The sequence below is a fragment of the Esox lucius genome, chromosome 7 (assembly GCF_011004845.1).
Source record: "Esox lucius isolate fEsoLuc1 chromosome 7, fEsoLuc1.pri, whole genome shotgun sequence".
Classification (NCBI taxonomy): domain Eukaryota; kingdom Metazoa; phylum Chordata; class Actinopteri; order Esociformes; family Esocidae; genus Esox; species Esox lucius.
This window is the reverse complement of record NC_047575.1, coordinates 22751356-22894857: the sequence shown is the minus strand read 5'-3', so window position 1 is coordinate 22894857 and position 143502 is coordinate 22751356. Positions and strand designations below refer to the sequence as shown.

Here is a 143502-nt window from a genome sequence, read left to right as displayed (position 1 = left end):
GATTTTAATGTTGATTCATTTCAACCTTTGACAAGGCAATTTTTCATCATGTCATCCTCAAGGGTCTTGCCCTCACTTTAGTTTTCAGTGCAGTCTATTAAACTTGTGTATTCTTTGATCCAAGACCAAAAATGTAATGTTGTAAAAACATTAGGAGGCATCCCGGCACAGAGAAATCAAATGGTGGGTTGAGTTTGCGAGGCAGTTGCTAACTTTCTTAATGACAGGTGTTTCATATTAGGATTTCTAGTCTAGTTCCAAAGCAAGAATTGATCTATTTATATTTTTGCATGTCAAGGCCCCTCTGGCTGCTCTGAAACCCTGCTTCGAGAACTGCTGGTTTAATATTTATCAAACTGGCTGCACCAGGTTCAGGCTTCTTTCTCTTCATACTTACGTTTCTGAACAAACAGGTACATTTTTTATTTGCACTTATCTGTTTGGGTGGTAAGACCTGGGTTCAACAGGTCCAAAACTACCAACACCCCACAAAGCTTAGAATGTCAAGGAATGAGATTGCATGTTTTAATGGTTTTTGCCCCATGTGGGCAGTCACTGAATGAAGCTATTCTGTTAGCAGTAGAATGTGGATTTCAGGTTCCTGAAGTAGGGCTACATTATAACCTTTACTATGGTACTACTATTTACAGGGGGAGGGTGTTGTACACTTAGCATAGCACACGTAAAAAACTAAAAATACAAAACTCCACTGTAGCTCATGGCGCCCTCTTGTGAGTACTTCAAATATCTACATTTTTAAAGATGGATGGCCTACTACAATGTTAACAATTCATACGATACAAACACTGGGTCTTTAAAGCATTTTATTTATTTTTTTGACAAATATATGAATGTTTAACTTTTACTTATTTGGAGAATTCTTTACAGAAAAGTCCCCTAAATAGACAATAAACCTAGTAAATCATAAAAACATGTCTACATGATTAACAATTTCATATTTGTGCCAAGAGTATGATACTACATATTAATGGACAGTGAATTGATGCAAGTGATTCTTAAAGTCTGAACTACAAAAAAAATATTCAAAAAGCCTGATGGGACTGTGTCATTTTCAGACATCTGTATTCTTATGATTCATGGGGTTGACTTTAAAATTTTGCATAAAGGCACACAAGCATTGGTAACCCTCAGGTGAGCATTGCTTTTTTGGCATGACATTGGTCCCATTAGGCAGTACAAACAACATAAAACAAAAATATATGTTTGCAGGAAAACATAACAAATAAAATGACCAAAATATTTAGATCATTCATGTATACAGGGAAATGTCTTCTAGAAAGTAAAAAAAAAATGTATTGAGACCTAAATTTGGTTGGCTATTTACTTAAGGAGACAGAGGATCAGCAGTTCAGGACACCAACTCAGAAACCTGCTTTATGCTAATGAGAGCTTAAACTTTTTACAGAAGATTAAGTTCAGACAGGGACCTGGTCTCCTGCTGTATGAATCCCTGGAGGCTTTTCTTCCCTTGCCTGAAAGTACTCTCCCTCCGTGAGAACGGTAGGATTACCAGGAGCCTGAGGAGGGTTTCAATGTTACTAAAGCTCCTAATGTCTGATGCCTTCAGGGTGTCGAGCACAGTAGCAGGAAGATAACCGGACATGGGATCCAACCACTTCTCCCTCCAAGATATAATCTCTGCGGGGAGTGAGGCCAAGTCAGGCATGTCATCTTTGTACATGCGAAAAACGTGGGCATTTATACTGCTGTTCTCTACCTTTGACATCGCGTAAGGCACAATCTCCAGGCACCTCAGGGTACTGAGGACATTCTCTGTGAAGAGCTCACTGACCTCAGCAATGGAGTGCTCTACAACCTTCTGACTAACTGCCATTTTGTAAAATTGACTCAGGGGTTCTAGTAGCGCAGAATGCAACAACGTTACCTGCAGCTTGGAAGCTAAAGCAACTGATTCCTTAAACCAGGCCTTGTGATGCGTTTCAATATCATTCTTAAATTCATTGAGAGAAGTTATGAGGTCAGGCAAGCAACTCATAGCTAGCAACACATCTAGTGGTTTACCCTGAAGAGATTGGCTCAGCTTTTTGGTCAAGCCAAGGACATTCTTCATCACAACAGCAGAGAAGATGAACTCAAAAGTTCTTATTTTACTGAAGTAGAAAAGTGCTTGGCCACTCCCTGAACTACTCTCCTCATTTTTCAGCTCGTTCAAGCACAGCATGACTACTTCTAGGATCTCCACAGTCAACTCATGCATATCATGACTCTTCTCCCAGTTCTTGATGAGCCTGTCTCTAAGCTCATTACCTTTTCCCTCATCGTGTTGAAACATGGCAATGATCATGTCTTCCAGTTTGGTTTGTCGAACGGAGTCCTCCGTGAGCCACTTTAACATGTTTTCTACAGACACGGCACAGTCTGCTGCCGCCACCGCAGGGGAGGACCTGGCCAGCCACACATTCAGAGACAGAGCAGAGCTGACCGTTCGCATGGCAAGGGGGTATTTCTGGGATATTACTGCAGAGACAGCCCTCACCTGAGAACCTATCTCACCAACACTTAGCAAAGCCTGCCCTCTACAGTACTCCATGTTGAGTCCCCATTTATCTGATAGGGTGGTTTCAATAGCATCAGCCAAGACAGCCGTGTCCTGGCTGAATGGAACAAAAGCTAGGGTCTCCTCACACTGAGTGTCCTGTGTGTCCAGGTACCTGATGCACAGAGGGACATAAAGCTGGCCCTCAATCTCAACTACTTGTTCCATTATTATTGTAAAGAACTGCGAGTCCCAGAGCTCCTTGAGGATTTCCTCACGCACAGGCGGGTCGTAGAAAGACATTGCTTGCCTCTGATGATTTACACCGGCATCCTCTACTATCATAACACTGTCCTCTGCCTTCCTGCCATCCTCGGCAATGACAGCACCTTCTGGTTTCACATTGTCCAATGCTATTACAACATGCTCTGGCTCCACTTCGTCCAACGCTAATACAATGTCATCTGGTTTAACATTGTCCTCTGCTATAACAACATCCTCTGGTTTCACGCCATCCTCTGCTATCACAACATCCTCTGGTTTCACATCGTCCTCTGCTATTACAACGTCCTCTGGTTTCACATCGTCCTCTGGTATCACAACGTCCTCTGGTATCACAACGTCCTCTGGTATCACATCGTCCTCTGGTATCACATCGTCCTCTGGTATCACAACGTCCTCTGGTATCACAACGTCCTCTGGTATCACAACGTCCTCTGGTATTACAACGTCCTCTGGTATTACAACGTCCTCTGGTTTCACATCGCCCTCCGCTAAAATGTCATCTTGTTTGTCATCGTCATCTGCCATTACAACATCTTCTGGTTTCACACTGTTCTCTGCAAATACGACTTCTGCTGTTAACATGCCGTCTTCTACTTTCACGTCATCCTCTGCTATTACAACATCCTCTAGTTGGACTACGTCTTCTATCACGTCTTCTACTTGCATGATATCCTCTGCAATCACAATGTCCTCTGTTATGACACCGTCCTCCTCAATCACCACATCGTCTGCTTTCGCAGCATCCTCTTCCGCCTCTGCCATCTTCAGCTCTGTCGTAGAAGGTTGCTCTGATATACCATCTTGGTGTTCCCCAACTGTCTGCTCATGTTTTCCATCACGATTAACATCCAAACCCCTGAACTCTAAAGAGGCAGACACACACAAAATGAAAGCACCCTATTTCCCTTATTTTAACTTCCCTAAAACATTTTTTATTCATATTCTGAACCATGTATCGTAGCTAGGTCATGATGACTGATTTATATGATTTAAACTGTTACTTACCACTTTCGAGCTTCAGGGCTTCAATTTGTTTCTTCACCTAAATCAAAAAGGAATTAATTTAATTCACAACACAATAAATGATATATGCATGTATATTCTGTCAGGAGATCGGGAGGCTTCTGCAGTAGTTTGCATCTGTAAAACTGAATGAAATAAATCATACACCTGAATAACCATATATGCCAAACGGAACATTGCTGTTAATTTACCTGCTCAAGACATGGGCTGCTTTCTGGGTCAACTTCGATGCACTTCTCAATGACCTCCTCCAGTCTTTGAACAGTGGGTTGATGCATGAGAAGCATCACAATGTCAGTCTTGCTGCCCTTGCAGACTGTGTTCTTTAGCAGTGTCCTCATGGAGTTTAGTGTGGTCTTCATGAGGTCCCACTCCATACTGACACTGGGTAGAACAGCCACCAATCTGAGCAGCGTGGTCACTGTTGGATGGCTTTGAGACTCAGGATGAAGCAGTATCTCAGAGATAGAAGCTGGCGGGGAGACATCTTGATATTTCTCTTTCCAGACAGTGGCCCAGTTACTGATATCCTGCTCAACTGTGTCTGGATCAGGAAGGTCAGACAAGTAGGGGCTGTAGAGCTTATCTGTGGACTCTGCACGGATTGGCTCTGAAATGGGTTGTGGATTGCAGGTGGGGAGCAGAGATAGGATTTTCAGGGCTTTTAAGTGACCATCAGAGAAGTTGTACTTCATTTCATCAATGAGGCAGCTTAGTATAGGAACACTCAAGTTGTCTCTGTAGTAAATCTCTGGAGACTCATAGAAATTGACTTTCTCTGGGAAACACACTTGATGAGGGGCAACCTTGGAGGCTAGCTGGAATGCTTCCTCAAACCAAGGTGAGTGTACAGTGCTTATGTTCTCTAGCATCTTGGAGAGTGTTTCTATGATTGGTACAATCTTCTCCACCTCACAGATGATGTCTGCAGGATTACCACACCGGAAGACTGTGCTGCAGTTGCGAAGAGGAGCACAAGCGTTCTTCAGGATCACAAGCGTGACAACAAAATCCACATCTCTCAAAGCAGTGGCAAGTACCTGTGCATGCAATGATATAGTGCCTGTGGTGCTAAAACTAACTGAATCCAGGCAACTCAGAACACCTTCCAATGTGTCGACAAGTAGATCAAAAAAGTCCTCCCTCTTCTTCCACCTGGAGCAACAGGTTTCTGGAATCTCCTTCAAGGCCTCCAGAGGTGTATTTAGTAACCCATCCACAGCTTGTGCTAGCTCTGCCTCCAGTCCAGGTGACTGGTCAAAAAACAGCAGGAGATCTTCTACAATTCCCAGCATCTTTGTTACAATTGGGCAGTGTAAGCTTCCAGCTAACCAACAGGCAAGTCCACAAGACTCACTGGGTGTGATGACAGACAGAGGATAGCTCTCAAGGAACTCCAAAGACATCTTCTTCAGGCTGTGACAACTTGAGCCAATGCGCATGAAAGCTTGTCCACGACACTGACTCATCTGCAATCCCCAGTCTTCAGTTAGAGTTGCAGAGAGATTCTTGGCTTGAACATTAACGTCGCAGGTTTCAAAAAATCGCAAGAATCCAATGAGCTCTACCTTAGGGAAACATTCCCTGACATATCTGACAAAAACAGGAAGATAGCTCTTATTAGCAATTTCAACTGGTTTATCTGTTATGAGAGAAAAGAAGGGTGACTCTTGTATTTCTGAGAGTATGACTTCCCTGATTGATTTTGTGAGAAGCTGTATAATATCACCCTCCCCGACGTTGAGCATGACCTTGCCATCTCTACCAAACCAATGGCACATGCCAAGATCATGAATGAGAAGGTCTTGATCTTCTTTGGAAAGTTCAGACACATGGCACTTCTTTTTCCCTAAACGGACAGCCAGTCTGAATACCACTTCCAAACTCTGTCGATTATCACCAACATGCCCATTCTCCTCCACAGCCTTCATTTCTTGGTCCTCTTTCTTGTCAGAAGACTGTTGGTTCTCAAGTTCCTCTGTTCCACCTTTGTCATGATCTACTGAAAATATGACAAAGTGTAAAAGAAAATGTCAATCAAGTGCAGAACCAAGTGAGACCAAATCATACATACTGTAAGACGTCTGCTTAACCAGTGAGCTACTGACTGTCACTTTCATCATACCCTTTGCAGTTAAAGGTCTTCCAACAGGCATGCAAATTTAAACATTGTGTTGATAATTGGAAATAACTCAGCCACTGATAATTTCTAAATAAAGCATTTATTGGGATTCCTACCATAAGAAAAGTGAGAACAAATGCTTCTTACCAAAGTAATATTAATTGTTTTTACATAGTATTTATTCTCCAGTAATTACTTAATGTTCCTTAAGGGATTCAGCCTTGCCATCACTCACCTTCCATGTTGACTTCAGAGTTCTTCATAAGACTTTTGGATTCTTTATCCTGAGATGTTGTTAAATAGTTTACATTATTACAAGGACAAGATATAGCTCAAACACGACATTTCAGGAATAGGCTGTTCTGAAATACATAACATATTTAACCTAATAATAATATTAATAATATTGTACTGTAAATGTATCCCGTAAGTGAAAACTTACCAAGCAGATACCTTCTAAAGCTTGGGGAGTGACTTTCAAGCACTTGGTCACCATCCGATCCAGATCTCTGCTGAAGTTGGTTCCCACCTGCAACATTGCCAGACATGGGGATCTGTCCTTGGGGCTGGTGTTCCTCAGGTATTCCTGGAACATCTTGTGGCGCATGGCTTCCCCACAATTCTCCAGTACTGTGCTGGGTAGCACAGACATGATGCGGAGTAGTGTGTTGATGTTCCCAAAGTATTGCATCAGTGGCAGACGAAGAGTCTGAAAGATGGTGTCTGGGATGGTCACTGACGCAACTTTTGTTTTCCACTTCACCCTCCAGCAGCACAACTCTGTGAAGAAGTTATCAGAATCGGGCAGATCACTAGCATAGAGAGGAGGCTTGGACTTCAGAATCTCAAACATGTAACTCACAGTAACAGAGCAGGGAACTAGGGAGAGGAAGTTAAGAGCCTCTTTGTGGTCCTCAGAGAAATGATCCTTTACAGAATTCGTAAGGTTGTCCACTAGAGGCACACTCAGTGCATCTTTGTAATAAAGAGCTGGCTTCATCATGCTATCCCTGGCCGCAGATGAATTATCAGGCACTTTGATCTGCACACCCAGACTCTGTGCAAGGGCACAGGCTTCGTCAAACCAATTTTGGTGAAAGACCTTAATGTTTGTTTTCACTCTGTTTAGAGTAGCCACTATACCACTGATCTGGCAAAGTTGGGATGCCGCACTAAAATGATCCTTCTGGAGTCCTGCACTCAGTTCCCGGGTAAAGGATGAAGCATTCTTCAGGACAACCATGGGCACAATGAAATCAAAATCTTTTATCAAACGCAGCAATGCTCCAGCTTTGAGAGAAACTGAGGACTTCCATCTCTGTGGGTTGTTCTTGATCTTCTCCAAACATTCCACAAGTGGCTCCAGCATCTGAACAAAGACTTCATAGGAATCATGCTTTTCCTGCCAAACGGTACAGAACTTCCCTTGCAATTCCTGAACCTTCTCATAACTTTCCCTGAGACCAAATGCAATGACGTGATCCAGCTGTTTTTCAAGCAACGGCATGCTCCCAAAAAACATCAACACCTCCTCAAAAACATCTAGTGCCCATTTGACTGAGGGAACAGGGGTGGATTTTGACCACCATGTGTTAAAGGAATAACAAGAGCTGTGCGTGCATATTGCAAGAGGGTACTTCTCCTGGATTTTGCAGGCCAAGGCTTTTAGCTTGTAGGAGACATCACCAGATCCTAGGTAGGCTTGACCTCTGCAGTATCGTAAATCAAGACACCACTCCTTGGTGACAATTTCCAATATTCGCTCTGACATGGCATCACAGTCAAGATCCACATCCAGAAATCCCATGAGCTCCAATCGCATGACATCAAAACTGTCCACAAACCTGAGGAAGAGGGGAAGATGGTTTTTCTCCCCTAACTTCACAACACGGTCGATGAATATAGAAAAAAAGGAAGTGCCCACCTCCAACAGAATTCCCTCTCTGACTGCATCCTCACAAACTCTGAGAACTTCATTCATCTCAGACTTCGACACATATTTTAATGTGTCTTCAACTTCGCCATCCTGTTCAGTAGACGCCTCACCAGACTGTCTGCTCTGGCTGTTATATGCAGCAGTCACAGCAGCTTGCAGAGCAGATCTGAGTGCCTCCTTGTTAGTCTCAGAAGTTGGGCATTTTGATTGCTCCACTCTCTCAGTCTCCATCTCCAAGGCCATGTCCTGCGGTTCTTCTTGGGTTTCTTCAACATACTCCTTTAGAGTGTGGTTTCCAACATTCTCTGAGATTGGTTCTGAAAGAAAGCAAATGAAGAGCATGAGCCAAGGAAAACAAATAAACAAAAGGTATTAGAGCAAATATATTCATAAAATTTCCCTACCAGCTGCAGGGTGGATCTCGATCACCTCATCAACCTAAGATCAGAAAACATGTAATTATTATCTAAATAACGCCATCTATGGAGAAATAATAAAACAGCACTTATTTAATAGTCACAATTTAACACCCACTTAGAGATACATTCTGTTTTTCAAGTTGTTAAAATGTTCAGTTGATTTGCTAAGCAAAAAATAACAATTCGTGAATAGCAAAATACAAGTAACTCCGGATCCAGCTTCTCTGACACTATAGACCAGGAATCATGTTTTGTGAATGCTTTATTCACAATTTTATCAAGATGACGTAGAAATTAGAAAATACAATAGAGAGTGTGTGTGTGTGTGTGTGTGTGTGTGTGTGTATATACACACACACACACACACACACACACACACACACACACATGTGGGGGGGGTATGGATTGTCACCTACGGGGACCTGATATCGCCATAGGTGCACAAATGGCTGAGAAATTGAACATTGCTTGGGGGTTAGGTTTAGGGAAAAACAATTGGTCATAGCATGCATTACTGGTTACATTTAGGGTTAGGCTTTATCGCTTGGTTAAGTTCAGGCATATAAGTTGGGTTAGGGTTAAGGGATAGGGTTACGTTAATGGCTGGGAAACAGAACATGGATTTGTGTCAGAGTTAGGTCCCCACTAGGATAGTAAAATAAAAGTGTGTTTAAAAAGAACAGCATAAATAAAAATGCAACTAGGAAATGGTTATGTAAAGAGCTTCAGACAATATTCAGACCCTTCACTTTCGCCACATTGTGGGGCTATAGACCATTTATTTTGCCATCAATCCATAAATAATTCCCCATAATAATGTTTTTAGAAATGTGCGAACATTTATTGAAAATATTAAAATAAAAATTGTGAATATCGCACGTCAATAAGTATTCTGACCCTTTACCACGACACTTCAAATTCAGCTCAGATGCATCCAGTGTCCTTTCATCATTCTTGAAATGTCTCCAGAACTTAAATGAACTCTTTGAACAAAATGTGATGCAAAACATACTGTAGCTCAGTCAGGGGGGAGATTCATCTTTCAGCACGACAACAATCCAAAGCACACAGTCCAGACAACGCAGAAGTGTCTTTGGAATAAGTCTGACTGTCCATGAGGGGCCCAGCCAAAGCTTAGACTTTAACACCATTGAACATCTGTAGGAAGACGTCAAGATGGCAGTTCACCGACCTTCCTCATTCAGTCTAACTTAGCTTGAAAGAATCTGTAAGGTCAAATGGGAGAACCTGCCCCAATCCAGATGTGCAAAACTGTTTGAGTCTTACCCAAGAAGCTGTGAGCACTGCCATAGGCCCTTCTATAAAGTAGTGAATAAAGGGCATAAATACTAATGCACATTTGCAATTAATTTGCACATTTCTAAAAAGTTATTTTCAATACATCCATTATGGGTTGTCGTGTTTAGATTTATATAAAACATTCAATCTACAACAACATCCAGAGAAAGTGAAGAGGTCTGAATACTTTATAGATAACCATCCACACACGCATTCGGATCCAATGGAGCCACAAATAGTTAAAACCAATGCCAGATAACAGTTGGATCCAAAGAGACATCATAACATTAAACCTACCATATGCAACAACTGCAAAACCTCAGGATGCTTCTCCACATAGGATTCTACCACATCTTCAACATTGAAGTGAACATCTTGATTGACATAAACAAATGCCATATTGCACAGTCTCTGATCCGGTGGCGTGGCTTTCAGATAGGCCTGGTACCTCTCCAGCACCATGTTGTACTGCCCGTACACGTCCGCCTCGGCGTTCACACAGGGGATGGTTCCCAAAACTCTCAGCAGGCTTTGCACATTCGGGTAAAACGCAATGTCAGGGATTTTCAATGTTGCAAATACTGTTGTAGGTAAGATCCTCCTCTTGCTAGCATGTCTCCACTTCACCTCCCAGCAACCAAGCTCATCGTAAAAGGTGTCCGGCCTGGCGAGGTTGTTCAAGTTCGCATCCGCCACTTTATCCCTTCGGATACTGAAATTATGGTCAGCCATGTAAGATGGCACCAGTGAGAGCCATCTCAGAATTCGGACCATTTCAGTGCTGAACACTCTCTTCACCTCCGCAACAAGGTACTGTAAGATCTGCCTGCTCAGAGTCTCTCGGTAAAAATCCTCCAATGGGGTTTCAGTGGCACCTGCTTCATCCATCTCAGGTGAGCTTTCCTCTGGCCTTGCGACTTCCACTCCCAGCTTCTTTGCGCGGCCCACAGCGTCAGAAAACCACTTCCTATGGAAAATTGCAACCTCCTGCAGATGTTTGTTGACCAGCTTTAAGGCATTGGAGATGGTGTACTGCAAGGTGCTGCTGATGCTGATGGCTCCCCTGAGACTTGGGTTGAGGATGCTCACGCAGCATAGGGTATTCTTTAGAACAACCAAGGTGATGATGAAATGGAAGTTCTTCAGGATCGGTTTGAGCTTGGCCATTTGTTCACAAATAGATGTATCTGCATTTGCAGCCGAACAGACCTCGTTGATGCAGCCAAGGAATGGCTCAAGAATGTCCAACATGGTCTGGAAGGCATCAACACCATATTCCCAAGTGTTCTGACAAGCATCTATGATCCGGTCTACTTCACCTTTAAGATGACCATATGAAGTTTTGATCTTCCCCTCCAGTCTTTTCCAAAGATCTGGGGATACTCTAAGCATTATGGCAACTTCCTCCACGGTATTCACAACTTTCTGGATGAAAGGTATGGGCATGGAGCGAATTAGCCACATGTTAAAGGCATATGGATCACTCGGGGCTAGCACTACCTGAGGAAACTCCTGCAGAATCCTGCTTGTAAGATCTTTCATTTTCTGACACAGAACCCCTGTGGTAAGGTAGGTGAGCCCTCGACAATGCTCCATCCGCAGGCCCCACTTATTTCGTATTTCTGAGAGCAGCATGTAAAACAGACCTTCAGAATCTGCATCACAGGGCAGGAAACCCATTAGGTGTTTCTGAGGAAACCCAGCCACAGTGACAGATCTGATGAAAACTGGGATTTGATCTTTTCCCTCGATGTTGGTCACATCTTGCAGCAGAATTGAGAAAAAGCGTGCCAACCTCAAACTGTTCCGGATCTCCTCTCGCATAAGATTTTCACTGAACTGGAGGACTTCTTTCTGATCAATTTTTTCAACACATACAGGGTTGAGAGACTGTTGTCCCTTGCGTCCTCCCATTGGCTCTTCTGCACTGGGGTTTGCATCGTTCCCTATGCTGAATCCAGTGAAGGCAAGAGTTTCCTTAAAGTAAATTTTAAGGATTTCCTTTGCTTTGCAGTTGGAGACATCATCTGTCCTTTGGTCCTCCTGCGGTAAATCACATGCTGCACTGTTCTCGCCAGGCTCATCTTTCACAACAGGTGGAGCATCATCTTCTAAAGTAAAGGTAATAACATGGACAGGAAAATTTAAGTGTTACTAAATGAAAATGTTGAGACATTTACACAAACATTATATGAAAGCGCATATTATCCTTACAAAACCGACGATGCACTGTCATGAAGTTAAATGAAATTTTTGAAAGGAAGATCTACGGCCAAATTAAGTAAAATATTTAAATATTTTATTGTGAAACAAGCAATGACGAAATTAAATTAGGAGGGAAAAAATGCATTTACCAAACCAATCACCTTTAGCTTTCTTCAAAGATGCATGTTCCGCTTCAGTCTAAATGGACAAAATAAAAATTACTTCTATTTAGATGCAGACAGAAATTAACGCTATTTGATTAAATAAAAAGAAATGACACAAGGAACAATATTAGGTATGGCTCCATATGGAACACTATCAGAATTGAGTTTGCGGTTTAAAACAGACCTTACTTACTGGTTCTCTTATTCTCTTGTTCTTGTTGCGGCCTGGTGGATTGTTCAACTGTCTTGTAGAATCAAATATGGTAGGAATAGCACCCTCTTTCAAGGATGTTGTTAAAGTGCTCTGAAAAAGAAACAAATCGTATATGTATTTCCACTGTGCAAACACCTCGATCATACTCACAGCCTGTTTCCACATACGTATAGGCATCATCTGGGTGGGTGCAAGATATTTCCACCAAGTTGTTCCAACCTACAATTAGATGCATACACTGTAGCCCACATTTATTTTTGTTGTACAGAGGTGCATTTATGCTCTAGGTCTGATCAAAGAATAAGAATATGAATAAAGCCCAACCTTTAATATTTGACAGATCTAGGTTGTATGACACAAACTCATGGTTACCCAATTCATGTCCCTGCATGACGTTTGGAGACTGTTGGAATTAGCTATAAAGAGTAGCACTGACCAATGGGCTATGCAGGAATTCGGTACAGCAAGCAACATTTTCCATACAGAAACATGCAAGCACGTGTAAATGGACATATTATATCTATGCTTGTGCCAATCAATGTAATTATGAAAATTATTCACCCTCAACACCGGGACATCATAATTAATTCACCAATGTTTTGTAAAAGGAAAATGCATAATAGGGACAGAGAAATCGCCTTTGACACACATTGTAATGGACAAAAAGAACAAATCTACATTCCGACATCAGTGGGAGACAATAATCAAGAAAAATACTGCTGGAATGAAAACAGACATGATTTAGAAACGAACGGCTCTGTTCACGAACAGTGGCGATCCCTTTCAATTATTCATGGTTGTGTTCCCTGAACCGTTTCTGAACAGAGTAAATAATACGTACGTCACGACAGATCAAGGAAGGCTCAAAATGATTTGCACAGATTTTGAAAGAATTGTGTAACTCCTCAGGGGTCTTTGACTCCAAGTCAGATCGTTGACAATTACTCAACCATTGTTTGCATCTGAAAGAGAAAATTCACAGGTTTAGATTTCAGAGCTTCAATATGGACAGACCTGCCCCTAGCCAAATGTTACAGACCTTGATGACCCAGGCCTGGCTGCATATCACCAGCAAAACATCCAGTCCTGTGACTCTACCCATTTAACTACATAGAAGGTATTAAAAAAAAGTTTGGATTAGAAAAGGGCATAATGCACATTACAAGTGAAGTGCACAAGGATGTAATTAAATCCAAAATCAGACATGGCATCCTAAAAATCCAACCCCAGTGGCGTTCAGTAGAAAAGAATTGTGCACAACAACTGTTCTGTACTATTAATTATCTATCTCTGAAAACATGATAACCCCATTACACTCAACTTGCTGATAAAGTTATAGTTTGTAATTATTGAAACAGTTCCATCTTAGAATACTACATAGGAAATATGCATGGGATGTATAGCAGCAATGTTGTGCCCCATCAGACACATGCTACTGCAGACAGGAAAGAGAAAGTAATACGTTTGTGTAAACATTAACATGTTTAACATTAACATTTGGAGAGAGTTATGCAATACTTTAAGTAAACTTTCTGGAAATCCACAGCTGTCTGCAAACTACCTTGGTTGTTTACCACTTGCAATGTGTAACTAAAGAGGTAAAGTTACACATCTTGGCAAATAACTTACTAGCCAATGCAATCGATATTCTTTTAATGAATGAATGTGTTATTCTTCGGATAGGGTCAAAATCAACCCAGCTGGAAGTTGGAGGGTTAAGGCAACACTTCTTCCAGTGATGAATAATTAATAACTTATCTTTTCCAACGGGTAACTGTTATACCCAATAACAGCACAGTGGTTACAGTTACTGCAGTCTTCATGGCAAACGTGTGGTTCTAGTTATTCTCTGATATCTACAAGGTCACAATTCTGATAGCTAACAATTTTAAGGGGTCAACAATCAACATCGGGGGGGGGGGAGTTACCTTGTACGTCATCAAGGCTGGATAGCCTACTACCAGCCAATTTATCTAGTTATATCATTACAAGAGAAAGTTGTCAGCTTAAGCGAAATTACCTTTCATAACTTTCATAAATGATCAATCGGTGATCACACTGTTGCTACAACAGACAGTTCACGAAACCTTAGATTCAAATAAAAAAAATTACACGCCGAAATTGCATGTAGCCTTTCAGCAAGCTAACGTTAGCTGGCAAACAAACAACTCAACACTAGCGAGCTTGTTAGCTAGCTAGCTAGTACAGTATGGTCGGGAGATGATTCAATGGAATAGCCAGATACCTAACGTTAGCTAGCTAAGATGCTAATGCTAATGAGAAACGTTACTATAAAAGAAGAGTTAATAAGTGGTGGTACACTATTTAACAAATAGATATATTGCACTTACCGCTCTGGGTCCAAAGGGAATCTGAAAAATTGGACGTCTGATTTATCTGAGTAGATATTACAATTTGGTGCGGCGCAGCGGTTGGGCATCTTGAGTTCCATGGCATGGCGCATGCACTCACACTGGTTCAGAATAAGTCGTGCATCGTGCAATTAACCAGAAATACACTCGTGTTGAATCTTTAGCTCAATATTAGTACAAAGTCTTGCAATTAACTTCGTAGCTGGGTTAGTAAATTATTTCATTGCGGAAAAAGTTGATTTGTTGCCTGGTGTAGTTACCCGAGTCAACGTTCATAAACCAGGAAGAACACCTAAGCAAAGCGGAAATCGACACGAAACTCGGTGCTGCCCTAAACCCCGCCCATTTCTGAAATGCATCTTCTCAAAAAGTGATTTTAAACGTAATCCTACTCACACCGCAGACTTTCATGCCAAACAAAAACATTCAATTAAAAAAATAAAGCATAGTTGTGTATCGGATTTTTTATAACATTGACATTTTTTGATAACGAGTTTTAACTCGTGAATGGCACATAATCAGTGTAGTTCAGTTGCGATTTCGACAACTGCTGTTAGAACTTCATGACCTTTGATCACATAGTATTTATAAATGTTATCCTGCTGACCAATTACGTACACTTATGAAACGACGTTTTGACGCAGGTTCGTTACGTAATAATAAAAGCGACTCAAAATGTGTTATAATTATTAGTAGTTAAGCCTGTAAATATCGTTATACATTGTGCTTTTGATCCTAGTGAAACCGGCATGCGACTTCAATTTAAGATATACCTAAGGAGTGAATAGGCGTGTTCGAGTGAATCAAAAGATGAATGGTTGTGACAAATATACTTTTCCCAAAACTGTATATAAAAAGGGTCACGTCATACAATTATTTTCTCACATATGTCTTTAGGTGTATTTTGGCAGTTATGGTATGAAAGACTGGATACATATAGCTGGGCAACAGCTATAAAAGGACAGTGGATAAAGATTGCTGAGAAGTACAAACTAAAAAGTTGGAGTGAAGAATTTTATTTTATAAGGATCCCGATTAGCTGATGAAACATCAGCTACTCTTCCTGGGGTCCACACAAAACATTACAAAAGAGAACAAACAAAAAACAGAAAAAAAGAAATAACAGAGAAAAACAATAAAAACGATATAATGCACACTAATGTCCAATATGAACTGCCATGAAATTTTGCATCACTTCTTTTTTTAAACTAGTCATATTATGAGGTTTAGCAATATCACCTGGAAGGGCAATTTTACACAAGCGCTACACAATTGTGTAGTTACCACTGGTTGAATGTCTTGTCGGGTATGTGTGTGCATTAAAACTAAATATAAGCTGCCTATACAGTCTGGGGTTTTCAACAGTAATTTTTTATGAAACACAGAAGTAATGCTTTTAACCGCTCATCAACCTTCAACCAGAATCTTCAGTCATTTCGTTTTAGTTCCCAGTGTGCAGCAAGGACAAGTAGAGCTACTCTATTCTATTTGGGATTATTGTAGAAATCCCCTGAATCATAGGACCAATATTTACATCTTTATGGATTATTTTTAATGTTTCTTTTTTTGTTGATTCAGACTTGCGAGTGGGGTGTAAAGAATGCCTTGATGGGTTGCCAGTGTATGTATGCAGGCGGTTTTGGGTCAGTTATTTTGTATGAATGTTTGTGTATCTTTGTTGCCTGTTCCCAACACTGAAAGCACCTAGCAATGTATGAGATGTGACAAGATGTGCATTTTAGTTTTAGAACACCCCCATTTCTCCAGTTTTTATTGAAATTTAAGTAGTTCAAATGTTTAAATCCATTAAATAACCTGAAATTGTAGAGGTGAAAAAAAGGTTAATGAAACTGAAAGATAATGTACATTTTGGAATTATAATAAAAGGCATTTTTCAGAGAACAAGTAATGGGTTAAAAACGTACAGCTGTTCTGCAGCAATGGAAGTAAATTTAGCCTTGAAGGATGATGCTAACAATTCCTACAGGTGTCCAACCTTGTGTTGATTACGTACAAACTCTCTGTCTGTATAAAACAGTGTTGGAACAGACTGCGTTGCTACACCCACTTATTCATTATTTGGACAGAATTGTACTGCACAATGTAGTATATTGCTATAGGAGATAAATGCAATTAACAAAGGAAGACAGACATTATTACCCTTAAAAGTGTCAGTCTTTCCTTTGGAGAAATTGCAAAGCCAAGGTGTGTGTACAGCTTCAAGCACAGCTTAACACAGGTCGAAACAAGTAAGTGACTGTGAAGGTCTGGGGCTCTTTTGCTGGATCCAGAGTCATCGACTTGCAGAGTAGCACCCTGAACTAAAATGGCTACCACAGCATTTTGTAGAGCAATTCAATACCATCCCGTGCACACCTAGTTGGTCAGGGGTTCTACCCACATCAAGATAAAGACCCAAAACATACCACCAAGCTATATCAGAATTACCCTTGGAAGAAAATAAGACAGTAGGTTTCAAATCATAGAATAGCCAGCACATTCTCCTTGAACCTCAACAAGCTGGTTTTGGTTGAACTGGACAGAAGGGAGAAAGCAAAGCAACACAGTTGTTGCGAAGAACTTTGCAGACAATATTTGATTTCCATTGTAGAAAGACTGCCGTGAGTGAGTTCGGCTCTTATGGCTGCAGAAGGAAGCTACTTTGACTAGTACACATTTTTGATTACATTTTGTTAAACAGAACAATTCCATTATTATAAAAAATGTTCTCTATTTTTGCACATATGGTTCTATTATCCAAACATACCACTATACATTCTGTGATATGGTCATTGTATTGATTATTTTATATAACATATTTTTATATATGAATGTGATGAGCATATAATGGCACAGAGAGAACCATTTGTATGATTGATGCATTGAAGATAGAAAACTAAATGTGAGGTGCTTAAACCACATTAGATACCTTCTAGAAGACATTTAGAAAGTTATTTTGATTTACTCACCAACCAAAAAAAAAAAGTGCTACGTGCCAACTCATATTAAAGGTTACACTCAGAAACACCCTTTCAGATTTATGATTACCAATGGTGAAAATAACTCCAGTCATCCAGATAAGAGTCCTACCCAATTTTCCAGCCTATCTGGAAGTGTTCTATGATCTAGTCTCAAATACTGCATTGAGATCTAATAGAACCAGAACTTATTTTATCTGAATCAGTATTCAGCCATTCATTCATTCATCTTCTTCCGCTTCATCCGGGGCTGGGTCGCGGGGGCAGCAGTCTAAGCAGAGATGCCCAGACTTCCCTCTCCCCAGACACTTCCTCCAGCTCTTCCAGGGGGACACCGAGGCGTGTCCTAGGTCTTCCCCGGGGTCTCCTCCCGTTGGGACGGGACCGGAACACCTTCCCAGGAAGGCGTTCCGGAGGCATCCGAAACAGATGCCCAAGCCACCTCAGCTGACCCCTCTCGATGTGGAGGAGCAGCGGCTCTACTCTGAGCTCCTCCCGGGTGACCGAGCTTCTCACCCTATCTCTAAGGGATCGCCCAGCCACCCTGCGGAGAAAGCTCATTTCGGCCGCCTGTATCCGGGATCTTGTCCTTTCGGTCATGACCCAAAGCTCATGACCATAGGTGAGAGTAGGAACATAGATTGACCAGTAAATCGAGAGCTTTGCCTTGCGGCTCAGCTCTTTCTTCACCACGACAGACCGATACATCGACCGCATTACTGCAGAAGCTGCACCGATCCGTCTGTCAATCTCCCGTTCCATCCTTCCCTCCATGGCCTCGGATTTGGAGGTACTGATTCTCATCCCCACCACTTCACACTCGGCTGCAAACCGTCCCAGCGCATCCTGAAGGTCCTGGTTTGAAGGGGCCAACACGACAACATCATCCGCAAAAAGCAAATACGAAATTGTGTGGTCCCCAAACCTGACACCCTCCGGCCCCTGGCTGTGCCTAGAGATTCTGTCCATGGAACCACACTCCTTGAGAGAGTATTCAGCCATATATCATTTAAACCTTATCAGGGCCGTTTCAGTATTTTTCAGTCGGAAGCCTGAATGAAATTTGTCTAAGAGCTTGAGTACACAAAATTGCTGAGTTGATTGAAGACAACCTTCAATGATCTTGGCTATTAAAGGGGAGATTTGATACAGTAGTCATCCACTGCATTGTGGGATTGTTTGAGTTTGCGGATTGTTGACGGGCTGTACTCCATATTAACTAATTGGTCAAAATTCTATTTTAAGAGTTTTACCAATGCAATATTTTTTCATCTGTTGACCTCTTACCCAACTTTATTACACCCGGACTCTTTTTGGACATAAACGGAACTACTCACCCCTGAACACCCAAGGCTAAGTATCATGGCCTAATCACTGTAATTGTTGTAGCAACAATACGGAGGAGAACTATCGTCTTCAGTTAAAGATAGCAGAGTTAGAGGCTCAGCTTCTGACGTAAATGTCAGGCAAGGATTATGTTAGTGTAGAAATAGAAAAAACTGCGTCAGTGCCACCAGGAAGAAACGACAGTTTTGTTAGCCCCTCGGCACAGGTCATGCAGCCGGGCAATAACTTTCTCTTGGTCACTGGGAAGAAATGCCGCCGACCAGTTAAACCTGAGTCATTGCTAAAACCAACTGAGACTTTCAACAGGTTTTCCCCACTGGAGTCGGAGTCAAGGCCCGAGCCGTCTTCGGAGGAGAATTATCAGCAGGCATTTTCTACTGGTGGCCTCGAAAAACTGAAAACTTTAGTCATCGGCGATTCCATTACACACAGTATTAGACTAAAGAATCAGCCGGCGATTGTACACTGTTTACCGGGGGGCAGAGCCACCGACGTAGCCGCAAATCTGGGGTTGGTGCCAGCGAAGTCTAAAACTGGCAAGTATAGAGAGTACAGAGATATTGTTATTCACGTTGGCACCAACAACGTTAGGATGAAACAGTCAGAGGTTACGAAGCAGAACATAGCATCAGCGTGTAAACTAACTAGAAAGATGTGTCAGCATCGAGTAATTGTCTCTGGCCCCCTCCCGGCTAGGGGTGATGACGAGCTCTACAGCAGACTTGCTCAACTCAATCGCTGGCTGAAAACGGAGTTCTGCCCGTCGCAGGAGGTAGAGTTTGTAGATAACTGGCTTTCTTTTTGGGACTCCCCCAGAAATAGGGCCAGGCCTGATCTGCTGAGGAGCGACGGACTCCATCCTAGCTGGAGTGGTGCTCTTCTTTTATCTAGGAACATTGACTGGAGTCTCACTCCCATAGCCTTAACATGAGATAGGGTGCAGGTCAGGCTGCAGGCTGTTAGCCAGCCTGCTAGCATAGTGGAGTCTGTCAATAGCATAGCCAGAGTAGTTAGTACAGCTTTACCTATTGCCACTGTGACTCGTTCCAGGCTGAGAAAAGTTAAACAAGGTAGTGCTAACAAAAACAACCTTATTAAGATAAAGCCTTCCTCCACCTCGGTCACAAAAATAAATAAATAAAAATGACTATCACTTCGCATCTCAAAATGGGACTCCTAAATGTTAGATCCCTTGCTCCAAAGGCACTTGCAGTAAATTAATTAATCTCTGATCATAAACTAGATGTTATTGGTTTATGTGAAACGTGGCTAAAGCCTAATGAATTCACTGTCACAGGCCTCTCCTTCTGGTTATACTAGTGATCATATCCCTCGTGCATCCCGAAAAGAAGGGGGTGTTGCCAATATGTATGACGGTAAATATAAATGTACCCTCAAACATATCACTGAGTTTCAATCTTTTGCAGTTTTACTCATGAACGTTAACCAGGCCGATAAATCGTTTTACATGGCTACTATTTATAGGCCCCCCGGGCCATACACAATGTTCCTCAGTGAATTTCCAGAATTCTTGTCTAACCTTGTAGTCATGGCAGATAGTAGTCGATTTCAATATTCATATGGAAAAGTCCAATGATCCTCTTCAATGGGTTGACTCAATGGGTTTTATCCAACATGTCTCAGGTCCAACACATTGCCACAATCACACCTTAGATTTAATCCTGTCACGAGAAATAGATATTGTAGATCTAATAATTTCCGCCCAAAATCCTGGATTATCGGATCACTGTCTTATTACATTTACCGTTAAAACAAGAAATCCACTTGCTCCGCAAACAATGAGTTTCAAAAGCCGTACTATAAATTCTCGGACTACAAATAAATTCGCTCATTAACGACAGAGTAAATAAATCTGTAAACGATCAAATCGAGGATCTAACTCAATACTGCGAAGTACATTAGACACAGTTGCACCACTGAAAACAAATGAAATACGCAACAAGAAACTTGCTCCGCTGGTACACTGACAATACTAGAGCACTTAAGCAAGCCTCCAGAAAATTGGTGTGGATGGCATATCCTCTGACAAGGCAAAGGTATGCTTTGGTGTTCCTCAAGACTCGGTTCTGGGCCCATTATTGTTCTCACTATATATGCTCCCTCTGGACGATGTAATTTGAAATCACAACATAAGCTTTCATTGTTATGCTGATGACACAGTTACATATTTCAATGAAGCATGGAGAATCCCCTAAATTAGCTACTTTGGAAGCATAAGTTTCAGATATTAGGAAGTGGATGACAGAGAATTTCTTGCTCTTAAACTCAAGGAAAACAGAAATGCTCGTTTTAGGAGCCAAAAAACAAAGAGCATTTTTAGCAGATCTCACTGTGAACCTTGACGGCTGCATGGTTGTATCCCAAAAAACTTTGGCGTTACCCTTGACCCTGACCTCTCCTTCGAAGAAAATATGTTTCACGAGATGCTTATTTTCATCTTCGAAACATTGCAAAAATTAGAAACTTTCTATCAAAAACTGATGCAGAAAAATTAATCCATGCTTTCGTTACTTGTAGACTAAATTACTGCAATGCTCTTCTCTCTGGTTATCCAGACAAATTAATAAACTTCAATTAGTGCTGCACACGGCTGCTAGAATCCTAACTAGAACAAAAACATTTGAACACATTACTCCTGTCCTAGCGTCCTGGCTGCCTGTTGGGGTTAGGGCTGATTTTAAGGTTTTACTCTAAACCTATAAATCAATACATGGACTTGCTCCTACTTAACTTGCTGAAATGATCCAGCCATACATACCTACACGTAACCTACGATCGCAAGATGCAGGCCTTTTAATTTTATGTAGAATTTCTAAACAAACAGCTGGCGGCAGGGCCTTTTCTCATAGAGCTCCACTACTGTGGAATGATCTGCCAATTAAGGTTAGAAATGCAAACTCAGTGCAAGTGTCTACTAAAAACGAATCTCTACAGCACAGTTTATAATTAGGTGTAGCCTGGCCCGGGGACGTGAAGGTGACCAGTAGTCTTGATACTGTCCACCCTTGCTGTCTTGCCAGGTGGGCTCTCGTTGCCACTGGGATGCCCTCCCTCCAATGCATTTCGGGTGAAGAGTCACTGGCTTGTTGTTGACTCGCTGTTGCGCACTTGTGCAATTGGGCTGTACACTGCTGGCAATACTCGGCCCTCATTCAGGGGGGTTGCGGTGGGGGGGGGGGGTGTCCCTTTGGTTGATGCCTGGCAATGTGGGTGGATTGATTTCCTGCCTTTTGGGCCCTGTCCGGGGCCTCCCCCAGGTAGGGCCACAGTGTCACCGGACCCCCCCATCTCAGTTCCAAGGTTTTACGCTACTATATTATTGTGCTGGGGGATATGAGGAATGCACTATAACTTTTCTCAGTTTCCTCCTGTTTTAAATTTTAGGAGGGTGAGGTCTGCGGATTACCTGGTTTGGGGGGCCTGTTGCTGTCCCTATCCACCTGATCATACCTCTGACCTGGTCTAAAATCAAATAGCCTCTGGATTTAGCCCAGAGAAATTAATTAATTATTCCAATTGGACTCTTAATATCTCACCTGGCACAGCCAGAAGAGGACTGGTTACCCCTCTGAGCCTGGGTCCTCTCTAGGTTTCTTCCTAAAATTCGGCCTTCTTAGGGAGTTTTTCCTAGACACTGAAATTCAACACTACTGTTGTTTGCTCCTTGGGGTTTAAGGCCGGGTGTCTCTGTAAAGCACTTTGTGACAACTGCTGTTGTAAAAATGGCTTTATAAATAAGATTGATACAGGTCTATAGTTGTTGAATAAATTATGCTACTTGTATAATTTAACAACTTGTATTATCCTACTTGTATTAGCAACCCATGATAGTTATTGCAGCTTCAGCTCTTTTGTCACACTTACATTACAAATTAATGTTTACATCCCCATCAATGAAATTGCTCTAATGTCCAGTGCGCATTTGCTGCTAATAACATACACATGTAGAGTGGATACTAAGTTTACACACCATAATCGAAAATAATGTTTTTCTTCATGTTAAGTGTGAAATAAAGACAAAGCAAGTTAAACCTTCACCTTTAAAAAGATCTTGTCACAAACAACATTAAAGTAAAAAATGCATTCATTGCCAACTGTGCAACCCCACAACACATTCTTTGTAAAGCATATTTTACTACAGCAATAACTGTTTTACATTCTTTATTCGGTTTGAAAACAAAACCATCACAGTTTGACAATATTTTACCTGATACAGTTTGAACAAACCCACACAAACACACTGACAGTGTGTGTATAAGGTGATTACAGCCTACTGTATTTCCTGAGGGGCTTGATTATATGAAATGCAAGGTTATACACATCAAAACATTTCCATGAATTCAATTGATTGATGGAATTCATGGAAATGTTTTGAGGCGCACACACGCACACCTTTATTCATTTCAATAGTTTTATTGTGAATTTTTACATTTTACCACCATGAGCAACTGCAGTGGCTACGTCTGCATGCCCAAACTGATATTAAAATGTACCATACATTTTTTTTATGACATTGGCTGAAAGTGTCATTCACCAATCTAAAGTCTGCATGGGATGATTGAGGGTTCAACTTATAATGACGGATATTTAACCAAGCTGACTACATTAGAATGGTGGACACCCTTTAGGCTGCGGCCTATTGCGAAAAAACAGACTTATGGCCACAACAGGCCTCTATCATTCACTACTAAACATCCAGATGTAAGAGGTCAGCTCGGACCCCAAATGCCAAGGACAGCGTTAAGAAATAAAGCGATTTAGTCAGGCGGTTAGCGTACCACCTCACAGTAATTATGTGAATCTGAATTAACTTTCAATGTCAGGATACATCCTAACGTAACTATCAACCATAAAGTCAATGTCATGTCGGGCATTACAATGTATATTCAGAAATGCCAGACATTTGGATCTGTGTTTGTCAGGTGTGTTCTCCAGATACATCTGAAAGCGTTTACGAGAAGCATTGCTGTCGAGATGCTCAAAGCTAAGGATGGGCAGGTTGCAGAGCACCTTCAAAAAGGCAAGCACATTGGGGAAGAATTTCACATCAGCCAGCTGCAGCGTTTCATGGACGGTGGAAGGCAGGGTGACCTTGCCCCTGTGCTTCCACTTTACCCTCCAGCAATGCAGCTCAGCTGGGAGAGTGTCTGCATTGGGAAGGTCTTTTCTGTACATCTCCACATTGTTCTCTTCAGATGTGTTAAACTTCAGTTGCCCCATGACAGCAGGGACGAGTGTCAGACATCTTAGGGCGTTGAGGTGGTTTTCAGAGAAGAGGTCGTTCAACTCTTTGATGACATGGCTCACCACTGGGGCAGTCAGGTTATCTTTGAAATAGCTCTCAGGCTGAATCTCTGTTCCAGCTTCAGGGCGGTGCTTTCTCAAGTACAGCCTTGGTACTTTCACAGGGATGTCTAGTGCAGTGGCTAGGTTAACAGCCTCTTCAAACCAGAACTCATGGTACACGTCAATATTTTCCAAGACCTCGTTCAGTGAGTGCAACACAGCGGTCAAGCTGTTGGCAGCAAAATAAACATCCATCAATGGCCCTTGCAAGTTCTTGCCAAAGGCTCTTGTGAATGACAAAGTGTTTTTCAGAACAACCAATGTGGCAACAAACTCAAAATCAGCCAGTGCCTCTGATATTTCCAATGCATCATGTGTGATTTGGTCACTCCACCTCAGATCTTCATTGTCATGAACACTATCCATACAGAGCAGTAAAGATTCAAGGAAATCAACTGCCACCTCAAATGCATCATGTTTCACTGTCCAGTTAGTGTGGCAGGCTACTTTCAGATCATTGGCCTTCTCATCATTACCTTGGTAGAAAATGGAGATGGCACTCTCCAACTCCAATTGCAGGGAAGGTGACTCATTGAAAAGAGACTCAATCTTCTTCAAAGTAGACATGACAATCTGGACGCCGGTCAAAGCCACTCCACTTGCCAATGAAATATTCAAGGCACATGTTGATTTTGGAGTGAGTACTGCTGTGGGGTACTTCTCTGTGAGTTTGGTGGCGATGGCTTTAATTTTGCTAGAATGCACACCAGAGCTGAAATGGGCCTGCCCCCTGCAGTAATCCATATTCAAGCCCCACGTCTTTGTGACCTCAGTCAGCAGCCTCTCCGTCAGGGTCTCCTCGTCCCCCCCAAATGGAAGGAATCCAACAAATTCCTCCCGCAAACAATTCGCCTGGTCTAAAAAACGCAAAAACACAGGGAGGTGGCACTCACCGGAGATATCAACCACATCATCAGTGAGTAATGAGAAGAAGCGTCCCTCTCGTACTTCCTGTAAGAGCTCCTCGCGAATGCAACTCTCACAGACCTCCATCATCTGCCTCTGCTGGGTGGGGTTGCAGTACTCTGCGTTCAAATTGATTGTTTCTAACCTGTTCCTGAGAGCTTTGTCACCACCAGCATTTATTCGGTACTCCAGCAATGCCTTGAAGTTGCTTACAGCGAGACATTGGCCTGCCTGCAAATCTTCGGTATGTCTAGTCAAAGGTATATTTTGCTTCCCTAACACTACAAGAATCTCAAACAATGATTTGAGGTATTCTATGCGATCTTTCTTGTCAAAGGTCAAGGGTTTGGTGTTTGTCTGAAGGTCCTCTTTGCTCATGTTGGGTTGGTCCACCAAGTCCTCTGTAAGAAAGAGTGGCAAGAATGAGAAAATGTCTGCAACATGCATGTGGCTCCTGACATCCTATTGGCTCACGATTAACACAAAAGATCCTTCCATACTGGTCATTAAATATAAAACTCTTACCATATTTTAATACAATTGGAACATTTGAAACTCAAATAAGATCTGGGTTTCATTTAGGTGTACCTCACATCAGTGTTTTAATACTGTAAATCTCATTAAGACAAGGCCTTGTTTGTCAACATGTTTGTATGAAATTGGTCTACAATGGGGGTATTTCAGAAAACAGGTTTAGTGAAATGGAGTTGATGGAAACTCTGTGTTTAGAGCCAGTTCAACGTTTCTCTGAGTCAGTTACTACAACAACATACTCCTCTTTGTCCTACTCTTTCACCGAAACCTGCCATCTCAATGTCTCAGACAGGGCTTGTCCTTCTCTCGAAAAGCCAATAGAAGTACACACTCCGCAGAAATCTCCATCAGGAGAGTGTGGTCAGACCATGCTTGGATGTTTTTTCATTCCCTAATGATTATCTGTTTGAGAATTACAGCTTTTCTGCACAATGGATCATTCATCTGAAAAATATTCTCAGCCCTCATATTATAGTTCCTATGATACATGGCGGACATGCTCTCAGTTCGGAACAAATTCTTTATGTTGCAGTGTTCTGTATAACATCAGTGACGCAGAGCATATTTCTAAGGCAACAGTCTCTGTCGGGCTGTCAGAGATGTGACTCTTGCACTGAAATGTTTTATGTACAGTTTAGTAGTGTTCCCAAGTCAAAGACCCACAAGACTGATAAAAAAAGTAAGTCCACAGAATTGCAGGTATCAGTCGAAGAAGGTGATCTGTTTATTTAGTATGAAGCTTTTAGACTTGAAGCACAAATCAGTTCATATTTTAGGGTTTCAGTAAATTAAGGAGATTATGTGAATAGGAAGTCTTTCCACAGCATTAATATGTGGATAGGCCAACAAAGAATAGCTTTTTCTTTTTAGAATTGTAGGCTAATTATTTTTTACATAGACTACTACTGAAATATACATGTTGTACCCACTGAAAAGGTGTTTAATTAGGTTGGGGAGGCTAAACAGCATCACAATTGCTTGTACTGATATTCTACTTCCTGTTTGAAGTATACATTTTTCATTACATCTTCAGTTGATGCCAAGCACATTTTGTGCTTGCTGGGTTGCACCTGCATAAACAGATGACCTCACTTGGTCCAGACAACCAAACTCAGTGAAAACTGCCCAAAAGCAACTATACCTCCTGAGGAGACTCAAAATGTTGGGCATGTCTGTAAAAACTCTCACCAACCTCAACAGGTGCACCATTGAGAGCTAGTCCCTCCAGAGGGTCTACCCTTCACAATGCCATAGACAAAAGAACAGAACATCAAAGACTACAGCCACCAATACTATAATCTATTCACACGGCTACTGCTGTCTGGTTGACACTACCGGAGCATCAGGTCACGCACTTCCAGACAGTTTTTTCCCCTCAGGCCATAAGGCTCCTCAACCAGCAACAATGATCTATGATCATACTGATCACACATGAACATTCCAAATGCTCTGATGTCTTTCTATGTACATTAGAATATTATTTTGTATGTACCATTCATAGGGATATTGCACTCATTATATTTATAATATTCAATACTTCTACCCATATTGTTCGTATTTCCCATCCTACTCTTCAAGATTGCTGCTAGTTTAAATGTATGTACACTCACCTAAAAGGATTATTAGGAACACCATACTAATACTGTGTTTGACCCCCTTTCGCCTTCAGAACTGCCTTAATTCTACGTGACATTAATTCAACAAGGTGCTGAAAGCATTCTTTAGAAATGTTGGCCCATATTGATAGGATAGCATCTTGCGGTTGAAGATTTGTGGGATGCACATCCAGGGCACGAAGCTCCCGTTCCACCACATCCCAAAGATGCTCTATTGGGGTGAGATCTGGTGACTGTGGGGGCCATTTCAGTACAGTGAACTCATTGTCATGTTCAAGAAACCAATGAAATGATTTGAGCTTTGTGACATGGTGCATTATCCTGCTGGAAGTAGCCATCAGAGGATGGGTACAAGGTGGTCATAAAGGGATGGACATGGTCAGAAACAATGCTCAGGTAGGCCATGGCATTTAAACAATGCCCAATTGGCACAAAGGGGCCTAAAGTGTGCCAAGAAAACATCCCCCACACCATTACACCACCACCACCAGCCTGCACAGTGGTAACAAGGCATGATGGATCCATGTTCTCATTCAGTTTACACCAAATTCTGACTCTACCATCTGAATGTCTCAACAGAAATCAAGACATCAGACCAGGCAACATTCTTCCGGTCTTCAACTGTCCAATTTTGGTGAGCTTGTGCAGATTGTATCCTCTTTTTCCTATTTGTAGTGGAGATGAGTGGTACCCGGTGGGGTCTTCTGCTCTTGTAGCCCATCCGCCTCAAGGTTGTGCATGTTGTGGCTTCACAAATGCTTTGCTGCATACCTCGGGTGTAACGAGTGGTTATTTCAGTCAAAGTTGCTCTTCTATCAGCTTTAATCAGTCGGCCCATTCTCCTCTGACCTCTAGCATCAACAAGGCATTTTCGCCCACAGGACTGCCGCATACTGGATGTTTTTCCATTTTCACACCATTCTTTGTAAACCCTAGAAATGGTTGTGCGTGAAAATCCCAGTAACTGAGCAGATTGTGAAATACTCAGACCGGCCCGTCTGGCACCAACAACCATGCCACGCTCAAAATTGCTTAAATCACCTTTCCCATTCTGACATTCAGTTTGGAGTTCAGGAGATTGTCTTGACCTAGACCACACCCCTAAATGCATTGAAGCAACTGCTTTGTGATTGGTTGATTAGATAATTGCATTAATGAGAAATTGAACAGGTGTTCCTAATAATCCTTTAGGTGAGTGTATACGGCAGGACCTGGTCAATGACCTGAAGAGAGCTGGGACCACAGTCTCAAAGAAAACCATTAGTAGCACACTATGCCATCATGGATTAAAATCCTGCAGCGCACGCAAGGTCCCCCTACTCAAGCCAGCGCATGTCCAGGCCAATCTGAAGTTTGCCAATGACCATCTGGATGATCCAGTGGAGGAATGGGAGAAGGTCATGTGGTCTGATGAGACAAAAATAGAGCTTTTTGGTCTAAACTGTGTTTGGAGGAAGAAGGATGAGTACAACCCAAGAACACCATCCCAAACGTGAAGCATGTAGGTGGAAACATCATTCTTTGGGGATGCTTTTCTGCAAAGGGGAGAGGACGACTGCACCGTTTTGAGGGGAGGATGGATGGGACCATTTATTGCGAGATCTTGGCCAACAACCTCCTTCCCTCAGTAAGAGCATTGAAGATGGGTCGTGGCTGGGTCTTCCAGGATGACAACGACCCAAAACATACAGCCAGGGCAACTAAGGAGTTGCTCCGTAAGAAGCATCTCAAGGTCCTGGAGTGGCCTAGCCAGTCTCCAGACCTGAACCCAATAGAAAATCTTGGAGGGAGCAGAAAGTCCGTATTGCCCAGCAACAGCCCCGAAACCTGAAGGATCTGGAGAAGGTCTGTATGGAGGAGTGGGCCAAAATCCCTGCTGCAGTGTGTGCAAACCTGGTCAAGAACTACAGGAAATGTGTGATCTCTGTAATTGCAAACAAAGGTTTCTGTGCCAAATATTAAGTACTGCTTTTCTGAGTATCATAAGTATCATACTTATGTCATGCAATAAAATGCAACTTAAATCATAAAATGTGATTTTCTGGATTTTTGTTTTAGATTCTGTCACTCACAGTTGAATAGTACCTATGATAAAATATTACAGACTTCTACATGCTTTGTAAGTGGGAAAACCTGCAAAATCGGCAGTGTATAAAATACCTGTTCTCCCCACTGTGTATATACACTTTTTTTGTTTGCCCTGTCCCAGATTTTTTGAAACGTGTTGTTGGCATCAAAATCAAAGTGAGCATCTACAGCTTTGGAAGAAATTGAGACCACTGTACCTTTTCTTTCCTTTCCAAAAAAGCTGAAAAGTCAAGTTTTGAGTGAGGAACAGAAGGGTTCAATTTGCAGTGGTCTCTTAATTTTTGCCCTTCTGTTCCTCACTCAAAACCTTCCCTTTTGACTTTTTTGGAAAGGAAAGAAAAAAGGTGTAGTGGACTCAATTATTTTCCAGAGCTGTAGATTTCAAGAAACAATAACACTTCCTAGTTTCAACATTTGATATGTTGTCTGTTTTTCTTTACATTTTACCCAGCAACATCTTGTTTTTGAATCAGAGTTATAATTTAGCAATAGACACTACAGAACCTAGTAATATTAACTGCATTCATTGTTAGTTCACAGAACGTCATTTTGTATATCTTTTAAAGAGATCACCCATTAAGAGATAATACTGCAGTAGCTACAGTAAAACAAGACTCAAGTGTCTATGCAAATATATTTTCCCAGGACTGCTTGTGTGTCAACGTGTGCTAAATAACTTGACTTGGTGGTGGTTGAATGTATAGCCAATAATATGTAAAATAAAAATGGTTCAACATTCACTTAATTTCACTGCAACAGAGAAGGTATGTTAAAACTGAACAAAAACAAGCAACAGGACCAAAATGTTTTTATTGGTCAGTGTTATTATTAGGGATCGACCGAAAGCGGTGCTAATAGGGCCTTTCTAGTGAATCCGCTATCAGTCCTGTTCTATCGGCCTATCTCCTATAGTTCCTCTAAATGAGACCCAAGTGAACCCCATAGTGTTGACGCCAGCAGAAAGTGCATGCTCTTGCTCTACTCTCCCACAGTAAGGCAAGGTCACTGTATTGAAAAACAAATTAGTTTGCCACAATGACCAAAATGTAACTCCTTTTAAATATTTGTTGAATTTATTTTACTAGTAACGTGCCCAGGTCCACTGATATAAAATAGTCTGCTAGTGGAATAAAACGTTTAAATACTGTGTCGCAATGAAGACAGCATCAAATCCCTGTAAGTGATAAGTGAAGCCATCAACAGTTATAATCCAACCATGTCTTGACAGACAGCTGAAGCAGCTAACTGGCTAACTTAGAATTTCTTCAGAGTTATAGCAGCCTCATGTCAGATTGGGAAAATATTTTCCAGCACATGGAAAATGGAAATACATTGGCATTATAGATTGTTTTAGGCATGAGATGCTGGAATGGTCATGAATAGCCTTGACAGGCCAAATTATTAAATTTCCTGATATCGCTTATTGGCAGAAAATATTGGCCCCCCAAATCATGCACAATCTGTATCGGTGCTAAAATAATATTGGTTGATCCCTAGTTAATATCAGATATCAGTTCCACAACTTACTTTTCCGCTCTTTAATTTGCCTTTCTTCATTGTCACTCTAAAATACAGAAGTAAAAAGGAAACAGTTAAAAAGAAATTGACAAATGTAGATTAAAATACATTGAGTACATTTTCCACTACCATTTACTTCCGAGCCTCCTTTAAACATTGAAATGCTCAAGTCTTATCTTGTTGATGTTAGTATATAAGTTAAGATATTTACATAAATAGCTAGGATTGGCTAAATAATATGGTCGAGAACATGGGTGAGCAAACTAAGGACTCTGGGTTACATTTTGACAAACAAGATGTAACCCTATAGTGTGGCAACATCATCAAATAGGAAATTCACATTAAATCTGTTACAGCTAAAACAGTGTTTTTCTGTACCCTGGGGTGACTATTCAAAAATGCTCAGTGTCAATAGTCCCGTCTAGTGACTGTCCAACATGTTAACAAGTACCAACATTTTTTTTGCTAATATTTTATAGAAATATACTGTTACAGAAGTAACATGTTACCGCCAGTTCCGCTTACCAGCTCTTTAATTCTCTTTCGCAAACTTTGTGGATTGTCGAGGTGGACGGATGACTCAAAGATGGTTGGTATGGCATCATCCTTCAGCCTTGTTCTAGAAGTATTCTTGAAATATGAAACATTTATTTTTAAATTATCTAGTACTGTAGAGTCTGTAGGACATGAAGAACATGAAAATTACACAGCTATTATCCATGTAAAATGATTAATGAAACATTTCAATCAGACCAAGAAACCAGAATTGTCATTATCACTTACTGTTTTACATATCACGGAAGGTTCAAAGTGCTTAGCACAAAGTCTGTAGTATCTGTTCAGCTCGTCAGGTGTTTTATCTTCAAGATCCTTGCAGCTGCAGTTTTCAACCCAGAGCTTGCATCTGTGTAGGACAGAAAAATAAATTAGTAGTCAAATATGTTGCACATATACAGTTAGGTCCAGAAATATTTGGACATTGACACAATTTTGCCTCTGTATGCCACCACAATGGATTTGAAATTAAACAACCCAAGATGCAATTGGAGAGCAGAATTTCAGCTTTAATTCAAGGGGTTGAACAAAATTATTGTATGAAACGATTAGGAATTGCAACCATTTTCATACACAGTCCCCTTATTTCAGGTGTTCAAACCATAAATAAAATGTTCATTTTTAATACTTTGTCGAAAGGCCTTTGCAGACAATGACTACTTGGAAGTCTGGAACTCATGGACATTACCAAACGCTGGGTTTGTTATGCTTGTTATGCTTTGCCAGGCCTTAACTGGAGCGGTCTTCAGTTGTTTGTTTGTGGGACTTTTGTACCATTCCAAGCCTTCTACATACTTTTTTCTTCCCATCATCCTGGTACAGGTTGATCTTAGTTTCATCTGTCCAAAGAAAGCTGTTCCAAAACTGGGCTGGCTTTTTTTGGATGTTTTTTTGGCAAAGTCTAATCTGGCCTTTCTATTCTAGAGGTGAACCCTCTGCATTTGCTCTTGTGAAGACTTCTCTTCATGTTTGACTTGGATAATGATATGCATACCTCCTGGAGAGTGTTCTTCACCTGACTGGATGTTGTGAAGTGGTATTTCTTTACCATGATAAGAATCCTACGATAATCCACAACTTTAGTCTTCCATGGATGTCCAGGCCTTTTTGTGTTGCAGAGCTCACCAGTACGTTCTTTTTCTCTCAGAAGGTACCAAACTGTTGATCTGGCTACTCCTAATGTTCCTGCTATCTCTCTGATGGATATTTTTTTGCAGCCTAAGGATGGACTGTTTCACTTGCATTGAGAGCTCCTTTGACCGCAAGTTGTGGTTTCACAGCAACAGCTTCCAAATGTGAATGCCACACCTGGAATCAACTCCAGACCTTTTACCGGCTTAATTGATGAAGAAATAACAAAGGAATAGCCCACACCTGTCCATCAAACAGCTTGAGTAAATTGTCCAATTACTTTTGGTCCCTTAAAAAAGAGGGGGGTCATATTAAAAAGCAGTAATTCCTAAACCCCTCCTCCAATTTGGATGTAAATACCCTCAAACTAAAGCTGAGACTGCACTTTAAGACTTCACCATAATGCACTGCTTTTTAAACAGAACTGTGTATTAAGGGCAAAACAAACAGATTCTTACTAAGATTAAGCGATTTATCGCGATTCCTTATTTTAATCGTTTGACAGCACTAATGAAAATACATACAATACAAATATAAATAGACTTGCAGAACCAGATTAATGACTGATGAAGCGCTAGTTTAATTTTAAAGTCTGGAGATGGGGCTGGCCATGATAGGGTCTTGATCTGGTGGTCCTCCATCCACACCATGTTTGACCTGGCTTTGTGGCATGGAGCATTGTCCTGCTGGAAAAGATTATACTCAAGAGTTAGGGAAAATTGTCAGAGCAGAAGGAAGCAGGTGTTCTTCCAGGATAACCTTGTACTTGGCTTGATTCATTCGTCCTTCACAAAGACAAATCTGCCCGATTCCAGCCTTGCTGAAGCATCCCCAGATCATCACTGATTCTCCACCAAATTTCACAGTGGGTGCGAGACACTGTAGCTTGTAGGCCTCTCCAGGTATTCGTCTAACCATTAGACAACCAGGTGTTGGGCAGAGCTGAAAATTTTACTTGTCAGAGAAGATGACCTTACTCTATTCCAATCTTTATGGTCTCTTGTAAACTTCAGCCTGGCTCTTCTTCGCTTCTCATTGATGAAGGGCTTCAGCTTTTCTAGCTTTGCACGACTACAGCCCTGCACCTTGGAGCATGTTTCGAACCGTCCTCGCCGTGCCCTTCACCCCAGCTGCTGGTTGCCATTCTTTTTGATGTCCTCCTACAGTTGAGTGACATTCGAATGAGTTGACAGTCATCTCGGTCAGTGGACAGTCGTTTTCGCCCTCTGCCAGTCTGTAGCTTTGTTGTCCCAAATGTCTGTTGCTTGACCTTGTTCTTAAGAACCGCCGTCTTTGAAATGTTCAGGATAGAAGCAACCTGACACTCACTGTATCCCTCTGCCAGTAAAGCCAGAATTTAACCCTTCTTTTCCTCCCTCAAAGCTTTTCTTTTCAACTCTTTTGTCAAGCTGAATATTTTTTTATTTATTCTAAATACCTTTGAGGTACTACTTGCACTGTTTTTGCCATCCAGCTGGTCCTATTGCAAGAGGATAGTAATGACCAAAGCAGTAGTTTTTATACTTTCCTTGCTAAATTAGATTTGGTTCAGGTACTAACAATCATACCTCATTCAGTAAAATGAGGTGTGACTGTGTTGGAATTTAACAGAGACTGGAATGGAATGTCTGCCATACATTTGGAGATGCTGATTCTTTATAAATTAGAGCTGTATTTTGGGTGTAGAAGAAAACTAGGATCCACTTCTTCCGACGTTACTCAACTCCGCAATGTCAGGCCCGGTAAGGTCCTGTATGCAAGGTTACCAGATCATTGATAGTAAACCATGAAATCCACATAATCCTAAAAGCCACAGCTCAAATGCTATTTCCTCTACACAACACTCTGTAAAAAATACCTGTTCCAAAAAAAGCACCAACTCATGTTATTGTTAGCCTTGGTAACATCATGTTAGCTTAGGCTTCCTGGTTGCTAGCAATCGAGAGCTAGTCTGACTTATTTCACTTCTTTGCATTTTTCGTTGTGTATGCTGTAGTAGACAAGGGAGGAATTGGCAGTTTGTCATCCTGGTCTCTAGATGCAATTATTGTTTCATACAGCAAGCAAACTTTGAATAACATTGAAGCTTTCCAGTAGTGGAAGACACAGCAAACCTTCTTGCAACGGCACATATGGATGTGCCATCCTGGAGGAGCTGGACGACCTGGGCAACCTGACGGGGCTGTAGGTACCGCCTCATGCTACCAGTAGTGACAAGGCCACTAGCAAAACGCAAAGCTAGAGAAGAATCAGTCAGGAAGGAAAAGGAGAGAGCAATTGTCTGTGGCCACCACCTGCAAAACCATTCCCTTTTTGGGGGTTGTCTTGCTGTTGCCTCCCCAGTACACCTGTTGTCACTTTCATTTGCACCAAAACAGGTGACACTGATCCACAAGCACTAATGCTTCCTAACTGGACAGATTGATATCCCTGAAGTTTAAATGACTTGGTGTTATACTGTGATGATCACATGCGCCCACTTTTTTTTTTTATCAGTGTAGTTTCATGTTCGCTAGATAGCCATCAACCAATCTCTGAAATATGTTAATGCATCTAACGCAATAAATAACCCAGATGAGATTGATTGGTTTAGCTATTATTCTGTTCCATAGTTATAGAAAGGGCCCATCAACTTTAACCCTGTTTGAAACAAAAGTCTGTGTTCATTGTTCCAGCATCAACTGTTGGAGGTGACACTGCTTGAGACCAATCAAAATGCTCTTAGTTAGTAATGACAATGTCAGATCCTAATGGAGTTGCAGAACTGATATTTAACCCACTGCTGATAGGTGGCATTAAAGTTGCAAAGTGTACTTTTAAGGTCAATTCTGTCCTTCCAGATGCCTCTGTCTAATAAAGAGAGGCAGATACAGTTCAGAGCCAGGATAAGCATAGAGGCTGAAGCTAGGGCTCAGTATCATGGGAAAAAATTTAGCGAGGTATTATAATGATGAATCAGTGAAGTGAAAACATCAGTAACAAGCAAACTTGAAATATTCATCAAAATATGCTCACACTAATTTACAATAAGCCTTATTTACATTAACAGGCCACAATTCACACCAGTGTGGTCTACACATCATATGCCTATGTTATGATGAAAGAGCTTGCTTGGGTACAGTTTAAGCCAATTTTAAACAAGTCGAAAGAGCAGAAGCCCACTGTTACAACCATCTTCTGTCTCCTGATCACACTGCCCTTAATTTTGGGTTTAAGGAAGTGACCTGGAATGTCTCAGAGAAAGCCCATTGTAAGGGTGCACCTGATGGCGTGGGTGGCGCTGTAATGCGCACGGCAGACGGTGAAAATGGGATCAGATATTTAAACACCAAAAGAGATCTATGAAACTTTACAAAGCACAGCCTCTTAGTCAAGCACTTTTGAGTGTCACAAGAGAACATCCTAAGATATAATTAAGCTGTACCGTAGAAGCTGTCGAATGTGAATGGCACAATGACAATTCACCAGATTGTCTCTCTTACATCTGGACAGTTTAGGCATTGAGAGCTGCATTGGAAGGTTTGTCATTGTTAAATATGATGCCCAGCCATTTGAAGGCCAAGTCCAAATCTGATGGGCGATGGAAAGAAAGTGGGTTTCCAGTTCACACTAAATAAACTGGAAACAATGACCACATTGGCTATACCGCAAAATGTATAACCCAATCACGAATCGAAAACGTTCACTTCTCTGTAAAAAATATATTATACAGCAGCCATCCATTGTCTTGAGTGAAAATGATGGAAGCCCACAATGGCAAAAATTGCATTTGGACACCATCGGACTTCATCTTCCAATTCAGTTTATCTACGCGTCTATTTAGCGCCCAAACGCGCTAGACTGAGTCTGGTACCGTACTAGATGTATAGTTAACAAAACTACCTTTCCAGCCTGCTTGTTAGCCAACTTGGCAACTATCGAGTTGTGGATATAAACTATCCGTTACATATTTATTTTAAACTGATAAAAATGTGCCAATCCCAAAAGGCAAACTCTCTGTTTCTCTGCAAACAGATTGGAAAACGTGTAGCCTAAAAGCTGGTTAAAAATGCTAGCTAACCTAATTACGATTTAGCAGTGCCAACTCAAGTAGGGGCGTCCATACTTAGCAATGCGAACTTACATTTCAGTGTCCCTTGGAAACCTGAACAATAGCGATTGCGACTCGTTGCTTCTTGTGATGCAATTTGGAACAACGCAAAAGTTCGACATTGCTTGGTTTAACTGATCTAGATGTTGCAGAAACACCGGAACAGATAAAACCGAGAACTCAAATGCACTGTTACGTTTTAAAATGGTTATACCATGTGATCGATGACGTCGAAGGTTCGTTTGATCACGTGCTTGCTCAAACCGGTGTTAACTAACTTCCACGATGCTACGTTGCACCGACCTCTACTGGATACCTACCGATATATACCAATTTAGGTACAATAGTTCTCAGTATACTACAATACTCAAAAAAATTAAGGGAACATTTAGATCATACATCGGGTCCGGATGAACGAAATATATTAAAGATCAAAATCTTTACATTGTGTAATTCGTTGAGAACAAAATGACGTAACAACGTGAGTGGAAAACAAAATCATCAACCGATTGAGGGCTGTATTCAAACTCACACCGAGAATCTAAGTAAATAATTGAAATCACCTGCTGTTCCAACTTGCGTGAATTTCATCACAGCAACTCATAATGTGACTCAGTAGTGTGTATGGCCCCCACGTGCCTGTGTGCACCCCTGACAACATCTGGGCTCTCTCCTGATGAGACAGCGTATTGTGTCCTGGGGGATCACCTCCCAGACCTTGATTAGATGTTGCATCAGTGAACTCCTGGACAGTCTGTGGTGCTACTTGGTGGCGTTGGATGACCTGCCAATTCTAATGTTCTCTGGCAAATGCCAATTGAACTACACAATGCTGGGCGTGAGAACAGGTCCCATTAGAAGACGTCGGGCCCTCATGCCACCCTCATGGAGTCTGTTTCTGAAAGTTTGGTCAGAAACATTCACACCAGTAGCCCACTGGAGGTCATTTTGTAAGATTCTGGCAGTGCTTCACTTGTTCCTCCTCGCACTGCTGGGTTGATGCCCTTCTACGGTCCTGTCCAGCTCTCCTCGTGTAAGGGCCGTCTCCTGGAATCTCCTCCATGCCCTTGAGACTGTACCGGGAGACAGCAAACCTTGTAACGGCACGTATGGATGTGCCATCCTGGAGGAGCAGAACTACCTGTGCAACCTGAATGGGCTGCAGGTACCGCCTCATACTACCAGTAGAGAAGAATCAGTCAGAAAGGATAAGGAAAGAGCAATTGTCTGTGGCCACCACCTGCACAGCATTCCCTTTTTGGGGTTTTCTTGCTGTTGCCTCTTCAGTTTACCTGTTGTCACTTCAATTTGCACAAAACAGGTGACAATAATTCACTATCACTTATGCTTCCTAACTGGATAGATTGATATCCCTGAAGTTTAATCGACTTGGTGTTATCCTGTGATGATTGTGTTCCCTTAATTTTTTTGAGCAGTACTTTAGTGCCGCATAGATATATAGCTCAAATGAAAATGCAATGACCTGTAACAAATTTCTAATTGAAATTTAAACTAATGAATAGCATTTTCATTTCCATAATAGAGTATGCATATAGCCTACCAATTTGAAGAAGCTTTAGAAAAGTGTTTACTATTTCATTTCCATGGTGTTTCCAGAACACTTACACATTAAAATGTAAATGTTCCAAAACAATACAGACACAAATGTAAATGGATAAATAACAAATAATTTTTAATGTTTGCCATTTCATTTCCTTATTTTGATAGCATGATTTGTCACAGTAATGACATTTATTTTAAATTGGCAACCGACAATGCTTTTTATCCATTGTGTGTTTGAAGAAAATTCAAAATGCAATCGCATTGCTTCATTTTGCTATGGCATTTCCTCATTCCTCCTCCTTTGTATATGGTTAACTTGCAGTGTACTCATTTGCTTTGTCTAAGTAACTGTTTAAATTGTTGAAAAACAACTGAAATGAAACCAGTCATTTGGAAACTCCCCCATTTTTAGCCCATGTGCTCTGTTGTCCCTGAAGGTTCACGTTGAAACTCAATTGCTAGCTGCAATGGGTAGACGAACTTGTCAGTCACAGTGACCTAGCTATAGTCAACATAGCATCAGAGGCAGAGCGTCCAGCATTCCTCAACATAGTTTCATTGACTTATCTGCACTGATTTGACTCTGGCCCTTCTTTTTTCACATACACTCCTCTCCTCAGCCTGCCTACTGGGAGAACAAGACAGTACAAACTAAAATATTTCAAAAATAACTTGGGGGTGGCTTGCCAGATCTAGTCATAGGAGGACAAAGGTATTTGTTTATAGTGATACCAAAAGGCATTAGCTGAATGAACATCCAATCAGCTTACACCAGCTAAAGAACTACCTCAGAAAGACAAAGCAGAGGCTAAACTATATAGCTTTGCAATGATGTGGAAGTTTCAAATTTCAATATTTTATTCAGAATACAACACAAATTACATATCAAATGTTTAAACTGAGAAAATGTATCACTTTAAGGGAAAAATAAGTTTATTTTAAATTTCATGGCATCAACACGTCAAAAACGTTGTGACAAGACCATGTTTACCACTGTCTTTTTATAACAGACTGCAAACGTCTGGGGACTGAGGAGACAAGTTGCTCAAGTTTATGAATAGGAATGTTGTCCCAATCTTGTCTAATACAGGCTTCTAGTTGCTCAACTGTCTTAGGTCTTTGTTGCACCTTCCTCTTTATGATGCGCCAAATGTTTTCTATGGGTGAAAGATCTGGACTGCAGGCTGGCCTTTTCACTACCCGGATCCTTCTTCTATGCAGCCATGACATTGTAATTGATGCAGTATGTGGTCTGGCATTGTCATGTTGGAAAATGCAAGGTCTTACCTGAAAAGAGACGACGTCTGAATGGGAGCATGTTGTCCTAGAACTTGGATATAACGGTCAGCATTGATGGTGCCTTTCCAGATGTGTAGGCTGCCCATGCCATACGCACTCATGCAACCCCATACCATCAGAGATGCAGGCTTCTGAACTGAGCGCTGAAAACAACTTGGGTTGTCCTTGTCCTCTTTAGTACGGATGACATGGCATCCCAGTTTTCCAAAATGAACTTCAAATTTTTATTAGTCTGACCACAGAACACTTTTCCACAGTCCATTTTAAATGATCCTTGGCCCAGAGAAAACGCCTGCGCTTCTGGATCCTGTTTAGATACGGCTTCTTTTTTGACCTATAGAGTTTTAGCCGGCAACGGCGAATGGGACGGTGGATTGTGTTCACCGACAATGTTTTCTGGAAGTATTCCTGAGCCCATGTTGTGATTTCCATTACGGTATCATTCCTGTATGTGATGTAGTGCCGTCTGAGGGCCCAAAGATCACAGGCATCCAGTATGGTTTTCCGGCCTTGACACTTACGCAGAGATTTTTCCAGATTCTCTGAATCTTTGGATGATATTATGCACTTTAGATGATAACTTCAAACTCTTTGCAATTTCTCTCTGAGAAACTCCTTTCTGATATTGCTCCACTATTTTTCGCCTCAGCATTGGGGGAATTGGTAATCCTCTGCCCATCTTGACTTGTGAGAGACACTGCCATACTGAGAGGCTCTTTTTATACCCAATCATGTTGCCAATTGACATAAGTTGCAAATTGGTCTCCCAGCTGTAAATTTAACTTTTCTGGCCTCTTATTGCTACCTGTCCCAACTTTTTTGGAATGTGTAGCTCTCATGAAATCCAAAATGAGCCAATGTTTGGCATGACATTACTAACTGTCTCACTTTCAACATTTGATATGTTATCTATATTCTATTGAGAATTAAATATAAGTTTGGGATTTGTAAATTATTCCATTCCTTTTTTACTCACAATTTGTACAGTGTCCCAACATTTTTGGAATCGGGTTTGTATATCTTTCTAGGCAGAATCATCACTGTATCATTTCAAAAGCTTTGTTGACAAAGCCACATTCATTGTTCTTAATGTTATTCAGCTATCTCCAAAGTTAGAGCAAATTAGGGATATCCCCTTTCGCTTTCTTTAGCTGTTGTTGATTACTTTTTTCTTGCAAGGCCAAGCAGGAACCTTTGACAGTTTGTTTGTAGGAACCTGGACGCACTAAATATCCCATGCATAGCACTATTGAAAACCTTGAATCCCAGTTGCCAAATTAAAACTGGAATAATTTCACTGAGACAAAACCAGTGGTAGGTTCATGATCTGCAGTGTCACTTTACCTTGTTGTCCAATTTTATTACTTTGATTTCTTTCAGGTTGAGCACCAAAATAAATTCACGTTATACAAGGCATTTTATTTTACATTATACATCCAACAGTATTAATTTATCAACTGTGACAAAAACAAAACATTCACAAAACTGTAAGAGTAACAACTGACATGTTTGGCAAGCTATTTTATCATATATTCAATACATTTTCGATAACAAAAAAAAAAAAAGAATTGAATTTTTGATATCAATACCTCAAATTGATGATATCAAAATTGAATTGTTGATTTCAAAATGCTATGCTAATATGGCAAGCCGTTTTACCATAAAGTCAATGAATTAGAGATAAACTATATATTTTGAGATCATTAATTCATTCAACCTAAAATTCAAATAATTGATCTCAATAATTCAATTATTGACCTCAAATAATTTTTTATGTCAAAGATTCTCATTGTTGATATCAGAAATAGATTGAATAAATGGCAAAACGGCTTGCCATAGACATGCAGGCACAGAATTTAAACAAAGAGATTGTATTGGGTTGCTCAGCCTGTGGAAGACCACTGGTCTTTATGCTCATAGTTCAGGGGAAAGAAATGTAGATACAGCCCCATTAATTGTTAGTGTAGTTATACTTTGACAGTGAAAACATTAAAACCCCACATGGTAAGCGGAATCCATAGTTAATATACCACTGCCTTTGTTGACAATTCTTATTTGCATTACTTCAGTTTCTTTCATCTAAGCATATAGAATTAACTGCAACTACGGGTGTCAAAAATAGAATATCGATAACTATTAAGAACACTGAATGCAGTCTAAAAAGTTTCACACACATTTCATGTGGATATTCAAATATTATACAAAGTAATTTGAACATCACCATTGAACACATCTGACATTTTAACAGTCAAGTCGGTGGGCTTTAAAAACCTAATTTCCTGATCTCCCCCAACTTGGGTATTTAGGAGGGACCGGCTAATTAAACGGAAAACGAGTACATAGAGACTGCCTCAATCAAATCGATACACTGACAAGACCGCATTCCATCTCTGTTTGCCACGGACTTGGTCACCAAATTCAATAGGATTAGATGTACCTTCTGTTATATTAAAACAAGCGTCATTGTAGGGAATACACCAGCATTAAGTAAAGCAGTAAACAGTCTTGGTGGATTAGTATTATTAATATGTGGTCATGCAGACCATGTTTCATACAGCACAATTTGTATGAAATATTGCAGACGATGGGATGGCAAACAGTTTCACAATCACTTATGTAAAGAGCCCATTTACATATTCATCATCAAGATTGATTCATCCAACTCATCTTAACATTTAGATCCTCTCTAGGTCTTTGGGATGGTCAGGCAGGTCACCCAGAATGGCAGGGTTCCTCCTGTAGATGTAGGCATTGGCATCATCATCCAGGTTCACTAGCTCAGCCAGCGAAGAGACACAGGTGTCATGGTCTGCCAGCATCCCAGGCAGGCGGCACGACTTGCGCTGGATGCGACAGGAACGACGGACTGGCGTCAGGAATTTCAGATCCTTGATAGCACTCTTTCGTCTGGATGCACTTCCACATGTTTCACCGTCAATTGTCCTCTTAACACTAGAGAAGAGACCACTGTATGGTTATTTGACAGCCATTCTTTGTTTATTATACAGAGATGCAATGTAGTGCTTTTCCACAACAACCTACAGAAGTGGCTATAACTATATGGAGTACTAACCTTTGCAGGTATGGAGTAGTCTTCACACAGTATTTCACCATTGAGGCTCCTTCTGCTTCAGGTGTTTTCTCCATCTGGCAGTCACTTTGAACTTCCTTAAAATAACCCTTCCTCGCTTTCGGTTCCGAAGCTCCTACTTCACTTTCATCATCAAAACAGTTAGAAGTATTCTCCGAGGATTCCTTTCCCTCATCAAATTTCTTGTTTGGCTTGCTCTCCATTTTCTCCTCCTCTGATTCATATTTCCTCTCCTGTGGCTCTTCTAAAAAACAAAACAATTCCCAGCCACAGTATTGTTACATGAATTGAGTAAAAACTAATGATACAACGGTCTGTGCAAATGCCTCACCTGTGATGAATAGTCTCTCAATATGCACAATATTAGGTGTTTGAGACAGTAACCAAACAATGTTTATCTATAGAAATGGGCTGTGAAACTCAGTTGGAAATGTAAGATTACTGTAACCCAGAACATGAAAAAAAAAAAGTGATTGTAGAGGTATACACCCCAAAGAAGTCTGTACATTCTGTGGTTTTACGATCTGGTACTAAAACAGATTTAATTAGGATCTTCTCTAACCGATCTCACACTGAACAAAAACAAACAATGCAAAGGGTTGATACAATGTTTCATGAGCTGAAAAAAAAAAAAGCTTTGATCACAAATTTGATACACACATCTGTTTACATCCCATAGTGGGCATTTCTCTTTTGCCAAAAATAATCTACCCATCTGACAGGTGTGGCATATCAAGAAGCTGATGATTACACAGCTGCATATAGCACAGGGGTCAACAAAAAGCCACTAAAATGTGCAGTCCATCCCTTACAGAATGAGCCTCAATATTGTATCATTAGAATCAGGAAGTGGGTTGTGCAGGCAGATACATTTCAGTGTGTTTTCAGTGAATGTGAATTAATCGACCATAAAACATACCATTTGCACATGCTGAGGGTATCTCCATTGCCTCCAAAGCATCACAAAGATTGACCACAACCTGTGATAATACATAGAACCAAAGGGTTGCATTACATTAAAGATTTCCTAAATATAATTACAGTATATATAATTACAGTATATATAGAAAAAGTGTCTTACATCATTCATTCTGATCTCTGGATCAACAGGAAGAAAGTCTGTATCAGAGTTGTCAAGCAGGTCCAGTGTTGTGTTCATTATTAGTGGAGGTGCGGTGCAGGTTTCCTTCTGCTCAGAGACAACCAGGTTGTTTTTGGGCTGAACAGATGGTTCAGGCTCAACAACTCTGACCTCTTGTTGACCAACTTCGGGGTGGATTTTATTTTCTGGCTTCAGAACTTGTTTAGATCTTGGTGCAACTGCTGATATGGGAGGCCTTTTCAGAACTTTCCCCTTGGATGCCAGCCATTCCGCCAGCTTTGCCCTGGGAATCAAGGATAAGTAAAATAATATTTTGAGGACTTGACCAAAGACCTAGCAATAAGCATTTTTGGGGGGAAATGTAAAACTTTTAAATCACAAACCTTCTTTCTTCAGCAGTCTCAGTGTTAGCCCTGTATTGGCTTAAGCTGCTGGAAACTGGAGGTTTGTGAACCTTCTTGTCCATTGTCCCAGTCATCTTAGGCTTGGTGCTCTGTGGCTGCTCGTTCACTTTGGAGCTCACAGCAGAAGGTACTGCACAGCGAGAGCCTCCAGGACGGTAGGAAGATGGGACTGCGAACTTTGAAATCGGAGGTGGTCCATCGCATACAGACTTGGATCTTGAGGGTTGACATGACTGAGTGGACCTGAACCGTCCACGGCCAGGCAAGTCAGTAACAGATTTGGACCTGACGGTAGTAAAGTTTCCAGGCTTTCGGCTTTCAGCTTTCTGTACCAAGGTGTTTGTTGCTTTACTTTCTACCCCTCCCTCCAGATCACCAGGCTTCCTAAAGGAGCTTATTCTGGATTGGACAACTTTGCCTTTGTAGGTGCCAGGGACAGGTTTAGTTGGGGCAGTAGCTGGATGTTTAGTGGCCTCTGCAACTAGTTTTCTCTGTCTGACAGCCTGTTTTGTTAGAAATGCTTGACTGAGAGTGTTTCGTCTCTTCATATCACCAGCGGGTGCAGCCTTTCCTCCCTTCTGCTCAGTCTTGACCTTCACAGAATCTTCCTTTCCCAAATTCTCCCTTTTATATTTAAAATGGAAAGGCAAAGACTGAGCAGCCACAGATTTAGTAGGAGCAGCTCTGGAGATTAAGGACTTAATGGGTCCACTTTCTGGTTTGGCATTCTCCTTGTTTTCCTTGATAGTGGACGGGATAATGAAAAGGAAATTTAGACAAAATAAGATTCTGGGGGCAGGATATTGGTGAGAACAACAATGAAAAAATCTACATTACCTTCTTTAAGTTCTTTCTTGTATCCATTTTCCAGCTTTGAGCCAAGATACAAAGACAAAAAATTTAATTAAATAAGGTGAAGAATTCCATTTCAGGTTTTAGCTAATCATGGGCTAATGATGACTTTGCCCTTACAATGGAGATGGTTGCACACAGACTTACAAATTATTCTAAAATACAAAGTTTTAAATGAGTTCCTCGCTATCAGTCAAGTTTTTCCATGAGATAGTACCAAAATAGACTCAACCAGACGTTCCATGTTATCAGCACTCAACGAGTTCGTTTTCCATGAATTTGAAAAAAATAGATCACTAATCTACTAAACGTTATTGCGTTATTATTGATAGCTACGGTTTAATTATGATGGATCCATTGTTGTCCATGACATCGTGGAACCTCGGGTTAAGATATTAACTATTTGGGTACTAATTAAACTCTAAATTTTCACAACAATTAATATCGAGGAACGCATTCAAACAACCAGCATAAGTAGAGTCCACAGATGTTATACACCTGCCAATGTCCGTGTTTTGGCAAAACCTGCATGTGTGTCGTTACATTTTACTTGACTGTGAGCCAAGAATTTTCGCGAATACGGTTTGGCGACAAGTTAATTAAGCAATATAGGACTAGAGAGTGTGGGATACAAGCTGTTCTTGTGCAAGACGCGTTGCGGTGTTCCATGGCTACGCTTAGCTGTGCTATATTCACAGTATACCACCAACCCCCTTAAACTAGTCACCAACACAAATACAGCAGTAAAAAGTGCCGTGATGTCATACCCGTGAAATACGGTCTCAATACGCCAGGAATATCAGAAAAAAAGCTTTCAGAATTCAAAGCACTCAGTTTATAATATCCGATGACTGATGAAACAATGCCATACTCTTTGAGTTGGACGCTAACTAGCCGTACCGGTATAGTATTAGCTACATGTAGTCAGTTGGCTAACTGACAAATCATTTTTCGACAGTTAGTGTTGTTTAGCAGGAAACTGTCTGACTGGAAATTTAAACAAAAACACATCTGGAACAAGTAGTGTTGGTTACATGAGTCGTGAGCTGAAATAAAAGATCCATAAATATTCCATATTTTGCAGAAAAATATTCGGTAATGAGAAATCCACACGATCTGGAAACTGTAGCTCGTTTTTAGTTAGCTATTATAATATCGATTTGTATTGAATGTAATGAACAAGGATTTTTGTAAACATTACTGCAGTGGGCAACAACGGGTGACACTAAATGAAGTCGATTGTACAATTTAAATCTGGGTTTACCAAGCGTAACTAGATGATTTGAAATTGCACTTACCTTATAACGTAGCGAGCTAAACAACGGTACAACCCGAACTCTCCCGCAAAACAAACTCAACTCTACTTTCGCGCTGTGTTGTAGAAAATGTTATGTGTCAGGATTGGTCCAGAGTTTGTAGGGAAAAAATCAATTTAGCCTATAGAATGTCTCGAAAAGAGGTCATGAGACAATTTGGTGGAAGGTCTGGGCGTGTCCATCTGGGGTTTATTCATTCCTTCAAACAGAACATTTTTGGTCTGAAAACATTCGTGAAACAGAGTTTCTATTGGACAAGTGTAAGTAAAATCGAAGTTCGTTTGCTTTCGTTTCCGTACTACACGTTTTCAGAGGGAATGAATAAACAGAAAAGAAGGCAAGCGTTTGTACTGTTTGAATGTTTGAACCATAATATAATTCCAAAAATACTGGTTGGACACTACACCCAGATGTCAGTGGGAGCAAAGTATCCACTGATTAAAATAAAAATGTACACATTGTAATACAGCTATAGAATAATCTAGGCTACTGTATTGACTCATGTCATTTAAATAAGCAACATTATCAATGATATCGCCAATAGCCATCATGTGAAGTTCTGTCTTTAGTTGTGTAATGTTCATCAACAAATGCAGTATTTTAAAGGCTAAATTCCTAATTTGCTCCCACCTTGTGTCATTTATCTGGATTACACAAACATGTTTAGGAAAACATTCAGTCACATTTGGTGGACAACTTAAGTTGTAATTACACAGGCTTTATTTTTTGCTAATTACAAAAAAGCTAGTTAGGTGTCACAATGATTCTAAATTATTCACTGCTAGTTTTCTCACTGGAACAAAAAAAACGAGTTAGCGCTCAAATTTTAGCAACCATAAAATGAGTGACACAACTGGTCTCCCAAACCGCTCCCGGCTACATTTAGACAACCATCTTGAGTGGATATGTATGTTTTAACATAAAAAAAAAAAAAAACTAATTGGATGTCACAGTGATTCCCTACACTATTTGCTAGGCAAGGGAAATGTGGTATCCGAACCCGGACTCTAAAGTATTCCCAATGTCACGTGCACAATTAAGCTACAGTCTTATCGAACATTATACCCATTCGTAATCACAATGTCAATTTCTACATTTGAAATTAAAATGCAATTTTTAAATGAAAGCTAATAAATGAAAGCTTTTAAACAAAAATCTACAAATGAGGATTTGATAAATCTTTCCAGATTTTTGGTGTGCTCCCACAAAAATATTATGTTCAAGATGTACCAACAGTGAACGTCCAGCCAAGACAGCCTCTGCCTGAGACTCAACATCATGGAAGGATGTCATGCCAGTTAAGGAGGTATGATATGTACCTGAACAGCCATGACTTACTGTTAACACTGTTCATTTATATTAGTAAAAATGCTTAGAAAAAAACCTTCACCAAAACTCACTCTTGTTTAAACACATCACTCATCTAAAATCTAGAATTGCTTTGACCTTTACAATGATTAAATGACCCTTTCAACCTTAGTAATGCCAGACTCCAATTCAAGTTAATCCCCTTCAACATCTGATTACTCCTGCTAACCAGGTACCCTTCTGGACAATTCTGAATAATTTCATTAGATGCAAGTGATCCTCATTTACTGAATTATTTATCTCAGTGCTGGTAGAATTTAAGTGCCAATAGCGTATGAATTACCAGGCACCAGTAAAAATATTTTTGGGTCAGATGAGACCAAAATCAAACTCTTAGGCCTGAATGGCAAGCGCTACATCTGGCAAACACAATGTATCGCTTCCTCACCTGACTAATACAATCCCTATGGTGAAGCAAGGTGGCAGGAGCATCATGCTATGCTGATGACTGTCAACTGCAGGGACAGGGAGACTGGTCAGGATTGGAGAAGACAAAGAGCAAAATACAGATCCTTGAAGAAAAAAAAACTGAACCCCACTGAAAATCTATGGAGAATTGAAAATTGCAGTTTACCAACACTCCACATTAGATTTTCCAGAGCCTGAGTAGACCTACAAGAAAACAATGCCCAAAACCAGATGTGCAACGCTGGCAGAGGCATACACAAAGACGTTGAAAGGCACTTATACTTGGTAGTAAATACTTATGTACAAGAGATTTCTTTTTATTTTATTTTTAATATATCAGCTCATTTTTAAAAACGGTCTTGGCTTTGTAATTATGGGGTATTGAGTGTAGACAAAATCAATAATACATTTAGTCTATAATAGAATGTGGAGAAATTCAAGGGGAATGAATACTTTCAAACAGCACTGTATTTCCAGACCACAACTGATACCTTTTTCCCTTTCAAAATCATACACGTCCTTCCTATCGTTGCTTAATGTTAGCATTTTGGTTCCCAAAACTAAACCAAATGGTTGCCATGTCTTGACTCCCATGATGGTCTGCTAAAGATTGTATGGTTTTGTACTGCATTTTAAATATAAAAACAAATTCAAAACAAGACAGACAACATACCATTCTGCCACATTTATCCCTCTTTAAATTGTGTGACCACATTGTAAAAAGGTCACTGACAATCGTTCTTTTGGCCATTGATTGCAGAAATCACTTCCTGACATTTGACTGGACAGTATGAAACACCACCTACTACCATTCCCAAACGAGAGACGCCACATTAAGTAAATAAAAAAAATTAACAAAAACAAAATCTCTTTCTGCAATTTCAAACAAAAAGTATATATAAAAAAAAAAAAAGTTACATTTCAAACTCGTCTGCGACCCCATGGAAAGGCTTTCAGTGCTGTGTGCTAAAAGGGGTGTATGTACGCAGGCAGGTCAGAGGGCTTTACGTCCGTGAGAGGCCTCGGTTATCCAGATCTTTCACCTGAAGGAGATAAAGATAGGAGTGTTAATAATGAGATGCCTGAAACAAAACTCGTAAAAAAAAAAAAACTTTCGATTTGATTAGTGACATTTGATATAAAGTGCCTAGATAGAAATTCTACACCCCCTTGAACTTTATCATTTTGTCAAGTCAGTGCCTCAGCATTTTATGCATTCAAAACATGCCCCCCCCATAATCTAAAACACCATACTCCACATTTAAGATATTTATATTAAAAATTGACAACTGAAAATTCTCTAGCCTAGAGGTAATACTTAGCAGTAATTTCAATTGTGAGTTTGTTGAGATAGTTCCATACCAACTTTGCACACCTATACTTCACAATACTTGATAATTCGTTACAACACTATTTAAGCTCTGTCAAGTTACTTGGCGATTATTGACAGACATGCCAGACATTTTAAAATGTGATTCTATTTAGGATTCTAAATGGATCACTCATTTAGAAATTCTATTTTAATACCTTAGCCACACCACTATAGGTTTTAGCTCGTCAGTGAAAGGCCCACAGATTGAACCTACAGAAACTGATACATTTTTCATCAATTTAAAATTGGGAGACCAATTAAATGTAAATTTTGAAGGTGATTGTTTACACCAGAGAGAATGTAGGATTGCTTTTACAAGAGATTTTAATTTCACCTAAATAAAATCAAAATTTCAATGCATGAAAATAAGGCACTCACATAAAAATAAGGTCAAGGGGGTGTAAACCTTTTTTTATAGGCAATGTAAATAAGTCCCTTAGAAAATCCCTGAAATATGTGCATGACTAAACAGAGTTTAAGGTAGCCAGAGAGTGAATGGGGTTGTTAACCTTGTATATCCTGACCAGCCAGTGCTCTGTAGTGTAGGCCTCCTCAAGCACATCAAGCTCAAAGTCCTTGTTGCCGATCTCAGCGTTTCTCACACGATCATAGCCAGGGGGGCGCTCTAGAACATCAGGATTAGTTTCAAGATGAGAAACAATAAAAGACTGAGAGCTACAGTACTCTGTGTAGACGTAATGCACAGTGCCCACCTGACCCTTCAGCAAATCATAAATATTAGTTTGAAGGGAATATCTAATTCACTGATGTAAGGAATAATAAAATAATAATGAGGGAAGAAAACATATCTGGTTCATGAGGAGGGTTACTCACTGGCCTCCGTGTAGACTTGGCCAAAGCGGTAGTAGCACATCTTGTACATGAGACAGTTGAGCAAGACAGGGGAGCCCTCACGATCCACCCGGAACTCGCCAGTGGGGGTGTAGTAGTCATGCTCTTTGATGTGCTTCCCTGTGTCTGTGCTGCCCCCGATACGCACCATCCAGAGGAACTTGTTAATGTCTTCACAGAGAGAGAAGTGTTAGCAGACCTGAAGCATTAGTAATATTCACAATTATAATTTATGGAGAAAAACACAGTGCTCCATTTAATAAGTACTGACAACTTGAGTTAAATAACTTCAACTTGAAAAAAAAACAAGGAACTGAAAATAGATAACTTAGTCACAGTAAAGTTCCTGGAGGTTGCTTTAACTCTTTAAAAACAATGTAGGTTTTAGTAGACAGTTTACATTTTAGTAGTTTACAGTTTAAATTCAATAAACTTATGAAACCAAGTTTGTTTAGTATCACCATCTTGAACAGTTCAAGGGATATTATTGTGTTTACAATAGTTACACAAGTTAGTAGTCATAGTAGATGAATGTTAAAAAGTATGCTGGGGCCACCTAAAAATGAACGTTTGTTTGTATTGAACCTGAATAGCTTAAGAGAAACTATTAGTATCGCATTAAAATCAACAAAGAAATCATTGACAAAACCTCAATAAAATAAATATTTAGAAAATAAAAAGAATAAAGTTCTTAAAAAGTTGTATAGGAGCAAACTTTTCCAGACCCTTTCACATACTTTAAAGTTTTTACAGCGTTTCTAGCTTAAATGTTGTAAGAGGAATAGTGGTCTTAATAACAACAATTATAAGAATTAGAATTATTACACCAGTAATAATAATAATAAATCTTAATATAAACATTTCCGAAATTGCACACATTATAACAGAATCCACCTTGAGAATCCATTTTGAGTGGGCATTTTACCTACTCAAAATACCAGGAATCTACTTTGTTACAATATTTTCTTTTTCATTTAGCTACCTAATTGTTAGTCTATTATTGTTGTCTGTTTTTTGCTTGTCTATGGGTGGGTTCATTTGTTATGTTCTCCTGTGCTTTTTCTTGTATGTTAAACAGAAAAGCTATAAATAAAATTTAAAAAATACCAGGAATCTGAACTTTAAGCTCTTCCTTATTGTGTTATACATCTAAAAAATGCTATGCAAAATGTATATTACAGAAGCACTTTCTATAATTGCGGTTTGGTACAGGCTTCATAACTTCACTTCATTCATTACCGTGGCGTTTGCGCATGGCTTACTTGGAATTATGGGCATATGTAGGTGAAAAACAAACAGCTGACACGCACCACTACTGCCTAGGGTGTTTATATGGAGGTGCAGCATTAAAAACAGAGTAACAAAAAAAAAATACAGGCAGTCGTCGACTTACGACCGGGATACGTTCTGACCCACCGGTCAGAAGTCGATTTGGTTCTAAGTCGGCCCAAGGAATAATTACTTTGCATATTCAAGTCCCCCATAGCCATGTTTATGTTCTCTTAGTACGCTCGCTCGTGGCAGTATATATCGTACACCCCACCTCCCGCACGGTACCGCTCAGACTGGCATATAACATATTTTTTTTTCAGTCACGGATGGTGGTAAATCCTAAAGTTGTAAATCAACGACTAACCGTACATATTTTAAAGCCCTCTAGTCTGTTATAATATAACAAAGGTTCTGATGGTTTTAGAGACCAACCGTCCGAGGAGTATCCAGTCAGTCCACCAAAGATGACGAGGACATAGCTGACATCCAACTCCCGCATGATCTCATAGGCCTTTTCTTCAGTAGACGCCATGGCCTACCGGTCAACAGATGCTTAACCTCATTAACAGTCACAGACATCAGATAGGATTGTAGCATATCATATAACAAATCATCAAAAAAATCAAACAGACTCACCTGGCCTACTCTGGAGATGTGTGTGTTGTTCCATGTGTTGTTGTCTACTAGAATTGTTCTATTGGCCATGGCTGTTATCTGATAGCCATAATCCCACCACGACATCACTTTAGCATCCTCTGGGGTGTTGTGGCGGAGCCAGTAGTAGGCCTCTCGGAAGTCATCAAAAATGATGCGACTACCATCGCCACCACGGGCTGACAAGACAATTGAGGGAGAGGAGTACGCCTCGCTGGTTACCCAGGTGGAATGGAAGGTGTAGGTGATGAGGAAAAAAGTCATGACCAGAATCATCCCACTGGCAACCTGGAGATCAGTACAACAGCGGACCAATTAAAATAACACACAACACGTTAATACCTGGGGGGTTGTTTCTGTGAGGTGCCTAGATCTCACCAGCTTTGGTGTAGACATTGGCAAGTCAAATTTAAGGACTTAGAATAACCTTCTTAAGCATCTACTTATTTCCTTGTAGTCCCTTTCTCCTCACAATTAAATTAACCAACAGCATTGTTACATAAAAATAAGATTGGATGCGCCAATTTATAGCATTTGATAAACAATATATTAAGTGCATTAACACTGCTTCCAATTATCACTTGTTTTTTTAAACTTCCCACACACTTGATTTTGCATTTCATCATTCACTCCCCCTTCAACAGGACTGCACAATTCTTCCTTCAATTCTTTCCTTCATACATGCCAATTACTGTGCAAAGGTCTTAAGCCATTATCTGATGTTTGTTTGAAAATTCACTATATAACAAAAGCAAACACTGCATGACTACAATTAAAAGGAAAAAAATATTTCTAATTCAAGTCAGTATTTTGTGTGGCCAAATATAAGAATGCAAAACTGAAAGATATCTGGACATTTCTCCAAGCAGTCATGTGAAAAATGTAATTCTTCCAAATTTCTCACAGGATTTTCCATAACTTCAGCAGCTGAGCAAGCACATCCCAGGATCGCCTTCTGTCCCTCAAGGAAATGTCCACTAAGTACTATTCATCAGACGGAAGACATTTGTTTGTCTTCCACTACATTAACTGTCTGTAAAAATTATTTTCAATGTTTACTCTGACAAATATAAAATACATTTTGGACAAGATAACCTTGTTAAAGTATTTGAATTTATTCAAACGTTATACAGTGTTGTTCATAGACAATGTTGGAGAGCTGATAACTACATACAATAATTATGGACATATAGAGATCAAGCTGTTTTCTAAATATTAAATTAGCTGATTTTTGCAAGACATCCCAGTATTTAAAGATCTCTGTAAGAACCCTGTCTGACATCCATTAGACCCTATATACAAAAATAAACTATTATGAAAACTATATGAGTAGGAATGAAATCCAGTAATATCACACTACCATATCGCCCTAGAATCTGCACTTCAAAGGATCCTCTCTTACCTCATTCTTGATGGGGTACGTGGCATCCTGCTGCTTCTTGCTCTTCTTGTCTGGACGGCTGATGTCCAAGTTCTTCATGTAGGTGGTGAGAACCTGTGACACACCAATGCCTGACAGGATGCACATTACTGGAGCTAGAACCAACATCAGACGGACCTGAGGAGAGGAGCAAAAGGAATAATTCAGACTCAAAATCGTATCTTTAGTGGAACCTCGCAGATCCTGAGATTTATACCTGAGCCAAATCGTCTCTGTCAAAGTCCTGTATAAAGTGTTTTCTATTTAAAATGGTTAAGTAACTGTGTGAATTTTTCTACATGACCAGAGTCTTATTTTCCACCATGCATTTAAAATATTCCTCTTATTCAACATCCAATCTGCCAGCTGACTTACCATAACTGCTGAAAAGTACATGCTGGTGACTCCATACATGATGATGAAGATCCTGGCATCAGAGAGGTTATTGAAGCAGTAATACAGTCCCACTGGCAGGAGGAAGCAAATCAGATTTGTAAAACAGCAGTGGAATCAGGGGTTAAAGCAACAACATAAATCCCACAATTAAAATGCAGTGGATCTCAAAATGATTTTCTGCCGAGCCAAGTTAACATCTCATTTTACATTATGCCACAACCACCATACTTTAAGGGAAAGTGGATCCTTTTCGTATATTTAATACATTTCTAACATTACAATTTTGTTTTGTAGGACTGAGAAGCAAAACTGTAGTCACTTTTAGAAGGACATAATACCCCCAAATGAATAAAAAATAAACCATATGGACAAAATCCAAAATGTTACTTCCGCTTTCCAAAATTTGCCAAATAATATATATATATGTTGGATTGTGAATATAATATATGGGTAGCATATTGCACTGACTGCCCTGAGGCTTGGAACTTAAGAGTGATTTTAGTGTTTAGTGGCAATACATCTTTAAGAGGTGCCCAATTAAAAGTTCAGCAAATTATATTAAACAAAAAAGACAATTAAACTGACTCAAAAACAGGGAAAAAGTATTCTGTTGCAGTTACAGGACTAAGTAACGCCTTTCTTCAAAAGATATCTGAAATATGTTCCAACAGTTCATGATCAAGCCATTTACAAAAATATCACTTTGCTGTTTCGTTTCACCAACCAGAATCTACCACTTCAGACAGATTGAGAGCATGTTAACCTGGAAACATGAAGACCAGCAGCTGAAGGTCAAAATAGTAGGAGGACCAAGTGGTGGGCTGGTGCTCAGACACAGAGGCAATGATGGGGATGTTGTTCTTGGCGTAAGAAGGGTCCAGGAGCGAGTAGAAGCGACCCGTCCAGGGGGAGATCTTCCCTGAAAAACCCAATAACAACAATGCAGTTAAGTAAAGTCAAGCCAAAATGAAGGCACTACCAAATTCCTAGTTGTGATGTGGACAGGCAGTTTTCTTTATCTGTATACGGCATCTCAAGTGAATTTGTTGATCAAGGAATGTAATTAACTGTTATAAACAGGCTTTAAACAACACCAGTCTGTCGGTAAAAGCCTACATTGAGTAGAGCCATTGCCCTGGCCTGAGTGGGAGAGTTGATTTCAAACACAGCAGTATTGGCCTCTTACCGGTCAGCATAAGGACAGTGCCCACAGAGAGGAGTACAAAGCCCACCAGGGAGATGACACTCTTGAAAAGGATCTCAAACTGCTGGGCATTCAGCTTGCTGCGCAGGTAATCCACAAAGGCATGAATCTGACACAAGCCAAACACTCCGAATGCTGCCATGTGCTCAGATGACTGCACAGGCTTCAATTAAGACAAGAGAGACATAAGGCGGTATGTTAGTTATTCCAAAATCAACTGGTAAAAAAGGTCTGACACACACACACAGAAGTTTGTCTAAAAAATAAGTATTCTAGCTAAAGCAACTTAGAGCTACTAGGTCTATGCTAAGGCAGGAAGAGGGTCCAAGTGAGACTTTTTTTTTTTTACCTGGAAGCCAACAAAAGAGATCTGCATAGAGAGGATGGTTCCCAGGCAGTAGACAGTGCAGTAGGCAACGTAGATACGGTGGGAGAAGCGGCCAGTTAGCATTAAGACCAGCACATGGAGGGGGATGAGGTTGATCAGGAATACATAGCCACCCCAGGAGGACACCTGCAGACAAAGACATTTGCGTGCTTAGTCTAGTCTGTTCAATCGTTTTGCTATGCATGTTCATCTTAAACACAGCAATGTTCCCTCAGATGAACTGAGAAAAATGGCACAACCTTCAACATAGAATAAGTTCATGTAACTTACATTTTTCTAAATTATTTCTATTGTTGTTAATGTTCCTCATTTTTTCTTTAGTTTAGGAGGTTAGTCTCACCATGTAAAAGTAGGCCAAAGCACACATGGCGGACCAATAGATTGAGCCGGTATTAACGGCCTTGATCCACATGTAGTAGGTCAGCAGCATACAAAATATTGCAATACCTGGATGGAAAAAGAAGAAATGATTAAAATATTACCAAAACCTTAAGCATATCCGTGAGGTTAAGGAATGTTCTGTACCTTCATTATCATAGGAGCCGGCGACAGAACGGGAAATGTAGCCAGGTACCACTGCTATCATAGCAGCAGCAAGTAGCCCTGCGCCTGCATCCTTTAAACAGAAGATGGTAGATATGAAAACCACAAAACCAAGAACATTTCAGATTTCTTTTGTAGACTACCTCTAAGTTTACAGCCATTTCTTTGTTCCAATTTGACCTTAAGGCCTTGCTTTATAACAACAACTCCCTGCATGTATGAGATATTTGAAAATCCATGCGCTTGTAGAACAGCATACCCCCCCCCCCCCCATCCACACCAGACAGTGCCGGACCCCCAGACAGTGCTCAGTCGGTATGCTCTAACCAGGATTTGAATTCTTCCCCGCACTGACGCAGATGTAATGCAAAGCAGTGACTTCAACCACTATGCTGACTTGGAGCCTCATTCTGTGCCTTTTCTATCAACTAAATAGGATGTGGTTTGCACATTACCTTCAGCTCCTTGGTGAAGTGGTAGGTGACAATGGCAGTGAAGGAGGAGAAGAGGGGAGCCAGGAAGACACAGACATTACGGATGTCGATAGTGATGTGGAAGAAGTTCAGGACATGGTAAAGGGCGGCAGAGGTGATCATCAGGCCTGAGGGAAAAGAAAAAGCACACGTGTTAACATGGGATTAATTCATAACTGTCAACCTCAAAAAGGTATACAAAATGGCCTGGGAAAAAAAAAAAAGACTTATTATAGGACTAGCAGCAGGCACTACAACCAGCTTGCACTTGCCAAAGAAAGTCTAGCTGGGCCAACACAATCTCAAAAAGGCGGTGCATATCAGAGGGTGACAGATTAGGAGTTGATGACACCGAGTCAACAAACGTCACAGGACTGCCCCAAGGATAGCAGAGTATTCTAATGTCTAGAAAAAATCACTGCAATGCAAATGTAGCACATGTCATCCTACCTGGGTAAATAGTTCCACCGATGATCCTGCCCAGAGGGTACCATGCCCGGTCATCAAACCAGTTATGAAAGTTATAGAACCCCTCCTCTACCAAGAAGCGGGTCGTCCTGTAGTTAAAGTACCTGAGGATGAAACAGCATAACATGCAGCCTTAACAAAACAGTTATGATTCAAAATCCTATACTGAAATCAGCTGAGTAATATACTGAGTATTTCTAAAGCATTATACAAGGCTTTGGACTCACGGATCAAATTCATGGATGACACTTTCAAACCTCAACACAGAGAATAGCCTGGTGGAAAAAGCTGAGCAGAAGGGGGAAATAAAGAAGACATTTTAACACGTTGTGTTATCTGCCAGGGGACAATTGCATTCAGAATATTTTAAATAATACAAGTTGAGTGTAACAGAAAAGGTCAAAACGTGTTCTTACAGAGGATTGCAGCCATAGACAAGATGAGCAACTTCAGCAATGTGTCCTGTTTTTCATAGGACAGCCGCAGAAAGCCCAACTTCGTCATCTTCACACAGGGAGGGACAACTTGGCTTATCCCTCAGTACCTATGATTTAAATGAGCAATGCAGATAAGGCAGCAAGAACCATTCCAACCTTCAGAACATCAGTAAGAGCAGCAATGCAATTTGACTCAGCCGGTCAGCTTTTAGACCAGTGAGAACATTTACCACCGCAATTCAAAGAACATCAATTAAAAACTAGAAAGACGCCAACACTACTTCGCTAATTAAATCACTGACTTTAAAAGACGTGCCTAACTTTGTTCCAACCAGATAAGGACACGCGCATTACGAGCTTGATGTGGCGAGAGGCACCAAACCAGGAAATAGATGCAACTCCAGACTGCAAACCTTTCCTATTATTCATAGTTATCTATTCCCTAACCAAATCTATTAGGTTATTCGTTTTGTATTTAGAAGACAGAAATAGCAACATAAAGTGAAAAATGTGGAGACGAGTTTTAAATATGTACAGTAATATGATTAGACGCGGCATAATTGCAAGTAGCTAACGCGTTTGCAGACTAGGTAATGATGCGTCGTTAATCTAGATAATGTACAGTTTGTATGAATGCATGTATTGACCTGAACGCAAGGAGTATTTAGTTAGCTACATGATTGGTTTTCCGTTTCGGTAAACAGACAACAGATTCCGTTAAACTGTCAAGCCATGCTGAGCCTTCTTGCACAAGCTAAGTTGGCTAGCTAGCTAACTAGATAGCTAACTTTAACAGTATGAATGAATAAGCCGTGCTTTAACCTATTCTCAAAGTTACAACATGTGATTCATTTCAGAATATACAACCAACCATAAGGATGTTTAATTATATATGTTGTTAAATATGTTGATTTACCAGATATTCAGAGCCGCACTTACCTACAACCGTTGTGTCCCTGCAGAATCCCGCCCAACCATACAGTGCAACGTGTTCATTGGTTTGTATCGGCCTTCAGAGAACTACCTCATTCCTGATTCGTGTATTAGCTATCATTCAAACAGGCCAGAGAAGCCGCTCTCCCTTCCAGTGACGTGTCCTTACTGCTTGGAAGAGCTGGATTTAAGGAGGTGAGGAAATATGTAAGTCCACGAGCTTAACTCAAAAGTGGGTGGTTTCCCTAGCGTTGGAAAAACGTAATAGCAGCGCATCTGTTTCGTGTTATCGTTCTTTCATCCTTATCGTTTCCCACAGTGGCGGTTTTAGTGATTTTGGGGGCCCTAGGCAGAGACTGATTGAAGCCCCAGCATCATCTATTTTTTTTACCCTGTTGTTCTTTTCAAAGCCATTCCGGCAACATTTTGGTCATAGCTTCTTTTATAATTGTTGAACGGAATTGCCACTTCCAAAGACACTTGCATTGCTGCCTCTTTCAGTAGAGTAAATACATTTGTTTAAAAATAATTATCTGAAGCAGGGTTCTTGCACAATAAGTCAAATGTAATGCTTTTTAAGACCTCAACAAATATAATTTAAGACCCCAGAATGTCTAAACAATTTCTTTGATAGAAAAGAGAATATTGAGTCCTACTTTAGTATTTTTTGTAATGTTTTTGTAATGGTGTAACAACACTACATGTTGCGTTGCATTGCCATCAGCATCGCGTAAACCTGACGTTTTACCTGCTACACTTCAAAAGGGTAGAAAAGCAGATGAAGAACATTATTTTTTAATAATGAGTAAGTAAAATATATTTAAGTTTTTCACAATTATTAAGTTGCTCCTTTGCGGTAATGTCTTTATTATGGGTGAATTGGGACATAAAAAAACCTATACCTCTCCACTTCAATGATCAGTCATTCACCGTCCATCTTCCAACCTTTATCATAGCAAGGTTGGTTAAAAAAAACATCTGCGACTGTGGGTCAATTAACCTTGTCAGAGTGGGCGCTCTGATTTTAGTTTGTGAGCTAGGCAGACTACTGCCTTGGAAGGTCTCCCACTCAGAAGTACAAGGTGGGAAGGTCTCCCCACTGGAAGCCTCAGGTAGTAGGGGGAGCGGGGGAATCTATCAAACAGCGCAGCTCTTTATACAGTACTAATGCAATTAGTAAAATTAATCACACTAAGCTTCCGAGTAAACCACAATTCATTGTACTGTGAATATATAGTTCCACAAACATATCGTTGCATTTTTTTCTGGTTTGTCAAAATCGTTGGTTTGTGCAAAAAAAACTGTCTGCACACCACCAAGGTGAATTGTTTTAGTCTTGACTCTTGGTTTGACTCTTGTTTTTTTATAGATCTTGTATCTGAATGTATCTGAACGGGGATTCGCCCAGGGAGCCAAACAAGCTAGAACCGCCACTAGCCAGACTTACTGCGTAAGATACTTGCTATGGAAAGATACTTCATAGGATGCTATGGTAACGTTATAGTTCATTGGCTAGCTAGCAGCTAACCGAAACTAACAAGTTGATATCACAGACAACGCGAAAGGAAACTATAGAATTGCTGGAATATGGAGTCGCCGAAGCCCCCCCTAAATAGGTTCTAACAATCGTTTTTTTTCTCTGATGGTATGGGGTTGCATGAGTGCGTATGGCATGGGCAGCCTACACATCTGGAAATGCACCATCAATGCTGACAGTTATTTCCAAGTTCTAGAACAACATATGCGCCCATCCAGACGTCGTCTCTTTCAGGGAAGACCTTGCATTTTCCAACATGACAATGCCAGACCACATACTGCATCAATTACAATGTCATGGCTGCATAGAATAAGGATCCGGGTACTGAAAAGGCCAGCCTGCAGTCCAGATCTTTCACCCATAGAAAACATTTGGCGCATCATAAAGAGGAAGGTGCAACAAAGAAGACCTAAGACAGTTGAGCAACTAGAAGCCTGTTTTTGACAAGATTGGGACAACAGTCCTATTCATAAACTTGAGCAACTTGTCTCCTCAGTCCCCAGACGTTTGCAGTCTGTTATAAAAAGAAGAGGGGATGCCACACAGTGGTAAACATGGCCTTATCCCTAACTTTTTTGAGATGTGCTGATGCCATGAAATTTAAAATCAACTTATTTTTCCCTTTCAGTGATACATTTTCTCAGTTTAAACATTTGATATGTCATCTATGTTGTATTCTAAATAAAATATTGAAATGTGAAACTTCCACATCATTGCATTCTGTTTTTATTCACAATTGTACAGTGTCCCAACTTTTTTGAAACCGGGTTTGTACAAAAACCTGCTTTGTCTCAATGTTAATGGAATTAAATCATTAAAAAGAATGGTCACAGTGGAGTGTGGTAAAGATGGGGAACGTCTAGCCCTACCCCTCAATAAACCTATAATTTGGCCGACTGGTTGCTAAGAGCCATTGAACTTGCTTGAATGTTTTTGTACCACCATTTGGTCAAAGTGAACCATACTTAGCTAGATTCATTTCCCTCATCATGTGTGTGGTATTTCATCACTTTTAGACAAATTGATCAACGTTATGAACATTTGTATTTTGCATCCCATTGTGGTTGAGCTGAAATTGTTTGCATATGTTGAGTCTTGAGATTGTTTTGAACATGTACATGTACCAATGCATATTTTGCAATATGAATATTCCTGTCTGATTTATATGCATTTATGTACCAGGCCCAGCCACGTTTGACTTGTACTCTATATATACTGCCGAGGCCTGGACTCTGTAAGACCCCTGAATGTGTCTTGTGGTATCTGGCACCAAGACATTAGCAGCAGATCCTTAAAGTCCTGTAAGTTGTGATGTGGAGCCACCATGGATCGGACTTGTTGGTCCAGCTCATCCCACAGATGCACAATTGGATTGGGGAATTTGGAGGCCAGGGCAACACCTTGAACTCTTCATCATGTTCCTCAAACAATTCCCAAACAATGTGTGCAGTGTGCATTATCCTGCTGAAATAGGTCACTGTATCCACAGGCCACCAGGTCAGGAAATACCATTTCTATGAAGGGGCGTACCTAGTCTGCAATGTTTAAGTAGGTGGCATGTGTCAAAATGACATCCACATGAATGCCCGTATCCAGGGTTTCCCAGCAGAACACTGCCCAGGCATCATACTCCCTCCACTCGCTTATGTATTGTGACAAATTCTTCCCGTCATTATAATATAACTTTTCTGTGACTTCAGCAAACCTTGTCAGTTCAAACCACAGGGAAAGCCTTTGTTGTACTTGCGCATCAATGAGCTTTGAACGTCCAACACCTCGGGCCACTGTGGGTAGGTACTCACCACTGCTGACCTTCAGCACCCCACAAGCCTTGCTGTTTCAGAGATGCTCTGACCCAGTTGTCTGACAATAAAAATGTGGCCCTTGTCAAAGTTGCTCAGGTCTTTATTCCTGCCCATTTCTCCTGCACCCAACATGTTGACTACGAGAACACATTGTTAGCTTAGCATCTAATCTACCCAGAACTTGACATGTGCCCTTGTTAGGAGACAACATTATTTGCTTCACCTGTGAGCGGTCATGTTTTGGTCATAAACATTGTTGATCTAGGATACCTGAAAGTAGATGTAGTACAGACCATTTTATTGAAATTAGGCTTAATACTTTTACAAAAACACTTTCACAAATATCAATCTGCATACATAAACACTATACTCTTTTTACAAGTATTACATACTGTTTCAAAACACCTGCCTGCCCAACTGCTGTTATAAGATGACTAGGTGAAAGCCAGATGATGGCCACCCTGATGGGGAGATTTTGGTTTAACATTCAAAGCCAAGGGTAAAACATGAAGACCACACCACCAATTTAGACTTGCCAATGCTCAAGGGGGTAAATAACACAGCCACATCCTTTCTCCCTTCAGTCAGAACTTAGGTCAGTGAGATATTCCTAGTTTCCTAGTTTCTAGCACTAGAGTGCTTTGTGTCCAATCAGAAATCAAACTGAAATAAAAAGCAATTTGGCAGTTTCGTCTGATCTGACCCAGCAGCATAGTGATACAGCTTCACTTGTCTAATAACATATTTAGAAAAACCTATTATTTAAAACAGCTCGCTTTAGTTCCAAAAATCACACGTTGATTTGTTAAGGATACTTTTCCTTTCTTGTGGGATGTTTAGACCAGCTCACATGCTGACAGTATACAAATAAAAACACCCCAACTTGCAGTCAAAAAGCACTTTCAAAATAAATATGAAAAATAAATCCCTTGTAATCCCGCCGTGTAAGAATACTCCTGGGTTTTTCCAGCCCGAGGAGCATCAATCAGACCCTGGCTTCACAGACAAAACAGCAATTTATGAACTATGCAACATTCTATCAGGTTTAGAGGAATGCCACTTAAAGTGTTTACATAGACATTGCAGTTTTGAACTTTTGTAATAAGTAATTTGTCTTTTGTCCAGTCAAATTAGCTCTGAAATGGTTGATGTGTAAATATCTGATGTGATTGAACAAAAACAAATGATTTGTAAAAGGTAAAAAAGATACAAGCTCTTCAGTGGACTGCCTGTTAACATGCAGCCACAGCGGCATGCAGAAACATTTACATCAACAGACAACACTTGTGCTTCACGTCTGAACACTGCAAGTGTCACCACCGTCAATGGAGGGAAAAAAATGCTTGTTTTAGTCTCACTTTGATGAACATCTATAGTCACTGGTTTTATCTCTGCTTATTTACAAAAAAATACACAGAATTATGTGACCAGTGTCAAAGGCTCCATCTGTCATTCAGAATATAATGTAAGAAATCCTAGAAGAAAATAATTTCTCTCTTCCACAGAGCGTTTTAAACAAAGCATTTGTGGATCAGTCACTGGATAAAAAACATTAAAACAAGGAATAGATAAACATTTGAGTTGGAATTGAAAAGAGCGAAGCAAAAAAAGGATAGCAATGTATATGACCGCTTATGATGTATTTAAAGCACTCAAATGGCACATCATACATTAAAAAAAAACAATACAAGAGAAAGATATAATAATGTGTTTAAGTGTGAGGCACAGGGCAGTCAATCAAATCTAATATCACACAAACCCCCCCTTTAACCAAACAAATGTCATTCCACTATCCTCCGCCCAACATTACCAGAGATCCTTCCCAACAAAATCAACAGCTCATCCATTGGTTTAGTGAACAGAGCTTCTGAGCTGCTCCCCTGTTGCAGTCACTGGGAGGGCAGGGGCCTCTGGCGGGCAGGTGAGGTGTGGGGGGAGAGGGGCAGTTTCTCAGTGGAGGAGGAAGAGATCAGTGAGGACTGCAGGTGGACTGTCTTGTGGAAAAGCTTGTTGCTAATCAGCACGACCAGAGAGAAGAGGCGGAGCTGGAAGTGGCTGTGTGGAGAGACGAGAGTGAGTGAGCAGGGAAGAAGGTGTCACTGATCACCAGGTCTTAGAGCATCCAGTGCGCCATACTCACTATAGTTTGGTTGGAGTCTTGGCCTCGTTAGCACTAATGATGAACAGAGGGAACAGGATGGAGAACAGACAGCCACTAGAGAAGAAAACATGATTTTAATGGATGATTTTAATGGATCATTATATTAAAATTTATAAAAATGTAAAGAGTGGAGACATTGGTGGTTTCACCTGATTATATATGAAGAGGGGAGAGCAGTCAACAGAGCCATGGGGAGACCAAATCCAAAGTAGTAGGGCCAGTTTCTCTCAATGTTGGATAGCCGTTGGTGCATCTCGATGCCTAAGGTGAAAGATTTTCAATGGTTGAGATATTGCGCAACCCATAAAATACCATAAACAACACTTGGACAAGATATATTTGAGTAGAAACGAGGCTTACCATGGTTGAACCAGCGATACTCAAAGCAGTAGAGGGAGTAGAGCAGAGACATGTGGAGAAGGCTAACCATCTGTCCAATTGCGTCAATGGGGAATAAACTCACAATCATACCCTAGAGGACCAGAAAAATGAGGAGATAATATGAGCTAATATGTTGACAGTTCACTTGAAGGTTATAAATCACAGCTCAGTTTTAAAACTAAAGATCCCAGTAGTTTTCTTTCCAACAAAACCTCAGCGGTCCCTTCTGACTGACAGGTCATATGAGTAAATTTCAAGAACTTGAAGACACATCGAAACTTACATTTCTGTACTACAGTACCTGAATCAGGAAGAGTGCTTGGAGGAGGAGGTTGAAGAGCATGTCAGCAATGATCTTACTGACGCTAGGAAAGGGCTGGGCCTTCCGACCAGACACTTCAAACGCCAGGTCTGCTATGTCCTACAGGAGACAACCAGAGGGCAAAGTAACACCTAATTTTACTTGGTGGCAAATGTTAAAGTCCCAAGATCCTCAGGCAAAGACTGCAATAGCATTTAGAAAGCATATAATAGCAATAACATGTATGAAATTCTTAATCAATGTCAGGGAAAGCAAAGAAAAGCATTAATTAAACATTAAATAAGCCATTTAAAATCCCCAAGGCTTTTGGAGAGTTAGGTAAGACTGAATTCTATTGTACACCAGAGACATGGAATTGCCTACAATTTGCTTCACCTAGATGCACGTGTTCCTTAATGAGTTCAAAACTGTGATCCATGACTCTGTTGGAGGTGTAAATGCGTAGCCTGCGTCAAGTTGTTGTGTGGATTGTGTTGTATGTGGTACTGTATTGATTGCATGTATAATACAGATTTCCTAGTAATAAAGCCAGCAATTCCATCATTGCTGGAAAGATAAACATTGTCAATAGAGACAGTAGCTGGCTTGTAATAGAGGTGTGTATGCATTACATATTCAGCTCTCAGGTGACCATTGTGCAACACTTCATGAATAGTAACAGTGGGGCAAAAAAGTCAGCCACCAATTGTGCAAGTTCTCCCACTTAAAAAAGATGAGATAGGCCTGTAATTTGCATCATAGGTACACTTCAGCTATGAGAGCTAAAATTAGTAGAAAAAAAATCAGGAAAATCACATTGTAGGATTTTTTATGAATTTATTGGTAAATACCTCTGTAAAATAAGTATTTGGTAACCTACAAACAAGCCAAATTTCTGGCTCTCACAGACCTGTAACTACTTCTTTAAGAGGCTCCTCTGTCCTCCACTCGTTACCTGTATTAATGGCACCTGTTTGAACTTGTTATCAGTATAAAAGACACCGGTCCACAACCTCAAACAGTCACACTCCAAACTTCACTATGGCCAAGACCAAAGAGCTGTCAAAAGACACCAGAAACAAAATTATAGACCTGCACCAGGCTGGGAAGACTGAATCTGCAATAGGTAAGCAGCTTGGTGTGAAGAAATCAACTGTGGGAGCAATTATAAGAAAATGGAAGACATACAAGACCACTGATAATCTCCCTCGATCCGGGGCTCCATGCAAGATCTCACCCTGTGGGGTCAAAATGACCAAAAGAACGGTGAGCAAAAATCCCAGAACCACACGAGGGGACCTAGTGAATGACCTGCAGAGAGAAAGAATGCTGAGTTGCATCCAAAGAACACCATACCTACTGTGAAGCATGGGGGTGGAAACATCATGCTTTGGGGCTGTTTTTCTGCAAAGGGACCAGGATGACTGATCCGTGTAAAGGAAAGAATGAATGGGGCCATGTATCGTGAGATTTTGAGTGAAAACCTCCTTCCATCAGCAAGGGCATTGAAGATGAAATGTGGCTGGGTCTTTCAGAATGACAATGATCCCAAACACACCGCCCGGGCAATGAAGGAGTGGTTTTGTAAGAAGCATTTCAAGGTCCTGGAGTGGCCTAGCCAGTCACCAGATCTCAACCCCATAGAAAATCTTTGGAGGGAGTTGAAAGTCCGTGTTGCCCAGCGACAGCCCCAAAACATTACTGGAGGAGATCTGCATGGAGGAATGGGCCAAAATACCAGCAACAGTGTGTGAAAACCTTGTGAAGACTTACAGAAAACTTTTGACCTCTGTCATTGCCAACAAAGTGTATATAACAAAGTATTGAGATTAACTTTTGTTATTGACCAAATACTTATTGTCCACCATAATTTAATTAATCATTTTGTCTCTTATAGTTGAAGTGTACCTATGATGAAAATTACAGGCCTCTCTCATCTTTTTAAGTGGGAGAACTTGCACAATTGGTGGCTGACTAAATAAGTTTTTGCCCCACTGTATGTCCCACCTAAAAATACAAATATGCATAATCGGTGTATCCATGCCATTATAGTATCATGTTGATGTACTAAATTTTAGAGATGCACCAATACATATCAGCCAGCAATTGGTATCTGCTTTAACATGGCAAGTTATTTTTGATGAATTGTGCTTTCGAGTAAATAGGCATCCAAGCCATTTTGTTGGCGGATCCCTCCTGACAACCCATCTAAAGTTGTGATTGCCTGACTCTAACTAGGTCATCAAGAGGGATAAACCCATGAGGTAGGAAATATCAATCAGTAGCCTACAATAAAATGGCGGATGCCTTTAACTCCTCTCCCTCTCTCACTGTCTGTAAGGTCCTGCCATTTTAGCAAAATCAACATTTCATTCTTTGTCCTAACTGGCATTGGCCTTACCTGGAACCAGATGGCATTTACTATTTTGCTGAGCACAAACAGAGGGAGCACCCAAAGAGCACTGAACACTGAAGTCAATATAAACTCCAACCAGGACCAGACGTTGCCATGGAGAGAAGGATCACCTGGCGGGAAATGGCTCTTTAAGTGACAAGTTTTACCACTGTTTCTAACAAATAAATATGAAGCACGTACAGTGAGGGAAAAAATTATTTTATCCCCTGCTGATTTTGTACGTTTGCCCACTGACAAAGAAATTATCAGTCTATAATTTTAATGGTAGGTTTATTTGAACAGTGAGAGACAGAATAACAACAAAACAAGAAACAAGACAAGCCTAGTTCACCTGGGAGCCAGATATCTTTCGGATTGAGAGGGGATCAAATACTTATTTCACGCATTAAAACAAATCAATTTATAAAATATTTGACTTGCGTTTTTTCAGGATTTTTTTGTTGTTATTCTATCACCTGTTCAAATAAACATACCATCAGCAGGGGATAAAACATTTTTCCCTCACTATAATAGAAATGGGAATATCCCTACAGATCCTGGCATTCATACGTACCAATGATTCTTGCTGTCAGAGTCTGCAGCAGTGGAATAAACACCCGATAGAAGAGGAACAAACTGAGCTTTAAAGGAAAGTGTGGGGAGGAGGGTTACCAACATGAATGATATTGATATATTGTATTAAAAAGTGTTGCTCATTTAAAAAAAATTCAAGGCTAAGGATCCCTCTTTTCTCAGACATTTAGATGAAGGTAGCACTTTCAATTAGAATCCACATTTTCTGCATGTTCAGATCATGCTCTTTTTGACGGCCTAATATTTGCCATGTTGTTGTCTTGAGTTAAGAAAAAACTTGATCCGCGCATCTGAAGCATCTGGATCATTAGAGAAAGCTTCTCTAAAGATCAGAGAAAAGCCTAACATGCAGCCTCATTTTTCAAATGGTTTTAAAATATAGAACAGAATGGTTCTTACCCAGAACACTCCCCCATTCCACGCACAGCACTGAAAGATCCTACTGGCTAATTTAGGTTCACTAAAGGAAAGAGTAGGATGAAGTTGTCATCCATTATTATTTGGCACAAAAAGGAATATCTGAATTCACACATACTGTAGCATACTGTAGACACTTATTAAAATCTTAATATGAAACCTTCACAACTAGGAAGAGCATACCAGGTTAGATAGTGAGGAATTCCTACCAGAACAGAAGTGTGAAAACAAAAACAATTGTTTTCAACGTGTTTACAGAAGAAATGGTGGATGTGTAACCAGCTAAGTCCAGCCTGGATCATCAGTGTGAGTAGTGTGTTATAGTAATTATGTGCCAGTTCCTACCTCTCCTGTTTGCGTTCCTCACTCTGGGCCCGTCTCTGAGCCAGGGCCCCACTGGCTCTCCTCCTTCGCTGCTCCTCCCTTTTCTGTTGGATGCGGGCATCCAGCTTGGAAATAGTTCCAATCCCGAAAATGGAGTCCTTAATTCCCTGTAGGACACACACAAAAACCCACATTATTATAATGTACTACACCAGATTACATGTTAGACTTGGTATAGTATATACATACAGTTAGGTCCAGAAATAATTGGACACTGACACAAGTTTTGTTATTTTGGCAGCTTACCAAAATATATTCAAGTTACAGTTAAATAATAAAGAATATTGGCTTAAAGTGCAGTCTCTCAGCTTTAATTTGAGGGGATTCACATCCAAATTGGAGGAAGGGTTTATGAATTACAGGTCTTTAATTTGTAGCCCTCTCTTTTTTAAGGGACAAAAAGTAATTGGACAATTGACTCAAAAGCTGTTTCATGGACAGGTGTGGGCTATTCCGTCATTATTTATTCATAAATTAAACAGGTAAAATGTCTGGAGTTGATTCCAGGTGTGGCATTCACATTAGGAAGCTGTTGCTGTTAACCCACAATATGCGGTCAAAGGAGCTCTTAATGCAAGTGAAACAGGCCATCCTTAGCCTGCAAAAAAATGTAAAATAGAAAATCCATCAGAGAGATTGCAGGAATATTAGGAGTGGCCAAATCAACAGTTTGGTACAGTCTCAGAAAAATAACACATTGGTGAGCTCTGCAACACAAAAAGGCCTGGACGTCCACAGAAGCCAACAGGATGATTGTAGGATCCTTTCCATGGTAAAGAAAAACCACTTCACAACATCCAGCCAAGTGAAGAACACTCTCAAAGGAGGTAGGCGTGTCATTATCCAACTCTACCGTAAAGAGAAGACTTCACAAGAGCAAATACAGAGGGTTCGCTACAAGGTGCAAACCATTCATAAGCCTCAAGAATAAAAAGGCCAGATTTAGCCAAAAAACATCTAAAAAAGCCAGCCCAGTTCTGGAACAGCATTGTTTGATCAGATGAGACTAAGATCAACCTGTACCAGAATGATGGGGGGGGGAAAGGTATGGAGAAGGCTTGGAATGTCTCATGATCCGAAGCATACCACATCATCTGTAAAACACAGGGGAGGCAATGTGATGGCATGGGTCACTAGTGTTTATTGATGATGTGACAGAAGACAGAAGCAGCTAGATGAATTCTGAAGTGTATAGGGATATAGTGTGTCAGATTCAGACAAATTCAGTGAAGATGATTGCCTGGAACTTCACTTTACAGACGGACAATGACCCCAAACATACTGCGAAAGCAACCAAGGAGTTTTTTTAAGGCAAAGAAGTGGAATGTTCCGCAATGGCCAAGTCAATCACCTGATCTCAACCTGACTGAACATGCATTTCACTTACCAAAGACAAACCTTAAGGCAGAAAGACCCACAAACAAACAACAACTCAAGAGAGCTGCAGGGGACTGTGGATGAAAATGGTTGCAATTCCTAAACGTTTCATATGATATTTCTGTTCAACCCTTTGAATTAAAGCTGAAAGTCTGCACTTCAATAGCATCTCGGTTGTTTCATTTTAAATCCATTGTGGTGCCTGGCGTACAAAGCCAAAATTATGAATATTGTGCATGTGTCCAAATATTTCCAGACCTCTGTACATACATGGGTGAAATTGTTCCTTTTAAACAAAGAGCAGTGTTGCAAATACACAATGGATCCTAAAATAATCCACATTTTATAGAACTATGGTTTTATTTAGTTTTTTGGGGTGATTAGGTAAAAAATTTAAGAATAGAAGTTGGTTCACGTCCTCTGATTCAGCACAGCAGATGTACCCCTCTTTAACCCCTTGTGTTGGCCTATCACTTGTATTGGGTCAGACAGGGTGTGTTGTGTTGCTGTCTGACCGTCGCAACATTGCGGAGGAAGGCCCTGGCACTGTCTGTCATCTCCAGACCAGCTGCAGATCCATCAACTGCACGAGGAGGTGGAGATGGGGACCTGGTCAGCTCTCATGGCAGGGAGGGACACCCAGCAACCTTTGCATGTCACACAGGGCAAAAAAAACAATGAAGCACAGCAGGGTCACTTTGCTACAAGTCTCATATTATAACATAACTTAAAATTAGAAACTTATTTCAGGATGGAGGAAGCGAACACAAATCAACCACATGGGAAAATATTTTGAGAGCAGCCGGTTCACTTTGTTCAGAACCTGTAACGTTACAAAAAGCATGTCAAGTTATGGCCGGTACTTCTTGGGGAATATTCACAAAGCGTCGTGGGTACGCAAATATGGTTACAATATATTCACATACGTTATTGCCTAAGTATAGACAATCCAGCTAAACACATCAGCAATTGGAAGATTATAAATGTTTTTAGCTATATTTCATTACTTGATGTTATCAACGAGACATTTCTGAAAACATGTATTTATTTGTTACTACAGTACCTAAATACTGTACATGAATTAATAACTTGATAGCTACACAGTAGTGAATTATTGACTGTGTTAGCCAGTCACGGTTGAAACACTACTGCCTCCAATCTAGGTAGCTGTTGGGTATTTGCTTCACAGTAACCCTTTGTTTTGACACAACACGGAAACTACAATTAACTAACTGTCATTACACCACTCATTGTAACCACATAGACCAGCTAACGGTTAGCTCGGCAAAACGTCCAAACGCAAACGACACAAGCTAATTTTAGCTTGCTATCATAATAACTTGTCCGACGTTGGCTAACATTATAGCTAGCTACTGTAACAATTTAGCCAGATTATTTACTTACATCAAGTGGACAACATCAAAGACAGGACAGACAATCGAGCGTTTAGGCACCTACCTACCTCATGCAACACCTTCAATTAAATATTCTCTTCACCACTTTTTAGTGCAATACGGGAACGGGTTCTTTAACCTTTTTGTTTTGCTACAACAACAAAACCGTACCCTGCCCTACAATACGCAACTCCAACCCAATGGATTGTGGGAGGTGTAGTATGGAAGGTACCTTGGAATATGCCCATATTGATGTTTGCGCAGGATAAACAATTCCGCTCACTCTTCTGTATCAGCCAAATTATATTTAATATCAAACCCGCAATGGCACTGAGAATTGGTTTAGGAACAACATAGTCAACATAGAGAAAGGAAGGCTGTTCAGCTATGAAGAATTTCTTCAACATTACAACGTACCAGTAACTCTTTTTGATGCCATCCCCTCTGGGGTGGGAATGCTCTTTCAGTGTGTATTTCTTTATATCTTTGTTTTATTTTATTTTGTAAAACGTGCTCTCGTTTTATTAAACGTGCTCTCGTTTTATTAAACGTGCTCTCGTTTTTTTAAAACGAGCTCTCGTTTTTTTAAAACGAGCTCTCGTTTTTTTAAAACGTGCTCTTGTTTAAGACCATGATTTAAGACCTGGAAATGAGACAATCTCAATCGCCACGACCCATTTTGAATAAAGAGACAGAAAAAGATTAAGGGCACAGAACATGAAGACCAAAGGTAAGAAAGTAAGCGGTGTAGGCTAGAGCATTTCCATCTAATGTTATCTATTTGAACATAAATCCTGAAAGATGTTTAGTTTTTAGCATTGACATCATCACAAACATAAGCTAAGTTGCTAGCTAAATTAGCAAACGCTAAGCAGCTAGGTAGCCTTGCTAAATCGGTTGCAAACCTGATTGCCACATGCAGTATTTTTGGAAGGGATAACAAAGTTAAAGATGATGTTACTTTTAATGCCTGGTGTACTGAGTGTCCACAATTGAATTATTTTAGATTAACATCAAAAACGTTTGCTATAGGGAAGGCCAGGCTACCCACATTTTAAAGTTGTCTTATGTTTTGTGTGTCTGCTAATATCCTAATTTCAGATTAACAATATCCCTGTTAGCTCAAATTGTCTTAACTGCATGTGGTAGACAAAAAAAAGATACGGAGCCCTGGAGGTGACATTGAATACTTTTTTTTCAGGAAGGCTGTTCATCTATGAAGGATTTCTTCAACATTACAATGTACCAGTAACTCTTTTTGATGCCTTCCCCTCTGGGGTGGGAATGCTCTTTCAGGGTGTATCTCCTCGAACTTCTTGCATTGCATTGTGGGTGATATTTTCCCTGCAAGTGAGGGAAGTTGTTCACTCGTACACTCAAACTAAATCATGGGTTTAGTTGGCAGAATTTGTATAGTGGAAAGGGACTTATGATGGCAATAAAAACTGCATTCGATGGGAATTCCATTGAGGGAAATTGGTGGTGGTGGGGCTTAGGGTGTAAACAGTCTGCAAGCATCTAGTTCTCTGTGCTGCAGCTCAATTTCAGGGTATTGGCAGGCTTCTTATAGCTTAGGCCATCTTTATGTTGAGCAACAATAATTTTCTTCTGATCCTCAGAGAGTTCTTTGCCATGAGGTGTCATGTTGAACTTCCAGTGACCAGTGTGAGAGCAATGACACCAAATTTAACACACCTGCTCCCCATTCACACCTGAGACCTTGTAACACTAATGAGTCACATGACACAGGGGAGGGAAAATGGCTAATAGGGCCCAATTTGGACATTTTCACTTAGGGGTGTACTCACTTTTGTTGCCAGCGATTTAGACATTAATGGCTGCGTGTTGAGTTATTTTGAGGGGACAGAAAATGTACACTGTTATACAAGATGTACATTCACTACTTTACATTGTAGCAAATGTCATTTCTTCAGTGTTGTCACACGAAAAGATATGATTAGATATTTACAAAAATGTGAGGGGTGTACCCACATTTGTGAGATACTGTATGATGGGGTCCCTGGACTGAATAATAGCTTGGGTTTGGATGCTTCGACACTAATACTGCCACTAGCTAATATTAATCAAGTTGCCATCTGAGTTTTCTGTCTCATGAAGCAGGAATGGCAAAATAATTAGTAGTTTAATGTTACAAAAAGTAACTGTTTAATTTTTCAACATACCACTTTAGCTTAATTTTTATTAAACTTAAATGGTTACTCAGGGTGCATCCATTCATTCATATTGGAGTGTCCGAGTGTGCTCGGTTCTGTTTTAATGTGGGGGTGTGTGGAGTGAGAAAGAATAGGGCTGACATTCTGCTGATTTGATCATTAATGAAACATTTGATGTTAATATAGCTTACTGCTATTACACGTAGTCACTTCAAAACAGGAGGAAATTTAGTTGACTTTATCCTTTGCACAAATTTCCTAAATTGACTGCACAATCGTGTGTGCTTCCCTATTGGAAATTTGCTAAATATTACAATGAGCCAATCGGATGCTTTGATCTGCCCACTCACCCCCTTCCTATGTTTTGGTCACTCAGGTTCACTATCCTTCCATTAGAAACAACAGAATCTTATCTATCTTGGATTAGCTAAGAAAATCCTTGGCAACACTCTGCAATAGTGAAACCGCAATTAAGGTGGGAGGGGCCTGGGACCTCATTGTCAAGTGGGAAGTCTAATACCCCATACACATCATAGCATATTTAATGGCGAAGTATCTCCTTTTCACCACCTTCTGTTTATGGTTGGAGAAGTATACAGTCTGAAGTGCACAGACGATAACTTGTCTCTTCTCAGAGACAACATTTATTTTGGTAGAAAATAGAACAATATTTATCCTCCAAGAAAATATATTGTTTCAGAAGAAAATACCTAATGTTTCAAGATGATATATGTTGCGTTAGATAACTTTTTCTATTTTTTTTTATGTAACTTTGTTACAGGTCAAGCTAGCGTACAGAGAAGCAAGGCTGGTAATGTTATGTTTTGTTGACAGATCCTAACCGTAAGTACACACTGTACGCTCGCTAGCGCTACAAAGAGGCACGCTCCAATTCATTTCCAACGAGAGCCAGCAAATCACTGTGACCATGTGGAGCTACTCTCTGAAACAAAATCTCCCAGTGACAGTTGACAAATGTTCTACTTTATGCTAATTTCCAGCGAGCGGGCAGTGACGAAGTTCGGCGACTACCAATGGCAGGGCAGATCCTCTCTGCATCTTGAAGTCCCTTCTCTTTTCTACTCGCTAGATAATAGTGATGGGAAGTTCGACTCTTTCCACTGACTCGGATCTTGTCGAGTCATTCAGTAAAAGTTTGATTCATTTGAGTCAATAATGCCTACAGCCTTCTCTGTTACAAACATGTCTTTATAATGGTACTGTCTTAATCTATTTTTCATTGCAATAGTAAAACTAACAGCGTTTTCCGTGGTTGGGTAGAATTCTGCTGCCAGTCGTTCAAATGAACGAAACAGCCGTTCAATTGAACAATAAAACTGACTGAGTCAGTCGTTCGCAAGTCTTTTTACTGAGGCAAAGGCAGCAGGTCCGTGCTTGTATTCATCTTTTTTTTTCATGGCATCAGTTATAAACTAACTATATGAATTATTATAGTCTGCATTCAATTATCAGTTAGAAACATGTCTTAATGATGTTCCTGCCTTGATCTATTTTCTCTGCGAATGCACATAGAAGTTGATTGGAGAACTGAGCTGGAGGACTGGGTATGAAGCAAGTGACCATGTTGTAGTAATCCGCTGTCAAATGTTCGATAGGATACAATTGAATGAGTCACTAGAAAAAAGGACGTTCAAAACTAACAAATTGTTCGCAAACTGCACATCACAACTAGCTAAAGACTTACCCGGTAGCAAATTTTTTTTTATGATAAACTTATAATTGCAGTGTCTGGTTTCCCCACTATTCTGATTCTCTGGCTTCATACAAAGATATCATTCTAAAAATGGATGCATGGAAGTTTTCAGATTTCATTGCGATCACGTGTGCATAACAAATATATTTTTTATTCATTTAAAAAAAAAAAAATTTAGTCACGCAAATTTCTAAATACTTATTAATATTTGCGAAGACTGATATTTCCCCTATACTGGCTGACTGGTTGTTACTGGCATAAATTAAGAAGATACGCCCTGCCCGAGCGGGCAGTGTGCATGCTAGGGAAGTCACAGTTTGCCACATATTTAATGAGAACATCTCATTAAATAATGATGCCATATCTTATACAGTATAGTGGCCATTTAGAATTTGTAAGCTAATATTGCAAATAATGGGATTCATGTAATTGAGTGCAACTCAAACAGTATACAATAATAAAAAAAGACAATGCCAAGAATAAGGGATGAACAGAGTTTATGAGACAATACAATATTTCATATTTCAACAGACAGATATTGGCAGATGTTACTTCAGTCTATTTATTAAACAAATCAGAATTAAAATGTACATTCTTAAAAGACATACATTGACTTGTGCAGACTTTGTGCAATACTGTATACATGTATATTTCTTATAGAACCCTGCGTCACCACTAGCATTTTAAACAGTGCAATGGGGCAGTGCTTTAGTGCAAAAAAAAAGTTGCATGAATTTTTATTTTCCACATTGCGCCTCTCGTGAAATTTGCCAGTAGCTCTGATGAACTTCAGCCTTTGAAAAATCAGCTATAAGGGGGCTACAGAATACAGCATCAAAATTTAGCAAGATAACTTTTATATTGGATTTTCATTGGCTATTCAGTTCTTTTGTCAATAGCTATTAAACCGTAAATATGTTTCCCTTAAAATTAATTATTTTTATATCAAATAATTTTTCAATTGTTCAAGATTTGTATTTTTTTATTATTTTTTTATTCCAATTTTTATCTTTAAAATTATCTTGAACATTTGAAAAAATAGAATGTTTTGTCTTTTGTCCATCCTACCCTGATACAGAACACATCAGGATTTGGAATGTTTGGCTTAACAGCAATTGGTAAGAATCCAGAACATCCAAATATAAAAAAACTTTATCAGACTTAATTTTATTTTAAATGTTGCAACAACACACTGAACATAAAAGTAAAGTTTTCAAGCATACTGATCTGAAGCATCATTAACTCTAAGTTACATGTTTAATTTCATTCATTGGTTCATTCAAAATAGGAAGTCACAAAAGAGGAAATGTCTCCTTTATTGTTCTTATTTAACATTTTCATATTAGGTGTTGAATAACAGAAAACAAATAATGATGAAACAATCTCAACTTTTTTGTTTATTTCATTTGCAATAGAAAGTGGAAAATACGAATTTCGAATTTCAGGTGTTTGGTTTTACAATGTTATGAAAGAAAATTGGATATAGTGTTTTTTATTTTGTTCATGGTCTTGAAATTGTTTATAAAAAAGGAATCAGATAATAAAATATTTTGTGTACTATTATCTTTTGTTTTCTTTATACCAAAAAGTACACAACAAATGTAATATTAACATTTACTGTACCAAATCTTTCCTTTGAGAAGAACACATTAAATATATTTTTTGTAAACAAAATAGGGGGGAAATATGTCTTTTAAAATAGCATACTCAATATATGTCTTTAATATTTAATTATTTTCACCTCTAGAAATATACATATTTTTAAAATGATGAACTTACATCTGGGGAAATTTGTGAAGTATTGATTATTTCCCCTCAAGTAACAGAATTACAATAGTCACCAGAAGAAATATTTTTTTTTATTACATTTTAAATAGAATACACTTCTATTTAACAACCATGACCAGGGAAGTAATTTCTTTACAAGCTAATAATTGTAAACTTTTTAAACACTACATCACTAATGTCAATGATATGAAAATATAATGCATATGTTTGCAGTTCAGCATTCAGGCCAATTATTATATACTTTGAATGTGATAGTTGACACGTTCAACTCAAGTACACCCAAAAAATTATATTCAAACATATTGCTTTCGTCCCATGGTATAAAAATAAAAAATAGCAGTAAAGCAAGAAAAAAAAAAAACCTGTAGAAAATACTTAGATGGGTTACTTTTAACAACGACTGCATTTCATTGTTTATAAGTCAAAAGTCACAAGCCAGCTATATAGTCTAGCAAGATAAGTTGCCTACAAAAAGTAACTTGCTAATGCAACAATTACCGTGGCTCTCAAAAGTATTCACCCCGTTTAATTAAATCCATTTTGATTTCATATTTTAACAGAATAAAATGTAGAAAGGGGGTGAATACTTTTCAGAGCCAAGGTACATGCCGCATGTGTTTTCTCCATGAGTTTTCTCTATTAGACCCAATGTACTTGTTTCTGGGCAGTTTAATTTTGTAGCAGTTTATGTAAATAATGTACTTCTTGTAAAAACGTAAAGATGTAATGACTATAGACAATAGCTAGGTGGTGCTAGCTAATGAGCTTGCTAGCTATTCAGTAGACAAAAACGTTGTGAGCACCAGTACTACTGTTAAACCATCTAACCTTAATGTAAGACAACTTTATTCACTTTCTCTGTGCTGCTGACTGTACAGTTACAGTTTAGCACAGATTGTAAACAAAAAACTCCCCTATCTATGTATCATTAATATTTTAATAGGAGTGTCTACTTTTAGGTATGAATGAACAAAACAATATAAAATAATAATAATGAAAAACAAGATATATTATCTGCTTCCTTTTTTAAACCAATATGGAGACCAAATGTATACCCAATTATCACTCATAACTTTCTAAAAGCAAACCTTAGATTATCCATTCTTGTTTTTCCACTTCCTGATTGGAGTTCAATATAAATAGAAAAAGAAAAATAGTGAATATTTGGTTGTTATTTGTTTTCTCTTATTCAACACCTAAAAAATAAATAAAGAGGTGTGTTAGAAAAAAACATTATTGTTTTTACAAAAAATGTAATCAAACAAAACAAACATTTACAGATAATTCCTGTTTCTCTAAATCCTAATATGAAGGAATAAACCAATGAACAAATAATACACAGACCCTCTAAACAGAAAACGCAATTGTTTTTAAAGACCAGCCCTTCAATTGTTGTCTATCCGTTCTTTTGTCAGAGCTATGTGGTTCAATTTACTATACACCAAGATGGCCTCATGAATACTACAAGGTGGAAGACATTGTCAGTATTTATCTTCTTATAAAAAAATTAAACAAATGACTTGGTTAAATACAGGGAATGCTTTAGTTGAAGGTGTATGCATAAGTATCATTATGCCTTCAGCAAATTTGCCTTGATAGGCAAATTGCTATGCCTACCGATATAAAAGTGTGTCATCATGACACCTGACATAACCAGTCATGCCACTTGACATTTTGCTCCATGTTATAAATGCACAGTCATTAATAAGTGGAGATTGCAGCATGGAGCACAAACGTTGGTCATATGTATTAAGTTCAGGAATCAAATCTTTGTCTATGCTAACACATGATTATGTATGAGGTGTATAATGACAGTATGTATACCCAATCAAAATCAAGAGAATTTACCCTTGTCCAGAACCTTATTTGCCAAATAAAATGTATGTACGTACATATTTATAAATTCTACTTCTGAGTAAAATTGCCAACAGGAATCTCAACTAAATCTGAATCTGATGTATTAAATCATTGAGTGGCTACATCTATCTAGTGATCTTTGGAGGTTGGTGGATGATTACTTTTTCAAAAACTCTTGACTTAACAACTTTGTGTCAACCAAAAACCAGTGTTTGTGTACATTTTGCATCAGTTAAGTAGATTTACATTGAGAAAATGTCATAGCAGCAAGATACAGATATCATTGTTATATTGTCATACTATCATCAAAGACACACAAAAAAAAAACAACACTAGACATCATTTTAGGAGTGTTAATTTACCTTGTTTCTGTGTGTTTTTATGTATTACAGAATTTATGTGTTTATCAGGTATTGTATTTCTTCTGAGTGTTTAGTAGATAGTAGTAGATAGTAGTACTACGTGCGGGTATTTGGATTTTTCGTATTTCTGTTAAGTTGGTAGTGTAGTATTTCTTTATATTCAGTAGATATAAATGTTTAAATCTATTTGTTGTGTAGGTGTTGTTGTGTTAATGTGAAGAATGTAAAAATAGAACGAACAAATTATAAGCATATAATTTGTAATTCTATGGGAGATGGCCTCTATTTTTTCAAGGGGCAATCAAGAAACAACTAGCTAGAATTTTGAACTGTCCAGGTGGAATAGAACTTGTGGCTCAGTCTGATCTGGTTAAAACACAGACCATTCATTTGCGTAAGCAGGTGGGCTCTAGAACACTGATTCCTAACCAGGGGTATTGGGACTCCTAATAGTACCAAATGGGTACTTCAGAAGACAAACGAAACCTTAGGCTTTCTGGTAAAATGCACATGATTGGGTTCTCTTGGCTGAGCAAAATTCTGTTGGTATTACAGTAACTATAAGAGGTTGGGAACCGCTGCTCTACTCTAGGCCATTCAGCCAATCAGGGCAGTGTTTTCTTTCCTAATGCCCACACAATCAGACTTAGCATTTAAAGGGCATTTAGAGACTCTGGGAAATAAATGCTAAAAAAATACTTTTTAGGTGATTATCATTTAAGAAAGACAGCAATTTCTTAGACACACAGTATGATGCAGGCTTTATCAAATAAATATGTATTGTAATGAAAGGCTCAATTCTTGGGGAAAAAGCTACTTAAAAACAGTTGGCTATAAACCTACAACACATAACCTAAAGAAAACATAACACACATAATGAAATGTTCAAGTCTTACCAATAACTTAACTGTCTAATCATCAAGCTGCAGTTAGAATAAAGACTGTTGCTTGTGTCATAACACTTTAATGCCAAAGTCAATGAGCACCAGTATTTACCTCCTGAGTCAAATGCAATAGTCTGTAGTGAGAAATTAATTCATTTTTCTATATACTAGTTTCCAGTCTTTTGGGGATAAGGCTTGACAAGGTTTTTACATATTTGGTTATGACTAATACAAACTTGGTTATGACCAATTTAAGCAGTGACATTTGATTTGGTAGGCCCATAATATGGGGCATTACGGAATAAGATAAAAGATACATGTAAACATAATTAATAAATTCCATTCCAAACGTAAAGTTCAGAATGCCATATAGAGATTCAGTCAAACTAGGCAGGTTATTGAGGATTAATATTGTAGGGGTACAGTCCTAAACCAACTAAACCATCAATTTCTTTGTTTTCGTTCATTTTCTTATTAATATATATTTATAATTAATAACATGGCTGAGGTTTAAGCAAATTCTTTTTTAGATTGTTGTAAACTAGCATTTAAGCTAGCAAGTTGTTTATCATTTTAGCCAGTTAACCAGTTCAAGTAATGTGGTGAAGGCCTATTACTCACATGACTGTTCTGATAATTAAATTGGCCGACAGGATCAGCTAATAGACAAAACAGTTGACAGCAAACCCATGTGATTAATTAAACAAAATAGACAATATGCACTTTTTTCACTTTTAAAATGGAACTTGATATTGGTATACAGTATTTGCACTATCCTTTGATAGTGACTCCTAATTTGCATATTGTTTAATTAAAATTGAATAAACAAAACAGTAATATCGTAATTGACAGATGTATTTTTCCCCATTATATTTGTGCAAATTAACAGAAATGTTTTATTCTTACCCAATTCATTTGATGGTACTCGGTTTATTAGAGCATAGGATTTATTAGTATACAAACAAAGATATGTACAATTTAATTACTAGATCAGAACAATTTTCCATAAATCCACTTCTGACTGACAATACTTTTCTGTTTGTTTAATCTCAGAATGAAACAAAACAGGGAGGGCGTAGTAGTTTCTTATATTTTCTGCGGTCCATCTAATGTTAATGTTACTACTGTATTGTCACTAGTGAAACCATTACAATTCCTATGAAATATTGCATTAATATAATAAAACAGCAATGAGGTTATAACGCTTCTAATTTTTTCTCAGATCAAATAGCATGTGACTGGTTGGGGATTGTAATGTAGAGAATTTTCTCTGCCATGTTGCCAAAATATACCTTCTTACCACCTTGTAAGACATTTCCTAAGGATGCTAGAAGTATTCCAGAATGTTATCATTTTACCCAGTACTTCCTTCCTTTAGGTGGAATAAATAAACTGCAGAATTAATTCCAGAACTGGTGAACTTCTCAAGACCATAAAGAACATGAAAGCATTAAAGTAAAAGCTGCACTATACTACATCATGCCATGGTTGGTTGGTTTAGCAAGTGGGATGTAGACACAGGCCTGGCACTAAAAGAGGGTTAAGATAGACAATGCCTTCTCGAATAGACTCTTGGAGTTGGTAACCCTCTCCTGACATGGCATGAGCCTGTGTACAATTAATTCAAAAGTTCAAAAGAGAAACATGTTGTTAAATTCAATTATTAACACAAGTGGGTAACATTCCATCACAATAAGTTGACTCAGAGAGAGCGATGAGGTGGGTTTGAAATGTCATAATGCTGAGTATACACAAATGTAATGGAAGTGTTTAAGGTGCTGCTGACCTGCGCCAGAAACAAGCTGATGATGAATGTGACCAATCATAGAATTAATCATAAGCAACTGTCTCTTTTCAGTCTCTCTCTCAAACAAAGAGAAGAAATAAAAAAGTATATTGCTTCAGAAAAAAGCTTTTTCAAAATATTGAGACATTTCATTCGCCACTGCTTGGTTTGTTCTAGACAGAGCATTATATAGTCAGTCATAGGTATATTATATATACTGAGAGATGCTGTGAATCCGAGAGATAAATGATCAATGAGTTGTGACTGTGAAGAATACCTGTGACCACATGGTGGTGCTGGTTTGTTTCCGCCATCCTCCAACCTACCAGCAAGGGCCACAATGCAATGCAAGCATTGATGTATTTTGTCTGGGGGAAGGGCTGAAAGACCCATCTGTCACAGTTAATATTATGCAGGCCAAGGACCCAAGGCTCAAGGATGTCACAGAGGAAGAAACAGAGATACATAGAGAGAGACAGAAGAGAGAAGAAATGCACAGAAATGTACACAATCTCCCTCCGTTTCTCTTGCTCACCATCGTCTGGCGTAGAAGGGTAAGGTTAGGATGGAAGGGTTAGGTGGTTGGATGCAGTCCACTCCTCCACCCATCAGGGATCATTTACTCCTCCCTGACGTGCTGGAGCCTCCTGCCCCTCTCTCTGCCCTCTCACCCCTTTCCGATGTTTCTGCCTTCTCAGAGCCCTCTCCAGTCTTCTCGGACCGCTCTCCTTTCTCAGACCTCTCTTTTTCTGACCTCTCCTCCTCCTCCACCTCTCCTCCCATCTCAGACCTTTCTGACCTGGCATCCGCATCACCCTCAGACTTCTCTTTCCTCTCCGAGCGGTCAGGATCAGTGGATGAGGTGGTGGGCTTGTCCCACTTGGCAATCTCCTCGTGCTCAGTTATACTGGTAGTGATGCTGGTGACCCAAGCCTTCAGGTCTTCCTACAAAAGTTTACCCAGAGACAGGTAATTGTTAGGGTTTTCACTAAATCTAAAAGCAGGACCAGCACTTTTAGTTAATGAACCAATCAATCAGTCAAATATATTTTCTAAAGACATTTTCACATCAACAATTGTCACCAAGTGCTTTACAGCTACCCGGCCGGGACATCACAGAGCAAGCAAAACAAAAAGCAAAAGCACAGAGGCCAGAACAAACTCGTTGAATCAGGGGTCTTAAACCTTTTCTTGCATAAGATTTACTTAAGTGATAAATATGGGATTAGTCCCCCACGTGGAGTATAGGTGAATTACAAGAGCAGTCGGCTATATTAAAAATAATTCAACCGTCCACTGCACCATATCACACACAATTACATTTTACCTTTGCTTTCATAATTTAATTGAAAAGCTTTTTAAACAATATTTTTAATTGAAAATCTATTTCACAATAATTTAGGTAGTAACATGATTCCCTAAACTATTTAGTGCATGTTTTCTCGCATAAATTGAAAACTGTGTAGAGTTACAGAAACCAGAAAATAAAAACAGCATTACTATTTATTTAACACATTGGGGTTGGTGGGAAGGAGAAATCAACAGGCGAATACCACAACCAATCACAACACTGACAAGTAATATTGTGAAACTTCTTCATTGAACAATTACTGCAGATTTATTATGACAAATATTTACAAAAATCCCTCTTGTGGCAACTTTAAAGTGATGTTGTAAGCATGTAATTCTTTTTTAGTTTTAAAATAGTCACATTCACCTCTAATTTGTAACTCTTCCCCTTGTCACTATGTCCAATATGCACCGATCAGCCATAACATGACCACTGACAGTTGAAGTGAATAACACTGATAGTCTTGTTGTCATGGCACCTGTCAGTGGGTGTGATATATTTGGCAGCAAGTGAACATTATGTCCTGAAAGTTGATGTGTTAGACGCAGGGAAAATGGGCAAACATAAGTATCTGAGCGACTTTGACAAGGGCCAAATTATGATGGCTAGACGACTGTGTCAGAGCATCTCCAAATCTGCAACCCTTGTGGGGTGTTCCCGGTCTGCAGTGGTCAGTACCTATCAAAAGTGGTCCAAGGAAGGAAAAGCGACCAAGGCTCATTGATGCACGTGGGGAGCGAAGGCTGGCCACTATAGCTGGAATTGCTGAAAAAGGTCATGCTGGTACTGATAGAAAGGTGTAAGAACACACAGTCCATTGCAGTTTGTTGCGTAAGGGGCTACGTAGCCGCAGACCAGACAGGATGCCAATGCTGACCCCTGTCCACTGCTGAAAGCACCTACAATGGGCATGTGAGCATCAGAACTGGACCATGGAGCAATGGAAGAAGGTGGCCTGGTCTGATTAATCACTTTTCCTTTTACACCACGTTCAGGAATGGTTTGAGCAACACAACAACGAGTTCAAGGTGTTGACTTGGCCTCCGGATTTCCCAGATCTCAATCCAATCTATGGGATGTGCGGGACAAACAGGTCTGATCCATGGAGGCCCCGCCTCGCAACTTACAGGACTTAAAGGATCTGTTGCTGACGTCTTAGTGCCAGATACCACAGCACACCTTCAGAGGTCTAGTGGAGTCCATGCCTCAACGGGTCAGGGCAGTTTTGGCGGTAAAAGGGGGACCTACTAGGACCTATTAGGCAGGTGGTCATAATGTTATGGCTGATCTGTGTATATAGTGTATAGTTTGTATATTTTTACAGAACCAAAGAGTTACTTCTAAAGAATCTATTGGATAACTGGAAATACATTTAGCAATCTTCTTGAATTCTAAAACTCTCAACAGTTTTGTCTTGCTACTGTTGAGAGTTGATACAATGATATGAACACAGCAATCTCCTTGAATCATAAAGTAATGAACAGTTATTTTTTGCAACGATCCCCCAATGACAGTCTTCTGGAATTGTAAATTATGTGGATTTTACCCCAGTTGATGCTCTTTCAATAGTAATGCGTCTCCCCCGATTAAGGAGTATAATATGATCCTGCAATTAATGGTTTGGTCATTGAGTTTCCTACTGCCCCCTGATGTTACCATTGTGTGGAAAGGTGGTTTCCCATATTAAGGAATACTATATAAAGTAAATAGTTGAATCAAATTACTCCCACTTAACACTTAGTGCTTTTGCCCCGTGGGATGACCCAAATATTGTGTAGGTCAGAGGTGGGAGTGGCCCACTATTTTTACATTGTTAGTATCTTTCAACCCAAGCAGCAATTTATCAGTAGCAATTATCAAATACACAACACAGACAGGGGCAATATTGGCTGAAATGCATAACCAGATGTGTTGGATTTGCCTTTTCAAGACAGTAATGGCTGAACTGAGGTTGGGATAATATCACTGTTGACTAGGTAATGGCTGGGAGCTTGGGGCATCTAATATTTGTGAGATTAGTATATCACAATTTTCAGCGGACACCTGAAACTATAGGTATGTGAACAACAGGTTGGAGACCCCTGGAAGAAAAGGACTATAGAAATCTATAGGAATTTCTATAGAGGAACTTGGCTTAGTGGGTTGACCCTCCTAGTTCTATAATGTCAGTAAAACATTAAAGACAAAACTAAATGAAACGTGGATTTCCATCATAGTATTCTTACCTCATCCTTTGCATGAAAAATATAGTCATTGCCGTCATTTTTCCTGTTGGAGAAAAAAGGAGAGATAATGTTAATCAAAGTACAAAAATTGTCCTCAGGTCAGGGCTATTAAAAACATTTCAAAAGTTAAAGATGGAGAAAATTATTAAATGCCAAAATAAGGTGGAGTAAAAAAATATCCTCTTCATCAAGCCATACTTGATAACGAAGACATTTTTCTTCTTCTTGTATCCTATGGTGCTATCACATATACAGACGCTCAGGTCAAGTGGAGTTTCGTCATTGTAAGGTGTGGTGGTGCTCTTGGCGTCCTTGTAGAATGTCATCTCTCCCTTAGACAATACGCAATACAAGTTCACCCAGGATTTACTGCAAAACAAGACAACAAACCATATTTTGGGCAACTTATGGGCATTTGTTTTTTTCTTCCTAAGGGAATTCATAGCACTAGCAATGTGTATCATGGTGTACTTATAGAATGTTGCATGTATATTGTTGTAAATGTTTTGTGAACTTTTCATTATATATTCTTTATTGACAGATAAAGTGTGGAAAGTTCAAGGAAAATCTTTGCTGAAAGAGCAGCCAGATTTGAACCCATACGGCAGCAGTACATCTACTGGAGGAAGTGGATTAGACCGCCGAACCACCCTAGGCCACAAACTACAGTACATACCATACCAATCTTGCCTGATTGGTATGGTATGATGTGGTGTGTGATATATGCAGTGCGGGACTGCGAGACAGCCCACCTATTGGGACTCTTCTGCTGACCCTCAAAGTCATGTTTACGATACAGGAAGCCTTCGTTATGGGCAGTGTGTGAGGGTGGCATGAGCTGCGCTGGACTCTGGGCTGGAGCTGAGCGAGAGCGACGCTTCTCCTCAGGCTCTTTTGGGCGGGGTCTTCTGCGTGGTTTCGGGCGGTCTCGGGCGCGTGGGCGCTCATAGGTAATGGGCGCTGATAGGCTGCTAGTGGGCCGGTACGTTTCCCCTCGGGCCTGAACGGACAGGAGACACTTGTGTCATGACACCTGAATGATACTGGCCTGTATGGCCTAACAAACTCCTCCCTTTCCTTTACAAAATAAAATATAAATGTGTCAAAATACTGTTTAAAATATTACATAACCTACTTGTGCTGCTTCTCTCTCTTGGGCCTGCTCCACAATCTCAGCCATAGTGGTGGTCCTCTTCTCTCTGCAGTGACACAGTTTCTGCCGTGACTCACCCAAACGAAATATAATCAGCTTTTGGAACATGGTGGACAGCGCTGACCACACACACACACACACACACACATTAATATTGTGAAATGAGTCGCCACAATCAGAAAGCAATAAGGAGATTATGACCAGAAAGTTCTGGACTCACGTTGAGCGTTTGTCGGACCCTTCCTTGGCTGACTCCATATCACTGGAGTCGTCCTGCCTCGGTGTCCTTGCCTTCCCACTGCCTTCCTGCTCACTAGAGGACTGCCTCTCGAGGCGGCGCCTGTAGCGTTCCTGACGCACGATCAGTGGCAGTTCGTTCAGTCTGGCCTGGATCTCCTGTTCACTAGAGGTCTGCCGGCCCAGCTTGTACTCCCTCTCCCTCCTCAGGTGGTCCATCTGGGGGTCAGAGCGGCTGCCACGGGGATCCCTTTGGAGCCTGCCGTGAAGGAGATCGAGGCCAGACTCTGGTCCGATCGTGTCCACCATGGGGATGTCTCCAAACTGTTCCCTCTGTGCCCTGCTGGCCTCAAGTAAGGGGTTGACAGCCTTGTGGATATGGTTGATCCTGGGCTGCATGAAGTCCACTTTCAGATGCTGCCATGCGTATGCCATTTTGGGATCCATGACCCCACCGCTTTGAGGCAGATAGCTAGAACTACCCATACCCCCACCGCTTTGAGCCAGGTATCCAGAACTGCCCATTCCTCCACTACCTTGATGCTGCGCAAGGTAGCCTGAACTGCCCATTCCTCCACTACCCTGAAGTTGTGCAAGGTAGCCTGAACTGCCCATTCCACCACTACCTTGATGTTGCGCAAGGTAGCCTGAACTGCCCATTCCTCCACTACCTTGGTTTTGTGCAAGGTAGCCTGAACTGCCCATTCCTCCACTACCTTGATGTTGCGCAAGGTAGCCTGAACTGCCCATTCCTCCACTACCTTGGTTTTGTGCAAGGTAGCCTGAACTGCCCATTCCTCCACTACCTTGGTTTTGCGCAAGGTAGCCTGAACTGCCCATTCCTCCACTACCTTGATGCTGCGCAAGGTAGCCTGAACTGCCCATTCCTCCACTACCTTGATGTTGCGCAAGGTAGCCCGAACTGCCCATTCCTCCACTACCTTGGTTTTGCAACAGGTAGCCTGAGCCACCACTACTTTGATTTTGAGGTAGGTAGCCTGGACTACTCCCACTGCTTTGATGGCTTAGTACATGGTAGCCAGAACTATCCACTGGTGGGGAGCCAGTCTGGTGGTTTGCTCCTAGATAACTCACGCTGCTCTCCACACCTCCACCAGCCTGAGGATTCATCCCGGGGTAGTTGGAACTCTCCAATCCACTGCTGCTCTGATGGTCCAGTCCGTGATAGCCGGAGCCATTCATGACAGGGGTGTAGCTGGACATGGTGGAGCCCAGCCTTTGGACTGGAGAGGAGAGAGAGGCAGATATTTCTAGACTAGTCTGCTTGGGCCTAGGCTCAATATGCACCTGGACCGTCTGCCTCAGCAGAGTTGAGGTAGCAAGGGGAACGGTCGGAGTGAGACAAGACGATGGGAACATCCTCCGACTAGAAAGTGGTGTTGGGGCAGGCTTGCTGCTCTGTTCTTCTCTTAGCTTCTCGGCCTGAAAGGAGAGATTGAATTGAGCTTTAACCAAAAATGTATCAGCAAAACCGAGCAGTTAGATTACTGTAGGATATTTACTGCATACAGGACACCTAATGAAGATGAAATGCACTGCACCCACACCCACCCTACTTGCTCCAAAGTAAAAGACAGCTAAACTAACAACGAACAAAATGAATTAGATATGTTGTAAATGCAGGTCTGCAGATTTTAACTGGTTTTTAGACTATTTTTACTTTTTGTGATGCAATCTATTGTATTGTAATGTCTCCTGATGAAAAGGCAAACATCTAAGCCAGGCAAAGTTCTTATGGATGAATCTAAATGAATGTTGCAAGAAGAGCACATGTGGAGCTTCTTTGCCGTTATTCTGGCTATGGTGGTTAACATGACTGTGTTAGCAATTTAGTACAAACTACGACGGATCGACTTAATTCCAGACGCACAGAACATTACCATTTATCCACTACGTTATGGCCAAGAGTTAAATACTTAATTACAACATAAGTAAATCTGCTTTGCCACCAGACAGTGCCAACAATGACAAACCAGTGGTACAGCCTGACTGTCTGTGTTTAATGAAGAGCTTACATTTGAGAGCTGTCTCAGTGAGCTGAAACGTTCCTTCCAGGTGGCTGCAGCTTTGCGGAAGGCCTCATGGCGGAGGATGAGCTGCTCCACCTCGTCGGTCTGGGCCTGGGCCTCTCCTGCCACCCCGGCTCCCCTGGATGTTGAGCTGGAGGTGATCAGGGGCTCCTTGGCCTTCAGCCAGGCCTCTGCCTTCACTGTCTCCTGGGCATACTGGAACTGATCCTTCTCTGTATATAAGAAAATGACAAGCAGATAAGAAGCACTGTAGGCGTGCTCAATTTAATAACACTTGTTAGAACAGTCTTTGAACATTTAACAAAACTCAAAACATGTAAACATGGGTGACAGTAAATATCACCCACTGACATTAATATGACATGACATTATAATGTCATCTAATCACATTAAAACAATTCTTGATCCACCACCCCATGCACACACACACACATATTCATAGTGAAAACAAGAACTATGCAGTGTGAATATGTCTGCTATCAGGCTCAATCTAACCAGTAGTGTAGCACAAGCCTTCCCTTCCTTCCATATTTAAAATGTCTGCAGTGCTGTCTGAGAGCCGCTTGTGCTCCCTCCACGGTGCCTGCCAGTGAAGTGAGTCACTCACTGCGCTGTAGCTCCTCCTGGTGTTTGTCCCATCTCTCAGAGAGATCCTTTTGCTTGGCCAGGAGTGCGTCCAACTTCTCCTTTATCTGTGGTGAGCATTCAAGACCACAGCAAATAGAATACAAAACATTTAAAGTCAGCCTGACCAGGGAATTATACACTCACCTAAAGGATTATTAGGAACACCTGTTCAATTTCTCATTAATGCAATTATCAAATCAACCAATCACATGGCTGTTGCTTCAATGCATTTAGGGGTGTGGTCCTGGTAAAGACAATCTCCTGAACTCCAAACTGAATGTCAGAATGGGAAAGAAAGGTGATTTAAGCAATTTTGAGCGTGGCATGGTTGTTGGTGCCAGATTTCACAATCTGCTCAGTTACTGGGATTTTCACGCTCAACCATTTCTAGGGTTTATAAAGAATGGTGTGAAAAGGGAAAAACATCCAGTATGCGGCAGTCCTGTGGGCGAAAATCCCTTGTTGATGCTAGAGGTCAGAGGAGAATGGGCCGACCGATTCAAGCTGATAGAAGAGCAACTTTGACTGAAATAACCACTCGTTACAACTGAGGTATGCAGAAAAGCATTTGTGAAGCCACAACACACACAACCTTGAGGCGGATGGGCTACAACAGCAAAAGACCCCACCGGGTACCACTCATCTCCACTACAAATAGGAAAAGTGGCTACAATTTGCACGAGCTCACCAAAATTGGACAGTTGAAGACTGGAAAAATGTTGCCTGGTCTGATGAGTCTCGATTTCTGTTGAGACATTCAGATGGTAGAGTCAGAATTTGGCGTAAACAGAATGAGAACATGGATCCATCATGCCTTGTTACCACTGTGCAGGCTGGTGGTGGTGGTGTAATGGTGTGGGGGATGTTTTCTTGGCACACTTTAGGCCCCATAGTGCCAATTGGGCATTGTTTAAATGCCACGGCCTACCTGAGCATTGTTTCTGACCATGTCCATCCCTTTATGACCACCATGTACCCATCCTCTGATGGCTACTTCCAGCAGGATAATGCACCATGTCATAAAGCTTGAATCATTTCAAATTGGTTTCTTGAACATGACAATGAGTTCACTGTACTGAAATGGCACCCACAGTCACCAGATCTCAACCCAATAGAGCATCTTTGGGATGTGGTGGAACGGGAGCTTCATTCCCTGGATGTGCATCCCACAAATCTCCATCAACTGCAAGATACTATCCTATCAATATGGGCCAACATTTCTAAAGAATGCTTTCAGCAACTTGTTGAATCAATACCATGTAGAATTAAGGCAGTTCTGAAGGCGAAAGGGGGTCAAACACAGTATTAGTATGGTGTTCCTAATAATCCTTTAGGTGAGTGTATATGGCATTGTACATTTTGTGATACACCAACTTACATGAGCACCGTAAGTGAATATGTACATCAACGAAGACAAATATACACAAAATGCATTGTTCATTTGGGTAATCATTTAGGTTTGCAGCATTTTTCTAAATAAAAAATACATTAATAAAGTATTGGTTTTGCTGCCTAAAATGTAATATCTAGTGTAATATCTAGTGTAATGCCTAGTGTAATGCCTAGTGTAATGCCTAGTGTCATGTCTAGTGTAATGTTTAGTGTAATATCTAGTGTAATGCCTAGTGTAATGCCTAGTGTCATGTCTAGTGTAATGTTTAGTGTAATATCTAATGTAATATCTAGTGCAATGTCTAGTGTCATATCTAGTGTAATATCTAGTGTAATGTTTAGTGTAATATTGAGTATAATGTGTAGTGTAATATCTAATGTAATGTTTAGTGTAATATCTAGTGTAATGTGTAGTGTAATATCTAGTGTAGTATCTAATATAATGTGTAGTGTAATATCTAGTGTAATGTCTAGTATGTGTAGTGTAATATCTAGTATAATGTGTAGCGTAATATCTAGTGTAATGTCTAGTATAATCTGTAGTGTAATGTGTAGTGTAATATCTAGTGTAATGTGTAGTGTAATATCTAGTATAATGTATAGCGTAATATCTAGTGTAATGTTAAGTTTAATGTCTAGTGTAATGTATTGTGTAATGTTTAGTGTAATGTCTAGTATAATGTGTAGTGTAATATCTAGTATAATGTATAGCGTAATATCTAGTGTAATGTTTAGTTTAATGTCTAGTGTAATGTATTGTGTAATGTCTAGTATAATGTATAGTGTAATGTCTACTATAATGTGTAGTGTAATGTCCAGTATAATGTGTAGTGTAATGTCCAGTATAAAGTGTAGTGTAATGTCTAGTGTAATGTTTAGCATAACGTGTAGTGTAACATTTAGTGGAACGTGTAGTGTAAAATGTAGTGAAATGTGTAGTGTGGTTTTGTTGTACAGGTATGTGTTGTTGTTTATGGTTGCATGTGATACTGACCTCCTCTGCTGCTGGGTTGCCTGCGGCCAACAGGATCTTTCCAAGCTCCACACATTGGTGTATGGTCTTACTTCGGCCATCCATCTTGGCTTTCAGCTCGCCATGCTGTTTTATCATCTCCTCCGCAGAGGACGAATCCCTGATGGAAGCAACCCATTGAACAGGGTCAGACAAGTAAGCACACCAAGGACATTTCAGAGAAGAAGAGGACACATAAAAGGTTTCCCACTATGTCATGCTGATCCTAATCTTGTTCCCAAACATGTCTGCCCAAATCCTCAACTAGTCTGATTTGTTAAATTATGAAAATGTGCTGTGGAGCAAATTATGTCTGAAATACCTTCAATCATTTACAATTATGTAGGGAGACTGAAAAACACCCTAAATAGTGTCTGGCAGTGTGTTTTCCTTTTAAATATAAGATTTTCTTTTTAAATACAAGAGTATTTTCTTGTATGTTTCATGTTCTTTTGATAGACAGAGCAGGAACAGTGGGAGATAAGAGGTATGGCATAGCTGAAAGGGCTATCTTTCCTTTATTTAACAAAACCAATCTAAACTGAATGGGAGATTAATGACACATGTAGAAAGAGGTAACATTTCTACACATTTAATAAAAACCTTACAATAAGCTATATCCATTGTATTCATGTTGACACAGGACATAAACTCACACAGGACATGTCGTTTTTTGCAGGAACACAGTTTCTACTCTAATTTGTTAATTTTGATACAGGACATCCATTCATGTAGCAAGCTGTTTGCATGAACAATAGGCTAAGTAATATAAACTATTCATAAGATTATCCAATTAGTTAATATGAATACAGTGGGGTAAACATTATTGATAGGCTAGATAATAATAGTTATCTATCTATGATAATCATTGATAAACTAATCATTATCTAGCCTACCATATTAATAATGGTTACCCTACTGTAATCATATTAACAAATTGTAATATCTTTTGAATATAAGTTATTAATCTATTCATAAGAATTATATAATGCAAACAACTTGTTACATGAATGCTCACCCTGTATCAAGATCAACAAATTACAGTACAGTAACTGCTTGTTTCTACAAATTACATGCGTTAGTGTTCACTGTCAACATGAACAAATGACAATACATAGTTTTAGCCAATGCATTTGTAAATAATGATTGCATTTGTAAATTAAGGATTTTATGCCTTTGTCCAGGGCATAAGCGACATAAACAGTTGTTAGGGTCCCTGACCGCTAGGGGGCCCTAGACTGCTAGTGAGCCCCGGGCCACTAGTGGAGAGGGGGCCCCCAAATCAAATTTTGCTTAGGGGCCCCAAAAGGCTAGGCACTGCCTTTGTCCAACATTCGTTGATGTTAACAACTATATTCGTTGATGCTAATTTATGTACCCTTATAGGAATGTTTTACCTAGAAAGAAATTAGGCGAAGGCAGTTACTAAAACAGAAAATAACATATGTATATTACAGATACATCTCCTTTTCATCTGCAAATGAAAGCATGGATTTAATTCAGAGGTACGAGATTAACGCAGTTCACACAGTTAGCCTTCAGTTCAGTAATGTCCTTCCATTACATACCTGGGGTCATCCCCTCCAATCTGTCCCATGATGCCTTCCATCCACATGAGATGCTCCCGCACCACAGAGAAGAACTGCACCTTGTCTGTCACAGAGGTAACTTGTACACGACTGGCCTCACAGGAAACCAACAGCTCCTTCCATGCTGACATAACTTCCTGCTCCTTGTTCATGATAGTCTCAGCCTTCTCTCCAGCATAGATAGTCCTCAGCTGGGCAGCGTTTTCCTGCAGCTGCCTCACCTGGATTATCACAAAGAAAAAGTCTGTTTCAAAACCACAACGAATCCTGGTCATCTTACAGTTTACAACATAACCAGGTTAGTCAGGGATGCAAAGCTGGCTATTAAAGGTTGAGGAAAAATACAAATCAGATGAGTTAGCTAGGGTTGAGGAAAATGGTTAATAAAGTTTGTTAGCTAGAGTTGATGAAAAGGTAGGACTTCGGTCATACAGAAAATATGAAATATCTGTTGCATTTGCTAATATGTCCATATTGGTATTCTGTTTATACTGTATGTCTTTGGGTTAACCTCTGTAACATCATAATGCCCTCCAGGAGAATTACTCATTTGAGTAGTGGGTAATAGAGAAGAGCCAAAAGGGGACATTTCACTATATCACCTCAGCTACACTGACCTGTGAGACGAGGAGCTGGAGGGCATGCTCAAAGGAGTGCATAAGCCTCTGCAGGGTAGCAGGGTTGGCAATGCTGGCTTGGCACGCCCTGACCTCTGGCAGCTGCCTCATCTTTCCCGCAATTTGTGCCAAGACCTACAGCACAGGATAGGACAGAAAGCGTCAATATCACAAGACCCTCAAAAATAGTACACAATCAGGATAATGGCAAGACTGCAATGTGTTTGCTGTCTATGGTCAAGCAGAACCTGTAATCATTATGCTGTGTGAGCCATACAATGAATTTCTCCCACTGTTGTACAGACAACTGTTTCCACTGCTAACATTCCTTTGGCATCAATTAAACATCTTGGGAACCACAACTGATTGGGGGCCATGTGTGCCCTGCCTAGAACATAATGTTGGGGAAACACTGACATGTACCTCTTTGCAGTCAGTGAAGAACTTGTGCAACTGCTGTGATGCTGCTAGCATCTGTCCTCGGGTCTCCATTAACTCCAGTAGATCAGCCCAGGACTCGTTCAGCCCGTCCTTCCATTCAGCGATAGTGGCCGCATCTGTGTGGCCACAGTCTATCATCTCATTCACCATCTTATTTACCTGCTCCATCCTCTGCTGGCCTATGCTGTTGGTCTCTGAGCAGAACTTGGTGAATTTGTCCTGTAGCATCTTTCAGAGAGATCAGAGAACCAGAATAAGCATGTGGCCAAAGTTATATTGGTCATATCAATCCTGTTTCCAAAAAAGTTGGGACACTGCTTAAAATGCAAATAAAAACAGAATGCAATGATTTGCAAATCCTTTATCCCTACCTTTAATTGAAAATAGTACGAAAACAACATATGAAATGTTGAAACTGAGAAATGTTATTGTTTTTGGAAAAAGACATGCCCATTTTGAAGACGTCTCACAAAAGTTGGGACAGGGGCACGTTCACCGCTGTGCTGAATCACCTTCTTGTAACAATACTTTGTAAGTGTTTGGGAACTGAAGAGACCAATTGCTGTAGTTTTGAAAGTGAAATGTCTTCCCATTCTTGCTTGATATAGGATTGCAGCTGCTCAACAGTTTGGGGTCTCCCTTGTTGTATTTTTCATTTCATAATGAACCAAATATCTTTAATAGGGGACAGGTCTGGACTGCAGGCAGGCCAGTTTAGCATCCAGACTCTTTTACCATTGAGCCATGCTGTTGTAATACATACAGAATGGTGTTTGGCATTGTCTTGCTAAAATAAGCAAGACATTCTCTGAAAAAGACGTTGTCTGGATGGCAGCATATGTTGCTCCAAAATCTGAATATATTGTTCAGCATTAATGGTGCCTTTACAGATATGCAAGTCACCCATGCCACGTGCACTAATGCACCCCCGATACCATCACGGATGTGCACTGATAACCAGCCGGATGGTCCCAGAAAAGATGGCAGCATTTCTGGATCTTGCTTATATCTGGTTTCTTCTGTGCATTGTAGAGTTTTAACTTGCATTTGTGGATGCAGCGACCAATAGCGTTCACAGGGTTTTCAGAATTGTTCCTGAGCCCATGCAGTGATTTCCACTACAGAATCGTGTCTGTTTTTAATGTAGTACCGCCTGAGGGCACGAAGATCTTGACCATTCAATTTTGGTTTTTGGCCTTGTCCTTGCATTCAGATATTTCTCCGGATTCTCTGAAATCTTTTAATATTGTGTACTGTAGATGATGAGATCCCCAAACTCTTTGCAATTTTACATTGAGTAACATTATTCATAAATGATTGCACTATTTGCCCACACAGTTTTTCACATTGGGGAACCCCTCCCCATCCACATTTCTGGAATTATATTTTTATATCCAATCATGTTACTGCCCTGTTGCCAATTGACCTAATTAGAAAGCAAGAAAGTGTATTCTTATAGCACAATTCATACATAGAAGCAATTCAATGTGCTTTACAATAAGAAAAAAAAATGCTATAGAATTCATTAGTTGTGTGATATTCCACCAGGTTTAGTTTTTTAGCATTACACAACTTTTCCAGTCTTTTGTTGCCTCTGTCCCAACCTTTTTGAGTTGTTTTGCTGGCATCAAATTCAAAGTGGGCATATTTTTTTCAAGAGACAATAAAATGTCTCAGCTTCAACATTTGATATGCAGCTTTTGTACTTTTTTTCTAGTGAATACAGGGTTTAAATTATTTCCACATTATTGCATTCTGTTTTTATTTACATTTCACGCAGCGTTCCAACATTTTTGGAAATGGGGTAGTACAGTGGACTCCAGAAGTAGTAGCAGTAGTAGAAGATCAGTGACACTGTTTTAGTTTCATGCAGACTGTCAGGTTAAATTTGCTGGTATATTAATTCATATTGGATGAACCATTTGAAAATGACAGCACTTTTCTATGTAGTCCAAGCATTTTAAGGTACCAATAGTATTATGACAGATGTTTTCACAGCTTTTTGTTATTGGACAGGGGCGTTTTTTGCATTGTGCACAAACAAACGGTCCATTTTTCTAGCCTTGACAGATTCAACGCAATTCAAGCTGGCTGTCTTGAGGCATATGAAACAAAATAAATCTATCAGAGACATCACAAAAACAAAACATTAAGCATAGCAAAATCTACATTTTGGTGCAATAAGAACAAAACACATAAAAAAGATCTGCAATGGCAAACAACCTGGTAGACCAAGTACGACCTCTACAGTGGATGACCAAAAAACACCATAAAGACAAAAACTTAAAAAACTACTGTCTGACACTTCAGGACCACTATTCAGATGGTGGATGTGTTAGCCACTATCATCCGCTGAAGACTTTGCAAGCCCAACTCAACTACAGGGGCTGGACTGCAAGGTGCATAAACACTAGTTAGCCTCAAAAACAGGATGTACCTAAATGTACCTACAGAATTCTGGTAAATGTTCTTGCGGACAGATGAGAACAATGTTAATATATACAGTAAATATAATCTATACAAGAGTTATAGCAAGAGGAAAGTATGAAGACAAATTTGAACCAAATACCACTAAACACATTGCATGGTGCTTTATCAAGCAGCAAGAGAATGATCCAAATACACTGCCATAGCTACCAAGTAATTTACCAGGGCCAAAATGTGGAAAAACTAGTCAAGTCAGTCATCTAACCTGAATTCAACTGAACATGCTGAAACCAAGACAGGCAAAAGGCCCCACCAAAATGCATTAACCTAAAACTGCTGCAGTACAGGCCTGGCAGATCATCACTAGGGAAGACACCCAGCATCTGGTGGTGCATGTGTGTTATTCTGTCCCATTCAGTTGTGATGTTCACATAAAATCATTTTTAATGAATAAACAGTGTCATTTGCCAGGAACTGATTTTATCCATTAGTCATCAATTAAAAGAATAACAGACTGACCGTCACATGCTCCAGGTCTTGGCCGAGCTCAGTGGAGCTGGCGACAGCCTCCCGCTCAGTGATCCATTTTTCTAACTCCTCCACCTCCCTGTTAAGCTGGTACATCCAGTACTGCTGCTCCAGCTTGTTCTTCCTGTGCTCCACCATGTCCTTTAGCGACACGTACAGACGGTCTATGTGCGACTGCTGCTTGGTGATCCCCTCACTGTCAGAGAGAGATGGGGAGAAAGAGAGAGTGGATACTGAGAGGGATACATTAACTGATACAGTTATTCTCTAAAATGCAGAAGCCTATACAATTTGAGTCATGTATCTGCTCTAAGGTCAAATTCCACCAATGAATTAGCTGGGTTGTTTATATGTAAAAAGAGTGTGATTGTGTTTCGATCTGGTATAAGCCTGAGTGTGATTTTCAGGGCGTGTCCATGCCTGTCTGGATGCCCCAGCTCCAACTGTCGCTGACACTGCTGGGAGAGCATGCCCACTGTCTCAGCATAGTTCTCCACCGTCGCCTCCAAGGCCAAGTGCTCCTTCAGCAGCTGCAGTGTGCTCGCCTCGTCCTACAGAACAGAGCACATCAGACAACAAGTCCTCGCCCGCGGACACACGTTTCCCGTCCCCCAGAAAAAGTGCTCTGTTTCAGTGAAAATCCGTCAAAGTGTGGTAACAGTCTCACTTAAGCACTAAGGACAAACGAATGGCCCGTTTTCACACCCATCCTGCCAGTTCGCTCTCATGGTACCAGGTCAGTCATACTTACCGTGCCCTTCTCCTCATTGATGAGGTGCAGTTTCTGGCCTGCCAGCCAGGACTCGACCTTGGCTGCCTCACTGTAGTACTGCTGGGCCTGTAGCACCACATCCAGCATCACAGACCTCCTCTCCGCCTCCAACGTCAGTACCTCCCACAGCTGACGCACGTGCCCTGCTCCCTCACGGACAAAGTCTACCTCGGGGGTCCGCAGAGAGGCAATGATCCCAGCCCGGTCCAAGACCTCCTCCACCCGTGCCCGACGCCCCTGAAGATCCCTCTGCAGCGTCTAATGGACCGGTAGGAGAGATGGGTCGTGTTTCAGCGAACACAAAATGCACCAAAACAGAGTGAAATTGGTCGATTCTATCCGAATGTTTTCACGTTTTTGTATGACTTTTTAAAATAATAGATTTGTATATAACCCTGGTTCCCTGAAGGAGGAAAGGAGGTACAACACTCTACAACGTGCCTTCACACATGCACGATCTAAATACAAATTTTGATCAAGTCTTCCAAGGCCAATAAGAGCTCAAGTGAGCATGCATGCACTGCCTTCCTGAAGACAAAACCCCGGCTCAACTTCAACCACACGGAGCTATGTCTGCCCTTCACTATAGTATGACAACATGGGGCGCTTGTGGTGTTGTACTTCATTGTTGTGTTGTACATAGGATTATATAAATAACGTAAGGTTCCCTTTTAGTTGTCACCTCGGTATGACACACTATTGGGACTGATGCGTAAGCCAGAGAGTGTGTACAATGACCAAGGCAGCTTACCCAAAGGAAGACACCAGCAGCTTACCCATCTGGACACAGCAGCAGAACCTTATAGCAACACGGATTATGCCGACTACCTATTCGCCCACTACTGCCCCAACTGACAGTACAATGTGTGCTAAGCTGGGAGCCATGACACTGATGCAATAAAATCCATCTATGTGAAGTGATGCCCACCTTGTCACAGTCAACTCCTTATGCAGTGCCCAGGATGGCGCTGTAACCAGTTACAGAGAATGTGCGCAGCATGCCAAGCAACTGTCACTCTTTGCCCTCATATTCAATGGATGCTTCTGTAACTCAGTGAGACAGTCGGTGGAAAAAGAGCACATAACAGGAGCACTTGGGTTTTTCCAGAAATGTGATTAAACAAAAGGCTTGAGAACACCACTGGTCCTCAGTCACAAACTGGGGAGCATAGAAAAAGAAACAGCTTGAAGGTCATGACCTCAGATGTAGAAGCTACATTTTGTGCAAAGTCACTTTGGAACCTTCAGAGTGAATTCAGGAGGGGTGCACTGATAACGAGTGCAGTGGAAATAAAGGTGAAAACTTCACAACCATAGGGTGCTTTGTCAATTACCATATGACACATTGAAGTAGTGTGAGTTCAACCTGAATTGTTGAAAATGATGAGACTTGTTAGGAGCTCTTGTAGGAATATAAAAATGTCCACAATGGATATTTTGGTGGGGAAAGTCTGTGCCCCCTCAGGAAAATCTGATGCCCTATGCAAACCACTGTCTGACACAGGTTCTGGCCATTAACAGTTAGACACCGGTCGTGATCTGCCAACAGGTCCAAAGCATGGTGACAATTTGAAAGGGAGGAAATGCATTGTCTTTCAAAGTAATACACCCCTTGGAGCTGCTCTGCCAAACCACAACATTGTTTCTGTACTAGTCAGCTAGCATCTCATCTTTTGAACCAGCATACCACCTAAGTTACAACCAAATACCACTAAACACATTGCATGGTGCTTTATCAAGCAGCAAGAGAATGATCCAAATACACTGCCATAGCTACCAAGTAAGATTCACCCTAACATCCAGTCCATATAATATCTCCCCAGCTAGCCTGACTAAATTAGTTGGTACCTAGGTAGCTCTCCAGGTAGGAAAAACGGGTGACAACAAAAACCTGCCGAATTGGGACTGTTTATGCTGAGGAGGGGGAGAAGCAGAGGAATATTGAGGATCTATCTGGAGATGCGCTGCTGCTTATAAGATAAAGCAAAAGCATGACCAAATCCAAAATACTGGATCTTGTCTGCAGTTGGTGGAAAGCAATGGTAAAAACTGCACGTTAAGCCAAAGTGAACACAAGCCCTTCTAGAAAGCTTTTGTCGGTTTGTTCTGGATGGAGTTTTCATCATTACTGGGAGAACTAACAAAAACCTTTTATACAAGGACAATCTCACAGTAACTGCTTTCTGAGATAATGCCTGGAGGGGTATATACCCCAGTGTACAGTTAAGCTGATGGTGAAAACAGGTGGTCGAAAAAAGTTTTAAGGTAAGAGCTCATTTTATAAAAAAGAAAGTGATGCATTCTGTACAGTGAAGAGTGGAGGAACAATGTGATCAGGGTCAACGTTTCCACATATTTTATGGATGACAGAGCAAAAGTTGTAAGAATTCTTCCGGCAAACATTTACAGGTAAGGCTGAGGCTGTACTGACTTTCACTTACAGTTTCAGACAGCAGCCAAAAGGCTATTGAGGCTATTTAAACATACTTGAGCCCTATAAAAGTGCCGTGCACTTAGGAGCATATACTATTTTCATACAGAAATTTTATTTGATTTAGATGATGTAGCCTAGCGTAGCCTTTATGTGGTGGTCAGTGGAGGCATATATTTAATTAAATTGTTTTACATTGGAGCCTGACATTCATGATTTTCTACTTCTTATGCACAGTAGCCAACCACTTTAGAAAATAGACCACTAAAATCACTTATAATTACCACACAAAGAACTAAAGAATGTAGACTACCATTTGCATATAGACTTATGTACAACACATAATCAACCCTCTCTTGGAAATACATCACTGCCTCTAAATTTGGAACATAATTTTAAGTACTTTAGAGAAGCAGACAAAAACATCCAGAAGCAGACAATAAAGACGTAAAATACCACAAATATTGCAATATTTATAAATCACCTTTACATGAGGTTTTGAGAGTAGGCTATATTTGACAAAAAAATCCCTGTCAGAGTAAGATATTCTAAGAAGAATAGATTGATGCAGTTCAAGAAAATATTCATAATTTATTTTAATATATCGGTGTTAATATAATTCACCAATAAATTGGTCTCAGCTTTTAATTGTTTGCTGCCTCAACCTAAACGGATTATGCACTATTTCTGTGTAAATTAATTAGTAAGATAGAAAATCCAGAGAGTGAAATCACTTTACTGTGTAAAGTCCTTATATTGAATTTAATGTTATCCACAGTTACCATATCTCGTATATCAATTAAATAAATTGACACTGGCGCCGCAGTCTAACATTTCCTGTTGCAGTACGTGTATTGTGATTGTTGCTGATATTTCCACTTAGTTCAGTGACTGAGATGGCCTGTGTTGCCAAGTGACTGACTAAAAGGGTGCGGTCTGCGCTTCGAGACACAGCCATGGTTTATTATGGGGACTGTAGTCACTGTAGGTTGGAGCTGAGCAGGAAAATCTTTGAGTACAGATACTGTTCTGTAAACAGATAGGGTTGTGTTCTCAAATAGAGGTCATTGATCTCTCACCTGGTTGATCTTGACATGCTGATGAACACTCTGAAGGTTGTTGCCGTAATCTTTAGAGGACGCCAGAGGCAGCCGCTCCTGGATCCAGAGCTATAACATCAACAAATTGTAATCAGCATCTGCATATTTCATTGAGGGGACCCTGATAGCTCATTTGATAACGGAGTGGAGACATTATAAACGTTTGACAATATAACATGTGAAAATTTAAAATGAAACATATTAGAGACCCCTAACTGGACAGATGAAGTTATACCACAAAGAGAGGAATAGATGTAGGTGAAGAAAGTCTGGAAGCACCATGGATTAATGAATGTCAGTCACTCACTATCTCTTCCTCTAGGTCCTGGGCGACCTGGTGCATCTCCTTGGAAGCTAGCAGGATGCGACGCCTCTCCTTCAGGGGCTCGATGAGGCGCACAATGCGGGTCTCTTCCACGGCTGGCTGCTCGTCCCCTTCTCCCTCACCGCCCCTCACCAGACTGCCTTGCTGGGGGAGGAATAACCCCTGGAGGGACCCTGTTTCCCCCACATCCTTGTACAAGTCCCCCATCTGAGACTGAGGGAGGCCCGAAGGGAGGAGGAGCTTGCGTTAGAGATTAAGAGAGACTGATGGCTAAACACACAACAACATGAGCTTGATCAACACTTTCAGCAATTTGTGTGTGTGTGTTGTGTTTCAAAGTTATGTAATGGGTTTGATGGCTTTAAGAACAAAGCATACGGTGCATTCTTTAATGTCAACTAGCCTAGTTGCTGCAGGGCAGGAACGTGGCATAGTGTTTTTACAGTGGCTTATATAGCATTGGAACTATCACATAAATGACACATTAATTTAACATTTATTTTGAAATGTGTTCAACTCTGCTATCAGTTTGTCATAAAGTAACTGTCTACAGTATCTCACAGAAGTGAGTACACCCCTCACATTTTTGTATATATTTGAGTTTATCTTTTCATGTGACAACACTGAAGAAATGACACTTTGCTACAATGTAAAGTAGTGAGTGTACAGCTTGTATAACAGTGTAAATTTGCTGTCCCCTCAAAATAACTCAACACACAGCCATTAAGGTCCGAAGCGCTGGCAACAAAAGTGAGAACACCCCTGAGTGAAAATGTCCAAATTGGGCCCAATTAGCCGTTTTCCCTCCCCGGTGTCATGTGACTCATTAGTGTTACAAGGTCTCAGGTGTGAATGGGGAGCGGGTGTGTTAAATTTGGTGTTATCGCTCTCACACTCCCTCATATTGGTCTCTGGAAGTTCAACATGGCACCTCATGGCAAAGAGCTCTCTGAGGATCTGAAAAAAAGAATTTTTGCTCTACATAAGAATGGCCTAGTCTATAAGAAGATTGCCAATACCCTGAAACTGAGCTGCAGCACGGTGGCCAAGACCATACAGCGGTTTAACAGGACATGTTCCACTCAGAACAGGCATCGCCATGGTCGACCAAAGAAGTTGAGTGTACATGCTCAGTGTCATATCCAGAGGTTGTCCTTGGGAAACATATGAGTGTTGCCAGCATTCCTGCAGAGGTCGAAGGGGTGTGGGTTCAGCCTGTCAGTGCTCAGACCATACGCCGCACACTGCACCAAATTGGTCTGCATGGCTGTCGTCCCAGAAGGAAGCCTCTTCTAAAGATAATGCACAAGAAAGCCCGAAAACAGTTTGCTGAAGACCAGCAGACTAAGGACATGAATTACTGGAACCATGTCCTGTGGTCTGATGAGACCAAGATAAACTTATTTGGTTCAGATGGTGTCAAGCGTATGTGGCGGCAACCAGGTGAGTAGTACAAAGTCAAGTGTGTCTTGCCTACAGTCAAGCATGGTGGTGGGAGTGTCATGGTCTGGGGTTGCATGAGTGCTGCCGGCACAGGGGAGCTACAGTTCATTGAGGGAACCATGAAATCCAACATGTACTGTGACATACTGAAGCAGAGCATGATCCCCACCCTTTGGAGACTGGGCCGCAGGGCAGTATTCCAACATGATAACGACCCCAAACACACCTCCAAGACGACCACTGCCTTGCTAAAGAAGCTGAGGGTAAATGTGATGGACTGACCAAGTAGTCTCAAGACCTAAACCCTATTGAGCATCTGTGGGGCATCCTCAAACGGAAGGTGGAGGAGCGCAAGGTCTCTTAACACCCACCAGCTCCGTGATGTTGTCATGGAGGAGTGGAAGAGTGGAAGAGGACTCCAGTGGCAACCTGTGAAGCTCTGGTGAACTCCATGCCCAAAAGGGTTAAGGCAGTGCTGGAAAATAATGGTGGCCACACAAAATATTGACACTTTGGACCACTTTGGTAAATATTTACACTTTGGTGTACTCACTTTTGTTGCCAGCGGTTTGGACATTAATGGCTGTGTGTTGAGTTATTTTGAGGGGACAGCAAATTTACACTGTCATACAAGCTGTACACTCACTACTTTACATTGTAGCAGAGTGTCATTTATTCAGTGTTGTCACATGAAAAGATATACTGTGAGGGGTGAAAAACAACCAATAAGTAAATAGACACCTGGAATTTATGTAGTTGCTCATTGAAAGTAGGCAGGTGGTGAGCCTGCTCCAGTTGGGGGGGCTGTTTTTCCAGACCAGAGAGTTGGTGGTCCAGATCTGAATAGCTTTTCACCACTGGCTCTGGCTTGTTGTTCTCAAACAGGGCACGGGCCTTGGCTTTGGTGGTGCTCTCCAGGTCTGTCCAGCACTCCCTGATCTCCTCCAGCTTCTGCTGCACCACCGAACGGAGCTCCGGCTTCTCGTCAATCAGCTCCTGACCCTCCTGAATGTACGGAGACAAAAAGGAGTAACTACCCTAAGAAAGTATTTTTGTTAGTTAAGCTTAAGTACAGTCACTTACCTGGTAAACGATTCATTTCTTTATGGATAACAAGAAACCAGGCAAGCCTAGTTCAGCCGGACCACAATAGAAAGTATTACCCTCTTGTGATTCGAATCCAGGTCGCCCACGTGAAAGGCTGTGTCGCTAACCACTACACCACAGAGCTCTACGTTTGATGGGTGTCAGTATGGCCTCTGGGGCAAATGAACAAATCCTCTTTTGCCACAGGCCATTTTAACAGCTAATTGGGCATTCGTGAATGATATTGATACAGGTAAACTGACTAACGTTTCTTACTAAGTTTACCTCCACCACAAATAGCGTCTATGAACTGTTTGCTTTTGACACTGGCCATTTGAACAGCTTATTAGCCAGTAATAGGCTTTACCAGTATCTACTAACTTACTAGAATACTCATAGGATTTGAGCAATTGCTAGTGAGTCTGCCAAAGCTATTTCATTTCATGGCATGAGAACATATTTCTTTCTTTCATGGCATAACAACATACTTTTGTCTTTCATTCGTGAATGTCATTGATAGAATAACTATCCAGAAAGGTGACGATAACTAACTTTTTCATCAAGTGAAACAACGAGAGAATTGTGGAAATATAATAAATACATTTTGTTGTTCACAATATATTCGACCTTGAGCCTTCCACGTGAGGCACTGTCTTTAACCATAACGCCACGCCATTACGCATTTCACCTGTCGCTAAAAACTATTGAGCATTGTGTTAAACTGACTAACATTTCTTATTAAGTTTATCTCCACCAGAAATAGTGTCTATGAGCTGTTAGCTTTTGCAACTGGCCGTTTTAACAGCGTATTAGCCAGTAATAGGCTTACTGGTATCTACTAACTTCTAAGGAATAATCATAAGAATTGAGCAATTGTTAGCCAGACTGAAAATGAACTTTTCCATGCCATAAACAGTCACAATATAAGTCAGTCACTCACTCACTCACTCAATCTCTACGCAAAGGACGAGGCCGAAAAAAACACTATTGGATGGCTGTGATCTTCGGGCATTCAGGCGGCACAGCATTAAAAACAGACACGATTCTGTAGTGGAAATCACTGCATGGGCTCAGGAACAATTCTGAAAACCATTGTCTGTGAACAAAGTACGTCGCTGCACCCACAAATGCAAGTTAAAACAATACCATGCTATGGATAAACCAGATATGAACAAGATCCAGAAACACCACCGCATTCTCTGGGTCTGAGCTCATTTAAGATGAACTGAGGCAAAGTGGAAAACTGTCTTGTGGTCTAACAAATCAAAATGTGGAATTCTTTTTGGGAATCATGGACACTGTGTCCTCTGAACTAAAGAGTAGAGGCACCACCCGGCTTGTTATCAGCACACGGTTCAAAAGCCAGCATCCATGGTATGGAGGTGCATTAGTGCACATGACATGGGTGACTTTCACATCTGTGAAGGCACCATTAATGCTGAACAATATATACAGGTTTTGGAGCAACATACACTGCCATCCAGACAACATATTTTCAAGGAAGGCCTTTCTTATTTCAGCAAGACAATGCCAAACCCCATTCTGCACATATTTACAACAGCATGGCTCTGTTGTAAGAGAGTCTGGGTGCTAAACTGGCCTCCCTGCAGTCAAGACCTGTCACCCACTGAAAACATTTGGCGCATTATGAAATGAAAAATACGACAAAGGAGACCCCATGCGGTTGAGCAGCTGCAATCCCATATCAAGCCAGAATGGGAATATATTTCACTTTCAAAACTACTGCAATTGGTCTCCTCATTTCCCAAACACTTACAGAGTATTGTTAAAAGAAGAGGTGATGCAACACAGTAGTAAACATGTCCCTGTCCCAACAATTTGCACATCATTGTATTCTGTTTATATTTGTACTTTATGCTGTGTCCCAACCTTTTTGGAAACTGGGTTTTAATAATAATAATAATAATAAATAAAATGGATCATACCATTGATGTAATAATATAGTCTCTCTGCTGCTGTGATAAACTGCAAAGCATTGTTTGATCAACAATGATTTTCTAACAGTGGTATCAATCCACACATTTTTCATGTTTGGACTGGTTTCGACATAACAGACCCTAACAACCACTTAGTATTTACTAGGTACTGATGACATCATTGCCAAATATCAGAGGCAGTGTGTGGTGGCTGCAGAGAATAGTTAGCATAGTGAAGTCACCAAATAATGCCAGCAGTTTCGTCACTATGCAGTCAAAAAAAAGTAGGCTAGCGCGATTGTTTACTGAATTGAATTTGACATGTTTTTTTTGTTTGTTTCTGCTTGCAATGCAGCTTTTGTTGCTCGGGACGCACAGTTTTAATTCATGAATTTGGACGATACTAATAATGCAAATTCCAGTCTTGGACAGATGTGAATAATGGCTTGTCATGAAAAATGACTCCATGGACCTCCAATAACAACTCAAGGTAAGTGCTATTTCACCCAAACATGAATATAGGATGAACTATCCCTTTAATAAAACCTAATGGGTCCCAGTGATCCAAACAAGCATAATCTTTTGAAGTCAATACAGGTGGTGGGACAGAAAACCACCATGAGTGAACCTTTGATTGATTGATGTTGTGTCTGGACATAACAAATGTTTGATTCTTTCATGATCTGTATGTTAACTAATGGGCACGGACATAACAGAATTGGAAATGCCAAAAGGCTTTATCCGTGAATGGGTTTAACTGGCAAAGAGGCAGGTGTATAACAAAACCTAGCCCCGAGCTGACCTAAAAAATCATGTATGGAAAGCCATGATACACCCCTGGACTGTCTATCCAAGCACAACCATTCTTAGTGATTATCCAAGGGTCTCTCCTTCTAAATCTTTGGCTTTGTGCATGACGTGAGCTGTATGAAGAGATAGATGTTGAGAGAGAGATCAAAGCTTTTGGTTTTTTCCCTTTGTATCTGTGTGTGTGAGAAGCTCTCTCTGTGGCTCTACTCCAAGTCTCCTGAAATAGAAATTGCATGCAGTCTCCTCCCATGCTCCAACTGAGAGGAACAGGAGGTGTTTCCCATGACAAGCGGTCTTATCAGACATTTTCTCATAATCTCTGGTATCAAGGACCACTGAATGTCAGTCAGTCAAATTAAAGCCAGGCTAAATGGTGCATTGAATCTGGTTTACAGTCCTGTATTATATAGAGTAAATTCCAAAAGTATTTAGACAGTGACACTTTTAATTTTTATTTAGCTCTTTATTCTAGCACTTTGGTTTTGAAATTAAGTGCAAATTGTCAGCTTTTATATGAAGATATTTTCATCCATACAATTTAGAAACTGTAGCACCTTTCTTACTTAGTAACACTATTTTAGGGCACTAAAAGCATTTGCAGATTAACATTATGAAAATGTAAATAGTCATGTTTAGTAAATTAGTCGCATATCATTTGCATGCAATGATTGCCAACCTATAGAAATCAACACATACTGGTATCTTCCCTGGTGATTTCGTGCCAGGCCTGCACTGTAGCCACCAGGTCCTGCTTAGATCATGGCCATTTGTCTTCAGCATGTGAAAGGCATGCTCAATGGGATTGAAATCAGGTGATTGACTTGGCCCTGAAAAACGGCTTGGTTGCTTTGGCAGTTCTTTAGCCGTTTACAGTTATATTACCAATGAAGACAAGTGAGCCAGTTCTAGTGGCAGTCATACATGTCCCAAACATAACACCACTTCCTCCATATTTCACTGATAAATTGGTATGCCAGTTCCTTTTTCCTATCCACACTTTCCTCTCACCATCACTCTGGTACATGTTAATATTTGTCTATAATATTTATTTCATAACTTTTAGGTAATCTTTTGGCCATCCTGATTTTGAGGATAAAGGGTTTTTCCATCTTGCAGTCCAACCTCTTTAGTTGGCCTGGCGAAGTCTTCTGAGGATGCTAATGACACATCCAAGACTTCTTTCCAGACAGTATTCCTGATCTGTTGGATATTTCTGATGGATATTTTTTTTATGGTGAGGATACTTTGTTCATCAAATTGACATGCACTGTATTCCTTGGCCTAACAGGCTATTTGCCACTGCTGAGCTCATCAGTGCTTTTTTAAAATATTGCATCCAATTCCAGATCAATTAATTTTCCTCACCTGTATCTCTGTCCCCTGAATCACATCTCCTGTATCTCTATCCCCTGTAAGTCTTGATTCCTAAATATTTCTCAGAGAAAGCTGGACCTATCTTATGGTTTTCATAATGTACTGCATTCCTCTTGGCATGGTCTCTGTTTAACTGCTGCTAGCACACTCTCCTTCCCTCTCTTTTTCCCTGCCTCTCTACCTCTCATAATGCATAGCCAGCAGAAAGCAGGCTAGATCTCTCTCCTCTTCTTTGGCTTCACTGACACAAAGGGAGGGAGAAGGTAGAATAAAAATCAATGTGGGGGAGGAGAGTAAAAGGAGAAACATGAGAAGGAGAGAAAAATGAGGACAGGGTGGAATAAGTGAGAGGGGAGCAAGAAAAGGCAAGAGGATGTTGTATAGGGCAACACAGTAAATTCTTCATTACAATAAATACACTTAGCAAAATACAGGTGCAATTAAGGTTATTGGGAGAAATGCCATACAAAAAGCATTAAAAAAATCCACAACCTGGAATGTTGTGACCATCCAAGATCAGAATTGAATAGATCTGCAGTAGGGTTTTAAGCCTCATCTGCATACTTCCCAGCATTCTTTTTGAGTGGATTTTTCATTTATTACTATCACCCATGACTGTGTTTGCTTGTGACAGAGATGTGGATTCATTTATTACTGGTGCTTGCAAAGCAAGAGTACTCAGTTATCATGTCAAATAGCTTCTTGTTGTCTTTTCTTTCTTATTTAGCACCCTCCCCCCTCACATCATTAGAGCTAGTGATGGGCAGCTAATATGACCTGAACCAGTGTTGGAATCCTGCTACGTGAAGCACTGTCTATTTTTGGGGATAGTAATCAAATATTGTGTGTTTGAATATTTGTTCAGTTGCAAGATCCATGTTTGGTTCAGCTTTTTGATAAATGGCCTTGCATTCTCCTCAAATTGCTTGGAAAAAGCATCATAACCGCATCATAACCGACCAAGTTTGTAATTATAATGGAAGGCTGCATACTCTCAATTTACTATTTAATGGGTTTCTAATCATTTGCATCTGTTTAGTTGCACCTGTTTCTAATATTAGCCATTTTATTTCAGGGTAAAGTTAAGGGTGTACTTTTTCTGCACAATGAAATTGTATTTTGGTTAATTTAAACTGCATTATTATATCAGCAATGTTTTGTATGATTTGTTAATTTGTGTTCATGTTATCAGTGAATGTAGTTGGAATTAAGCTCAGGTATTCATGCGTCAAAAATGAAAAACAAAAAAGATTTTCCAGGGGGTGTTTTTTCAAGACTGTATGTTGAAATCGACTGTCTCAGGTTTGCTGTGATTTGGTGGTATGAAGCAATCACCAATTGTATTTCACAACAGGACTGGGTATACATTTTGTGTTTGGTGTTTGGTGTTTATATAGGTGACTTTTCCCTTAATATGAGTTACAACTTTGTGCTGCAATGGGTAGGTGTGCGCCTTGATATAATTAATTAGGTTTTTTATACAATGTTTTTCTTGCCTTTCCAGTTAAAAATGTAATTAAAATATTGTTTATCCCTTGTGATGCTTAGAATGATGAAAACAAGTGTCATAGGATAAACTAAAACAACTTCCTTGAACAACAATGAATAATGTGGTTTCTTTAACACAAACCAATCGCTGGCCACAGCATGTACCCAATACTACCTGCTGGGTGACCACTAAAATAGCAAATACTGAAAACCATACAACCTACATTTTTAAATAAATCCAATAATAACATGTAATATAAGTATGTGTGGGAGCCAGCATTTCGCAACATGATTTAAAAAAGCACATGTTCAAAAAAAGTGTTGGAAGTCATCAGTAACAACGTATTGTCACTTTGAAAAGAATATCAGTGTGGAATCAGTCGTGCTTTGAATTTCAATTTCATTTCAAATCTCAGCACATGCAGTGTCCAGTACCAGATTGCTTACAGTACAGACAACTTATAATGTTTTAAATATTTTTCTAATTATAATATTGAAAAAACGTAAATTTAATAATATGTTTTAAAAAAAAAGAAATGTGGGATTTCCATTCACTGTAAAAGCAAAAATGCTAATTTTTACACAAATAGGTCACTCAAGTTGCTTCACAACAAGTTCTAAATAATACAGAATATCATAATCGTCCTCTAATTCTTTGCTATTCCAACTGGAAAAAAGAAAATAAATTGCTTTTATCATGCATTACCAGGCCATTTGTTTTACCTGGATGTTTACAAGAATGTGGAAGAGACTGTAGGAGTGGAGTGAACAGAAAGGAACCTTGTTTTATATAGTGAAAAGCAGAAACCAAACCTATAAATATAATCAAAAACATTTGAGGACTTAGGGATTATACATCCATTAAGAGTATTTTAATGTAATGTAATCCTAACTTAAAAACTCTTTCACAATTTTATTTTAAATGCCAAATATGCTGCCGATAAACAGTTTTGCTAAAAAGTTTGTATACCCTTGGGGAATTGGTAATACATGTACCATCTGTAAAGAAATCATGAGTGAGCAGGCAAAACACATGCCTTCTATTTCTTAAGGGATTCACATTAGTCTGTAGGTCATAACATAATAGCACAATCATATGACAACATGGCAACAAAGAAAAAATTAACTGACCCCTGTTCAAAAGTCTGCATAGCCTTAGTTCTTAATACTGTGTATTGCCCCCCTTTAGCATCAATGACAGCATGCAGTCTATTTTAATAGAATTCTTGCAGGTGGTATACAGTGGGGATAACAAGTATTTGATACACTGCTGATTTTGCAGATTTTCCTACTTACAAAGCATGTAGAGGTCTGTAATTTTTATCATAGGTACACTTCAACTGTGAGAGAGGGAATCTAAAACAAAAAATTGTATGATTTTTAAATAATTAATTAGCATTTTAATGCATGACTTAAGTATTTGATCACCTAACAACCAGTAAGAATTCCGTCTCTCACAGACCTGTTTTTCTTTAAGAAGCCCTCCTGTTCTCCACTCATTTCCTGTATTAACTGCACCTGTTTGAACTCGTTACCTGTATAAAAGACACCTATCCACACACTCAATCAAACAGACTCCAACCTCTCCACAGTGGCCAAGACCAGAGAGCTGTGTAAGGACATCAGGGATAAAATTATAGACCTGCACAAGGCTGGGCTACAGGACAATAGGCAAGCAGCTTGGTGATAAGGCAACAACTGTTGGCGCAATTATTAGAAAATGGAAGAAGTTCAAGATGATGGTCAATCTCCCTCGTTCTGGGGCTCCATGCAAGATCTCACCTCGTGGGGCATCAATGATCATGAGGAAGGTGAGGGATCAGCCCAGAACTACACGGCAGGACCTGGTCAATGACCTGAAGAGAGCTGGGACCACAGTCTCAAAGAAAACCATTAGTAACACACTACATTGTCATGGATTAAAATCCTGCAGCACACGCAAGGTCACCCTGCTCAAGCCAGCGCATGTCCAGGCCCTCTGAAGTTTGCCACTGACCATCTGGATGATCCAGAGGAGGAATGGGAAAAGGTCATGTGGTCTGATGAGACAAAAATAGAGCTTTTTGGTCTAAACTCCACTCGCCGTGTTTGGAGGAAGAAGAAGGATGAGCACAACCCCAAGAACACCCCCCCAACCGTGAAGCATGGATGTGGAAACATCATTCTTTGGTGATGCTTTTCTGCAAAGGGGAGAGGACGACTGCACCATATTGAGGGGAGGATGGATGGGGCCATGTATCGTGAGATCTTGGCCAACAACCTCCTTCCCTCAGTAGAGCATTGAAGATGGGTCGTGGCTGGGTCTTCCAGCATGACAACAACCTGAAACGCACAGCCAGGGCAACTAAGGAATGGCTTCGTAAGAAACATCTTAAGGTCCTGGAGTGGAGCTAACAAACTCATTGACTATTTATACACAGACACTAATTGCAATAAAAAAAAAAGCCACGTGGGAAATTCACCTTTAATTGCCATTTTCACCTGTGAGTGTCTCCTTGTGTCTGTAACAAGGCCGAACATTCAAGGGTATGTAAACTTCTGATCTGGGCCATTTGGGTGATTTCTGTTTTCATTATGATTTAAAAAGGAGCCAAACAACTGTGATAATAAATGGCCTCATATGATCACTATCCTAAAATAAAGCTTTTTTTGCATGATCAATCATATTTTCAAAATCAATGCCAAAATCTCATCATTTCTGCTAGGGTATGCAGACTTATGAGCACACCTGTATGCAGCAACATTGCATGAATCATTTCCCTTACCCTTCCTAAGAAAATATATTAAAGTGAGATCATTAAATAGCTATAAAAAATGTACAATGTACAACATACCCCAGCAAGTTCACAAACATGCAGGTAACTGAACAAACACCAGAAACTTCCCTCTCTCCAGATTACTTTGTCAACCACTTTCAAAAGGTTGATGACATCTGCACAGCATTCACTCAAGTGTTCTGGTCCCTCACACCAAACTACCAACCCTCTTCAGATGAAATCCTATAACTAAGGCCATCCGGCCGGCTGATAACCTGACCCCTCAAACACACCCCCTACTTCCTTCTCTAGACCATCTCTGCACACCTCCCACTCCTTACTTTTCTTTGCTTTTGTTTTTCACACATACATATAAACGTGGGATTAATACGTATCTGACAAAGCAGGATGTCACGTAACCTGGTGGCTTAGTACTTAGAAGATGGTGGCTTATTACTTCACTCCATCTGACTTAGTTTAAATACTTGTTTAACATGTAACTCCGACCAACTGAGTACATAATGGCACAACAAACAAAGAAAAGACCTAGTGATCATGCAGACTCTGCATTGGAAGAGAAAAATGAACATTCCAGGGAAGATGTATCCAACTATGGCTGACGTGCATGACATAACAACAATGAAACCTTGAGCTTCAACTAGGGTTGCTAGAAGAGATGGGAAAGGTCTCTGGTAACCTAAAGGTTGAGCTGTCTGTGTTGTCCTATAATTTGGCAGCTAACAAGCTGGATGTGATCAAAGTTGATGCTAAACTTGAAATAAATGATGGCGCCATTGCTAAACACAAGTCAAGGTTACAAGAATTGAAGGCAAAGCTGGCAAGTGGACAAAGAAATTGGAAATTGGAAAGAGGGCGTTAGTGCTATTCAGTTTGTGATACAGTCAAGTCCTTAATGGTATTCAACGTTGTAAAACAGACATTTTGAAATTCCACCAAATCTACTGCAACAGCAGCAACATTAAAAGTGGCATTCAACTCTGATTTTCAACCTCCTGCACTTCAGCAACAGTCAATATATTCTACAAGTTGCATGGAAGGAGCCCCTGTTCACCACTGGAAAAGAAGTGACATTCTTCCACAATTTCAGCACCTGTATGTTCAAGCAGCGTAAGATCTTCACACAGACTTTAGGCTTTGCTCGCAATAAAGGTATATAAGTCTTTCTTATGGACCCTGTCTCCCTCAGGATTATCCACGATTCATTGTGGAATCAGTTCCCTACATCTGAGGCTACCTAAACTGCCTGGGATTTGACAGCTATGCATGTTTTAAAACCGTCTGTTGTAAAGTCATGGACTTTGTTCTAATATGTTTTTTTGTATTAACCTCTCAATGTGTACTCACGCTACTTTGGAATCAGATTTTCAAGTCTACACTGCCATAGTCACCTGGTAAAGTACATATACATATTTGCTATCTCTAGTTAGCTATCTGTTGTTAGATATAGAAGTAGGGTTCTGTAACATATGATATGCTGACAGCAATCTGACATACAAGCTAGTAAAGTTTTGAAAAGCTGCCAGTGTTAAAAAGCTGTTTTTATTTGTAATGTTTTTTTTATGACTTAGTTACTAGTTACCACTGTTGGACAGTACTTTTTGCTTTTTGTTTAATTATTTTAGCTGGCTAATGTTTTAATTTTGGAGGGTTAGGGTTTGGATTTCTCTTTCTTCTGTACTGTACTGTACTGTTTCATTTATTTACTTGGTGACAGCTTCTGTTCAATGATCTTGTGAATTAGGTTAGGTTATTAGTTTTATGGTGTCGGAAGGTTTATAACTGTTTGCCACCGCCATAATGTATACAGTGGGGAGAACAAGTATTTGATTTTGCAGGTTTTCCCACTTACAAAGCATGTAGAAGTCTGTAATGTTTATCATAGGTACTCTTCAACTGTGAGTGACGGAATCTAAAACAAAAATCCAGAAAATCACATTGTATGATTTTTAAGTAATTAATTAGCATTTTATTGCATGACATAAGTATTTGATACATCAGAAAAGCAGAACTTAATATTTGCTACAGAAACCTTTGTGTTTGCAATTACAGAGATCATACTTGTCCTGTAGTCCTAGACCAGGTTTGCACACACTGCAGCAGGGATTTTGGCCCACTCCTCCATACAGACCTTCTCCAGATCCTTCAGGTTTCGGGGATGTCGCTGGGCAAAACGGACTTTCAGCTCCCTCCAAAGATTTTCTATTGGGTTCAGGTCTGGAGACTGGCTAGGCCACTCCAGGACCTTGAGTTGCTTCTTACAGAGCCACTCCTTGGTTGCCCTGGCTGTGTGTTTCGGGTCGTTGTCATGCTGGAAGACTCAGCCACGACCCATCTTCAATGCTCTTACTGAGGGAAGGAGGTTGTTAGCCAAGATCTTGCGATACATGGCCCCATCCATCCTCCCCTCAATACGGTGCAGTCGTCCTCTCCCCTTTGCAGAAAAGCATCCCCAAAGAATGATGTTTCCACATCCATGCTTCACGGTTGGGGGGGTGTTCTTGGGGTTGTACTCATCCTTCTTCTTCCAAACACGGCGAGTGGAGTTTAGACCAAAAAGCTCTATTTTTGTCTCATCAGACCACATGACCTTCTCCCATTCCTCTTCTGGATCATCCAGATGGTCATTGGCAAACTTCAGACGGGCCTGGACATGCGCTGGCTTGAGCAGGCTGACCATGCGTTCGCTGCAGGATTTTAATCCTAGTAGTGTGTTACTAATGGTTTTCTTTGAGACTGTGGTCCCAGCTCTCTTCAGGTCATTGACCAGGTCCTGCCGTGTAGTTCTGGGCTGATCCCTCACCTTCCTCATGATCATTGATGCCCCACAAGGTGAGATCTTGCATGGAGCCCCAGTCCGAGGGAGATTGACTGTCAACTTCTTCCATTTTCTAATAATTGCGCCAACAGTTGTTGCCTTATCACCAAGCTGCTTGCCTATTGTCCTGTAGCCCAGCCTTGTGCAGGTCTACAATTTTATCCCTGATGTCCTTACACAGCTCTCTGGTCTTGGTCACTGTGGAGAGGTTGGAGTCTGTTTGATTGAGTGTGTGGACAGGTGTCTTTTATACATGTAACGAGTTCAAACAGGTGCAGTTAATACAGGTAATGAGTGGAGAACAGGAGGGCTTCTTAAAGAAAAACTAACTGGTCTGTTAGAGACGGAATAGGCTCTGTGCACCTGCGTAGTAACAAACTTCCGCTTTTGTCTAGAAGTCTGCATTGCAATTTCCGGTTTACTTATTAATACTCATCCGCATTAGTAAACACCTATACTCACAACAAGATGAGTGATGCTGTTGTACAGAAAAAAAAGAAATATAATGTTCATGACTCATTTATTATCAAGGTACAAGTGGGGCATCATTTTAATCAGGAGAATGTCCTCTTTTTTTAATAAAATATGGCTTGCGCCATTCAATGACTTCAAACGCTAGACTAGAAATAGTCAGAAAAGGCGATTTTTTTATATACTTCCACGTAACGCAGGTTTAAGCGCAATTAATATCATATAGGACCAGATGTTTACCTGCAAAATCGACAGTGTATCAAATACTTGTTCTCCCCACTGTATCATTTTGTATGAAGTATTTTTTCTAGTCTTGCTTGTAACTTGTGAACAATACTCATGACTGATTTCAATCTATGACTTATTGACACCTACACTTCTGGATTTGAAAGACTACAGTTAAAATGACAAAAGACACAAACTGATGCAAATGCTATTGATGCACAGATCTCCCCTGAAGAACTTAAACAAGCCACACGTGAAATGCAGAGGAAAACCTTTTGGGAGCCTTACACTTGCATTTAATACCATATGAAATCACAGAACGTTATTTTTCTACATATGCCAATATCACGGTTATTTATCTATGTTAAACAAGAAACCAGTTCAGCCGGCCCGCAATAGAAACCTCAAGAGTCGAACCCAGGTCACTCACGTGAAAGGCTGTGTTGTTAACCACTACAGTATAGCCTCTTGTCCCTATCCTGAACAAATCCTCTTTTGCCACTGGCCGTTTTAATAGTTAATTGGCCATTCGTGAATTACATTGATACAGTTAAACTGACTAACGTTTCTTACTAAGTTTACCTCCACCACAAATAGCGTTTGCCACTATGTATGCTATGTATTGCATTTGCCACTGGCCGTTTTAACAGCGTATTAGCCAGTAATAAGCTTTACCGGTATCTACTAACTTACTGGAATAGTGATAAGAATTTAGCAATTGCTAGCAAGTCTGCCAAAGCTATTTCATTTCATGGCATAAGAATGTATTTTTTTCTTTCATGGCAAAACATGAAAGAAAATGAATGACATTTATACAACAACTACCAATAAAGGTGACGATAACTAACTTTTTCATGAAGTGAAAAGACGAGAGAATCGTGGAATCTACCAGAAATAATTAATAAATGTTGTTACTCTCAATAGATTCAAACTTAGGTCTTCCACATGAGAGGCACTGTCTTTAAACACTACGCCACGGCATTACACGTTTCAGCAGTCGGCAGACTCCATTGAGGATTCTGTTAAACTGACTAATGTTTCTTGTTAAGTTTACCTCCACCACAAATAGCGTCTATGAATTGTATTGCTTTTGCTACTGGCTGTTTTAACAAATTATTAGCCAGTAATAGGCTTACTGGTATCTACTAACTTCCTAGGAATAATCACAAGAATTGAGCCATTGTTAGCGAGACTGAACTATTCCATGTCAGAAACAGTCGCAATATAACCGTATACAGTTTCAGTCAGCGAAGTTATCGTCAATATGGAATAATGCACAATGCGTACTTCGCTTCGCCTACGCTATTAAACAAGGGTCGGACTATCAGTCAGTCATTGAGTGACATTCGCTCTTCTTAGCCGGCTCTGCTTACGTGGTCCGTCAAAAAAGGAAAGAACCATTATCATTGCTCAACAATGACATTAAGAATCATGCCAAGGTGCTCTCGCTGTGTATTAAAGCCCATATGTCTACTTTGTCTATTGGTCAGACTGGTTTCATTAGGAGTTGACAGACCTCTGGTTATGTTACAGGATTGCTCCATATTATAAATGCTGTTCTTTATTGAATGCAATGAAGGTGTTTAACCATTTTGATTGGCCATACCTTTGGTCTGTTTTTAAAGCAATGGGCTTTGGTGCTGTGTTCATTTCAATAATAAAGGTAACTCAATGCTAATGCTGCATTCATTTCAATGATACTTAATGCAAATCCAACAGTTATGGTCTTGACAGGCAAGAATGTCTCTCCTCTATTTCCTGTGTCTTGAGGAAGTTAACATGGTGGACACTGTTACTTATTTTTCTCCGATAATAGTTAATACTCATAATCATCTCACTATATATATACTATTTGTTCAGAATGTATCTGAATCTGAATCGATCCCTTATTTGTCTTCAGCATTTCATAATTTTGATAATATGTCAGGCTTTAAGATAAACTGCCTGATATACACAATCTGTATTTCAGGCATCAATAATGCATGTAGCTTCCATTTTTCACACAGCCAATAACCTTAAAAAAAGCTACAGCAGACCACAACCAATATTATGTTTGCCAGATCAAATATGAAGATATCAACCGTATATAATGTCACCCCTGGTCTTTTATTTGGCAATATCAAGTGTTCTACAGGGATATGTTTTTATGTGGTTTCTATGTTTACACAGAATTTCAACCCTGAGACATGGGCATTGAATTGTCACAAGTTCCGTTTTCACCAAAACCCAGAGTTTTTGTTAAAGACAAACATCCCTAAGGAGAGAGAGCCCGATTACACAGCTCCAAGCCCAGTTGCAATCCCTAGATCAGATCTCCAAGCCCAGCCCCCATCCCTAGATCAGATCTCCAAGCCCAGCCCCCATCCCTAGATCAGATCTCCAAGCCCAGCCCCCATCCCTAGATCAGATCTCCATGCCAAGTCCCCATCCCTAGATCAGATCTCTAAGCCCAGCCCCCATCCCTAGATCAGATCTCTAAGCCCAGCCCCCATCCCTAGATCAGATCTCTAAGCCCAGCCCCCATCCCTAGATCAGATCTCCAAGCCCAGCCCCCATCCCTAGATCAGATCTCCAAGCCCAGTTGCAATCCCTAGATCAGATCTCCAAGCCCAGTCCCCAGCCCTAGATCAGATCTCTAAGCCCAGTCCCCAGTCCTAGATCAGATCTCCATGCCCACTACCCATCCCTAGATCAGATCTCCAAGCCCAGTCCCCAGCCCTAGATCAGATCTCCATGCTAGGGTTCTGGCCCTTCTGCTGAGCAAGTACTGAGAGAGAAGAGGCAAAGGGTTGGGGCAGGAATGCTTTCAAAGGACACAGTTCTCCAATCACAGCAGGATGCAGAGTCATCTTTTTTTCCCTGGTCTCTCATGTAACAAGAGAGGGAGAGGAGGAGGGAGAGGTTGATGATGATTAAGTGATGTTCACATAAGGGTTTCTGTAACACTGTGTGGGGCTACCATGCATGAGACACAAAGACCTTTGAGAAACCCCGCTACTCAACCTTGTGTGCATACATTCACCACATACATACGCATTATTTTAATATACTCTGTCTGGTACCTGGCATGAGAGGTTATCTTGATAGCACTGAATTCATTTCAAAATTAATAGTAAAATAGAGGAATATGGATTCCTTATGTTATATAATTTGTTAAAGGGGAAACATTTGTCATTAGTCATTGACAGGAAAATATCTTCATAGAAAATTAGGGGCAAATAGCATAAATCATAATCTGAAGGTATTGAAGTTCTTTGAATTACAAGTTGGGTTACATTTTCTAACAGTATTATATGAAATTATTATATAATATTATATGAAATCACAGCAAGTCATGGCAAAATGATAGGCATGATGATGGGCATTGGAAAGGACAAGAGAGCTTATTATCGATATCAAAAATTATTTTCATTAACATTTCTCAACAGGTATGCAGATATTTTATAATAAAAGTTAACAGAACACCTAGAGGCCTAGACATAGACCAATCATGACCGTGTCCATGAAAGGACAGGTTTATGGATGAACCATGTTAATTCTTGGCTTACATGTATATCCGAGGGGATGTCTTTGACTGATATATGTGTATTCTAAATTATAGGTCAGCAGGTGATATTTTCCAATAATATTTTTTTCAGTCCACCTTAGATTTTACAGTAGGGGATCAAGCAAGATTTGTACAAATGTCTAATAGCTCAAAAAGCATATGTCCTTTTTCCGTTTCCTTTTCTCAGTATGTCCACATCTGAGCAAAAGGAAAACATTAGCAGAAAACAGGGACACAAGGTTTTGGATAGGCAAGTAGATTTTTTTTAAAGAGAGTCAAATGTTTTCATGTAATTTATACCTGCTTTCATTCAAATAAAATACCTTATTAAAGGAATGAAGAATAGACAATCATAGTACACAATTATGACATATAATTTTTCTTTTTGTCTCATAAGTTTAATAAAGTTTGGGGTATTGGCATGAGAAGTGGAAAAGGCTCTATTTTAATTGCAGGACTGGTACAATCAGTTAATAAGAATGGGTAAATCATGTTTGCTTCATAGGCAGGCAGATTAACTTGTATCCAAGTCTTGGTTGACTAACTGCTAAGTGCAGTACTGTGCAATATTCTTAGGCACCTGAAAGTTTAACTAAAGTCATTTATTTGGATAGTAAGTATTTTTTTGTAAAACATTTTTTTTTATAAATAAATATAATATTAATGTATATATATATATATATATATATATATATATATATATATATATTAATATTATATTTATTTATAAAAAAATTTTTTATCATATGAAACCTCTCAGTGTATGTCGTTGAGGCATACTGCATATAAAATACGTAATCAATTACTTTGGGATAAGCTGTATATCCACAGAACCCTTTTTGTAAATTACATGTCTTTCATCTCATAGATAGCTGAGTGTTTCGAACATCTGGACAGTAATCTTGTCCATGTACCGGCAAGTCCATGTGTTGTTCTGTCTATAAGCAATTAACTCGAATGTCTCCTGTAAGTTGACAAGGTGTGTCTGCTAAATGTTTAAAATGCCATAATATTGAACAATATTTTAGAGACCCTAAAGACAAATATTGAGCTAGATTAATGAATTATTTAATTACAGCTCTACAAAAAAAAACACATACAGTTTTTTTTTTTTTTTTTACCAGAATGCATTGACTCAGGGGCTTTTAAAACAGGTTCCCAAGGATACACATGAAGCCAGCAGGGAGTCCGTAGAAACAGGCTCTGGCTGGTTATGTACATTTATACCTCAGTGGCTATGTAGAAAACATCTACACAATAATACCGAAGTCAGCATCAGTATTTAATATAGTAATATAGTTGCAATAACACAAAAAGCAGTTAAAATCATGTCCAACTCTGTAAAGATTGTATTTCTCAAATCTGTGTTTTTCAGATGCTATGGCAACGAAATACACAATAATAAAAGCTGTCCAGGTTTGCCAAATTCAACTAAAATTTCCAAACCAAAGACCATGCATTCAAAACCTCCCCGAAAGGCTTTTTTAGGCATTAAGGTAATGGGAAAATGCACAAACATGGGGGAAGAAAAGTATATTAATCTGACACTGCTGTGAGTATGTTAAGAAACTAAAATATAGACAGTATCTCACAAAAGTGAGTACACCCCCCACATTTTTGTAAATATTTGATTATATCTTTTCATGTGACAACACTGAAGAAATGACACTTTGCTACAATGTAAAGTAGTGAGTGTACAGCTTGTATAACACTGTAAATTTGCTGTCCCCTCAAAATAACACAACACACAGCCATTAATGTCTAAACCGCTGGCAACAAAAGTGAGTACACCACTAAGTGAAAATGTCCAAATTGAGCCCAAAGTGTCCATACTTTGTGTGGCCACCATTATTTTCCAGCACTGACTTAACCCTCTTGGGCATGGAGTTCACCAGAGCTTCACAGGTTGCCACTGGAGTCCTCTTCCAGTCCTCCATGACGACATCACTGAGCTGGTGGGTGTTAGAGACCTTGCGCTCCTCCACCTTCCGTTTGAGGATGCCCCACAGATGCTCAATAGGATTTAGGTCTGGAGATATGCTTGGCCAGTCCATCACATTTACCCTCAGCTTCTTTAGCAAGGCAGTGGAGGTGTGTTTGGGGTCTTGGAGGTGTGTTTGGGGTCGTTATCATGTTGGAATACTGCGGCCCAGTCTCCGAAAGGATCATGCTCTGCTTCAGTATGTCACAGTACATGTTGGAATTCATGGTTCCCTCAATGAACTGTAGCTCCCCAGTGCCCGCAGCACTCATGCAGCCCCCGACCATGACACTCCCACCACCATGCTTGAATGTAGGCAAGACACACTTGCCTTTGTACTCCTTACCTGGTTGCCGCTACACACGTGACACCATCTGAACCAAATAAGTTAATCTTGGTCTCATCAGACCACAGGACATGGTTCCAGTAATCCATGTCCTTAGTCTGCTTGTCTTCAGCAAACAGTTTGCGGGCTTTTTCAGATCCTCAGAGAGTTCTTTGCCATGACGTGCCATGTTGAACTTCCAGTGACCAGTATGAGGGAGTGTGAGAGCGATAACACCAAATTTAACACACCTACTCCCCATTCACACCTGAGACCTTGTAACACTTACGAGTCACATGACACCGGGGAGGGAAAATGGCTAATTGGGCCCAATTTGGACATTTTCATTTAGGGGGGTACTCATATTTGTTGCCAGCGGTTTAGACATTAATGGCTATGTGTTGAGTAATTTTGAGGGGACAGCAAATTTACAGTCATATACAAGTTGTACACTCACTACTTTACATTGTAGCAAAGTATCATTTCTTCAGTGTTGTCACATAAAATATAATCAAATATTTAAGAAAATGTGAGGGGTGTACTCACTTTTGTGAGATACTGTACATTGTAGACAAATGGCTGTATTTTAGACAAGTATGCCAATTCCATCTATTGCAAGTAAATGTTTAAAAAGCATTATGATTGCATTATCTCCAGCTGCAAGAATATAATTATGATATGTTAATATACCATTTTTGATTTCAGACTGACCACTAAGAAGTTGAGTCTTGGAGTAAAGAAAGAAGTTCATTTACAGTAGTTCATTTACAGTTTAAAGCCACTAATGGCTTTAAAAAAACTGAAACTTCATGTGTCTGGGGTGACAATATTCTGGGGTTACAATTTTCAAATCATAATGCATGCATTTAGTCTATTTCAGGCAATTACATTACTTAGCATTTTAGAAATTTGCCAATGTGCCAATGCATAATGTTATTGTGAACAATATTGTGGCACAATGAGACCATAACTTCAACTACCAACAATGAAATATTGGTGTTCAAACCGACAATAACATTTCTGTAATATATGTAACATAATACCATTATTTTCCTTTTGGGTTCTTCATTGAAACTGTGGGGGAACCCCTAAAGTACAATTTGAAGAACAACCCCAACATGTTTCCAAAGGTTCTTTGTGTATATATTAAAAAGGTATTCTTTAAAGAATCCTTTGAACGGATTCAATTTGGTAAAATCCAAAACACTGTGATGTTGCAAGTTGTATTTTACATCTTTCAGGCCATGTAAATATGATTCTCATAATCTTGCCTTTGTTTATTTTCCTACAAACGGTAGTCTTGTTATGTTTTATGTATAATATTATCATAAGGTAATTCACTGACTACTTGTTAGAATCTGTCATATCATGTTACATTCTAATCTACAATTATTTGCAACTGAGGTAACTAAGTCGCCATCTCAATAATTTATCTACACCTGGCCTGCTTCATCCCTGCTGCTGCATGGCCTTGACTAGGATCCCAGTTACTGTGACAATACGCTTCCCCTCTCCAGCCATGCTTTTTCCCTGGTCTTCCATGGTCCCCACTGTCCACTGACCTGACACCAGACTGAGCCATTGTTTTCTCTGCCTCAATTCAACTATTCCCTGTCGATTTCCCTTCTAGGCCTGATCCTGAGTTTCGTAGATTCTCCTTGGCTGTCTCACGAAGCACCCATTTTGCTAAGTCACCATGACATAGTTTTGCTAGATTAGGGTAATTGTGGGATGATTATTATTATGCTGGTCTTTGCATGGAAGTCCTCACTGTTTGAGTCAAGACGGAGACTGGACTTGAGACTTGTACTACAACACTGGCGGATACCAAAAGACTGTTTTAATTTGAACAGTTTTCTAGAAGTAATTATGTATTATTAAAATGAAGTGCAATGGAGCCAATGACTGTGTCTATTCTGATGATGCTCTGGCAGGCCTGTGCTGGAATCTTCATTTGTTTGTTTTTGCCATTAGTTTCATTTTCCAAAAATCTAAGATTGGATTTATATTTGGAGACTGACTTATTCAGTCAAGAACATTTTGGCCCTGAAAACTCTCAAATGTCTATGGCAGCATGTTTTGGTTCATTGTGTGGATGCATGCAGGAACGTTATCCAATTAATTTGGAAGTATTAGCTTGTACTTCAGCGGACATGTTTTTTCTGTACACTTCAGAATTGTGACGCGACCCCTCCTTTATCACCGTTGCACCACAACACAGAGGCTCCCACCTGGTCCAGAGCTGCAGAAACAGGCTATTAGATGCAAATCAGTTGCCACCCTCTGAAGAGGCACATCTGCCTCCAATCAAGCCTCGTTAGGTGGATGATAAAGAGCCCCATGTTGCCTCACCTTCCCCAGTGGTTTTTCGACACTTATTCCCCATTTCCTTCTGTCTTTTGTGTTCAGGGCTCGAACAGCTAAACCTGTGTGTGTTCCTCTGTGTCTCCAATGTTACAACAGGAAAGTGGTAAAAGGTTGTACAGATTCAAACTCATGCTGCAACTACAGAACAAGTGGACTGGAAGTAGCAGCTGGGATCCCTGAACCATCTAAGTCCACGCTAGACTAATTTTAAGCAGAGAAAGAGCATCCCAGTTATGTTGCTATCTTAGAGACTTAGTTATGAAGCACAATGCATCTATTGTGTAAATGAGTTATATTTAAATTTTGTCAAGATAACTGCCTTGGTAAGAGTTACGGTGATCAAATATACCATCAAATGCTTCCCACACTCTCCCTCATCCTCTCTCTTCACACACGGATCAAGAGCACACCTTGTCTGATACGTTTTGAAATGTGTTTTAACTGACTGTGGGCTTCTGATAAATTTTTGTCCTTAAATATATATTTGGGAAAATCCCTGCATGAAATCAATTTAATAAGAATTATTACCACATACATTTTAGTCTAATTTCTACTTAGTTTCAAATAATTGCCTTGCATTAAATCTCCAGATATTAGAAAAAAAATGTAATGTGTTATATTTTGTTATATTCTTTAATAAAAAAAATATACTATCCAAAATTGTACTACCTTGGCTATTCAGTCAAGTGAAATGAACATACCCAGTACAGACAGAAATCCTGAGTGGTCATTGGTCAGCGATGTGTCAGCTGACTCCTGGGATCGCGTCTACAGCGACATCAGATTTCATCCTGATTATTTAATCGTCAGGTTACTCTGATGGGCGCTGGTCTTAATAACATGCGGGTGCCAACACACACACCACCCCTGCCTCCACCCAGTGGTGGATTTAGTGATTTGGGGGCCCTAGGCAGAGACTAGTTGAGGCCCCAACATCATTTATTCACTTATCAGAGCCGTACTGGCAATATTTTTAACATACCTTCTTTCTTTATTGTTGAATGGAACTGCCACTTCCAAAGACAGTTGCATTGCTGCCTCTTTAAGTAAAGTAAATTAATTAGTTTAAAAATAATTATCAGAAGGGTACATACTGTCTTATAAACTAATACTACACTTGAACAAAGCACGGGGTGCTCATTGCCTATGGGGATATCTATTAATGGTATTATGGTGTTGATCGCAGGCAGGTTTTGCCTAATTCAAAATTTAGCCTGGACAAATAAAAATCTAGTTTAGTAGATTTCGACTTCACTAGATTTTTTTGTCCAGGACTAGGCTAAATCTGTGTCTGCCAAACAAACTCTAGGGGCCGGTTTCGCAGAAAGGGATTAAACATCTAGTACGATAGAACATTCATTGAGCTTGTTTTTTAGTCCTAGACTAGGTTTAATCTGTCTGTGAAACCGCCCCTAGGTGTTTATGTTACATATGTCCATTTGTGTGATTACTAAGGGCCAAATCAGAGCAGTTTTTGTAAGGCAAGGATGGATCCTAAAAGGCTTAAGGCTTATGGCACATACTCTGTAGTCAATCAGAATGATTTGAGCTTTACACCATCAAAACAGTATCAATGAAAAGCTTTGAAGTTTTGTTCTTTGATGCTCACAAGCAAGACAACAGTATTTAGAAGGTAAGAAGTTCTATAATAGAAGATCATAGGAAATCCCTGATAGTGTCTGTAATGCTATGTTAAGCTCACAGTTCTTGTCACAACTCCAAATTTTAAACAGTTAAGAGATCGGTTCAGAATAAATATCAGACAGACTACACCAATTCTGCACTTGATGAGGTTAATGTTTGATGGACCACATTTTATTTGACATAAATAAAAAACTCATAAATGTAACTGTTTGGTGTACATCAAATTGTTTTTAATCTACTTGCGCTGGCAGTCCTGGAAATAAATTGGTAAAACACTTGAATGTGAGACTCAGTATGAGGGAGCAAGCCAATACATGTAATTGTGAAAAAATCTAGGGGCTCTGGGACTCTATACAATTGACCAGGTTAAAATTGAATCAATGTCTCGTCAAGATCTACATTTATACTAGTGCTGTAAGTATAGAGCCTAGGGGCTGATTTGGAATTCTGGGTTAAATCAACCGATTCAAACAGAGCACCACCTGATCCTGCTGCTGTTCTGCTGCAGACTCGTTGAAGAAAATATGGATTGTGGTCAATAGGACAAATGGAAAAAGAGGCTTGTTATGCAATATTAGGTAGCACCTACCAATTTCTTTCTGTTTCAAAATATTTTCTCTCTACTGAACACGACCAGTTGGGTTGTCTTTACAGATAAAACAGCAGCAGAGAACTGGGATGTCAGCATTTACAGTAGGCCCCTCTAATTACCATGCAAACAATTACATGCTGTACTGTACCAAGTTATTCATAAAGACTTGTACATTTATCAAATGAGACAATGGATCGTATGCTAGCAGTACCACACAGGTTTGATATATTCCCCACTAGATGTAAAGTTGTATACTATTATTCACAAGAAACACGTTCAAGAAACACTTTGGGAAAAATAATCCAATGTTATTATACAGCTTGGGCAGTTGAAAGGGCAATGAAACATGAAATACCAATGGTTTACAGCACTAGCAATGCAGTAAACAATACCCATATGCTTTCACAATCTTTAACCTTGAACTTGAAATTCAAGATGTCCTTAAAAGAACGATATATCAATTAATATAATTTACTCACGGCTGAGTAATCAAAACAGAGTAATAACCCCCCCCCCACACACACACACACATACACACACACATGCACGCACGGTATCATAAAGTCACACTAGCCTCTCCCCCACCTCTACTCACCTGCTCTATCTTGGCCAGCCATTCTTTGTTGCGGGCCAGCTCGGCCATGAAGGCCTGATGCTTCAGCCACTTCCTATGAAGCTTCTGGGCCTCATCCCGCGCCGTGTCTCGTCCCGCACCCATAAGCATCTTTTCCTTTACCTGCTGTCCCTAATCACTCAGCTAGGGGAGACAAAAATAGACACCATCAGGGGGCCTCTTCCTCTCTTCTCCCCCTCCTTTCCCACAGGACGTCCTGTTTTGTCTGCCTGGCTCCTCTACGCCAGAGCCACCCGCTCTGCTCTGCAGGGTCCCAGGTACCTGCACTGTCACAACCCACCCCAACCCCCACCAGACGCCCTTTCTGAAAAAAAAAAAATCAAGATAAGCACCTCAACAGCAGCGGCGGCGGTAATGGTAGCACAAGCCCTTCCGCTGGCTCACCCCTGGGTCCTCATGCCCTGCTGCTTCACGGCTCCTGCAGTCCTTCCTGGTGCTGCAGTGCCTGTTAGCCTGACTCAGAGGAGGCAAAAACAACCAACCAAATACAGGAAACGGGCCAATGGTCCAAGATCGCCGACAAAGGACGTCACAAACATCCAACACTCCTTCTTTTTTTTTGTTTTTGAGGGAGGATTTGTTTTGTATCCTTGTCTCCGGAGCGCTGCAGGTATTCGGTTGTCAACGGAGGCGGTGATGTTCTAGTGTAGCCTGACTCCTTCAGACAGGGCAGACCTGGGCGTCCAGCAATGAGCGCTGGCGATCCCGGATGTCCGTAGTGCTGCCTAACGATGCCGTGGTCGGGAGGAGGCGGAGGCGGAGTGGGAGGAGCAGAGTGAAAGGGACGAATGCAGAGGCGGGCAGATAACATAAGCTGTCCGCTCTTGAAATGCACCGTTGCCACTGCTGCAGAGGAAAGATGTAGCTAGCAGACGCACGGGGGTTGGGCTGTGTAAGACACTGCTACACTACATCGTCTTCCCAGTTCCCCATCCTCATTCCTCATGTCCCCACACAGATCAGACGCGGCTGGTGCATGCTGCTGCAGTCCCTGCCTCTCAGCTCCACTCCACTGTGAGGGAACGTGTGTGTGTGTGTGTGTGTGCGCGCGCGTGTGGTGTGTGTGTGTGTGTGAGTGCGCGCCCGTGTATGCATTCCCAACCAGCACTGCAGTGCCGGGAATGAGGGAGGGAGGAAAGGAGGGAGAGGGAGGGGTAGTGAGTGAGGAGAAAGAGAGAACAAGGAGAACGGGAGAGAGACGGTGAGAGAGAAACGGAGGGAGAGGAAGAGAGGAGAAGGAGAGAGATACAGAGCAATTGGGAAAAAGGGAGAAGAGAGGGGTGAGAAAAGGAGAGCCTGCGTCATCCTTCAGTGTCTCCAGGGACATTTCTCTGCACTGGAAATGACTGCACTCAAAGCAGACCAGAACAGGAGGTTTAGCAGGGAAGGGAGGTGTTGTCATTTGGAAACAGCTGAATGAGAGGAGAGGAGGATGCAGGAACACATGGCCCATAGTGCAGCTGACTGATTTGGATCACTGTTCGCTCTCACCCATTTAAAGGGACCAGCATGCACTTGGCTCACCAGCAGTAAACTAGCTCATTGGGAAGCTACAGTAAAACTCTTTCAGTGGGTAGATGTAGAGGTTTTTACAACACAGTTAAAACAGACATAAATATTTGCTTGTAATTCCACATGAATCGCAAGCAGTCGCATTTCCATTTTGGACAGTGAACATTCAATGACATATAAATGAACTTGGTATGTGCTAATATACCCAAATAATGATGCCGTGTATTGATCAATGTGACATAGACTATATACAAAGAATTATGAAATACACCATTAAGTATTATGTAGAGCATATGAGAAGGAAAACCAACACAGGTAACACTTTAAGCTAGATACTTTTGGGCAGAGGTGGGCAAACTCCGGGGCATCTCCATCCGGCCCGCGAGTCTGCTCCATCCGGCCCGTGAGTCTGCTCCATCCGGCCCGCGAGTCTGCTCCATCCGGCCCGCGAGTCTGCTCCATCCGGCCCGCGAGTCTGCTCCATCCGGCCCGTGAGTCTGCTCCATCAGGCCCGCGAGTCTGCTCCATCCGGCACGTGAGTCTGCTCCATCCGGCCCGCGAGTCTGCTCCATCCGGCCCGTAAGTCTGCTCCATCCGGCCCGCGAGTCTGCTCCATCCGGCCCGTGAGTCTGCTCCATCAGGCCCGCGAGTCTGCTCCATCCGGCACGTGAGTCTGCTCCATCAGGCCCGCGAGTCTGCTCCATCCGGCCCGTGAGTCTGCTCCATAAGGCCAGCGAGTCTGCTCCATCAGGCCCGTGAGTCTGCTCCATAAGGCCAGCGAGTCTGCTCCATCAGGCCCATGAGTCTGCTCCATAAGGCCTGCGAGTCTGCTCCATCAGGCCCGCGAGTCTGCTCCATCAGGCCCGCGAGTCTGCTCCATCAGGCCCGCGAGTCCATCCATTGAGATTATAATGGACCTACAGTATAAATATTTTAATGATTGCAAAATGTTGCCATATAATGTACAGTGCATATGAATTAGCATGCAGTCTATGGAATATGTTGTAGCTGTAACGTAACAAGGCACAAGAGTCTGACGTGGTGAATACACAGCTAACCTTACTGCTTTGTAAGCAAGTTTGTAAATGCAGAGTTTACAGTGTCAGGTGCTATATAGTAATGATTTATGACTGTTTACCATACCTTACCAGTATACATTACATATCTACGCTGCACATCATGAACATTCAAATATTATGAAAACTTTATTAATGTTCGATATTGATAGTGTGTGGTGTTCCCAAATCACTGGGCATATTCAGATTGTAGAATAGTATCAAGTAAAGCAATACAACAAGGCCAGGTAAAATTGATAAATGATTGCATAATCTTATTCATACAGAAGTTAGTCATTACCAACACTATTAATAATGCTCAGTTTTGCTATAATGTGCTGCATTTTGTATTTGTACAGGAAAAACTTTATAATAAAGCCACAATGAATGTCCATACCTTTCTTTATCTTAATTCAAGGTATGCAATACAGTATGTTCTATTTTATCAACACTCAGATGGCCTTTAGCACCATTCAGTAAAAGTTTTTGCCCCCTATCAGATCTGCAGTGTTAGACACTCTTCTCTGTCAGCCCAATACCGAATCATGCCCCACCTGGGTCCCAGCACATGCACAGAAATGATCCATCAATCACAATCCTATAAAGCCTTCCCCAAGTCGTAAACACGCCTATGAAGTGTAATCGGTGACAAGCGTTCTACAAACATTTGAGGAAACCAGCTCAGCCATTTGTGAGGATGAAACCATCCCCAAAAAGGCCAGCAAAACATTTTCAGTTAAATGGAAGTTTGGGTCAGATGTTCAGCAAACTAATATCCTGCGCAAAGTTTGTCAAAATACAAATGCTTTTAAAAGCAGCAACACAACCAGCCACTTCCTTTACATGAAACAGAAACACACAGTAGAACGGGTGGAATGTGCGATACTATGCAATGCTGAATCTTCTAGTTGCGCGACTCCCAGGACATCCTCCCATATGCCAAGAAAGGTTTAAGGGTGAAAGCGGATACAGACGCAATAATCGATTACAAAGCAAAAGATATTGTCCCAATCTATACAGTGGAAAAGCCCTGCTTTAAAAAGCTGCAAAACACACTTGGTCCAAAATAATACCTGCCAAGCCGCATGTATTTTAAGCATATATAAACTGCTGCCCGCCAATGAGTCCCAGATTATCTGGCTGATGTTTCTTACTGATCCACCACAGGCCGGTCAGAGCCATGCCTGAGTTTGACAGACCACTACATAGATGACAACTGTAATTTGCTGAATGTAATGCCGCCGGATGTCTTGCTTCCCAGGTGACTGTACGGGTGAAGCAACAGCCCAAGGTCTCAAAGGGTACCAGGCATCGTGGAAACCGTGCTGAGTCAGACAGGTGTGGGTGACAGCTGACAGCAGGAGCCCTTGACATGATAAAACCCCTTGAACGAGTGGAGCCACCTGCAGGGCTTAGGGGACAGGCATCCCTTCTAGTGCTTTGATGATTAAAGTGCATCCAAACAAATACATGTTGAGACTAGCTGTAGGCTAATTATGTGTTAGCAGTACTTTAATTCTGCCAATCCAATAGTAAGTACTGAAAGTACAGGATTGTTTGAACAATAACAATAAATTGACTAAATGAAAACAATTCCAATCAAAATCCTTTAATATAGTATATGCTCAAAGTTCTCAAACATTCCTAAACAATAGAATAGGTACCCAAGAAGGTGGTCAGCGCCTTTTCCTTCACCTGGAAGAGGATGAGAGACAATATGTTGTCACAGTTCAGTCTACCCACACACCAGCTCATCACGGAGTGCCCATCCAGGTGGGTTTCAGGACAGAAGACGGTTGAGCGAACCCTGGAGCCGGAAGGCCATAGCCTGGGTACTGGGCTCAGAGAAGAAAAAAAGGCACCTGACGCCCTGCTAGCCCACTTCAAAGATTCACTGACATGCTGTCTGGGGAGAACTACGTTAGCGTCTCCTACCTCAACCCTGCGCTAAACCTGTTTAACCAGCCTCCTACACCCTGGGAACAGTGAGAACGACATCACAAAGACACCCCACTGGAGAATGCCGACAACAAGTACAAGGACCGTCCTTGATATGGCCCAAGTGATGGAAGAAGAATATGAATCTTTATCTAAGGATTGCAAGAAAACACTTGCAAACTTGAGAACAACCTAAATGCCTAGTCCAGCTAAAGGTGTTACAACCAGTTGAGTGTAAGCGGCAAGTCATTTTTTCACACAGGGGAACTGGGTGTTGTATAACATTGTTAAGATAGTGTTGTTTGTTCTTCAAGGTTCCCTCTACCTTGCAATTTTTTTGTTTTAGACCTGCTAACAATGAATATAAACAGTACTCTCAAATCACTTTAGAATTTTGCAACCCTGATGCCACTAGAGGGCAGTCTTTCTATGTTTCAGTTGTGTTCAAAGTGACTAGTAGACTACATACTGTATAATTGTCATAATTTGTTTAAAATATATGTCCATTGTCAGCTCTTTCAGTTTAAAAAATATTTTCTCTGAATTATTTTCCTACTGATTGTAACAGCCAAAGGCAATAGAGGGTCAAGACCACCTGGAAAGTAATCCTGCAATCAATGAAAAACAGCTATATTAGTCAGCTAAACACTCAATTTGAAGAGCTGAAGATATACAAACAAGTTACTAATCCTTCTTGTGTGTGACAAGTCTTACAGCAATGCATTCACTAAACCATGTTATTATGGACAGTAAAATAAGTACATATTCCTCTGTCGTGCTTCAGCAAGTATTCATAGAAAGCCCTCAAAAACATACATTTAAACACATTTCAAATGGCTGACCTTAGTGGTTCAGATAGTGGTATTAAATGTTATATCTGAATGATATATTGGATAGCGGGCAGCTTCAGCCCCCTTGGTGTCTGTGGGAACAAAGAACTGGGAACTAGCCTACAGACATTTAACCTTGACCACTGGTTCTAACTCTCCAAATTGACTCCTTAATGACAACCTAGCATAATTACTGAGTAGTCTTGCATGGAATGCACCATGAACATGCTACCTCTGCCCTGAGTTTGTCTTCAACAAATATGCTCAATTCATTCCCTGCACAGACATATAGAAAACGTGACAATTTTTATAAGCTGTCAGTGCATCGTAAAGCTTATATGGCACATTATAAACAAGACATGATAGATAAATTGTGCTCATTTTCCTGTACTGCAGTAGTGTGGGGGCAGAAAATACACTTGATTTGTCCAAACACTTAATCTGCAATTCACAGCACATCGATTCTTCTATTGATAATATTACGTCTTATTGCTTTTTGTTTGTTTGATATCTGTATTTAGGCCAGACACACAGGAAAGTGGAGCTTACCTCTTACGTCATACTCAAACCCTATTAAGTTGAGTTGCACTTTTCATCCCAATACAGTTTGGAACATTGGTTTAAGGACTGATGTCCAACTGAGCATAATCAATGTATCCTAAAAGGGCTCTGATGGAGATTTTATTTAAGTTAATCTATAAGCAACTGAATGTAATCCAGATGTTATTTTAGGTAACAGTTTAGACAAGTAACCAGGCTTGGAATTTCGTCATTTTAGGGGCAAGGCCATTTGGCCTTTGGTGTCACCATTTCTTTTTACACACAAAGGCCATTGTGTGAAATAAGAGGATTTGGAGCTTACAGTACAAATAAACAAATTGCTGATAAGAAAAAAACACGCATGACATACATTATTCACTTCATCATACTTCGACAAAAAACGTATTATAACTGATATGATTTTCCACATAAAAAGTTTAACTATCATGTTTTAATCCTTGAAATTACATCCACTTCCCCCTCAAAATATTTATAGATTTTGGAATTTGTTTAATTTCAGAAGTTTTAGTTGAGAGAATTCACATGACGACAACAAACAGACAACTGACAGTTTAGTAGCCAGAAGGCTAACATTACCTCAGTTACACAGTAGTAAACCGCGAAGTATCCTTTAACAGTCACCTGCGCTAATGGTTATGACCTAAATAAACACATGTAGTGACTTATTTGTGTGCGGAGCAAGTCATTTTCGTTTTTGCATTTTTCACCACAAACGCTGCCATGTCTAGTGATGTCAAAAGCAAATTTTCGGAGCTCTCAAAAAGCGTTGAGGTGTATTCTCCCTGTTCTATTATCTTAAAAGTATTCTCCGGTATTCTCCCACTCGAGGTCGGAACTTTCCCACTTCCTAGTTACTCATGAACACACCTTCCAAAACAGGGTGGTTAGATTCATTTAAGCCCTAAATCAGCTATCTATCGATCGATAACAAGCTAGCTTGCTTACCTGCATGTAGTCCGTTCTTGTGGTTTTTCTCAATTTATGGTCAATTTATGGTTGTTCTCAAACTAGGAACGAAATTATAAACAAACAAACCGACTGCTAAGCGCGACATTTTGACATTAGCAGGGCACAAAGGCCATGGTGGCCGTAGGGCGTACAATGATTTTTCCGGGCATCACGGCCAGAGCGAAATTCCTACGCTGCAAGTAACTGTAACCGATTAATAACCGAGCCAACCCTGACAGTAATAAATTACCCACTGATAGTCATGCAAACAAGCCTAGATAAAACCCCTGCATTGTGTATTATTGTTATCCTTGAGTTATTATTTGATGAACAATAGTTTTTTCTCTCTCACACATCTCGTTTCAGGTGAAAGGGCTTTAGGTCAAGTACATTGTAATTTAATTAGTTGAATGAAACCAGTAGGATAAGGTCAACAGGACAAGGTGTCAAGGTGTTTGTGTGGGTGTTTTACTCAAGGTAACTATAGAGAGATTTGAAACTAAACTAAATTCATTTTTACTAAGAGGAATTAAAGCTTATCCATATAAACAAAACTATAATAAAACTGGTTAACAGTAAAATATGTAGATTTAATTTTACTCTCCACAGATCACATTTGGTCCCACTCAAGTTTAAGTAAAATTTGATCTGCTCAGTGGAGTTCAAAGTCTGTATAGGAGTCAAGACTGTCATGTTATGCTATGAATAAAACAATATTTGAAATCCAGTTTTGCAGTTAATAATGTGTGGCATGTGCTTAGTTTGTACTCTGGTGCTGCTGGGCCTGGCCTGATCCATTCCATTCAATAGAATAATAGTCCCATTGCCTTCAGTTGCCATTCAAAGGTTAGACCTCCCTCACTTGTTTCTTCTTTGTCACTGTAGTTTCTTCTTTGCTGCGGTATGGAATAAAATTTAGTAGACTACAACTGCCATCATCATCACATCATGAAATGCCCTTTAGAGAGATGGTAATGTTGTCATACACTAGCAAAATCATGAAATGATTGCTATCAATGCTCAAACTCCCTTCAGACTTAGATACCTGTTTTTTATATATATATATATTTAATCTGCCTATCAGGTGCCATCCACATTATAAAAGAAATTCCTACCAACAATATTTCAGTTCTGTTGGGTTTTCAAGCAACTAAATTGCACTTTAAGAGACATCAGAAGAAAACAAATAGGATGGCATTGGGTGTTCCAGTGGTCTGCTGCCTTCGGTGCAGATACACCACAAAAGCATGGGTTTGAAACCAGCCTGTAACTCTGATAGAAAAAAAACATTTCCTCACTGTATCTGTTGAATAAAGCAAAACAAAGTCTAAAAATGTCTGATTTCCAGTCATTCCATCTGCATTAGATTACTCTATTGTTTGTGGGGTTCATGTAAGTGGTAGAAATACCGCTCACATGAAATGGCTTCCATTGAGCACAAACAAAAAAGACTGTGTGAAAATCCTGCTTTTGCTATGCTTATTATATTTGTTGGCAACACTGGGATATGACCTGGATTTCTACTGTTGAAGTCTTCAAAACAGTCTGATCATGACTTGTCCTATGAAAAGCAATACTGGGTGTAGACAAAAAACCAAAACACCAGATGGGAAAGGACAGTTACAGTTGTGCTAAAAATTTTGCACACCCTTTGAGAATTGGTAATATATGTACCATTTGTAAAGAAAACATGAGTGAGCAGGCAAAATAGATGTCTTTTATTTCTTATGGGATTCACATTCAACTGTTGGTCATAACAGAATGGTGCAATCATAAAATGACAACAAAGAAAAACTGAACTGACCCCTGTTCAAAAGTCTGCATACCCTTAGTTCTTAATACTGTGTATTTGGCATCAATGACAGTGTGTAGTCTTTTGTAATATTTGTTTATGAGACCCCGAATCTTGCAGGTGGTATAGGAAAAAAACTTAGAGAGGAACCAGACTTGGAGGGGTGACCAGTCCTCTTCTGGCTGTGCCGCGTTTACATTTTAAGAGTACAAGTTGTAATTATTAATAAATGCATGTGGGCTATGTCCAGAATCTGTGAAACCTAATCAAATCCAAAGAGGCCAAATAGTTGGTGTCTGAAACACAGGTGTATCAATCACAAAACCTGCTAAATTATTTAATATGTTAAGGGGAACAGTCTGAGAAATCATGAAAGTGTATGCCGAACATGGACAAATTGCATCGACAATGAAAAACAGTGTTCACAAGTCAATGCAAAAACTATACGTTGTGAGCACTGCAACGGTGGAGTTTATGGCCGGGCTGCCATTTGGAACCTGCTGGTATCCAAGGACAATGCATAAATACGCATAACTTGGTGTAAGGGGGAAAACCCCTGAGCAACTGGGAAAAAAGTCATATGGTCCAATGAGCCATCCGTCTCTCAGTTTCCTACATTCAAATGGGTTTATGATTGGAGAAAGCCAAAGGATGCCTTCAGCCCACAATGTCTGCCGCCAACTGTTAATTATGGTGAGGGATCCATAATGGTATGGGCAGCCATCTTGTGAGAGTCACTGGGTCTAATAATTGCTCCGTATGGTCATATAACAGTCAAGAAATATGAATCAGTTTTTCAGGAACAGATACAGCCTATGATGAGAACATTGCTCCATCATGATGTTCCAATATTCCAGGATGATAATGCCTCCATACACACAAGTTCAAGAGTTGTTTTATGAAAACCTAGATGGAAGTCAAACGTCCTCCAGAATCACCAGATCTGAAGGAAATAGAGATTTAAAGTATGCATCTAATTATGCAACTAATTGTCAGCAGGCAATATAATGTAAGTTCTCTGGAGTTCAGAATCATAAGCCTTTCTGTACATGTAGCTGGGTTTGAAGAATGCACTGAAAAACATGACTTGCAATCACAGGGCTGTGTGCTTGTTTTCACACTTTTCTTCTTCACACATCTTAATAAAATCTATATAATATTGCATCTTTATCCACTTGTATTGAAAGAAGTGCCATTTCACAGCGATCTTTAGACATGTACGTATATAGGAAACCAATAAACGAAAATAAACCTCTGGATCCTATTGTTTTTTGCAAAGATGCCTCCATAGTCGATTACTAACTGTATGTACTGTAAATGCTCATTTATATATCGTCATACACTCTTTTTACCAGGAAAAACCTGAGAAACATGTTTTCTTGTCACATTTTCATAATTATCGCTGTATTTGAGTGCAAATATTTATCATTACTCCAACACGATCAATCTGCGCAACAACTGTTGTTGAAGCACAGACGATATTTAGAACAATCATTTGTGGAATATAACAAATATATTTCTCAATAGTTGTATTTTATTTTAGTTAGATTTGAGTTCTAGTTACATTTCTGAGTTCTAATAGTTTTTGTTAATCATAAATCTGACACATTTATATATGTAGTTTCAGTCCTGGTATTCGTTTACTAGTAAGAACATGGCATGTCTTTTCTCATTTTAAATGAGCCTCAGAAGGCATTTGAATGACCTAAGAAAGAAAATCTGCTCCGTTATGACTAAGCACTGCTTTCCGCCATGCCAGTAGACTAGTTACTATGGAGTGCAAACAACAAAAAACAGTGTTGATGTTGAAGTACGTTATTCTTCAAAACAACTCAATGATTAATAGACAACATTTTGACAGACATACTGAGTGTGACACTTCCAGTGTTGAGTTGCGGGTGCTAGAGAAGCCTCCGGTGATATTTCCACCCAGCATTTCAGATTTTATGGCGGTGCACAAGCTGATAGAGATTACAGCAGCCAAACATGCTTAATTGGCAGTAATTTCAGACAGAATGATTCACAATGTTGCTCATCAGTAACCTTCGAAGTTTTTACATGTCATTTAGGACATCATTTACAGTGATCTTTAATGAACAGTGTAGGTACAGTATGGTAAGGCACACTGAGCTCTGTAGGCCAAGGACCCCTCTTGTTTGTTTTGTTTTCTATGAACTCACACTTTCGTCCTCAAACCCAGCAAACAGTAGTTGTGACTCGTTCTATATGGCTCACTCCTTGAGGAAAAAGTGACACAGAAGACTGGTGGCTTGCATGACTCAGAAAGCGAGGATGATCCTTGTCTTCCAACTACATATCTCTGATTTGGTCCAAGACAAGATACCATTGCCCGTGACAGTGTTCCTTAATGACAGCTTACATAAACAGAGAGATGGTTCCAGATGTGAAGGCAGATGTGGCCTGAGACGCTGATACACAGAAAGGAAATCATGAATTGCTTTAGTAGTGGCACTCCACATCAAGGAGCACAACATATAAACATGCCTTCTGAATTCCATAATGTCAGAGGTCTCACTGGAAACTGAAGTAAATAACTCTTATATTCAGTAATCAATATTGAAATCATGCATAATCTCTTAATTCAGAGACTTTCAATGCAATTAATTGGTTATGCATGAAATACGCTCATACAGATATGCACTAATAACTTGAGCGGTCCTGAAGTATCATAAACTGAATAGAAAGTATCAGGGTTGCTAGATAACTACAGTATCATAAGAATAACTATTGAGTAAACAGTTGAAAACATGTATATTTTAAGACATTACCTCCTTAGGAATTGTGCTGTGAGAAAATGGAAGTGCCTGGTATAATGGGGAGCCGTCCTTTATGACCGCAGACTTATTATTGAGGTAAGAAGATTCCAGAGCGGACGCCAAAAACATGCATTAACATACCACTGCAAAGCCAAGGTTAGTGAACCTGGACCATACTCATTTATTACCCCTATAACTACCCCTTTGGAAATATACATCCATAATGTTTGGCACACAGACCTCTAATAACGAACAGGTAACAACCAGTCATTATGGGGCCTGTAGCAGGAGATTTACAAATCTCAGGTTCAGTGGTGTTGGGCAGATTCCCCTTGCTTCAAAATGGTTATTCCGTCAGGGGCATGGTGAGGAACGCAATAAAGCCGAGTGATTTATTCCCGGCGGCCGATAATTACTGGTGTCTTGTCAGCTGTCAAAATGAATGGACCGGGAGAGTCCGAGGCTCTAGTCTCTCCATGCTCTTGCTACAACCGCAGCCGTAAATCTGATCAGCTTGTAAAAACATAAATCACACACAACTCTTGTGAAGAAGACATAGGCCAAGCTAGCTGCTGACTACTTGAAGCTGCATGGTTCCGTTTCGCAAGTAGGCAGTTAGACACAGTACGTCAAACCCTTTTCCTGGGGTCTGTGAAATTGGCCTATACTGCTATGGGGCATAGAAATGTATTGTAAAACATGTGTATGTTTTACAATTGATATATGTTTTAAGCCATGTATGTTTTACAATACATGTGAGTTTTCTATGCATATTGTATGTTTTACTTAGCACTTCACTTTATTTCTGTGAATGGCTCTCAATTTTGTTAAAGCAACAGTACTTACTTTTGATTGATACCAAAGCTGGTTTGCATTGTACAGTAAAACCACAAACATTTAGTTCACAGCTCCCACCGTTCTGACGAATCCCAGCATTTGTTCAAGGTGACATGTCAGCAATGTCAGAAAACGGACCTGGTCAACTCAGATCACAACAACTCCAACAGACATTCCTTTTCTCATAGGCATATGTGCCATCTGAGAGCGTACTCACTCACCTGACAGTCTCAGCCATGCAGGAACCTGACAGACCAGAAGGAGTTGCTCCAGAGCAATGACACCAGGAAACCCTTGCTGTCACCCATTGGTCTTCCCAGCCATTCATTAGCTAGTGGTACAGTTAAGGCTCAGACCTGGTCAGCTTGCTGCTACCAAAGAGCCACCTGGGACCCACTGAGCCACCTGGGAGGTCCCACCAGTTTATTCATGAAATACCTTTTACCAGGAATGTTTTCCCTTATCCTGGGTCTACAGGCACAGAGCCTCTCCTACGGCACAGGAAATTAAATGTTCTTTAACGGTAATTGTTTTAGCAGTTTCTCTAGCAATCCCATTTTTAATATCGGGGCCATTTGGGTCACAAAAGCTAGTTTGGAAATTGTTGTCTTAGGTAAGGTGTGATTTGAATGGTGGGAGGGTGTTGTAACTTAATTTAACTTTACATGTTTGCTGACAATTATTATGAGCTACTAAAAAGCATTTGCTCACCAAAACAATACTGACACGGAAAGGTTGAGTCAATGCCCAGCCCAGTCAGAAGCAATTGCAGGCTTTAATTTTAAAATATTAGCATTTTTCTTTGGCTTTGAAGTCCAAGCCTGTGCTCTGCTCCTGTCCTAAGGTGCTGCCAAGGTCTGATTTATAGGGATGGGGTTCTACAGGAGTCCCCCTAAATTACATGGCACTTAAACCTAGAGAAGATAGAGAAGAGATGGGGAGAGCATGAGAGAGTCAGGAGAAAGGTGGGTGTGTTTGGGGGGTGGAATCAGCACTCTGGAGACTAACTAATTGCATGGTCAAATCTAACCAAACTAGAAAAGAGTTTCTCTTCCCTCCTTCCTGTCCTTCTCCCACAGTGGGTGAGATAAGGGCAACCAGCACAAGACAGATTAGGCTGCTATCTGATAAACACAATTTGTCATGGACATCCAGTGACAAATTTTTATGGATCACACCATTAAGATAAGTATCAGAGAACCCCTCGCATATTTAATGAAGGGAAGAAAAATTAACAACGTTCCGCAGGTAGGCTGCAAATAAAATGTACTTAAGATATATACATGTGAAGATATACATTGGAGCAAGCTTTGTGTATTGGTGTAGTAATTGAAGCAATGGCCTACCGTACACTCTTACAAAAAAACATTTCTACTTTGAAAGGGTTATTTTACATTAAGTTCTGCATGGAACCCAAAAGGCCCCCCTCATATGTTATCAAAAAGGGTTGTACGTGGGGACCCTTTTTTATAAGGATATAGATGAATTAGTAAGCAGAAGTCGAGACAAAGTTAATAGTCATGCCAAAAATGTGCACTTTGCTTTTGCTTGTGATATATTACAAGGCCGTAGAAGTGTTGAAACACTTAGGGATCCTGTGAGGGAAGAGAGGGAGTGTCTGTGGAAGAGGAGGAGGAGGAGGTGACAGCGCCATTTGCCTGGAGGGTGCCCATAAAACAGGTAAAGAGAGCACACCATTCCTCATGGGTGTCTGTACCATGTGACTTGGAGGAGGAGGGCTGGTCTTAAAAAGCAGGCAGGATCGCCCCGCGGAATCAGAGGTAATCACAGGGCGCCAAGAAAGGAGGATAAGACCAGCTTCCAACGACGTCCCAACTGAATGTCCACGGAAAGACCCGTCAGAACAAATAGCCCAACATCAACCCAACAAGCAGCCCAGCATAACAACCCACGGATCGAGGGAACAGGAGGTCCTGTTACTGCTACGTCAGCCTTACGAATACACCAGGTACATGACATCTCATAGTCTCCTCTATACAAGGAGAACTACACAAATATTCGGAAAGCTACGTCACCACAACTAGTGACGGATGATGAGCTGCAGCAGCCTGGCAGGGTCAGAGGAGTTCTCAGAAGAGGAGCTAGAGCTCAGCTTGCTGGGTCAGGGTGAGGATGATGAGGGAAGTGATGGAAGCACCAAAGGCCCATTCCAGGACAGCGAAGGCTCAGCCAGTAGCCCTCCCAGTGATGACCCTGGCCAGGGCCTGGCCAAGAAGCACAGCCGGCCTGTCCGCTCTAAGGCTCGCCGCGTGGCCGCCAACGTCCGTGAGCGCAAACGGATCCTGGACTACAATCAGGCCTTTAACGCCCTGCGGGTGGCGCTGAACCACAACCTAAGCGGCAAGCGGCTCTCCAAAATTTCCACCTTGCAGAGAGCCATCAACCGCATCTCGGCCCTGTCCGTCTTCCTCAGCTCTAACCCTTCCAATAAGCCCTGTTCCCACCGGGAGTGCCATAGGTCACCTGGGGGGCCATTGGCTTTGGGAATGGTGCGGACATCACGGCTGGACCAACCCAGGGTCACAGTCCCTCCTCGCCTGGAGCCCCAGTGCTACGTCTCCTGGCACCACACATCATTCCCCCACCAAATTCAGCCTCAGCAAGGTACCCACCCTCACCGGCTGCCCACAGAGGCACACCTTTACATAGATAGCACGGGTTCATCTTGTCCATCGTCGCCCCACTATCCTCGCTACCCCACTGAGGGTCAGTTGTACCCCTCACAAGGAAAAGTTGGGATAGGAAACCACTTGGAACACCAGGCAGGGCTGTGGGCCTCCTGCACCCAGGGCTACATGGACTCGTTTGTGGAGCCGTCTCCAACCCTGAGCCTCCCCTGGCAGGTCGGCTACCTTCAGGAGACAGCAGGCCCTGAGCCCAACCTGCCTCTGGTCTAACTCTAGGACCAGTTATTGTCTACTGTGAACCCTGAGTTCGAGGAATAGACCATCCAACTGTCTGAATAATCTCAGGGAAGAACAAAAAAAGTGAACTCTGTGCTCTTACTGTTGCATTGGATTAAATATTACAGTATTCTCTAAAGTAGAGTCGAGACACTGACTTAATGTGTTGTGTAAATATGTTGTGTAAATATGATTTGATGTATATTGAGTGCAATCGAAATGTACATTTCATAATGTTTAAAATATTCAAGCTAACGATTATTATTCTTATAGATGGGAAGCTTTCAATTCCTTAAAACCCAGACCTGACACCTCGAAAGTGTTGAGTCCGAATGTATAGCAGCAATCTTCTTTACAAACCCTGACAATCACATGTACAGCATATGAATGCTAAAATGTAGTGTACTAATGTTTTAAAACATTACAATAAAACCTTTAATATGACCTCTTAAAACTATTTCTGTTTTTGCAACGAGTGTTTCAGTCCTGCATGAAAGCATGAAAGCTTGACTGTGTGTGTGTGTGAGTACAGTATGTATGTTGATTATAGCCTTGAGGTCTGTGCACTAAAGCCCTTGTCTTCCCAGGGTCTCGGCTGACAAGGGACCCTCTCCTAGCTGGGTTTGCTTGCCCATTCTTGTCATATTTCTAGGGAAGAGAGAAGCCAAGGTGCTGTTTATAAAACCCAGATGACACATGGACCAGTAGGCACCGGTGCAGC

At 40.5% G+C, this 143502-nt stretch overlaps 7 protein-coding genes and 1 long non-coding RNA gene across 18 annotated transcripts; 2 read left to right on the top strand and 6 right to left on the bottom strand.

The window, feature by feature from the left end:
- Positions 1 to 806: 806 nt before the first annotated feature.
- On the bottom strand, positions 807 to 14862 carry si:dkey-250d21.1. Of its 9 annotated transcripts, none has more exons than XM_029120858.2 (11): positions 14537 to 14862; positions 13027 to 13147; positions 12156 to 12275; positions 11957 to 12005; positions 9900 to 11713; positions 8289 to 8322; positions 6391 to 8201; positions 6184 to 6232; positions 4018 to 5828; positions 3809 to 3845; positions 807 to 3666 (listed from the first exon to the last, which is right to left on the bottom strand). In XM_029120858.2, the coding sequence occupies exons 1-11, from the start codon at positions 14647 to 14649 to the stop codon at positions 1421 to 1423; spliced, it is 8205 nt and encodes a 2734-aa protein (XP_028976691.2). In that variant the 5' UTR covers positions 14650 to 14862; the 3' UTR covers positions 807 to 1420. The 9 variants fall into 9 exon arrangements, with proteins under 9 accessions (XP_028976691.2, XP_028976693.2, XP_028976692.2 ...); XM_029120860.2 differs by having other exon boundaries at positions 4018 to 5825; XM_029120859.2 differs by having other exon boundaries at positions 9900 to 11710.
- An 8185-nt stretch (positions 14863 to 23047) lies between these two features.
- On the bottom strand, positions 23048 to 36902 carry thap12a (THAP domain containing 12a). The gene is made up of 5 exons (XM_010870683.4): positions 36721 to 36902; positions 31695 to 31815; positions 31437 to 31541; positions 30921 to 30957; positions 23048 to 25556 (listed from the first exon to the last, which is right to left on the bottom strand). Exons 1-5 carry the CDS (start codon positions 36807 to 36809, stop codon positions 23710 to 23712), a joined length of 2199 nt encoding a protein of 732 aa, XP_010868985.2. The 5' UTR covers positions 36810 to 36902; the 3' UTR covers positions 23048 to 23709.
- Positions 36903 to 42020: 5118 nt separating this feature from the next.
- si:ch211-266i6.3 (cytoskeleton-associated protein 2) lies at positions 42021 to 46367 on the bottom strand. The gene is made up of 7 exons (XM_010870682.3): positions 46297 to 46367; positions 44984 to 45017; positions 44126 to 44886; positions 43722 to 44025; positions 43560 to 43620; positions 42623 to 42884; positions 42021 to 42501 (listed from the first exon to the last, which is right to left on the bottom strand). Exons 2-7 carry the CDS (start codon positions 45008 to 45010, stop codon positions 42225 to 42227), a joined length of 1692 nt encoding a protein of 563 aa, XP_010868984.2. The 5' UTR covers positions 45011 to 45017; positions 46297 to 46367; the 3' UTR covers positions 42021 to 42224.
- Positions 46368 to 48765: 2398 nt separating this feature from the next.
- stt3a (STT3 oligosaccharyltransferase complex catalytic subunit A) lies at positions 48766 to 58590 on the bottom strand. Its single transcript, XM_010870681.3, has 17 exons — positions 58509 to 58590; positions 57549 to 57676; positions 57360 to 57420; positions 57115 to 57236; positions 56647 to 56792; positions 56174 to 56264; positions 55989 to 56095; positions 55610 to 55774; positions 55243 to 55423; positions 54820 to 54975; positions 54036 to 54127; positions 53643 to 53798; positions 52223 to 52528; positions 52019 to 52121; positions 50297 to 50485; positions 49972 to 50087; positions 48766 to 49133 (listed from the first exon to the last, which is right to left on the bottom strand). The coding sequence occupies exons 2-17, from the start codon at positions 57634 to 57636 to the stop codon at positions 49095 to 49097; spliced, it is 2118 nt and encodes a 705-aa protein (XP_010868983.1). The 5' UTR covers positions 57637 to 57676; positions 58509 to 58590; the 3' UTR covers positions 48766 to 49094.
- LOC105010975 lies at positions 57700 to 60197 on the top strand. Its single transcript, XR_828052.4, has 3 exons — positions 57700 to 58159; positions 58532 to 58697; positions 59872 to 60197. It is a non-coding gene; the product is annotated as an uncharacterized LOC105010975 (long non-coding RNA).
- A 1928-nt stretch (positions 60198 to 62125) lies between these two features.
- On the bottom strand, positions 62126 to 71449 carry ei24 (EI24 autophagy associated transmembrane protein). Of its 2 annotated transcripts, none has more exons than XM_010870680.5 (11): positions 71313 to 71449; positions 70370 to 70501; positions 68439 to 68584; positions 68076 to 68136; positions 67657 to 67723; positions 67089 to 67213; positions 64688 to 64807; positions 64366 to 64477; positions 64155 to 64266; positions 63985 to 64059; positions 62126 to 63899 (listed from the first exon to the last, which is right to left on the bottom strand). In XM_010870680.5, the coding sequence occupies exons 2-11, from the start codon at positions 70409 to 70411 to the stop codon at positions 63734 to 63736; spliced, it is 1026 nt and encodes a 341-aa protein (XP_010868982.1). In that variant the 5' UTR covers positions 70412 to 70501; positions 71313 to 71449; the 3' UTR covers positions 62126 to 63733. The 2 variants fall into 2 exon arrangements, with proteins under 2 accessions (XP_010868982.1, XP_010868981.1); XM_010870679.5 differs by having other exon boundaries at positions 71317 to 71449.
- Positions 71450 to 75616: 4167 nt separating this feature from the next.
- Positions 75617 to 128763, bottom strand: sptbn4a (spectrin, beta, non-erythrocytic 4a). 2 transcript variants are annotated; one of them, XM_020047994.3, is made up of 20 exons: positions 127940 to 128763; positions 127569 to 127730; positions 104276 to 104539; positions 102074 to 102304; positions 101746 to 101835; positions 98215 to 98493; positions 97884 to 98014; positions 97455 to 97659; positions 94491 to 94736; positions 94068 to 94202; positions 93430 to 93671; positions 91844 to 91982; positions 89438 to 89522; positions 88816 to 89042; positions 86763 to 88222; positions 86525 to 86588; positions 86142 to 86389; positions 85588 to 85758; positions 85390 to 85432; positions 75617 to 82758 (listed from the first exon to the last, which is right to left on the bottom strand). In XM_020047994.3, the coding sequence occupies exons 2-20, from the start codon at positions 127695 to 127697 to the stop codon at positions 82429 to 82431; spliced, it is 4719 nt and encodes a 1572-aa protein (XP_019903553.2). In that variant the 5' UTR covers positions 127698 to 127730; positions 127940 to 128763; the 3' UTR covers positions 75617 to 82428. The 2 variants fall into 2 exon arrangements, with proteins under 2 accessions (XP_019903553.2, XP_028977102.1); XM_029121269.2 differs by lacking the exon at positions 127940 to 128763 and having other exon boundaries at positions 127569 to 127920.
- Positions 128764 to 141654: 12891 nt separating this feature from the next.
- bhlha9 (basic helix-loop-helix family, member a9) lies at positions 141655 to 142811 on the top strand. The gene has a single exon (XM_010870701.3). The coding sequence runs from the start codon at positions 141909 to 141911 to the stop codon at positions 142773 to 142775; it is 867 nt and encodes a 288-aa protein (XP_010869003.3). The 5' UTR covers positions 141655 to 141908; the 3' UTR covers positions 142776 to 142811.
- Positions 142812 to 143502: the final 691 nt, after the last annotated feature.

Coding starts and splice junctions, on each gene's coding strand:
- si:dkey-250d21.1 (XM_029120858.2), bottom strand. CDS start 14,649: ATGCGCCATGCCATGGAACTCAAGATGCCCAACCGCTGCGCCGCACCA. Junction 6,233..6,390: donor CTTTAGAAGGTATCTGCTTG/GTAAGTTTTCAC, acceptor ACAACATCTCAG/GATAAAGAATCCAAAAGTCT. Junction 3,667..3,808: donor AGCCCTGAAGCTCGAAAGTG/GTAAGTAACAGT, acceptor CTGCCTCTTTAG/AGTTCAGGGGTTTGGATGTT.
- thap12a (XM_010870683.4), bottom strand. CDS start 36,809: ATGTCGAACTTTTGCGTTGTTCCAAATTGCATCACAAGAAGCAACGAG. Junction 30,958..31,436: donor GAAAGAGAATTAAAGAGCTG/GTAAGCGGAACT, acceptor TCTGTATTTTAG/AGTGACAATGAAGAAAGGCA. Junction 25,557..30,920: donor GCAAATTAAAGAGCGGAAAA/GTAAGTTGTGGA, acceptor TCTTTCTTACAG/AGGACTTGGTGGACCAACCC.
- si:ch211-266i6.3 (XM_010870682.3), bottom strand. CDS start 45,010: ATGGATACAAGAAAGAACTTAAAGAAG. Junction 44,887..44,983: donor CAAGAAAGAACTTAAAGAAG/GTAATGTAGATT, acceptor TCCACTATCAAG/GAAAACAAGGAGAATGCCAA. Junction 43,621..43,721: donor CAGAGATCAGAATGAATGAT/GTAAGACACTTT, acceptor GTATTATCACAG/GTTGTGGTCAATCTTTGTGA.
- stt3a (XM_010870681.3), bottom strand. CDS start 57,636: ATGACGAAGTTGGGCTTTCTGCGGCTGTCCTATGAAAAACAGGACACA. Junction 56,096..56,173: donor CGGCTCCTATGATAATGAAG/GTACAGAACATT, acceptor TTTTCCATCCAG/GTATTGCAATATTTTGTATG. Junction 53,799..54,035: donor TGTACTTTTCAGCAGTTATG/GTAAGTCAGCTG, acceptor TCCTCTCCTCAG/GTCCGTCTGATGTTGGTTCT.
- ei24 (XM_010870680.5), bottom strand. CDS start 70,411: ATGACAGACAGTGCCAGGGCCTTCCTCCGCAATGTTGCGACG. Junction 68,585..70,369: donor TCCTCCGCAATGTTGCGACG/GTCAGACAGCAA, acceptor TGTGTCCTACAG/GGAATTAAGGACTCCATTTT. Junction 64,267..64,365: donor GTATCGCTGGTTCAACCATG/GTAAGCCTCGTT, acceptor CTTTCACCTTAG/GCATCGAGATGCACCAACGG.
- sptbn4a (XM_020047994.3), bottom strand. CDS start 127,697: ATGCTTATGGGTGCGGGACGAGACACGGCGCGGGATGAGGCCCAGAAG. Junction 97,660..97,883: donor GAGCTGGGGCATCCAGACAG/GCATGGACACGC, acceptor TCTCTCTGACAG/TGAGGGGATCACCAAGCAGC. Junction 86,589..86,762: donor GGGTCCGACAAACGCTCAAC/GTGAGTCCAGAA, acceptor GTGTCACTGCAG/AGAGAAGAGGACCACCACTA.
- bhlha9 (XM_010870701.3), top strand. CDS start 141,909: ATGATGAGCTGCAGCAGCCTGGCAGGGTCAGAGGAGTTCTCAGAAGAG.